Source organism: Anguilla anguilla, chromosome 15 (genome assembly GCF_013347855.1).
Source record: "Anguilla anguilla isolate fAngAng1 chromosome 15, fAngAng1.pri, whole genome shotgun sequence".
Classification (NCBI taxonomy): Eukaryota; Metazoa; Chordata; class Actinopteri; order Anguilliformes; family Anguillidae; genus Anguilla; species Anguilla anguilla.
The window spans coordinates 18588858-18710753 of NC_049215.1; the positions used below are offsets into that span (position 1 = coordinate 18588858).

The 121896-nt window shown below is 38.5% G+C and overlaps 1 protein-coding gene across 2 annotated transcripts; it reads left to right on the plus strand.

The window, feature by feature from the left end:
- The first annotated feature begins 31368 nt into the window (after nt 1-31368).
- LOC118214646 (neuroligin-4, X-linked) lies at nt 31369-99183 on the plus strand. 2 transcript variants are annotated; one of them, XM_035394775.1, is made up of 6 exons: nt 31369-31766; nt 39228-40017; nt 54005-54157; nt 83514-83699; nt 86405-87194; nt 96498-99183. In XM_035394775.1, the coding sequence occupies exons 2-6, from the start codon at nt 39537-39539 to the stop codon at nt 97348-97350; spliced, it is 2463 nt and encodes an 820-aa protein (XP_035250666.1). In that variant the 5' UTR covers nt 31369-31766; nt 39228-39536; the 3' UTR covers nt 97351-99183. The 2 variants fall into 2 exon arrangements, with proteins under 2 accessions (XP_035250666.1, XP_035250668.1); XM_035394777.1 differs by having other exon boundaries at nt 31396-31507; nt 96498-97350.
- Nucleotides 99184-121896: the final 22713 nt, after the last annotated feature.

Sequence of the window (121896 nt, forward strand, 5' to 3'; positions counted from 1 at the left end):
TTTATCAAGCAGACCATCGGCGTGCAGCTTTTCAGTGCATCGTGTCATGCCTGTTCATGCGTCGGCACTAAGGCAATGTGCATCTTCTTTAAACTGCTATTGTGACTCTGTGCAGTGAGTCTGTGCAGAGTGAGTCTGTGCATGCCTCTTTAAGGCGCAAAGCTATGTTCCGTTCACAGCATGCACTCAATACAGTTTTTCTGCCACATGGGTACACTCCAGAGGGGATAAAGGAACAGGCCATGCAGTGTGTGCAGGTTGAAGTTGCAGCCTTGTCGTCCCTCGTTCTTCGGTTCATGAATTTCCCAAACCTGCTTCCCGAGCACAATCATTTATGTGACGCACTTTTTTTGCACTCGTGTAAAGGATTGTATTGTGACATGAGGGGAAATAACCGGTCGGGTTTTCTTTGGTTGAGACTTCTCGGGGGGGGGCAGAGAGTAAATGAATGGAGTGAATTCTAAGGAAATTACATGCAAGAAAATGTGCCAAAGGAAAAGCGCTGCTGGGATCAGGGAAGCGGGCGGAGTCGTCTTTCTTCTGCACAAGCTATCCGTTGAGAAAAGACGCATCTACAGGAGGATTAAGTTATATCAACACAAATTCAGTAAGTGGCGATCACTGGAAGAAGGATCCATTAAAAAGCAGCAGAATGGGCCAGTTGTGACATTCATTAGGTGGCTCGGATGAACAGTCCTGGGAAAAATTTAAAATAGAAAGGGGAAGGGGAGAGAGTGTGTGAAAGAGAGAGCCTGGGTAGATTTACTCATAGATTTACTGAATAATTAACACATGGCACCTTGTTTTTCAAAAACATAATTGTGCTCCATGCCAATAACCCTGGGGGTTTGTTACAGAAAATATTGGCTGAAGTCATGGACTAGTCATGGCAAAGTTGTTTAAAATCATGGAAAACTGAAAAAGCAGAAGAAATCATGGAGTTCTTAAAAAAAATGTTTGTTTATTAAATTAATTGATATATCAAATATGTAGCAGTGGGAAACTATTGAAATAACATGCACAACTGTAGCAACAGTTACAAGTGCTTGGAGTTTCAAATAAATCAACAGGCAGTAACCGGCAGCTAGAAACAAATCATCTACGAGTTAAATATTGATAGGCTGGTGCATTTAATTGTGGAAAGAATTTTTTGCCTTTAACGAAACGTTGTTATAAACAGAGCATGCTCAAATTGCATTACTAAAATAAAACTCAGTTACCGTGTGTATGTTTTTATTTTTTTTTAAGTTAGTTTTGATACAGCATGTTGTACATTGCTAGGTTTTATCTTTGATTGAGCGTCTCTTGTCACTAAATGTTAACCTAATGGGGAAGGAGTGCTGGGCATCAGAATTGTTGACAGGGGCCATCAAGCATACTGATTGCAACAACTGACAAGGATGGGAATCTTGATCCCAGGCAATTCCAGAATCTGTATACATTGTCGTACTTTGTTTCTCTCAGCATTTGCCAATATTGTTAAAATTTATAAGCCTATAGATACTGTATAACACTGTAGGCTCCATTAAAGTTAACAGTTTGCATCCAAAACTGCTGAAAAGTCACAGAAAGCACTAAAAATGAAATTCATGAAAATTATTTTTTTTTAAAGAATAAATAATAAATAAATAAACTGCCAAGCCAAATAAAATGTAAAAATCATGGAATCTGTGACACCCAAGCCTTAATTATTCCTGTAGCCATAACATGCGTCACCCCCCTCCCCCCAATCAACCCTACAACAAATGTAATCAACATTTGTTAATAACTTTGACTTGCAAATGCTTGCTTCGTGTATTTTTCATGTCTCAGTTTGTTGAGAATTTTGGTTACCACTGAACCCAATAAATAAACAAATAACAAATAAGAAAGTTAGAAAGTTGAGCATTTAGTTGAGAGTCAACATTAAGGGAAATTCATTTAATAGTGGATTTTCATCTCACAATGGATAAGGTGGAAAAGGATATGGACAACTTGCTCCAAGATCAACCATACTCTAGGAATCTTTGTGAAATGTAGGGTCATGCTCTCTAGTCAAATAACAAAGTAGATAGATAATCCACTGACATGCTCTGATAATCTTAAATTTTTAAAAGGTATATATTTTGTGGATTGAACATAATTTGTATTGTTAAGGACTTGGCCAAACTATGCCACAACATCATCTATTAGTTAATGCAAAGCAACATCTAATTTTTTGCTGATACACTCTCAACTCTTTGACTGAATGTAGATAAGAGTATTTAATTTGTTACTAATTTATATCTAGTTTGTTCTCACATTTACACTTGTGAGTAGCTTGGCTCCTACCACCATAAATGAATTAATGTGCGAGAACTCTATCAGGAGAAATGGGCAGTCTGTCCAGAGGGGTTTTATATAACTTTTTATATAACAGCCTAAAAAAAGTAGTTTTACTTCTGTGAGTGATATATGCATGCTGTTTTTCACTGAACTCTCACCAGTGGCCTGCTAGTGAACCAGACACTTACACATGCACAAGAATGGGTTGTCTTGTTGAGCAGAGGCAAACTATAACAAAGGGAGAACGTCTATAATTTGAGAGTTGCTCTTGAATGACATTTCTTTTGTAGGCACAGGAAGTAAAATCTTGTACTGTGTGTGCGGTGACAGGGTACTTTCTGCATAAAGAGTTGTGTTATTCAGTTTTTGTATTTTTTATTTGCTTTGTAATCTTTCTTTGGAGTAAAGACCTTGTCAAAATGCATTATATCTGAGGCCCATCCAGGATAGCAAGCCAAATTGTTTTGTGTTTAAAAATGACTAAAACATTCATGCAAGAGCAATGTTTTGCAGTTTCCTGACAATATTTATGTTAAATTCAGTGACTGATTATGAATGATGATGATGCATTGGAATAAGAATAATAAAGTACCCTGTCAATTAAATGTAGTACTCAAAGTTAAATGAGAAGTGTTATTGCCATTTGAGTGAATTATCCTTTTTTTCCCAAAATGTTGAATGTTCATACTATTAATATAGGGAGCTAAATAGTATGTGAACATTTACATGTGGAATCAAGTGCCAAGTAAACAAAAGCAAATTACACAACAAGGGGGAGAAAAACATTAATTGTATGCCTGAAAGCTAATGCGGGTCCTCATTAATTATAACCTTTACTGATGAAATCATGGGGCACTTTCAGAAGGGAAGCAAAACAATAAATTCATTCAATTGTGCTTCTATTGAACCACAAGGTTATTGTTGATTTACTCTTTACAGTGATAATTAGTGTGTGCACTTTGTTTGAGTTTCTTTTAAACATGTCAGCAGGCTGTTTTTGTTAATTTTGACTCCTTTTATGTCTTTCAACATCATTAACTTTTTTTGATACAAGACCATGTTGTACCACACTGATGCTCTGGAGCACCATCTTAGCAGGATGAGCCACCACTGTCAATACATCTCATCGCAGGCATGTGAGAGCTTGCTTAGATTCATTAATTTAAAAAGAAAAACAACAGTGTTACTGAATCCAAGCCAAACTGACTATATCTGATAATAAAAAAATTCTACTTTTTAATCTTCAATATGTCAGATTGGTATGAACATTCTGTTTGTTTTTCTCTCATGTTTTTTAAGTTTTTAAAAAATATTTTTCATTTGATTTAATATGATTTTCTACAATCATTTTAGGTTGCACTCAACACAGTTGTAGATGTACCACTGTGAGTGGGGTTATGCTGCAAATTATTTGCAATCATACAACTGTTAGCAAATTTGATTTTCTCTCAGACAGCCTTCAATAGGCTCAATAGGCTGTACTTGTCAGTACATGTAGCTCGTAATCTGCGTGTGGACCAACATAGACTTTCCTGGAACTGAGCGTGTGAGATGTTACACTCTTTCATACATGGAGATCAGTCTCACTCCAATTGTCATTCTGTGAAATAATTCAGCATGGCTGCTTTGGTCCTTTAATCTGTTTTCAACAGTAACCCGTGAAGGCAGGGGGGGGAGGGGGGGGGTTCTGTCCTTTAGAGGCTAAAGCAGCATTAGAATCCTTCAATCTTCAGCCTGTCTAATTTGATATAATGTACACACTGTATAGTTCAGGAAGACAGCCTCTATAAATAATGTCCTTCACTCTAGCCACTGGAAAAATAACTAAATCGTGCAGCATGTTGCAAAACATATTTTTCATTGAGGTTGATGGCATGAAAATGTAGTCTGACACACACTCACACACACACACACACACACACACACACACAGATAATGAAACAGTGACAAAAAGGTACCAGCATCCAAACCAGAACAGAACAAGAGTAAATGAGAGAAAGAGAGAGAGAACATTCAGAAGAACAGCACAACCGGCTCACACAGTCACTGTGCAGAGGAAAAAAGGTCTCTCTTGAGGCCTGAGTCCTAGGCCTTTTATATAGCTCAATAATTAGCCAAGTAGTGTCATCTGCTCGGATGATGCAATGAGATACAGCTGCTATCATGCTTGTGAATGGGACTGAATCTGTCTAAGGTCCTGCAGTGCTCTCTCTCTCTCTCTGTATATATATATATATATATATAATTATATATATATAATTCTGATTCAGATCTATTCTCCTCTCTATCTCTTTGATGTGATTTGCTCAGAAGACAGCACCAAGTTCCAAGTTTATCAATTAGACACACACCCCTGTGGAGTGACAGCGAGTGATAGGCCAGAGCGAGGCCCTTGTGCTTTGTGGAATTTTTAATTTGTAATTAAAATTACTCCAGCGCCTTAAATGCTATATCCTCCTCCTTCCACGACTTTCCTAATTATTGGGCTTTAAATAACTGCGTTTTTAAAATTTGAGAAAAAAATAAAAATAAAATATGCATCAAATCAGAGTTGCAAATATAATCATAAGTAAATTAGAGTTATTATACAATAGCTAGTTAGAGAAGCTGGAATAAAAAGTAAGTAGTATATTCAATTCAATTTAAGCACGAAAACATTAAAATTTGATGCATTTTGATGTACTGACTCAAAAGTTCTGATTCATTTTAATGAATCAAATTTCCCAACACTGCTGTGTAGCAGGGCCAGAAGCAATCGTGTTTGGAATCACCTGGGATTAAAGTGGGGGGTCTGAATTTGAATGAGTAGATTCTGGAATAGTCGATTCTGCTGTGGGTGGTGAGGATGAAGTTTTAAACCTTTTTCGTATGTCGATTTTCTTAAAACTTTAAGTAGCTTCACTCTGTGACTGTAAAATTAACTGAAACTGTAGGTGAGCGTGATGATGACTTGTCCAGCGCCGAAAAATTCAAATGTGCACAATGGGGAGTGTTAGGGGGCTTACTTGATGGTCTGGATGGATGCTTTTATCTTTGTATTTTTAACCAATTAATTAATCTGAAAGTGAATATTTTTTATTATTTATCGATACATGTATATATTCTATGTATTATTTATTGTAATATAAAGAATTTTGATAATGTTGGGGTGCACACAAGTAAATTTAGACTGGAGGGGGGACACAAATGCCTATCTGGATGGCATAAAAGCATAATTACATTTAATTAATTAAATTTAAAAAAAAAATTGTTTTATTCACAGTTTGTGGTGCACAGGAATCACCAAAATAATCTCATAAAATCGTGTTTGCTACAATAAAGTACCACCAAATGTACAAATTTAACAAGGACACATTTTATTGAATGTTGCCTTCATTAGGGTGACTCCACTAGAATGCCACTGTTAATGGGTAGGTCTGATAGTTGCATTAAGCACTAATGCTTCAATCTGTGTTGAGCTAAATGATGCCATTCAGATGCTATTTTGTTAAAAAGCCTGTGTGATGTGCTGCTAGGTCTCTCACAAATTGTAGTTATTATCATTTTTTCCAATTTGACTTGCTGATATATATATATATATATATATATATATATATATATGGGGTGGGGTGACAAACTAAAGGAAAAACCTGAATAAATGAGTGGAGAAACATAATGAATGCAGATGCTTCCATTGCATGATGCAATTAAGCAATTAACATCCTGTCATGCTGAGGAGGCCCAGTTGACCTCAATTTTGGATCAAGATGGCAAGAGGAAAAGATCTAAGTGACTTTGAAAGAGGGTTCATTATTGGGGCATGGATGGCAGGAGCTTCAGTCACAAAGGTTGCTCAACTGACTAGTATTTCAATAGGAACAGTGACTAAAGTGACTAAAATCTGCATTTAGATTTATGGAAAAACATCAGTAAATAGGGCTGGAAATTGTGGTCGAAAGCGCACATTTGATAACCATGGGGAAGAGCAGCTCTTCCTCAGGTGACTGAGAATGTCGTTGCAGGACGTGATCAGACTGTCAGCAAGAACAGTCCGTCGACAACTACATAGAGAGGGATATTATAGTAGGGTTGCAGTGCATAAACCCCTCATTACAAAGAGTTCAGTTGTGCAAAAACCATAGGCACTGGTCTACAGAGATGTGTAAAAAAGTGATATGGTCAGATCCTTCACCATATTCTTGACAAGTGGGTGAGTGCATGTGTAGCATACACCAAGAGAACAGTACGTGGCTCTGTTATCTTGTTGGGGGCATTTTCCAGGCATGGTTTGGGTCCACTTGTCAACTTAGAGGGGAGGGTTACTGCAAATCAATACAAAGTTATTCCAAAGTTATAGCTATAATTTTGAAATTATTTGTTCCCTCAATGATTTCAAGCTGTTCAGGAATGGAGGCAGCAAAGCAGCCTCAAACCATGATGCTCCCTCCACCATGCTTCACAGCTAGTATCAGGTTTTGGTTTTGGTGAGCTGTGCTTTTTCCATAAAAACATAGCATTATGCATTTCTGCAAAAAAGTTCAACTTATGTCTTATTCATCCTTAGAACATTGTCCCAGAAGCATCGTGGAACATCCAGGCATGAGGCATGCAGCAATGTTTTTTGGAGAGCAGTGGTTTCTTCTGTGGTGTCCTCCCATGAATACCATTCTTGTTTAATGTTCTTCTTAGTGAATGCATGAACAGACACTTTAGCAAGTTCAAGACATTTCTGCAGGCTCTTTGCTGTTACCCTAGGATTCAGCATTGCACGCTGCGCTCTTGCCGTGATCGTTGTAGGATGCCCACTCCTAGAGAGAGTAGCAAAGGTTCTGAATTTCCTCCATTTGTAGACAACTTGTCTTATTGTGGATTGATGAACACCCAGGCCTCAATAAATACTCTTATAGCCATTTCTAGCTTTATTAATCTCTACAGTTCTTCTTTCAAAGTCCTATGATTGTTTTCATCAGGGCATGGTACACATAAACTGATGTTTCTTGAGACTCTGTCAGTAACTAAACTTTGTGTGCCTTATTTATTGGGCACCTCCAACCCATATCTCCAATCTCATCTCATTAATTGGAACACCTGACTCCAAAAAGCTTTTGGAGAAGTCATTAGCCTAGACTTTCACATACTTTTTCCAACCTAGACTGTGAATGTTTAAATTATGCATTCAGTATTGACAAGAAGTGCAGTTATTTGTTTGTTATTAGTTTAAGTATATTGTGTTTGTGTATTATTGTGACTTAGGTGAAGGTAAGACCACATTTAATAAGAAATTAATGCAGAAATCCAAGTAATACCAAAGGGTTCAGAAACTTTTTCTTTCCCCTTCAAGAACAGAATCATGACTAGTTTTTTAAAATGTATTTCAAGTGGAGAAACATCAGAATGATAACCCAAATATGGTCATATTTGGAATATATATGACCTTTAAAATCAAGATATATCAGATGTATCTGACACAATCAATTGAGATGGTAAAAATCCTGTAGGTTCCCACCTTTTCAAACAGGAGACCAGGGAGATGGCTGGTTATTTCTGACTGCAGTTATGCTGCCCGGCTGCACAGCCTGATGGGAAATGGAAGCGTGGTTTTGGGTTGAGATCCTATCGCTATTTGTCACCGCGTTCCTCTTTTATTTAAACGTGCATTGCTCCCTGACAGCAAGGACAAGCTGAAACGGAAATGTACTGTAGCTGAATAATTCACGGCACAAAATGTCACTCAGTCAAGGTGGGGACACGCCACTCCGGCTTTGGAGCAGCGTAGCCTGTTTACCCACTGAGCGCCTGGCGGTGAAGCCGTGTCTCCGGCTTTGATGACATGGTAATTGCGAAGGCATCTTCGTGGCGTCATTCTCCAGTTTGGCATCCTCCTGCGCTGGGTTTTGGGCCTTTGATAGAGAGGCGGCAGCAGCAGCAAAACTAGCAGCAGCCGGAACAGATTTATCACCCGACAGGTGGAAAGTACTCTGCAATAAAGGCTGCTTCCTGCCAAAAATAGGCCAAATAGTAAGCAAACTCCCAACAGAGATTCTGATTGATCCTGCACTTCTTAGGTTTGTATTCTAGGTTCTAATTTAGGAAAGAACTGCAAGCACCTTGATCCTGGTGAGAAACATGAACCAGCGCCAGAGTTGTTTGTGAGTAATTTTGTATATATGCCCTATACGGCCTCTTTTTTGTCTGTTCAAATGTGATGCGTAATTCCGTGGGCTTTATATACTATTATGTAAACACGTACTGGGCATAAGCCCCTGGCTGAGATTAAAACATCCCTCACTATATTTCAGAGGGATACACATTTGTGAATATTGCTAATTTTGCCATCAGGATATAAACCCTCTTGAATGCTTACCCAGCTGTAATGCTTGAATATGATGCACCTCTCAAACAACTGTAAAGGGGAACCAACCTTAAACCTAATATCATTATCAACCATCAGTTTAATTAATGAATATTCATGACTGTAATTTATCCCTGGAAACTCATTTTACCAACTGGGACTTCCTAGAGCAAGGAAGTGCAGCGGATGAAAGGAACACAGCATCTGATCATCTGTTTACTAGAGAATCTCGTACTTGGCTAGTCATGATATATAACAAATTAAACTCTTAAAAATTTGATTTTTGCCATGACTGGCGTTGGTCCACTCCAACGCCAGTCATGTTGCAGTCGTTGCTGTCTTTTTCCTACAAGCCTCAGAATTTTCCCCTTACAGATGACAAGTACTTCCTTCTTACCAGATCTAAAGTCAATGCACGTCACCTCTTGCGCTTCCTGTTTTCTACAAACATGTAATCAGACGCCCCCTACATTTCACTGTTCCGTAATGGTGGTGTGCATGTTATTTGAAAGCCAGCACGGGCTTATTAAAACATGCCTGAATCTAATCGACATGCGAGGGGAAAAAAACTTTCCCCATCAGTGACCTTGGACTGTTGTGCATTATTGTGTATTGCTAGAACACATCAAGGTGACACTGTCGATGCTGCATTTTCTATAACTGCAGCATTGATTGCAATTTTATGCAAATGGGTAGTTTATTGAAGGTGAGTAGTTTAAAGGACTGTTGTATGACAATAAATCATTTTGTGAATTCATGTTTGTGCCTCATCCATGAAAGATGGTATTCATGTAGAATGGAACGGAAAATTTTTAGAACTCTGGAATTAATTTATTTTTTTGAGTCTTTGATATAGCAAATGTAGACTTTAACGATTGTCTATATCTATTGGAAAATTTATTTCATGGTGGAAAATAAACACATTGATCCCTCAAGCACAGGCAATAGTGGTGATTATAGGTAGTAGTGCCTTATAGGTTTTACCCTCAAAGGAGAATTTTTATTAACTAAATCTTGACATAATTTCCTGGTAATGCCAAGGTCCTGTTGATAAAAAAGAAAAGAAAATAAAAATAGGAATTTTCTCATTGGCCAGAAAAAAATTGATAAATTGCATTTTAGCATAAGAGACACATGCACACACACACTGTTATATGGTTCTGCAGTAACCAGAAACAGGCACCAGCACCCAGGAGAGAGTAACCACATTCTGCAGTTCACCAAATGCCATGCACAGTCAATCAACCAGCCTCCCCCATCACTAATAACTAATGTCAATGTTCTCTAACCCCATATGAAATGCAGAGTTATGTAAGGATGTCAGATGATGCCAGTGTATGACCTGCCTTTTAGAAATGTAAAAATAGTTTCTGATATATAAAAATCAGCAGTGCATTGAGACTACATAAAAGATTCTACAATCGTCCACATACAAGCCTCCAGGTATGGGATGGACACTCGACCCCCTACTTTCAACGAGTAATGCTGATATGCCATTTAAACATCAGGGAATTTCATTGCAGTACCTCGAGGGAATTTCTTAGCTTGCTGCAAGTAGCTATAGCTATTGTTATTTGTACAGAAAGCAGCCCATGTTAAGTCAAATAGCGCCCTTCTTTATAGAGCAAGTTTTATTTAGACATGGCTTGCGCTGCCTTTCAATAAATAGAATATTTTTTTGACTTAACACGGGCTGCTTTCTTTATTTGCTTTGGTCAATATTTGTTCAGTTCACTGCGTAGCAGCAAACATTGATGTTGGAGAAGCTCATTGTCCAATATATACTTGAAGGCCTACCCCCAGGTACAGGAAGGTTGCGGTTGGACTGGTATGAATAATATGAAAATGAAAAGCAACAGAAACTGAGGAATGGCATGGCCTACTGTTTAACACAACAAGTCAGCCGGGGTTTTGGCTTCATGACATCATCCGGTGGTGCCTCTGCTCTGTCATAAAAAGCTCATATTTCTGGGTAGCTCATCCTGTTATAGCACTGTTCTAGTGCAAGGGTGACCATTCAGTTCACTGCATTTGTCATCTGTGCAAGTCTACGAGCAGAACCTTTTCCTGAAAAATTTAGGATCCTCTGGTTTGGTCTTTTGTTGCCTGCTTGCCTTTCGAGCTAACTGATTTCACCTTGTGTCTTCTCATTTCTCCAGAATAACAAGGAACCCAATGAGTCTGATGTAGTGGACTTAAAGAAGCATGATATTATGATTTATATGATTGTCGGGCAGGCTGTCTAGCTCTTGTTGAATGGACAAGATCAGCCAGAAGGTGGTTCAATAACTAATTTAACCTCCAACCCCATCGCCTGAGATGATATATCAATCAATGCCTTTAAACCCTTACATTGCTAGACGTTAATTTGAACTGGGAGAGGCCTGATGTATCTGTAGGGTTTTGATTCTTGTTTAATACAGTCTGTCTCAATGCTTCAATGCCTGATGGCTGTGGTTTATTATAATGCATTTTTAATCTGACTCTGTTTTATAGAGGGAAGGGGACGGGGGAGGGAAGAATCACCCAGGGTTTCCGGAAACAATATGTACCATCCTCCCCAAATGATGGATTGAGTTTTAAATGATCCATCATCATCGAACTGCCTCCATCACTGTTTCTGCAAGATAGAACATTAGAATTTACAAACAACTTAAACAATTAGCAGGATGTTTAGATATATGTATATGGCTGCTCAACATGTTTATACATGCCACAGAGCATGATACGATGTTAATTGTTTAATTGTATTATGCAGTGCACCTACATGGAAGCGTCTGAATTTGTTACGTTTCTCCACTCATTTATTCAGGTTTTTCCTTTAAATTGTCACCCATCTGTATATATGAAAAAGGTAACAGTATTTTTACTGTTAAATAAAAAAATACATGAAGGTTTGACCATAAATTTCTTGCACACACAGAATTATAAAGAGATATTAAAGTTTTTTTTTCATAAAAAAAATATAAAAACCAATCTCAGTTTCAGTGGCATGATCTTGAATTAAAATCATGATGAACTGATGTTTTGATTATGTTGTCATTAATGGCAAATAAAATGTTTAAGAATGACAAGCAGAAATAGCATAATAGCTTAAACCCAACTGAAAACGATCTAAAATACTCAAAATAGCAATTCATTTTTAAAATATTTTCACATTTTCATTTTTATGTTCCAAAGCCAACTTATCGTGGTGCTCCTGGTGCTGGTGGCGCAGTAGGATGTTGAGAGGCACAGCTGCTGATTCAGACTGGGGAGAAAATAACACAAAAATAGTCAGATATTTCAGAAACCTCTTTGACCCTGGGTACTTTATACTGACTACTGTGCAGGCATTCACTCTGACTCTCACTTTCTGTTCTTTAAGTCTTGACTGTAGCATACTGACACCACAGAAATCCTTCATAAAATGCGACACGGTGGCAGATCTACAACACTCATAATTGAGTCCAGAATATAGTCCAGGGTTATGTCCCATGCAAATAATTTAAGGATTTAAAAAATAATTTGGCTAAATTAAAACAGGTGGTTCTAACTTGTGTATATGTTTATGCCACAAAGGTTATATAAGCTATGTGGCTTCAGAAAAAATGGAAGATATTAACATAAATAACATAAAATAACAACTGCTGCTGTTAGAGGTAGATTCACTGTGTGTCTTTGCTCTGTATACAAATGTATACAGCATGCACACACACACACACACATACATACACATGTATGTTTATTACATGGCTTTGGCCACTTCAGGAATTTGGTGGTCAAATATTTATGTATAGTGACCACTAATATGGGTAACGGACTGCTTTAACTTAAAAAAAAAAATTAAAAAAAAAAGTTATTAGACGAATGTAATATTGCACCAAAGGAACCTGAGTGAACACAAAACACAATTTTTAAAGTATTATTTAATTTGTTTGATGAAAAAAGTTATCAAACACCCAAAAGTAATTGCCTCCTTTAACTTAATAACTGGTTAAAATAACAGTGGTGTTAATAGCTGCAGATGTTAGGCTGCTGATTCTTCTCATTTGTCAGCTTCATGGTCTGAAAACTATTGCTAGCTCTGCTGGGCTCTACAGCTGGGTTTGCTAAAGGTTTGGCAGCTGGACTGTTTCAGATGTCATTATTGTTGCCATTATTGCTGGCCTTTGTATTGATGACCCTATGTGAGGGAGTGGTCTTTTTGTTAGAATTTGTATTTGGAAAAAGTCAAATATTCTTTTCTGTGCCATTTTGCTAACTACATATGTATGGGCAATCAACTGCTTACTGGCTGATGGACACTATGCTCATGACGTCAGAAACAGTATGAATGATTGGCTGTTGTTGGTATTGACGCATATAACAGCTCTCTCCTTACAAATAATCACTTAATAAGTTTTCACCCACTTCCCCCACCAGTGTCAAAGAGGTTCATTTTCTCATTTTTGCAATGAGGTAGGATTTATAGTGAGTACTGCCCACCACTTATAGGCTGCTTCTTAAATGTGATATTCCAAAGTTCATTTGCTGCCACAACTGACTTTTAATGGTATAGTTTCTCAGAAGTTTATAGATAGTTCTATGAAAGTGAGGTCTTTACATACAACAACATTTCTTAAAATATAAATGATTAAAAGTCATCTCAAGACAGTCTACCATCTAATTGTTTGGGTCCAAAACGTAATTTAATTTATGTATGTAAGTTAATGAAATAATTAAAAAATGTGCTTTGTGTTTATTCAGGTTCCCTTTGTCTAATATTACATTATGTCTAAAGATTTTAAACCAGTCAGTGTGAAAAAAAATATGCAATAATAAAAGGAAATCAGGTAGGGGAAACTACTTTTTCATGGCGCTGTACCTTACACAGTCTCTGGTGATTTTAGTCAATACCACTCTGTAGCAAGGTCATGACAACACCTCTGCACTATAGAAGAAGTCAGCAGGTTGTCAAGTATCATGGAATTCCCCTAGCAATGAAAGATGAATTTTATTCAATGGGGAAAATTGATTTTAATAAAATAATCAATATCTAGTTCATTAGTAGCATAACATTTTGTCAGAATGTTATATCAGTATTTTGATATTTTGACAGTTGTCTGGGAAGGTCAGTGGCAAGGCAAAGTGCTAAGTGAAAAATTGTTGTGCTTTTGAAACTGTAAGCAGCCGGAAAGCAGACTTCCTTACTTTGATCACTGTCTCCTTAAGTTCCCAAAGCAGCTGACCTCATAGCCGAGTGGGGTTTCGGTTTGAGCCCCCAACCCCCCCCCCCCATTTCTATCGGACCTACAGTATAATGTGTGTTTTCCATTTGAGGAGCATGTGCACCTAGAAGGGTGCAAAGATATTGTTACTTAAAGTATTGTATGATATTGATAGCATTACTTTTTAGGAACATTGTAATTAAACACCTGTATCTTGCATATACTGTTTGTAAGATTGGTGGACTCCTACAGGAGAAGGAAAGGTGAAAGTATAGTGTAAAGAATCTTACAACTCCTGAGATCTATACCAGAGGAATCTATACCAGTGGAAGCCTGTACTGTATATCTATACCAGAGACACCGCCATGGAAGATTGTTTATGCTGGAGACACTGTAATGGCCTGTGACTCTATCAAAGTATGGGGTGGAGGATATCGCAGACAGCCTAATGCCACAGCATTACTAATGGGATATGGCCACTTATTGATCTGAAAGACTTATCAAGCCATTCCTAGAAATATCCTATGAACTGGACATCCTGAACTTTGTCTCTGTAATTTCTCCCTCCCCCAATTTGTACTCAGTCTTACATCATAAGGACACAGAACCCATTGACGTTGTATTTTATAGATGTTGAGAATTGTCTCCTTTGATTACAGGCCTCTGAGTGTTATTACAATCACTGTTTACGGCCTGTGTTTTCACCAAAAGGTTTTAAAAAGGTGGCATAATCGTCTCTCTGTTGTTCAGGTAATGAAATGGAACTCTCATATTACAGTCAGAAAACATTCATAAATGAGTGTCCTTCATTTGCTGGGCATTCTATTGAAAGACTTCAGGTCACCCCAACCCACAGCGCAGGAGACATGTCAACTATTGCGGAAAGCAGGGGTCCTAATCAAAAGGCTCTATCAAGTTAATGAGATCTAGTAAAAATACAGTGCATGAGACTGAGATTTGAAAGAGGCAGGAGGAACACAAAAAGCACAATCAAATCCAAAATTGTATACTCCAGAGGCCCAGAATAGCCTTGACACTGAGGACTGGAAACTCACATTGCAGCCAGTCTGTCTAGAACTCCAAAGGTTTCCCGAGTGAGAATTTTCTATGAAGGATCCCCTGCTTCATCTACAGTATAGCCAAGAAAGAGGCAACATATATATGACAGATGTAGAGCCATTTATTCTCCAGCCATATACTGGACAAACTAAGCAAAGAGATGATGATAAAACAAATGAAAAAGAGTGTAACACTTATAATATTACTGTGGTTATGAATTCTTAATAAAGCATTACTAGCCACATTATATGAAACAAAAATGCATAATTGATGGCTGGTTCAATATTAACACAAATCAACATTACATTGGAAGATAATATGCCACAGGTTAAATTAATAAAAAATAAAAAAATTTGTCATGTTTTTACTTTGATTGATTTGGAACTTGAGAAAGTTCCCAGAACACAGGAACAGGAATAGGGGGAAAAAGGTCATTTTGTTAATAATGAACCAGAAGGAAGAACATTGTAAATGGATTCCCTACTGGACTGTAATCTATAAAAACGGACAAGAATTCTATTCACCCCATTAATGAGCCAGAGACTGAGTGTTTTCAAGTAATATAGGCAGTTGAAAGGCTGTAGTTTACATTTGGAATAAAGCATTACATTTGTCACATGAAAAATCAATTGTCCTTAAGGAATGAGGCCAATTTGTGTGGTGGAACTTCTCTTTAAAGCCAAAGGGACTTTGAAGGAGTTTATTTTCAATATTTTATTTTTTTTTAGAAATTATTATTATATCATAATACTGCTGAAATGCATCAGATACTGGTCCCTGTGATTTCAGTAATTAATTGAGCTTTCACACTTGAGCAACGCACTCTGTTTTTCAAAAAAAAGTGTCCAGGTCGACAGAGTCTATTATTCAAATCAGTAGTATTGCAGGCGCTGAGTTTCTTCATTAGATGAGCTGGCAAAAAATTGATATGCATTTTTAACTTTTTTTTTACCCCTCTGTGTGAATCCCCCCCTCCCCGTGAGAGCTTTTTAGTAATGCAAAACAAGTGTGGAGTGGAGCCTCTGAAATAACGCTGATGCCACACAATATATGGATCCACACAGCCCCATCCCAGTGTCCTGGGTCCCCTGATGAATGACTAGGAGGAGGCGCTTTTCAGTCCTCCTTTATTACTCACCCAAAGTCTTTCTGGCACCTTCGTGCCCTACCCTCTGTGCAAATTAAGACTGCTATACATCTCCCAGACTCCAGTGTGAATTCACAAGCCTGGCCTAATTCAGACTTATCAATATAAAGACACAACACTGAAGCCGCCATCGCTAGTAACCTACGGGAGGTAAATTGGGCTGTTCAGCGCAATTAAAACGGAGATTGTTTCTCTGAGCCTCGATAGATTCTAATCTGTTTGGGAGAAAGAATGACTGTGGGGGAGAAAGAGAGACAGAGAGAGGGAGGCAGCACATAAGAAATTCGATCATTCACATTAGCAAAAATTTTCAATTTGCAACCTCTTGAAAAACCCAAATAACACAATAGAAAGACAAATGCACAAATTATACTTATAAGATTTGGGATAATATTTTTTATATATATATGGCAAATTTGTTGGGCAAGAATTGCACCTGTTATATATATATATATATATATATATATATATATGGCAGAATGATATAATAAAGAAGTCTTTGAAAAAGTAAGTACTGCTGTGTGAAATGGGTGGATGGTCCACATTGTGAAAAATTAAAAAAAGAAGTGAAAAATGAGTTGAATCAATTATAAGGATTAGCAATAAAACTGAATACAAACAATAAAAACATGCCAGTGTTCAGTCATATATCAAAGCAACTTTGACCATGGATTGTTGGTGCCAGATGTGGTGCTTCTGGCATCTCAGAAACAGCAAACCACCTGGGATTTTCACACACTGTTTTCTACAGAGAATGGTACCATAAACAGAAAACATCCAGTGGGAGGCAGTTATGTGCTCACAAACACCTTGTTAATGAGAAAGATCATAGGAGAATGGGCAGACTCGTTTAAGCTGAGGAAGGCCACAATGCTGAAATAATATCTGTTTATAAAAGTAGTGTGCAAAAAGGCTTTTTCTGAATGTCTAACGCATCAAACCATGAAGTAGGTGGGCTGCAGCAGTGGAAGATTGCACTGGGCAAGTTGAGGCTACATTGGGCACCAGAACGAAACATTGCCTGGTCTGACAAATCTCAAACAGTAGTGTGATGGTGTGGGGATGCTTTGCTGCCTTGGGACCTGGACAAATTGCCATTATTGAAGGAACCACCAATCCTGTCTGAATCAGAAAATTCTTAAGGAAAATATCTGGTCTTCAGTCTGTGAGTTGAAGCTGAGGCACAATTGGGTTATGGAGCAAGACAATGACCCAAAACGCAGCAGCTAGTCCATATCCGAATAGCTGAAAAGAAACAAGATTAAGGTTTTGAAGTGGCCTTGTCAATGTCCTGACTTGAGCCCAATAGAAATATGGTGGCTGGATCTGAAACAAGCAGTTTGTGTTAAAAAACCTACCAATTTATCTAAATTAAAGAAGAGTGGACTAAAATTCCTCCACATCAATATGAAAGACTGATCTGAAAGAAAAATTATAGGAAGCTTTTGGTTGTAGTCCTTGCTGTGAAAGGTGGTATTTGGTCTATATATGTGGATAAATACTCAGTTCTGATTGGTTGACAGACATGCATTATATGTATAGGCGTAGTAATCCGCGTACCTCATTATAATTATAAATCACAATCAATCTGGGAGGGGTGACAATGACAATCGATCACAATTCATGAAGGGGAGGAAATACTCAAACACATGCTACTCATGGTACTATATATGTATATATATTCACCCAGCGTTCACAAATAGCACAGAAGGTACAATAACCAGGACATACCGAGTGACATACAGCATATGCTTTCTTTGCATTTACTGACTAAAGCATTTATGAATGGAATTGCTGAGCAAAATAGCTTTTTTGAAGACCATGTATAGTCACCAATAAAGGTCACATGGTTTTTTTCATGATTTTGTACTTTATGTTTTTGTAAGTTGTCATTTTTGCATACAAGTTATTATGTTTTGTTGGCTGCTGTTCTTTATCATCTGCAACTATAGCAAAGAGGAAATGAAGCCAGATGCCCCAAAAATGAACTGCATCCCTAAACCCCAAACCAAAGCCCTCCCTCCATCTCATCGATCACCTTCACATTTCAGATTTTGAGGATGAAACACTAGATAGCCGTTCTTAGCACCCAACTTCCTGTTTTCTTGAACCTGTTGCACAATCCTATTGTGGTCGCATGTTAACATTAATGATTATTGATTTAACATAGAAATTGGCTGATGGTGCATCCTGGCTGGCCAGTGACAGTGGCTCTCGCTGGAGCAGTTAACGAGACTAATGGCCGAGGAAGTGTCAGTCTAGGTTAGTTCTTTCATTTGTTTTATTTACAGAGGGAGCAGAACAGCTGTGACTTCGTGACACGAGCAAACTCGACAGGCTTCTCTCTTTGACGCTTTAGTCCTGTACACAGTCAGGCAAGGGTGACCTCACTGCTACCAGGTATGATTGGTTACTGTTTCATCCTGACCTCTGAAAGCCACAGAAGCAGAAAGGGATTTTCGTTTTGCTGTTTAAAAAAAAAAAAAATTTTTTAGTACATTTCTTTCAGTCTGCAATTACATGGAGAATCCTAGTTCTCCATCACCCACATTCTGTCTGTTGGATTTCTGCCATCTTTGGCTGTCAGATTGCATGGTTTCCAGACAGCATTGCATAGGTGGTGATCTGCTAGGACAACAGAGAAACCTCATTTAGTGAGACAAATACCACTCTGCCACAGTGTGTGAATAACTGTAAGTGATGTGTGCCTCAGAACCACTTACGGCTCTATTTCCCATGATTCCTGTGTGTACTTTACCCATGGACTTGGCATTGTCTTCATCCCCAGTATCGGTTTTAACTGAGAGAGGTTGCAGTCTGGGCTCAGAAAAACATTTTTTCTTTAATAGGCTCTTAAATCACAAGAGATCTTGGAGGAGGGAAAAGACTGAATGAGTCTGGGTACAAAATGGTTCCGCTTCATAAGCACATTTGGAGGGATTCGATTTTTATAGGTACACATCAATAAATGTTGTTTTCTGTAATATTGAAAAATTGATTGAAAAAAAATCATGATAAATCAGCCATCAATAAACATCAACATTTAAAGTTTAAACATTAAATTGTTCTGCACCAAACAAATCGGTATGTATTTTGGAACATGGCCTAAAAGTGAGAAGGGAGCTATGCTTCAGTCTCAGTGAAAACTTTGATCCTTCATGCTTTATGTCCATTATTACAACATTTCCAAAATCATCCAAATTCATCAAAGAAAAACCAGTCTGGCTATTTTCTCCAGGCAATCGTGTCTTGAGCTTCTTCAGCTTGTCTTTTTTTTTAGCCAATTTGTTTTTATTTATTTTTTATTTTTATTTTTTACAGTGAGCCTGGATACCCATCTATTTATTTATGAAGAATAAAGTAAACTGCATTATGTTATTCAAGGCTGAATTTAAACGAATGGGGAATAGAATTAATTTAAAAGGAAAGAATAAAACATCTATTACCTTTTAATTTTATCACAGGATATCCTGTGATAAAATTTCCAAACTAGATTATCTGTAATAAGAATTGAAACACCAACAATTGTTTGCTGTAGAATATCAATAGCTCTTTTGTTTCAAAGTGCACACGCCTACATGTGGTTCTCTATCAGACAAGATCGCACAAGTATTTGTACTCCTCATTCAGTTGTTTATTCTGAGCTGTGGGTTGTGGGTCTGAAATTAATTTCACTGTACATCTCATGTTTGACAACTTGTGTTTTCATGAGCAATCTGAATGCGGTTGATATATGCCATTTTTGAAATATGTATGTATGATTATCATATGTTTATTATGGGGATACACCGTAAAATGTCCAGTGTTAATTAAACTCTAACATCATTTATATGAGTCCAATAGGGACCACATGTGCACTGTAACAGTTTTAAAATGTTATAAGGCCACATTATTTTATTTATCTCACCAGACCTGGTAATTTTGTAGAGGCTGATGTGTCACACCTCAAGAGGCTCAGTACTTTTCCATAGGCCCAAACATTTCTATAATGAACAAAACTTATATTGCCCCAAAGGTAGTTTGTTTTTCACAAGAATCTGAGCAAAAACATAAGACATAAATAAGACCTAACAATTCAACATTCAACATTTAAGTACACTAATAAAGTCTCAAGAAAGAGAAAAAAGGCCTGAACAATTAATCAGTCAAAACATTTATGCATTGGATACTCCCAAATCAAAAGTCCAACTCGGCCACCAAATTTTATATCAATGAACCTATGACAATAAAATCATAATAAAAGAGCCATTAAGCCTACAGGCTTTGAACACTTGTTTCAACACAGGTTATTATTTCACTTGTGTCATAACACAAATTGCAGATTTTGTCATGATAAGAGTGTCATAGTTATGAATGTACATGGTGCTTCTTGACAGGTATTATGTTCTGTCATTGCCATGTCATAACAACCACTGTGGAAATGATACCGGGAAAAAAAGAATAAATATCTGCTTCTCTTTATAGAGGAAATATTTTGCCTATGTTGTAAATGTGGCCTTTTGCCACTAGCATACAGACATTTTTCAAATTTTTGTTGGATGTTCTCTGAGATGCCAAAATGCTGCCTCATTTTGTATTTTGTATTCCAGTATGGTAAGCAGACTAGCATAGAAATACAAGCCCGGGGTTATATATGCAATATAGTGCTGTGTGTACCTATCACTCATCTCATACAACACTAGAGGTCATGAATGGACCTTCGGCAGCTGGGTTCGGTGACCTCAGCGTGGCCAAAGGAGCTCCACACAGACATGGATGTTAGGAGTTCCCTGTGGCCTGGACGGATCCAATAAACATTAATATTAACAGCAGGATGGGGGAGGAAGGCCAGAGCTTTCACATACTGTACATCTGGGACAGCCTCCACCACCTGTCCTGTCCACTGTGTTTCTGGTGAGTCTCTTCCCTGACACCTATGTTTTTTGTCGTCTGTCTCTTCGTATCCACATCACCAGACAGAACCTGAAGTGCCAGGACTTGGCTGTGCTAGCAGATGGTGCACACCTCTTAAAAAAAAGAAGCAGACTACAGAGGAGGAGGTTAGACCCCTAAAGAGTGACCAACTACCTCAACACACCTGGCAGAAATGGCAGAGACCAAAACCTATTAGTTTTGTGCATGTGCCTTCTCAGTCAGAGATGGGAGGAGTTGGAACACTGCTCTGCTTTTGCAGGGGAACCACCCCATGTTCAGTGTGGCAGGATCAGAGTACGGAGCGCGCACCATCTGAGCTTCCACTGAGACAAATCAGAGTGGCACTGCCCATGCACAGCCTGGCAGTGACAGCTGGCTGCAGGCCGAAGCAGAGCCATCTGCGCCATTCCGTATGCCAGGGCCACGGCTTCAGAAGGCCAGGCTTCACGCACCACCGTGTGCCTGAGGCAGGAAAGAGAAGGTCCCGGAAGACTGGTGGTTTCCCATGGCTGGATCAAACGACAGGAAACAGAACCATGGTTTCCTGAGCTACATGGCTCTCATTTTTACCTCAATCACAGCAACAAAAAAAAGACACATGGACCAGCCCAGAATTGACCCTGAGGCCCCATGCTGTGGCGCTGTTGGCTGGAAAGGCACTTGGATGATTTTTCTGGTCGTCGAGCTGAAATACCAGACACAAGCCTTCCACTCTGGCGATTAGTGCTAACTGGTGTGTGGGTTGATTGTGTGAAATACAAACCCACACACACAACAGAAAATAAACACCTCCTGTATCAAAGTGGTTAAGGCCAGACTGGGAAACAGGTTTAATTCAATTGCATCCTGATGTGCAAAGGAAGATAGGCCCGGGAGCATGAGGCATTATTCAACTGCCTGTACCTACTGGTTAAATAGAATTGCAATCCGTGTAGGAAAAACAGCACGTAATATAGTGATACTCTGCATATGGGTAAGAAGTGAAGGGGACTGCTGAGTTGTTTAAGAGTGGGATGTTCCTCTGTGAACGGAGAGAAGAAAACACTACCTTCAGATGGGTTTTTTATTGAACTGTCACGGGCAGCACAATGCACACGAGCTCAGCATGCTTGTCCTCCTCTGACGTTCACTATTAAGTAATGCCACTGTTCTCCATATTTCCTCCTGACTTGGCACTTGCCCACTGTACCCCAGACAGCCTTGATGTTTCCACAACCCTGACACAATGTTACCTGTCTGTAGAGCACCTAGATTTGTGCTTTGAGGGGGCGAGTGTGTGTGTGTGTGTGTGTGGGGGGTCTTTTTATTTGCAGAGTGGTGTCAAGGCATATGAAGGCCCCCTTAGAAGGCCGCAATACCATGGTTCACGCTCTCTTTTTGTCACACGGACACTGCTGAGAATCAACATCTACAATATCCCTCCTGTCAGACCAGATTCAGTCAAGTTTCATTTACCTCTTTAATTTTAAGGTGATTTCAAGGAACGTAAAAACTTAATCTGTCCTGAAGGCTCCAAAGCCTTGAAATGGTTGCTGGCTATTTGCAGTGACAGAGCATCAGAAATAACCTTTATACCTGAGGGGCATTTATTGTGATTTATTTCACTGTGGTCAGCCGCCAGAAATGACAGCAGCTAAATTACACATTGATTGGCCTTGAATCCTCTGGAATATTGTTTATTGTTATTTTAACACTCTGAACAAGAAGCACTGGAGTTGATGTGCATGCACTACAAGCTAATGACTATTTTACAGCCAGGCCTAACAGTACTACAGGGAAAAACTAGCGCCACTCAGGGGCATTTCTCTCAGTAAAGACAACTTCTGTGTGCATCTAGTGTGTAGTTGGATATTCTCCAGTAGTGACATCAAATAGAAACTGCTTAACAATGGAATAGGAGTCTCCAATGTAGTGTCAAGTAAAGACTCAAATCATCCATGTCATTGTCACTGTTTGACTGTTCTTATATTGAATTTTCCATACTGCATTCGGCAATGATTTCAATTAACATAATGGTATGTTTTCACTGCCAGACTCAGCTGTTCCCTCAGAGTGTTTTTGGAAGTAAATATGAGTGTTTTGTCCTATAATTTGCATGGACACAATAGCTTGTCTGTTGCAACTAATCTAGCAGCACCTGCTTTGCTGACAAGCCAGCTTATATACAACTCAAGATAATGAGAATATAACTTAAAACTAATTCTCTCTCTCTCTCTCTCTCTCTCTCTCATATTTAATCTAATGTAGTGTAACTCCCATATGTCATATTGCATAAATATTTGCAAATACTTAGCAGAAAGTAATTTTCTACCAATGTGTTGCTTGATAAAACTGACTGTCACTGACAAACTGACATTGAACTTGTGGCTCACATGGAAATTTTTTCATGTGTTTCTGCGCCTCTAACCATGGTCACATTCATTAATAACAAGAATGTCATCAGTGTCCTTGTTTGGTAATGGCACATTGTCTGCATAATGCTATTGTGACAGAGTTGCCACCCCCAGATTACAGTTTACATAAAAATGAAATAATGCGCTCACATTTATATATGACAACAAAAGGCCACATTTCACATGCAAATGTGAATGTTTCTGCAAAAGACAATGGCCAAGATTCAATCAGCATTCATTCTTCATTGACTAAAATGTTTGCAGCAGTTTTTTTCCCCTCATAAACGCAGTTTAGTGAAATGAACAAACAAAAAATAAACTTGCTAAACTATGTTTGTGAAGAAGAAATTTACAAGAACACGTACATTAGTCAACATAATCAACACATGCTAGGTGAATCCATCGAATCTTTGGCCGATGATTGGTTTACATGACGGCTCCTTAAACAGGATGAGCCATCTAGATTACGTAAATAATTATGCGATAATCATGTGTAGTTTGGATTGAAATAAAACAAATACAAGCAAGAAACTGCACAATTACAACTTTCTTTGAAAATTTAAACCCAAATGTTTTTTTAGTTTTTTTCTTTTTTTTTAAAATTGGCACATCATAAGTCAGTTCATGCATCTTCTCACTGGGAGATTTATTTTTATGAGCTGATGTGAGGGAGGCATTCCCCCTGGTTCTATCTTAGATAACCATCCAAATATTTTCCCTACTTATGAATGGGTTACACATGCAGTACATCTACACACACATACCAAGTAGGAAGCCCAGACAAGTTGTGTGATATATTGGATGCTGTCATTCAAGCTGGTAGTGCAATTGCTATTTTCTTGAAAAGAGGAAAAAAAAAAAAAAACAGTTCCTTTCCCAGTCGTATTATGTAATAGATTAAAAAGCCTGCCCTTGGCATGCATATTATATATACTTTTCTGGAAGATTTTTACCTTTGAAATAAATGTAAGCATGTAACCAGGGCTACATGTAAAACATGCATGTTACTCTTTTGTCTTTGTCAGTCTCATGAAAAACATGAAGGTTGGTATGGTGTTTGCCTTAATTTTATCTACACTGAACTGTTCAAATCTAATGTTTTGCTTTTGTGCTACATGCAGAAAGAGGGGTGAAAATGGTTGCAAAATGTTTCCATGTTTCTGAGAACCAGACAAACAACAATATAAAAAATCTTATGCTTAATCCAGTAACCAAATTGTACAGTACACTTCCATTAGAGGAGCAGATAAAACAAGCATTCATTGGCATATGAAAAATCAAACACATAATTCTCGGTCTAGCCGATACAACCAATGACTTTATGTAACATATCCAAGGTTTATTGCAATACCAGAGTGTTGTACTAACAGGGCGTTTCATATGGTCTTCTGCTGGCTGCACAGTGAAAAACTCACATTGCTATTCACATTGCTATTCATACACACACACATGCTCATTTGCATAATAACTAGACTAAACAAGTGGTTTCAATGCATGCCTCTAGCAGGACTAACTACTGTCATTGTCAGTCCCTTGCAGAACCATACTACTGTATATGTGAACTTGGCGGTATTAAACACTAAAAAGAGAGCTCACACTCATATTTAGCATTAGTGTGAACAGGGAATAAATTGCTGATCAGCAGTTCAGATCAAACCCAGTGCACCACACATTGCACAGTTTCAGATGATCCACCCCAGTGGAATCTCCTCAAATTTCAAATTCTACTGGATATGCAGGCTTGCTAGAATCCCACCCAGACTGTGACTGTGATATAGGTGTAAAATTGGTTGAATTAATCGCATAACAGGTTCCATTAGGCAATTACCAGCTGAGATGGAACAGCACAAAGCCTCCCCCGAGGGCCCCAGATCCAGGCCATGGAAATGTTTCTGAAAGTAGTCTTGAGTGGAGATGGCCATGCTACCTTACATCCCTGAATATGCATTTAACCTCTTTGGCATGGATGCAGTCAACGCATGTCCTTTCACATAAATGCATGTGTTTTTTTTCCTTCACAAAAAGCAATCATGTATGTTAACTCAGTTTTGAAATAACCAAAAGTCCAATTATTAAACACAGCCCATTTCAGCCATGCAGTAAAATTCCTTTGGGCTGTACGAGGGTAAAAAAAAACCCTCTTCTGTATGCTTATCTCAGCTCCAAAGTCCCCTGTTTGTCCTCAAACTTGCCCTCATCGACAAACATTTATTCATTTGCAAACAGGGATCTATTCAAACACCACCATTCATTCATAAACAGCCAGTCTTTTATGTGATATCAAGCACATTGCAGCTAATGCTAACGCAAAGATTTGACTGTTTTTTATGTATATTATAACCTTTGCGCTAAATTTCAGTGTGTTCATACGCCATTGTATACTATTCCTGATAGAGCAGTTGTTCTATTCAGTGGATGATGTGCAGTGCAGCCTGCAGTCTCCAAAAAAACGACAGTCTACAAGACACTACAGAATATCTTCAATCCGTGTTTAATTTCAGCTGGTACTCAAGCATGGCAATACATAAGTAAATAAATCAGACAAGGGCTGAGAATGAATGTGTGTGCATTCCATATAGGTCTTTCTAATTAGCCTGTGACAAATGAGATAAAGTGTAATTACCCCCCCCCTCCCATTCTTATGACTCTCAGCCCTTGAGTCATGTTTTTGATGAGAATTTTTTTTTGTGTTTTTATACTTTATTAGCTGAATTCTGCAATTAGTGTGCCCATATAATAATTATCAATCTAAATATGATGTTTTTAATTTATTTATTTAATATAACATACCCCATCATACAATATTTTCCCATTGACTGTAGTAATAATACCCCAAAATAACTGCCAATGGAATAATCACTTTTAGTACTGTAAGCAATATTCACTCAGTTCCATATAGTACATCTTTCACCATGTCACAAGTCACAATGGCAATAAAGTGACAATGGCACAGTGATTCAGCATTGGTATGTTTTTGACCTGGGAATGAGATATACATGTTGATATAAACATGACATTTTTTTTTATTTGATAGTCAAAAACCTAATGATGAACAGGGGGTCAGAACTTATGTTTACTGCTTAAAGTGTTACTGGAAAATGGCAGGAACTCTTTTCTGAAATGTGCAGTGCAGGCACCTTCCCTATGTCCAGAGGGTGGGATAGGAACTGTTTACACGGGGGATTAGATGCTAGATAAAAATACTGACAGGAGAGAGTGCTGAGCTTTTGAAGAGGTGGAGGCGGTGAGCTTAACATAAACCCATGGCAAACCTTGCTGTCAGTTCAACTCTGTAACAGAACAGTGCCTCATCCTGGCATCAACATGTTTCCCTGGAATCACTCTCTTGTTTCCCCCACTAGTGTCTATCTCTCCCCACGGCCCCCTGCTACAGTTCAGTTTTAAGAGGAAGCAAGGTGTCACAGCACTTGATGAGTAACTTGATACTGTGCACACCCACCAGCCAGCTTGTTTACCCAGTGCTCTTCCCTACTGTGCAACACAATAGATTCACAATCGGAGTCTACCCGACAATTAAACCATGAATATTCATATAGGAATTAACATATGTTTATGCTCTAATACTAATACTTTCAGCCACATTTTGCTGCACCGACCCCACACAACAAAAGAATGGTATCCATAACTAATTATTATGCAGTTATCAACTGTTAGCTTGCAACGTGTTGTGGAACACGCTTCCAACCTTGTGGAAACTGTGCTTGGGTTATTCATGAAGCGTGAGTAAAACATATTTCACTCGGATACTGGTTGGACACATGAACTGCTCATCTGAAATATTATTTAAAGACTTTTGGTTGAGGGGTCAAGATATTTAATGCGTGGCCCCTAAATTAATCGACCAACATGTATATCTCATGCGTGTTGTATGATTTCTTTTCACTTTTGTGTCAAGATGGTTTCCATTTGCATACATTGAAGAATTGAAAGAAACAGTTCACTGCTCTCCCAAATGAATGTCTATAGGTGCAGTCTTGTAATTTGTTTAAAATAGCATCTAAAAAGAAGGTTCTTGAAAAATCTGAACTCACTAACTGACTGCTACCAATGAATCAGGACAATTATACATTGGTAGGAGATCATTAATTCATATGCAAGCATTAATCATACACATGAATTAATATTTAATGGCTTTATAAATATTTATTGGGATTGGAGTCATAGTCAGTTATTTTTGTGTAATTCTCCTTATAGAGATACAAACCATGGTTCAGTTTCAATTTTCAATGCAGTCCATAGCCAACATGGTGCTGCAGAAAGCCATATTCAGACTACACACTCTCATCTCTGAGGGTTGAGACCTTTAACTGGTCATTTGTGGAAACGTTAACCACAGTATACAGTATATTTTTGGTGTCTTTAACACGAATAAGTGAGAGAGAGAGAGAGAGAGAGGGATGGGGGGGTAGGGCGATTATATTTCAGGTTGTGTGGAGGGCATGAGGTCCCATGAAAGTCTATTTCTTGTTTTATTTTCTGTCATGGTGCATTGATGTGATCACAGGCAGCATGAAGATCCGTCTCAATGGCTGAACCCCCTGTGCACAGGGGTGCATCGGGAGCCTTGGCAAATAGAATTAAAATGGCACATTTCAGATGTAGAGCAACATAAACAGGCAGCAGTGTAATGGAGTTACAGCACTGGGCCAAGGGCACAGTCAAGGACTCACATGGGAGAGGGGACACACATGTCAAGTCCCTGCAGGAAACAAACACACATCGAAACTGAAGCACAAGACAGGAAATTATAAAAAATGAGTGGCAAAATGTAAGCCATCATTTTCCACGCTCATGGACATGGTGTTACTCAAACAAAATACATAAATAAATTGCAGTGAGTGGAATTATTTGAAACCAATTTGAATTAAGCTAATGTTGAAATACTGTTTCATGTAATGTTTCAGGACACAATATTTTCATAAATCATTTCTTTACATAGTATTAAATTGATCAGGCTAAAAAAAAGGTGTGTGGGGACAAATTACTGAATTTGTCAGGAACAGGCTCTGAATGTTTGAACCAATTCAATGAAATCTGAAAATCTGAACATACTTAATTCATATTGATCTTAGATTTAATTCCTGAATGAAATAAAGAAATTACCTATTTCTGAAAGGAATAAACTGTTTATGTAAATTGCCATGGCATACAGCTTGTGAGCTTTAGTGTCCTGTATCTCTTACAGTAAGAGCGGGACAGAGACAGTGGAGCCTGCATGTTGTTTTGAGTAGTCTTTAGAAACAAAATGATTACTTTCAGTAGAATAAAACAGACAGATGGCCTAGGCCTCTTTCTTTGTCTAACAAAGTGACACTTCCATAGGCTCAAGTTTCACAGTCTGGATGCCTCAGAAATCTTTACTCTGTTGGAGTCAACAAGTTTGAGCTGTCAACACACCCCAGCTGGTGGAATACACAACACGGTTAGCTTCGTTCAGGAGTCTCAGAATCCATTTCAAGGCCTGTCATTTCACCTTCAATTTTCAAGGGAGCGCACCTTCTTGGCAATACTTTTGTAGGTATGCTTAGCAACACAGCCTTAGTGTCACTCAGACACTTGAGCGCGGAGGCAGGAATTCACTGCCAACCAAACCGCTCTATCACTGGCTGCGGCAATGGCAAATTATACATTTCTCTGAGGTGATCCCGGCTTCAATCGGCACCACACCTACCTCTTTTCCACCAATGCGAACCTAGTTCTGGTTCTGGGCTGGTGCTAGTGCCGGTTCGCAGTTGGTTCAACTTGCGAACCTTCTAAGAACCGGTTTGCTTTTCCACGGGTTAGAGAACCACGTCATTACGTCACTGTATACGTCTCAGCTTTCCCAGCAACATCGTTACCTATTAAAATGTATGTCCTGTAAAAATACAGATAATAAACTGTCTACATGTAAAAAAACAACTTCATACATATCAATTTAGTTATATTATTACAGCCTTATTTAGTCCCTCCAGTTTTTCACGATTCAGAATTTTCAGAATTCAACACAACATCAAAATGCCGCATTTTCCTCAACACTGCATAATTCGTAAAAATAATTCACCGTTTTACGAATTATGCAGTGTCGGGAAAAATGCGGCATTTTGTTTAAGTTGTGTTGAATTCTGAAAATTCCAAATCGCGAAAAACTGAAGGGACTATTATTTACTATATCAACTTTAAGACAAGCAACACGCTCGGAATTATCTCATCGTGACCCATTAAATCCAATGGCACAGACGTTGCTTCATAATTTCAAACTGCCTTTCTAACGTCCTGCTATTTTGCGTCCTGCGACTTGGGTTACATCAGTGAATATGTACGGATTCCTAGACGTGCTGATAGCGACCACCCTTTCTCATATTAACCTCAAATACGCAAGACAGAACACTTAAACTGTATGCTAGCAAATTTATGTAAAGTTCCATTCATTTATATGGGGAGGTCGATACATGTCCCCATTAGCAACCAAAAGCTAGCGCTGGACCACCTCTGACTTATTTGCCGGCACAGAAAAAAATCGTGAAAATACTGAAAAAAATAACCACTGGAGGATAACAAGGACATTTTTACCTACATAACTAGGTACAGGTTGTTACCGATATTTTGCCTATTTCATATATAGTTGCAAATCAGTTCACGTTTTCCTGTCTGTTGAACGAAGGTGGTCTCACTCTACCTGGCGGTCACAAAGTTTTAGTTGGTCTTGGTTGGTCACGATAATCCCGCCCCCCAGCCCCTGACGTAAGCGGTTCTTGGTTCTAGACCAGCCAAGAGTTGGTGCCGCTTTCTTTTGCCGGTTCTTTTGCTGTCAAAAACGGAAGAACTGGTTTGCGATTAGGCACCGGCTCCGAACCGGCCCTCAAAATGCCTTGGTGGAAAAGGGACATCAGAAGCTGTATTCCGGGTTAGAAGTTCCACAAGCAAACACGTCTAGCCATCTCTTACTGATTTGTAAAGCAATATTTGGTCTATTGGGGCTCATTCCTGATGTTTATGGTGTTTAAACAATGTTTAAACGAATCTTCTGGGGGTTATTCCACCTTTCTTGAACCAGATTCAATCAGTATCGAAATAGCATCTCTTTCAAAACCATTGTGCCATTGATATTCACCAGCATGGTTAAAATACCCATGATCACTATCCATAATCCTTTGGTGGCCAGCAAAGTCACTCAGCTGGGAACGAAACTGTTTGTTTGCCAACTGGACAAGAGTCAAGTTTTGTCATCAACTGATCTATTATTGCATTTCTGTGCAAGAAATGTCTGTTTTTTGCTCCATTTCTTCATTTCCTTTTCTCCTAAGCACCCACATTATAACACATGCACACTTTCTTTAAAAAAAAAAGGCAGATCTGTAAGGTCTGAAAGGTGGTTATAGGGTACTTCAAATAAGCTTCTATTTACGTGGTAATAAAGAGTTCCTAAATTAATTTTCAGAGGTGAATGGAGATGGAGAATAGGGTAGAAAACTCATAAGTATGGTATTTTTTGAATGATTAGTTGCAGAAGCTTTGAACAAAATTCACGCGTAAATATCTGAAGCCCTCCCTGTCTTTTTTTGTAAAAAGGTGTCACAGGGTAAAACCACAACACAGTGAAATAAAAACGCGCAATGCACGACTGACATTTTCTAGTGACAATCTACCGTAGTAGGGTAATATTAACTAATCATAGCCTATACAGGTAACTTTAACGGAATGTCGTTGTTTCTCATTATTAGCCTACACTGTGCCAAATTATTGTTAGCAAACGCAGACACGCGTGGCCCACACACCTGCAGGCGCCAAATAAACTTCTGTCAAAATTAATTAATCGAAATATAAAAATATAGGCTATAATAAACACAAATCAAAATGTGAAAGGCTACTGCATCACGGACGAGCGTGCTCAATGCATACCTATGGGAAAGCCTCTGACGCTGAAACTGGCCTGCACGCCGCCGTTTAACAACGATAAAGAGTAAGCTGCAACCCATTGGCTGTGGGCTTTGTAAATTTCATTCAGCCTAGGCCAATAGCAACTGAGGGGAGAGAGAGGGAGAGACAGGCAGACAGAGAGAGCGAGAGCGAGAGAGAGAGAGAGGGAGCGAGACTGCTACAAGCTTGGTGTTTCGATCCTTAATCTCCTTTTGCGGTCCTCTCTGCCTTCCTTTCTCTCTCTATGAAGGTAATACGATTCCCTACAATTTACAATTTCACTGCAGTGAATCTAATGAATTCCCTTAATGTATGTAGGTCATTCGCAGCCTAAAAGCCGCTTTTCCTGTTCAGAACAATTTCGGAGGTGTAAATACATTCATCTGGACTGTGAAATCTGGATTTTTAGAGCAAGACTTTTCCCCAGATTTTCTTTGCGGTAGATTTTTCCATCATCCCTTGAAGTCCGGACTACTGAAAACGACCCAGATGGTGCAGATAGGGGGAAGGTAGGCGAAGTGATTTAATTCTGACTTGGAAAACAAAATTTGCGTTGACAGTGAGCGGATTTAATGCTTGCATGTTTGTTTGTTTTGTGGCGTCTTTTCACCGAGAATTGCTTTGCGTAGACATGCGGTGCAGGCATTTTGCGGTGAATATTTATTCTCCCTAGGGATACATTCCGCCGTATCACGAAAGAGTACGTGCAACCTGTTTTTAGGAATCACTGATTATCACAAGCTAACATATTGAAAAAGAGACAGAAAAAAATTGTATTAAACAGATCCACTATTATAGACGTTTTGTCACGTTTCTCGAATAGACTGCGCACGATTTCTGTCCCATAGAATTTCACAGAAAATAGTTGAATTCATTATTATTCTAGATACGATCAGGATTCCTGTATAAGAATGTATTTACCAGGTCGATTTAATGGTAAAAAAAATAATACATTATAATCAGCCATGGCACTTGGACATGCAGCATGTGATCTTAGTGAACAGTTTAGTCAGTGAAAAGCGGTGCATTTTATTCTCAGGGCAGATTAAAAAAAAAAAAAAAAAAATGTATTAACTAATTATAGTACGAACAGTATGAGACCTAATATTCGTTTCGAACTTTTGTATCTTAACTTATAATGCATTTTAAATAATAATAATAATAATACTAATAATACTAATACTAATAATAATAATAATAATAATACTTTATGCTACATACATTCTGAGTTCCTGTGTTGGTGACACGGACAGAGCAATTTCGCCAATATTTAAGAGTGCAGGGTTACAGCATTAGGAAGAAATGCAAGTGCAGCCTACAAGGGCAAAACATTTTCGAAATAATTCTGCTCACGCTGAACATTTCGTTCGCTGAAAGATTAAAGCAACACCAGTAGCAAATAAAAAATGGAAATTTTATGAGATGGCGGGCCCAGGGTGGTCTGGAGGCCAAGGTTGTTGAATCGAACTATTATATCGCCTATTCTTTCTGCCAGTACATCCTTTCTGTGCGGTATGGCGAGTGTACCCTGCAGTTCTCTTTTCGTTGTAGATTTTCGATTTGGTTATACCTTGTAATCAAGACAAAGTCACTTACTGTTCATTCAGCTCTAGCGACTTCAACAGGGAGCCACAAGGTGGTAGTGTGGACAGCTATTATATTCGAGGTCTTTGGAAGATTTGAAGCGGTTAAAATACGTTACAGGGATCTCTCTGGAAAATTCACCTGTGCCTTAAATCTGTCCCCTGGTCTGTGATAGAGCGCTCATATATTAGATAGCCTACGCCTTATACAAAATGATTTTGTATATTATGAGTAATAATTTGTGAGTCCTGTCAAAATTATCCTTTTGCCACCTCCATGATTGTAAAATGGCACTGCTGCCCTTGGCTGTGTGTAATTGATCTGTCCTTTCTGAGTAAGTGACAGCCGCCCTCTACTGCATCCTCGGGCCAATCACGGCCACTCATGCAATGCAGCTAGCAGGTACTATTAAAATATACCAGCATTTTCTGGAAATGTTTGTATATATGTGTTTTATGATGATATACAATTGATTGAAGGCTGATACTGCACGTTAACGTGAAATGGTTCGTAAGGAAACAACATGAGTTGTGAAGGATACATCTGCATGTAAAATAAGTACAATAAAGGCAACTGCGGATCATTTATGAGATTGTTCTTATGTAAATCACAAAAAGGCTCAAATTGATGGGTGAATGGCTTGTAGAACTGAAACTTTTTTCAACTGAAATACCATGAACAAGCCACATCACATACAGGGCCATAAAGTTTTAAAGTGACAGCTACAGTGTGCTGCAGATACTACAGGAAATGGAAAGTTTTGAAAATGTTACACTTAAAGGTCCAGGAAATTGGATTCAAACTGTGGTTTTGTTCCTCAGAAGTGACAATTGATTGTCTCCTTAATATTTGTTTCAGGTTTTTAACCCAATCATCACCATTAAATTGTAATACACACTATTAGATTATCATGACTTGTGCAGAAGATAAGGACTGTAGGTGTAGGCCAGTATCCTACATTCATTAATATTCATATCCGGGGGACACCTCCTGTGCAAACCATTTATTGTCGCTTGAGTAGAGCAGGTTGTCCAGTGCAGTAACATTAGAACACCAGACAACACAAAAGAAAGCAACCTTGTTTGGCTTTACCATCGTATATTTAAACCTGCAGATCATTCAATGTGTAATAATGTTGCAACACTGAGCTACTCTACTAACATTATACTCGACAGTAGTCTCAAACTCTGGACTTTACACTCTAATAAAGACAGACTTTAATTCTACATATATAAGCTTGAAAGCTATTTAATTATCACTAGCTAATGGTAGGCCTATTTACCAATCCATCACGTGTCTGTTGGGAGGGAGGTGAAGGGACGAAATGCACTGCACCATGTGCCATCGTGAGCTTTTTAGCAAAGCCACATTGTTTTTTCAGGTAGTTGGTGAAGTCCTCCTTGCTTAAATTGGTACTACAAATATTAACTGTTTGGTTTACTGCAATACTGCAGTGTCCATGGGCCTCCAGAAATGAAATCCATTCCTTGTGGGTCTCTTCATTTTTTGGAATTTTTTTCTGCATCCAGAAAAGGCACAATGCTTAAGCATTTCCAACTTAGCTTGCCTCCTCCAAAGTGGCATGAGCATCATTTACATATTGCAAGTAGAAAGGATTTCACCAGTCGTAGTGTTTTAGTGACATACATTGCACCCAGCTAGCCCTGCCCACTGAAAACCTGGTGTTGAGCCTAGGGGGAAGACAAGCCAATTTTAGTGCATTTTTTTTTATTTCTTTGCAACAGTCAAAACTGTTTTATTTATTATTTTGGATCATCATAAGCTGGTTATATGCATATAATTATAAGCAGGATTCTAAAAAAATACTTTATGATTAGAACAGGCAGCTGAGCTGATTTGGCTCATAATTTTCCTTACTGTCTGGGCTGTGTCTAGCGCAATTTCAAACATGGGTTTAAACACCCCAACAGTCTCTTCTTCTACTAGTCATGATGATTCATTGACAACCCTAACTAACACAAATCTAACTTTATTAATATAAAGTCATATGCAAAATATGGTCAAATTATGGCAGTGGATAATATTCATATGGTATTTATTTATACACTATTTCCAGTTTGAACTGAAATAAAAAAGTAAAAAATGTCTAAATTCCTTTCAGAAAACTTCAGATAATTTGACACAATGGTTTAGTAGTACTAGAGCCTAATAGATGGGAAGATAAATTCCATGATATGGTAGTTTTACTATGTGCGGTAGGTGATGCCCCCTTGTAATATCCTTTCCTAATTTCCCAATCTATCATTGCCATTAGGCTATTACGAAGTATGTCTTGATCACAGTAATAATAGTACTGAAATAGAGGCCCTCTTAAACGCCCATAAAAGGGCAGAAGGTCTTCATAAATATGGCTGAGATTAAAGCACAAATAATTGCCTGCTGGGCATGGGATCAATATCTTTCTTTCTGTTCAGATAGCAGCAGTAGACAGGCACCCTAGCAGTTTGCATGTCGCGGTTATGCTCCAAGCTGCATGGCTCACGTGCCTGCTGGGGGATGCTCAATTCTGTGGCCTGCTAATAGCTAGCTCCACTGCTGCTTTCACATTCCTTTGCGGACATTCAGCAGGCCTCACCGGAAATAAGAAACAGTACTGTCACTGAAGGAAAATCAGCAGCCTGGAAGTTTTGCTCACCCCTCATTGGACGAAGCCGCAGACCACGAGCCAGTCTGAGACGGGAGTGCCATGCGAAGTTCACGCCAGCATTTAAATTCATTTTCATGTTTATGAGCACCTTCACCTGGGTGGTATGGTGTTTGGCGCATGGCGATGAGAGCTCCCTGAACCAGATCTTCTTATGCTAATTAATATGCAAATTGCCAATCCCACCTTCATTGAAATGCACATTAATTATCGTCTGCAATCTTACACAGCAGATATTTATTCTGCAGAACTGCACGGTTCCTTCTACCATATTTTCTCTCCTTTCTTTTTTCCCTCATTCCTCCTTCCCTATGGCTCTCTTTATCCTTTTCTCTTTCTTTCTCTCATTGTCAATTTCTCTCCTCCCTTCCCTCTCTTATCCTTTTCCTATGTATCCCCTGCTTGTCTTTTGATTTCTTCCTCCCCTCTTTCTGTCTCTGTGGTGTTATAGGGGCTCTACATATGTATTGGATGTGTTTTCCAGCTTTCCACATTATATCTGAGCCACAGCAGTGCATGCCTGAGATGAATCCTTAAGAACATATTTATGTTACGCACAGCACAGAATCTATGTACACTAAGCAGCCCTGCTCACATCACAAACACCACTGTGTGAAGGATCAAATAGCACTTTCATTGCTAGTCATTTGTTAAACATGTTATGCAGTTAATAGTCAAATTTCAAAAGATAATACTGATGCCTTGACTGAATGTCACATATCACAAGGAAGGGACCAAGTGAACATTCTTAAGCTAACCTCTCTATAGAATCAACAGCTTTACTCACAGTGGACGGTATAAACCATTCATTAATACCATAGGTGCATTTATGACTTCAATTGTTGAGCCTGCAGAATGGAAGAAAAAAGCTAAGAAATAAACAACTGAAAAGAAAATGACACAAAAAATGCCAAAAAAAAAATAAATTGTGAAGCCCTGAGCAGGCGACTTTGTGGCAGTAATGAATTTGTCAATTCTTGAGATTTTATGGGACAGAATAGGCTCAGGGAAGCGAGGATCCTGCTGACGTATGGAGCATTTGCTTAGATGTGAACGCTGCCATGGCCTGTTCAAGTGAAAGTGTGAAAACTAATTAATGGGCTTTTCAGATTTAACTAACTGAGCCTGAAATCCTGCTGACCACTCTCTGTTCAGGCAGGGCAGCCAAGGGTGGAGACTATTTTCCTTAGAAATTAAATTACCTGGGGGATATTTAAGTCTGATCGTTTTCCCATTATGGCATGCAAACAGGTTTCTGGCCTTTAGTTTCATAAAAGGGCCACAAGAGGCCAGGACTTCAAAATTATATGGAGTAAAGGTTGTTTGTTGTTTAAAGTAGGTTACAGGCACTTGCAGTATTTATTTATTTATGTTTTAATTCATTTTTTTTTAAATCACAGTAGGGGTTTTTATTTATTGTGTATTTTTATGAATACAAATACCAACATTTATATTATTTTTTAGGAAATATATATATATATATATATATATATATATATATATATATGTATGTATGTATATATTGTGATATATAAATATTTTGTATGGGATGATTTACTGGTTCCCTGTCACCAATGGTGATGGTAGATGATATCATATGGGCAGTGATAATGGGTTATAATATCACTGCACTGGGCAATGTGTGTGGTTACGGGTTGCTGCAGTGTTGTGGAGAGACTCGGGCAGGATGCCCATTCACTGCTCAGATGAACCCAAGAGAATGTTCCAACATTCCTCTCCACAGTACGTGTCCCTGACTGGCAAATGTACCTGGAAAACACACACATGTGACACTAATGTGTCAATACACACAGACTAATACAGGCACACTTAGCATGCTCAATGCAACATTTTTGTCAGGAATCATTTGCACTATACTCTACAAATTTGCTGGTGAAAAATAAGATATGCGTGGTAGTGTATGGTGAGATGTTTCCAGTACATGTACCTGGTTGGTTTTGTAGGAAACAAAACAAAAGAACAACAAAAGAAGAGATACATAGGCACCAATCAATTATGCCATTACTTTCAATATGCAGTGAGGTGTGTTTGGCCTTACTGCTGTGGCTGGGATTGGTGTGTGTTTGGCAGGCTTGAGGCAGAATTACCCAGCTTGAGATTCAGTAGAAAGGGTCAGTAGTTTCATAAATCAATATCTTAGGATGTGAGTCCCCCACACAGCAGTCCTCTGCAGAATATTTTGCGACAGCTCTGTTAATGGAGGTGCACATTAATAAATGACCAGCAACTCATTCCTTCTGATTTACACAGAGAAATGACTTGCCACTTCTTCCTCCAGATTAATGCAGGGACCCTTTCATTTATGGGAGAATTCATCCTTTTTAACAGCTGTATAACAGCAAGCTTCCCCCTTCTCTGCTGACCAGGTCCACGCTCAGCAGCCTCACCCCACACCCATAATAACCCCGCCCCTCCCCACCCCACCCCATAACTCCACTCCACTCCACTCCACCACACCTTCCCGCTGTTTGAGGTGAAATCTCCAGCAGGGAGGAGGCCAGTAAATAATGGTTATGGGACATTGGACAGGGAGGCCTTGGTGGTACAAATCAGAAACAGGGATGAAGACAGGCTGTGTCTGCGCAGCATCGTTTAAACAGATGGGGGAAAACACAGTCTAGATATTGCACCTGTCAAAGGATTATAATTTCCATATACTGTAATTATAATAATACCAGGGTTGTGACAAGTGTCACAATAAACCCATTGAAATATTACCAAAAATATAATCTGAGCAGAAACTGAAGGTGAGCCTAAAATAAGAGGCCAAAGCAATGACTCAATTCATCTCAGTGCTCGAAATTATACGTCATGTCAAAAAAATAATCATTCATGCAGAACATTTAAAATTTTAATTTTAAGTTGAATGTGTAAGAAAAAAAAATTGTGATTAAATCATTATTTTATAGTTTTGGTGTTTTTTCCGGTTCTGGTCTTGGGCTTCTCCAATTAAAGGTGATATTGATTATGTTAAATAAGCAAATGATCCAGGAATGCCCAGCATGTACAATGTGATGGAGAGAATTAATGGATATCTTTAAAACCTGACATCAAACAATTTTCACAACCATAGAATGGCACCACCATAGATGAAAGGTGTGAAAAGTAGAGACAGGATGAAGATGTAAAGGCATGAGAGCCCACTGTACCTTGTGAATAATCACATGGCTAGAGGGTCTTCTGAGGCACAGGGCAAAACTGTCCATCTGTGCAATATTGCTTTTATAATGAATGTTATGCTCTATACATAGGCAATTGATATATATATATCTGTCAGTGTAAAATCTGCCTTTGTAAGGAATCGTTTTAAAAATGTGATGGGTTAAAGGAAATTATTTATAGCTAAAATGACATAGTAATACACAAACAAGTTACTTAAAAAATAAGTACCTTAATGTTAATTAAATAACGCATTGGCCGTGCAGTGCTTCATGTGGATCAGAGGACCATACTGTAATAAACATCTCATATGCATAATTGCAGTTTTGTCAGTATTGACTTTGCCATTATTATTATGTTTATTACTCCGAACTCTTACGTAATAACTGATAAATAAATAGTTGCATTACTCTTTTCTTGTTTGTAATAGTTAGGGTTTAATCTTTCGCTGTTTTTAAGAAAATGTTAAGACATGAAAGAACACATTCGGCAGGCCCTTGTTAGTCACTAATTCAGATTGTCTGCTTTCTTTTACCCACAGGCTGATCAATACAACGGAAATCAATTCTGGAAAACAGTAGCACCAGCAAAAAAAAAGAAAAAAGAAAAAACACAACAAAAAAAACCAACGTTAACTGTCGTCCTGTTGCCTAGAGACCGAGTCCTCAAATAAGCCAAGCCCCGCCTCCTGGGATGGGGAATGCTGTGAGGGCCAATCTGATCAGGGGCCGTTCCATCTGCCAGTCTGGTGTAGCAGCCTGAAGCGAAGGGCTGACTGGGCTGTGGAAGTACTGGACCGTACAGCACCGGACCTTACCGGACCGTACTGCAACCCCTCCAGCAGTGGACCATGTCGAGGCCCGGAGGATCCGCATGGCTACCGCTCATCTTCACCCCTCTCTGCACCATGCTGAATGCCAACCTGGTTTTCTGGGTTGCCACCTTGGCTGTGCGGTTGACCGCGGTCACTGTCAGCGGTCAGCAGCCGCAGTATTCTCTCGTCACCACAAACTATGGAAAGCTTCGGGGATTAAAAACGCCGCTGCCTAACGAGATCCTGGGACCCGTGGAGCAGTACCTGGGGATCCCTTACGCCGCTCCACCCACGGGCACGCGGAGGTTCCAGGCTCCAGAGCCCCCCTCCTCATGGCCCGGCATCCGGAACGCCACCCAGTTTGCATCAGTCTGTCCCCAGTACCTGGAGGACAGGTACCTGCTGAATGACATGCTGCCTGTCTGGTTTACTGCCAATTTGGATACAGTGGTTACGTACGTGCAGGACCAGAATGAAGACTGCCTTTACTTAAACATCTACGTTCCCACGGAGGATGGTAGGTCACACATTTCCTGTGCCAAATGCTCAGCCTCTTTCTCCTTTACTTTGCAGGTCTCTGTGCCAATTTTGAGATAGCCAATCAGAGTAGAAGTCTCAGTTCCACAGATTGTTTTAGTTGTATTGCTACATTCATTTTAGTTTTAATGTCTTAATTATAATTTAAGACATTAAAAATTAAAAATTCACTATTCACAGTTAGGACAATCCCATGACAATCTAGATCAGATTCCTTAGAATATTTATTCATAGATCGTTGATGTTGAAGTGTTTATCGAGTGGTCTTACACTCAATATGCATTAAACAAGTGTATGACCTGTGTATGTATTAATCAAGTTTTTCCCCTGGTCTTTCCTTGCATTCGCTATCAAGAAGTTGTGAATGTTTGCTTAATTTAATTGAAATCAATGTACAAACCTAGCAACTGTGTCAATGTTGTTCTGTATGAAACAACCCGCGCACAAAAACATATCGCCTTTTAAAAATAATGAAATTACATGTGATTTGTAGATATTAATTGTTTTTCTTCAGTGTGTAATACCTGTTTGAGTGGTCAGGTTAACTTAAAATAACTTGAGGCATATTTATTAAGTGTGCCGCAATTTACTGTCAGTGCCGCTAAATTCTGAGTGCCTGCATGTTTTCAGTTTAACAGTATTTACTAAGACTGGTTATGTAAATGAGCACAGCCGGAGTGAGTTCATTTAAGATGCATCTTGCGCATGGCAGAAAAGCGACATTGTTGTACTGGTCCATCTGTGGTGAAGTCGGGTTTTGGACAGGGGATAGTATCCATGCATGCAATGGATCAGCACTGTCACCTTTAAATTTTAACATGTCTCATTAGTAAAAACTTCAGAATACAGTTTTAATATTTCAAGTTGTTTAATTCCATACCCAATAGCCAACATCCTCCTGAGTTACCGTCTCTCAGCCTGAAGGAGTCAGGTTTTAAAGAGATTTTTAAAGATTCTCTTTTTGCAAACTTAGGCGAGAGTGGTCATAAATAACGCTTGATTAATATAATCATCCATCCACCCATCCATCCATCCATCCATCCATCCATCCATTATCTATACCTGCTTATCCTTGGCAGGGTTGATAAATATAACATGGTCAATAAATTAATGTGCAGTGTTTCTACGGTAGCCATTTTAAAGTTTTATACATGTGCAATTCAGTCCTCTATCACCTCTATATATTTGCTATTTATTAAATAAATTAATTTACTCAACGACATGTTTTACTTTTTAAGGTAGTTGAGTGTTTAATGTTAAATATGTTCAGATATTATTCTTGCTCTGTTGTCATAGCCTCATCTTGTGGATGCTCCAGTTTATTACTGGAAAAGAAACAGCAACCTGGTCACAGGCGTTTGCAATATGCACACACCAGGTTGGTCTGTATGGTCGGCTATTTGCTTTGTAAAAATTTACCTGGGTGTTAAGAAACAAACAAAAACAGGTTTCCTCATCTTATTTGGACGTTACTACAACTCACTTCACGGTAAGTTACACAGTTGCTTGTGCATCATTGTCTTTTTTCATGAATAAAGCCCTATGCTTCATAATCTGAGGATGTGGCTGGTTTCATGTTACCAATGGAAATGTGTTTCCTTGATTAACATTAGTATGTGCCAAAAAAACCCTGCACATTATAGAGAGTTTTCATTTACTTTAACAATTATTCTGCACCTCTGATATAATCATATTGATAAGGTGGTATGAGTCTAACATCAGACTGTGTGTACCTTGGTTTTAATTGTATCCAACTTGATTAAGTTATGAATGTAGCCTAATAGAAATGGCTAATGACTACTGACATGTCAAAGCTGTTTGAAGTAAAATTTTATAGTGCTAGGTTAAATATTTTCTGAATAAATTAGCAAAATATAAAAATGACTCTCCCCTACTTCAACGCTCTGATGATGTCTCCTCTTAAGAATGGCCATGCTGATCATGTGCCGGAAAGAAGTTAACACGCGCTTTTCCCAGATGTTTTTTCCCAGAACAGACACAATTACCTTTTCCGCAATGGCCACCAGCCATGTTAAATCAGCTGTGTAAGGTCATATGCATACATTTTCATTCTCTGTCTCATATTCTTGTGGTCTATCACCAGGACGCCCTAAGATACATATGTATTAACTCAAACACACTAAATTTAGGGGTGCATTTCTCTCGTTTTACCAGCGCAAACCTCCAGTGCGGTACGTAAGTAAATATGGAAAAACGCTATTTGTCTTGTTTGTGTCAATAAAAGTCCCACAAATCTGCAGTAAATAAAGCCCCTTGCTGCTGTAATCAAAGAGACAGCCAACAGAACCCAAGAAGCCAATTGCATTGAATTTAAAACATATAGATACAATCTATGTAAATAGCCATCACTCAGAATTGTAGTTAACACATGAAATGACCGCTGTCATCCAGATTCTTTCCTGTGCTGAGACCTCTGTACTTCTGTATCATTATTATTCATGCAGTGCATCAGGTTTAGCCAAAACCACATTCTGCTCATGCCTCCTGCTACACAGAAAAATAAAATAAAATGAAGAGAAACATCCGTTATTTCAAAGGATGGGTTCCGCAGTCAACCGTGATGAAATTCTGCCGTGGATCACAAATAGCTCAATTGTACATATTGTAAAAACCTATTCTAGGAAATGGGTGTGCTTGCACATAAATTGGAAATGGTGGCATATAACATCATTTCTCCCATCGTTATGGCTCAGTGTTTGATAATGGGTCTCTGGAGATATGGATAAATAATGAGGTCAATGTCAAAATATGTCATAAATATGTGATTATGCTGCAACAGCAGCAAAAAAAGCAGAGACCTGCACATTGAGTATTTCCCTAGGTTTGACAGGTTTGATTTATATGGAATTAATGCACACCATAGATGTTATAATATGTGCCATCATTTAATATTGAGGAGCCAAATGTGTATTAATGCTTGGTGCAACACATTTTAAATGCAGATTTATTAATTATTTATAGCATAAGAAATATATCAGACATGCCTTTAGTGCTGGAGAATATCTCAGATTCTGTGGACCTGAGTGAGCTGAAGGCTGACTCCACAAAATGGGTAAAATAAAATATGCATCCGAGATCGACACGTAGTGGCTGTGCAGTAAAATATTAAGTTCTTCTAAAACAACATTAGCTTATGGATGTTACATACTTTGTTATGTTTGGACTTGGCAATTCCATCATTTCTAAGAATCCAAAGTCTTTGGTGCTTGCCTTTACATGACTTGAAAAAGGTATTTCAAAATCATGGCAGTCAAATATTTGTGGGAACATCAACCGTTCAGTGATCTTTAGACTATGTTAGACTTGTTTGTTGTTTGTTGAAAGAAAGAAAAATCATGTTGCGGATACTACCATGAGAACAGTCAAAAGGCCTGGCTGTGGAGGCCCCTGGGACAGAGCACTAGACTGTGACTATGAGAGTATGTTCAAGGTTGAATGCTACAGTTTCCAGCTTTGAACAAAGACTCCCAATTGCCTGAGCCAAATTTCAGCTGCTCCAATGCATTACTGAATGTACAGAGCAGTGAACTGTAAGCATTGTAAGCCATTAAGCAAACAGATTATCATAATCATGTGGGCAGCGTTTAAAGGTTAGTAAAGAGGCAGCGTAATTGTGTTTCTTGGTCTTTGTGGATCGGTGCTGTATGTAGTTTGAACTGTGGAATGAATACCCGATTAAGTAGTAGGGGGAGGGATAATCTCCACCATGAATGTGAATGTGGAAACGCTGAGTGGGAGAAGTTCCTATGGTTTCCTATGCACTTGCATTGAAAAGAGCTTTGGCTGTGCATCTCAAATCTTTCTCATACTGTTTCCCCATAAAATCCTGCAGTTTGTCACAGCAGATCCTCACTAACCCAGGAAGCAAAGGATAACACACGTGTGATGACTAGAATGAGAGTGAGCACCAGGGGTGTGTATCGTATGTGTATCGGCTATTTAGGTTTGTTGGGTGTTAATCTGAAGGAGGTAAAAGTGTTTACCTGAGATGTTACCCTTGGTGCAAACCCGTGCCTCTCAGTGGAATGATATAGCGGAAGGTGTTCAATGTAAAATCAACTCATAGAGTACTAATTTGACTCATATATACTCTGTTAGAGATGATTTAAAACTGATAATTGTGCCATGTAGTGTTGCAGGAAGGTTCCTCACTACAATAACTTGCTTCCTATTTTAATTTTCTACATACCTTGAAATGACTGTTCAAATTGAAACATTTTCAGATCTCATGGTTGGCTCATGATTCTATGGGAAAGACTGGCATGTTTTAAGATCAACAAACTTTTCGTTATGTGGCATAATTCAGAAAATAAATATGTAGCAAACAGAGACTAAAGCGATAACTGGATTCATGCATTGTAATTTATTAGCTATTTTTCTTGACTTACATCTTGACTTGTGGTCTATATTAGTAATTTCTTTACAGATAAAAGGATGTGATCATTTCCCAGAAGTGGGCTTTATCCTTTTTTTGCAGTGAGGGCTGACTGTAAAAGTGCCGTTCTCTCCTTTATAGCGATTCAATCAGGAGAAGTGAGTGGCCTGGGGGGAAGGCTGTTCTGGATGTGGAAACAGGAAGACAGCACGCAGCTCTCCCTGTGTGATTGTATCTGTCCTCCATTCATTTCCTTAAAGACCCAGTATTGGACATGTAGTACTGTGAAGATGGCGCTCAGGCTTGTTTCTGCTTTCCCCTCCAGATACCTACAGCTGAAGGATTACGAACATGTATTCTGCCACTTGTAATCTGTTTTTTCCTTCTACAAAATGTTTATTGGATTTTGCCACTCTGCATGTAAAGACCAAATCAATGTCACAACATGCACTGCATGAAGTGTGTCCGCATTCCCTACTATAGGAGGATTATCAGCATATATATTTGGTTAGGACTTGCTGCACACAGTGTGAATATGACGGCACAACACAACATGAACATTGATTTACAAGGCTAATTACGTGTAAAGTAACATGGAAAAGTAGCCATGCTACTCAGATAAATTCCAGAGTAAATGTGCAGTCTCATCCTTGTTTTATCTTACTTCATTTTGCCTTGGAGGTTAGGGAATGGATGAATAAAGTCTAAATATTAAAGTATGTGGCTGGTCAATCAAATGTAATAGTAATTATCAAATAATTTAGCGCACAATAACAACTTCAGAGGCCACGTGATGTGCATCACTTGCCTGCCTATTTGGTGTTCATATGACAGCTACTCAGAAGCTTGGCCATGCAGCGTCCATGTGATTGACAAAACCTCATCACATGATGCGTGGAACCTGTATGGCCTTGCTGCTGATTGGCTGTCATATCAACTCCCAGTAGATACGAGTGGTGTTGCTTTTTCCTGACATGTTTCATGGCCTCTGAAGTTTGGAGGGTCACTTACACATCAGGTACAGTCAAATAAAAAAAGACTAAAACAAACCTGATATGCCACATGTATGCCATGATATGATTGTTACTTGGCTAAAAAAAATGTAATACTTGCCAATATGATTTTATTTGCAGGTTTTTTCTCCAACCATGCACTATGCCACCTAATTTCATTACTTTACCTCCTTGGTTCAAGACGTAAGCTCATTAGTGAAATTAGGTGGTGTAGTGAATGTCTGGAGGAAAAACAAAACCTGAAGACACTGTGGCCCGCAAGACCTGCTGTAATAGGTCTAAAGATAGCAATGCTCAACTTTATATGTAGGCAGATTACTCTTATCACCTTCATTCGTCAGACTGATGTATGCTGAAAAAGTTGTAGCATCAAAGAGTAGGAGTGAAATCGCTTGTCACACTAGTCTTTGTTACATGGAGCAATCAATGTAACAGATTATTGCATTGTTCCATTGAAAGAGCATTTTGTGTGGCGCATTGTGAATTAGCCCCAAAACCACATAAAGTATAAAAAGATGTTTAAAAGCGCATAAAAGAACAAAGGAAATAGTGTGTCACGGGGTTATTAAGAGGGGTAGCTATATTTTGTTCAACTGCCAAGAACATGTGTTTGAGGTCTGCATCCATTTTGATACCACCTTGAAAAACAAATGAGTGCAAATGTCTGGAGGGCATGGTGTAACACTGATTGGCTCACAGCCCTGCCTGCCACCCAATCGCTTTCCTAACAGGCTGCCTGTTCAGGTCTCAAAGGCAACCTGCAGGAGGACATGGATCACGCGCAACAGCATGCTGGAAGCAGTCCTTCTTTCTGCCTCATTCATAGGAACATCTCAGCTACTCTCAGACTCAATGAAAATATTTTCACTTTGGGAATTCATATAAAAATGTTGACAAATATACCATTGTTCTTGAAAACTAAGGGAAATCCAAATTGCTCAGGGAATGGCAGAAAACCAACAACAAAAATAGATTCCAAAATACACCCAACTTTCTTGTTATCTCACTAGTTTGATGCTGCCTATTATCAAGTCTTATAATATTAGTATACAAATGTGACAGCTCATTGATATCAATTCCGCTGTCAAACCTCATTAGTTACCGGAGGCTGAAGTGTACTTCTTTTCAGATGCATTCTTCAGATACGTACAAAAACGTACATTTATCCTTAAAATGTTGCTGAGCGGTCACGGAAAACATTTGAGTGGGTACCCTTGGATGATGCCACCTCTCCCCAATAAGGTTTCCCCTCCACATGATGGCATCCTGCTGTGTCATATGCTATTCTTTTGTGCCAAGATAGTATGCTGCAGAAAAACAGCGCCTGTGCTGGAGAAGTGCAGTATGGTTGGGTCCTAACAGTGATTGGGGTGGAGGGTGGCCAAGCAGGTCTCTGGGAGATGGATCAGGAATGGGCCCGCTCTAGACAGACTACCCCCAGCACATTAAATCCTGTTAAACCCAGTACTCCCTCCATGTCTAAAGAAGGGCTAGGTCTCAGAGGGCACGTATCGGAATTCGCATCGCGGGACGGAGAAGCCCCCATTAGCTGATTGCGCCTGTGTCTCTAGCTGAAGACAGGGCACTGACTGCATCGAGGTTTAACTGGTTCTCAGGTTTATTGCCAGGGCACACACCACCTGTGTTTGAAAATCCACTCAATATGAATTCTCTGTTGAAATCTACATCGACAAATGAATGCCATGGATGCATAATTATAATGTGGAACTCTGATTGGTCAGTACAGACCTTTCCGTTAGAAAGTATATATATATATATATATATATATATATATATATATATATATATATATATATATGAGACAATGTTTAGCCTATTATTTAATAATTGACTAATTTGCACCTTTTGTCAATTCTTTGTGAACAATTTACAAACCTTTTTTAACTGTGTTTCCACCATTTTGTGACAATAAGATAACTAATTTTGTGAACATAAGATAACTATATAAATATCTCTAAACTGAAGCTGAGGTTCTAGTGCTGGAATGCAAACTTCATCAAGTCAGGTGCTCAGGTACAGCACTGATGTATTGTGTAGGCCTCTTACCATGTAAAGTGTCTTGCCATTTTGCTTGTTAAAACTAAACTGTTCAAAATGATCATAAAATATTTTGCTCCATTGCTTTAGGGCCGAACTTAAATTCTACTCCTCTCACAAAGGTACATATTCAGAAAATATCTCATCCACTTTACAAAACAAAATTAGAATGTTGTGCAATTCAAACACGTTTAAACAACTACCAATATGCTACTGGATTTTGATATCACATTCCAAATGTTAATTGGACACACTTCTTGCCACTGCACACAGCCCAGGAAAAAGCCGTCAGAAGCATTGCTTAATTAATCAGTCTTGTGTTACTCAGTATTAAGTGGTTCTTTCAAATTGGATTGGAAGCTTAGTGTATTCCGTTATAATACTAGCCAGCATGGCTTATGCTGTGGACTCACGTCCACAACTGTTCACTACTATTTCAAACAAAACAATTTTGTGGATCTGTATTTCTATAATTATCAGCAAAAACGTGACTTGTACGTACTTCTTTTATGGTGTTATGTCTTTTGTAAAAAGTCTATGCAGCCAATGGCAAACTATTATTAATATAGAGATAATGGGAATGCTCTAAAAATGATAATCAGCTTCAAATTCAAGGGTTGGTTTTAAGGGGCAAACTTTGCCAGTCACCGTTTGCATACTCGTACGTATAGCGTGCGCACTCCAATGGGTTTTTAAAACGTAGCACTTTTAAACTGGATACATTTATCGGATATGGATTTTTATTTGTTGGATATTTCTTGGCTATGGATTTTGATTTGTGGTGATTTAAGCATTTTTACCTGAGATGCGTTTTGGAAAAGGAAAAGAAAACCCTTTAAATGCAGTTTTTTGCCATTTTTAAGCTGCTGTTTTTATTCTTCATTTTCAAATTTTCCTCCCCTCCCTCTACTCTTGACCTTAGGAGCCAACTCAAAGAGTCACGGCGATGATATAACCAGTAATGATGGTGGCGAAGATGAAGGTATTTTTTATTTTTTTTTAAAAAGAAAACAAAAGCTTGACAGTGGTGCATGGAACCCTTTTGATTTCTTTTTTTTGAAAATTCCTATTTTTTTCCCCCTCCTCGAAGTGCGTACTTGTGTGGACCTCTTGGATTCCTTATTTTTCAGACCTCTTTTTGGAGACATTAGCATATAGATGACTGCAACTCCCATGTGGGAAGTGTTAAAGGTTATCTCAAAAATGGTACAAAGTGAGCAGTATAACTATGAATGTTTTTAGTGACTAAATCCCCTCCCTTCCCTGCACAAAAACATAAATTGAAGCTGTGCATGCATTTTAATTGTTTCACCCTCTGACAAAATTGATTTTTGGAAAGTCATGTTGCCCTGATTCCCTTTTTTACATTGTTCGGTGAAGCATGGACAATAACCCTTTTTTTAAAGTAGAAATCACTTCATTTGTAACCATGTCAAATTAAATATTTTACATAGCTCTGTGGTAAAAATAGCTTTGAGTAGCTTGCTCCTTTCTGCATGAAAGCAAGTCTCAAATGAAGCCTTAGCCCTGAAAAGATATGTAATGGTGTGTGAGGCTTCATATTCATGATACACCAGAGACTACATTTATGGCTGAAAAAAGCCAAGCAAAATGAAAAACCTCACTATTGCTGTTATTGCAAAGACCAGAATTTCCCAATCTGGAACAGGGCCCAATGGTGGGTTGTGGGAGCGATAGAGGTTTGTTGTGAGCGATACGTTATTTTGAGTATTACATTTAACAACATCAGAAAACACAATGGCAAAAACATGGCATTCAGACCACCTATTTACCAGGTACTAACAAAGCTGGGGATATTCAGTGCAGTGTCAATCCTGGACTTGAGTGAGTTGGATATCTGGGGAGCCTCTGCCTCTTCTATCTGACCTGGCAAGCTGCACCACACATTGACAGCTCCTTGTATAAAGAAATACTCCCTCTCATTATACATTAGGATTCATGGTAGGCTTCCAGGTTGTCAGTCAAAAGATAAAATTTTTTGGCCCTGTCTATTACTAATATGTGCATGATAGGCAGGGGTATTTTTAACAATATGCGACAATGTAACCTCACATTTTTGGACTTTGACAATTTGAAAACAAAAAAATTATGAAGTTGTAATATACAGATATACATACTGTGTGCTTTGTTCAACAGGATGAATTAGGTTAGGAAGGCAATTTGCATCTCTACACATTCAGAGTGCAAGTAAACCTTTTCTCAACAAAAGAAGCAGTCATGATCTTGGATCATTAGTTGTTTACTGAAATCCATTTTTCTTTTGAATAAAGTAGAATCATCTCTTACTGGATAAAAACGGGGAAAAAAAAGTATTGTTTAACAAATGCAATTGCCACTGCTCACCACAGTGAATAAACATATATGGATTGTAGACAATGCATTAATTGGCTTTCGCCTGCAGTATAGCATAATGTAGTTATATAAACACAGTGCTGGAGTGGTCACTGTGTCAACCTCAGGGAAAAAAGGCTGGTTGTGCACCTTTTATTTGTTCCTTACAGGGAGAAAAAGGAAAGTTATTCACAAAATGACAACAAAAACATCAAAAGGCACCACTAACAAAAAGGCATAACTCCCACCAAATAAATAAATTAATAAATATATAAATATCAGAAAGCTGAAGAGGGGGAAGGAAAAGAAATACTAGGAAACAAGGCCTTTTATAGAGGTCCCGATCAAGGTAATGTGGAACAGCTGGCATGAATAGGAATGGGCTATCTGCAACCCTGCCTGTCTGTGCAGGTGACACTGTCCAAGGTCCTGCAGGCTGCCCACATCAGGGATGCCAGGACCTGAATGGACAGCACCCTTCCAAGATTCAGAAGCTCCCGCCCTTCCTGCTCATGAGACGAGTCACAGGAAGTGCATTTGCATCTAGAAAATAATTTACCCCTCAGATGTTAAATGATTGCACAGATTTTGAATCCTGTTCCCTGCTAATAAATCACATGAAGGTGAACGTGCAGCAGAGATATCACTATTAGAAAGTGCAAAATCACTTACCCAGGGGAAAAAATACATCAGTCCGCAAATAAACTGAATGAATGTAATGAGGATAATAATCATTTCAGTGGAGTATTTGCGTAATGACAATTACGGAAACGCTGTCTGGTGAATACCAGTTTGTTCATATTTGCATATATTATTTTGTTCAAAGGGAACAGGAAAATGTATGCAGGAACTCTACAGTAAATATCAAGTTATATCTGTGCATTTTCTACATCTGTATGCATTTTAATAGCCCTTTTTCTCTTGCGATTTAAAATGTTCTCCATTAGTGTGGTGTGGTATATTGCCAGGACTGGAAATGTCCAGCAGGTCCATTGGTAGAATGACGTTCTTTAATATTTAGTCCTCTCTTCTGCTCCGTGCAGTAGCTGCTGTGAATGACATCTGTTTCCAGGGCTCATTGATTACTGGACTTCAGCCATAGAGCATGCTACTGCTGGGGGGAGGTACTACTGTGTGATCTTCTGCATGTGCACTGTGCACACACCTTTCTGATGTCAAAATGTATATCACGTTCTGCCATCCTAGGTGGGCTACATACTGTACATCACTGTTAGATCATATTGTTCAGCACAAGAGTTATAAATGCAACACACTAATGGAATGAAATGGCACTGCTGTGAGTTATACTATGCTATACTACTATATCTCATATATTTCAATTTCTGGAAGCCCATTTTTGTTATCATTCTGGGGGAAAAGTAAATTCTGAACCAGTGGTGCATCACTTGATTATCACCGCGCTGAATAACTGTTTCAGTCGGGGAGAACTGATAAGAACAGAACGTTTGAACAGCAGGGGTGGGCATGGATGGGTTGGCACTCCTGGGGTTAAAGCTGAATGACAGAGTGCATGACAGTCTCTCTATTGGGCTGTTTCTTTTTCAGAAATTCCATCAAAGGCCTATTGCTCAGCTTTGGCCACAGAGATGTTTTTTGAGAAAAATTTCCATGACCTTTTCCGAAGGCGTGCCCGCTATAACACTGACGCCATTTTCATGGAAATGAGACGCGGAGCGCTGGCCGGGGCTTTGTATGTGCCCAGCTGTGGAGAGGGCTGGAAATGAGAGCGGTTCAGGGCGCGAGCCGTTGCGTACGCTAGCTGCTCGGACACTAACGGCCATCCGCAACCCTTGCAATGGACCTCAAGTGCTGAAAAGGGAAAATTTAGGTGACAGGCCCCTTTACAGATGAGTCCCTTTGCACAGGAGCCATGCGTACTGAACCAGGCTGCGTGCTTGAGAATATATAACCCCCCGGCCATGATGAATGTGCTCTGCTGCAACAGCGCTGAAGCAAAGCATGCACTTTACCCAGCATACAGATTACCTCTGTAATCTAGAGCAGGGGTATTCAACCTATTCTAATCAAAGGACCGCAATCCAGGCCCACAATAATTAATGGGGCCCATAAGGGTTATATGTTTTTTAAAAAAAGGTTTTATATTTTGAAATATATCCCAAATCTATATACAGTAATTGCATATCAAGTCTGGCCAGGGGCTCCCCCTACAGTACATCGAAGGACCCCAGATGTCTGCGGTCCCCCTGTTGAAACCCCAGGATCTAGATTCTACAAAGCCAAAGGATTCATCTCCTACTTCTGAAGTTACTGTATGACCAAGTCATTATGAAACCGCCGTACTGGAAAGTTAGGAAAGTCAAATAATTGGCATCTCTATTTAAAAATGTGAATTTAAAAAAGTGGTGTCACAGATCCTGCATATGATCTGAAATGAATTAATTTATTATTATTTATTCATCCATTCATATTTTGAGCCTGCTGCTCTGTTTCAGATCCATTGCCTGGAGTTCCCACATCACTTTGCTTTGGTTGAATTCTGACTGTCACCTTGGTTTGGGAAGTGTACCTTGTGTACTATTCACAAGGCAGTCCAAGTTGCACTCGGTAATTATCCATAGGCATCACCACAAATGCGGTAGAAGATTAAAAGTGTATACAACATTATAAGGATGAGGACAAAGGTTAAAAGGTGTCGGATCAGTTTCTAGCAAAGTCGGCATAGAGAACGCCTTCTAGTATATAATATCCACGAGAGACAAACAAGCTGGGTTTCTCACAAGCACACAGGACCCTCCAATAATGATCTTAAGTGCCACTGCAGGCAGGGGGGGGGGGGGGGGGGGGGGGAGTGTGAAATGTATGTATTTACGCTTGCAAGCCCCGGCAACCGCTGCCATGGCTGCAGAGATTAATAACCTGTCACAGCGGGTTTCACTGAGAGCATTAACGGCCAGGACCCATCTCAGTGAACCTCGCCCGCAGGGCTGTCTGTCCGCTGTCAGGCTGGACTGACATGCGCCCGGGACGAACATGCGGCCCACTTCCTGTGCCACGACAGTCAGCCGACGCGGACGCTAATCAGGGTGCGGCGGGGCTGCCGCGGACTGTCAGTTCGCAGGCCCCAGCGCGCTCGTTCCATACCGCCACGGCACACAGCCGCCAATGCAGCGGGCCCTGCTTAGGACTGCAGCACGTAAAGGGAGGCGGCAGCTGCTGACGATGCCGCTGTCAGTTTTCTCAGATGAGAAGGATCGCGCGTGACGTTTTAATGCCATTTCTGGAACATTCCGAATGCAGCATTTATAGGCGTGCTATTACTGAGGCACTTCGGTTGCTGCAGCAAAACACTACAGTGCTGCCGCAGCAGAATCCTTCAACAGGCTCAAATCCAGCCTCAATTTTAACCATAAATATTAAACAAGGATATGCTAAGTTGAAACACACACACACACACACACACACACACACACACAGATATATATATATATATATAAGTTTTTTTTTTTTTTTTTTTTGGAGAATAGTGTCTTTATCTTTTTGATTTTCTCTTGTGCTAATCCTCTCTCCTCTTCATGATTAATCCCCATTTACACAAGTTATCACCAGCCAACATTGTCAATGCTTAGATAAATCTACTCTGTCTGTTTGAAAAACGTCTATGTTTTGTGTCCTCATCTATATTTTAAGCAGACAAATCTGAAATGTCTGAAAAATAATAGCTTTGGATGGTTTTGATAATTGATGTTATTTGCTGCTTGATTTGACAGCAGTGGTGCCAAGACACATAGACAAGGTGAAAAACAACTGAATTCTCTGACATTTTCCTTTTACAAAAAATGGCAAAATAGTCAGGCTTTTTCTGTGTCATAAAGATACACCCTGTTATTTGAGAAATGACTGGACAGGAATGCTTATTTTGTACGGGGTGCTTATCACAAAGACAAAAATATAATATTTGAATCATACGCCCAATTCAACAAACTGTTTTCATTGTGAGTTTGCACTGACATGAAAAACAAACACTGACAGGGAATTATGTTTTCATCCGTGTGATACAAAGGAGAACAAAATGAATAAGATAGATGTACTTAAGAAATTATTGGTAACTGCTGTGTGTTGTCTATTTGGGACTCTGTTATGTTAATAACTTTTTCCCTTTTTTCTAGATATTCATGATGAGAATGGCTTGAAGCCAGTCATGGTGTACATTCATGGTGGATCCTACATGGAGGGAACGGGAAATATGATTGACGGGAGCATCCTCGCAAGCTATGGCAACGTCATTGTGATCACCATCAACTATAGATTAGGAGTTTTGGGTAAGTTGCTGATCACCATCAACCATCAATTAGTTTTAAATGAGTTATTTATCACCATAAACTATTGATTAGGAGTTTTGGGTTTGTTTCTGATCACTAGCAATTATAGATCAGACATTTTAGGAGAGCTTCTGATAACCATCAGCTCTAGATTTAAATTTTTGGGTTGCTTTTCAGGAACATTTACAGATTAGAGGTTTTTGCTGATCACTCTCAAATATACATTATTAGTATTCACATTTTTAATATTCTGATTGTGATGGATGCGCTGCATGTAGATGGTCGGTTCTGAATTCTGGTTCTTGACGTCCAAGTCATGTTTTTGGTCTCAAGTCTCACCCGATCGCTACTCGGGCCTTTGTGACTCATGGCTGCCATACTTGAGGAACCTTGAGAATGTTCTGTTCTGGGCACTGAAAGAAAAAAGTGTTACACTGTAAACTATTTGTTAGTGGCTGCAGCTGTCTTCACTCCCTGGAGCTGAGGGAGAGACTGAAAATGGGCAGGGTGGTGTGAGAGAAAAAAACTTGTTAAATGTGCTATAATTCAGCTCTTCAACAACGTGGAGGGTGGTGCCATAGAGGTACCATTTTAGCCCACTCCCTGCTGTACCTCACCCGTCTCCTTTATGTCTACATTCACTATATTCTCCTTTCAGTAACCGTGTAACAGAGGCCAGTTTTATTGCTTAAACTACCACTTTCTTTAGCTTTTATATTCAATATTGCTAAACCTAATCTGATTCTGGATGTAGTTTAGACAAGGCTTGTTCTTGTTTTCTTCTGTGGAATAATATTTAGTCAGGGTCATGATTAATATTTTTGTAAATCATTTCTTAGTTTTGTAAAGCCCATAGCTTTCTAGATTGTGAAAATACACTTAATAGAAAACGACTAAAGGGGTACCGTGTGTTTGTTTTTATGTGCATTGTGACCATATAAATATAGAATTTATTGGAAAAGTGTCAAGTAGGCAAACTAGATTGGTTACAGGTATAACATTTTAAATTTATGAGAAAAGATTTAGGAATCTTGTCAGGCTCACCAAAATGAGACTAAAAGAGATTTTATTGATGCTATTTTTATTAGATAAATAAATGGCAACAATAGCAGACAGTATTTCAGGCTTAACTCTGTCAGTCATACAGACATCAGTCAAATATAAATATCAGGAGGGGTTTTTCCCATGAATAGTTTTACATGGAATGGCTTGCCATGTCCTGAAGCAGAGATGACTGGATAGTCTGTAGTTTGAAAAAAAAGAGCATATATGGGTCGAATGGCCTACTGCCTTCATCATCAAACATTTAAATGTTTTATATAAGGCCTCTCTTTAAAAAAGTAAAGAAAATAAAGAAAAAAAAACATGATGAAGCAGTAAAAATGTCACATATTTCCGTATCTGTGCCGGGATGTGGCATGTGCTGAAAGGGTAAATGCAGTAGCTTTGAGATTTCTGCACTGCTTCTGAAGCACATGACCTATGAAAGGGCTGCAAATTGCAAAGTACCTAGAAAAAAGCGTTATGCTTTGCGAAAATAATTTCTTGCTCCTCTGTGTGCAGTACGTTTCAATGAAAAATGAACGCCTGTGCACAAACAGAAAAAGAGGAGGATTTTTTTTTGTTTGCATTAAATCACATGTAATGCTACTTTTGCAATGATTCCAACTATTTATTTGGCACTATTCCTTTGATCTTATTTGCATAGCACAAGGCACTGCTGCTACGGTCCCTGTCAGTTCAAGACATGCACAGCCAGCTGCCGCTTTTGCTGCTTCTGATCACCCTGCAGTCCACTAGCCATGCTGCACAGTTTCCTGTCTGCAGGACTGTGCCCCTGGTGCAGGCAGAATGTTCCTGATTAACCACAGGAGTCACTACTGAGCCAGAAGAAAAGTAAAGGGGCTCATTTATTATGCCTTGGGGTACTCCCAGCCGAAAGAAAAAAGGCATTGGCAGTAGCATGGTCACGGAGCTGCATTTAGCTTTGTGTCACGTAATTAGTGTCTTTCAACATGCTAAGGCACATTTGCTCATCGAGAATATCGCTGTGTACAATTTGGAATCAAGCAGGAGATGCATATCTGACCAGCTGCACTGGAGCTGAACATAGAGACGAGATGGATTGTCAGTTCTTGAACTTTGTGTCCACCTCACATTGCTGTAAAGTATATAGTAAATTACGTATTTAATGAAAGTGCTGAATATCACATTTGGAACCAACAGAGCAGCCATCCGTGTAGGTGGCATAGTGTGACACGTGGAACACATTTTTCATAACACTTTTTCTTCAGCAACATTGAAGTCAAACCCTGTACAGCAACACTGAATATGCTTTTAATATGCCCTGAAATGTAAAAAAGAAATAATTATAATAATAATTCAGAGGGTGAATACTTTGGCTTAGTCTTGAGGGTACCAAAACTTTTGTTCACATGTAAAATTGAGATCGATTATACTTCCACAAAGCAAAACTGACGACCGGCAAAACAGACAGAAGTTCACAAAGTGGGCCACGATGGCTGACTCACGGGGCCTGACAGATGCGTGCGGTTGCTAACTCAGGCAGGACAAGTACATTTAGGCATTTAGCAGATGCTCTTATTTTTGGAAACGTATGCAGCTTACACTTATTTAACAAACAAATTCAACATATGATCCAATTACACAGCTTGACATAGCAGTGCTGACACAGCTGTGCCCCACAAGGGAATCACAACTGCAGCATACGAGCCACGAGCCCAGCTCCCTAACCATTACACTGCGTTGCTTGCTGCAGAAGCCTTGAGTGCATGCTGTCTCAATAGCGGACTAGGGATAATAGGCAGTCTGGGTTTCTTCAAATGGCAATTTTAATGAGCACATTCTGGAGAGGCTCAAAAAGCTATAGGCAGGTCTGCTATCAGCCCCCTCGGCTGACAGGGCCCAGAGATGGCTCACTCAAACACACTTGTGAAATGCATTTCCGGGCGTTTCGCAGCTTTGGTTTTTTATAGTCACGAAGAATTGCAACATGGACTCGGCGGTCGCTTGGCACAGCTTTGCCATTTCAGACACAAAAATAAATAAGGAAGAAACCCTGATCAGTATAAAAATGTACATGAATAAATATGGGAGACCTCTCTAAGCCCGAATGACTCACAGAGCAGATCATTATTTCTGTTATTTCAAGCAAAAAGAATGTATGCATACTGCTCAGGTCTGGCCCCTCCTGTGTTCTGTGATGCTTAAGGAAACAGCCATTGCACCTAAATTCATACAAATTATTGCATTTAAAATAATTTTAAGTAAGCTTGAGCATTGTATAGAATTTTATTCAAAAGAACATGCAAATTTGATAATTAAAAGAGGCCACTCAAGCTTAGCTTATTATCGGCTGTCTAGAATACGCCATATCATGTTAACCCTGATCTTGAGCACCACAATAGTTTCTGCATCTACTACATGGCCTGGTAAGCCGTTCCATGCATACAACAGACCTGTGTGATGGCTGCTACATGCTAATATACAGAGATTGTTGATATCATTGCTACGTGCTGATAAATAGGAAATTAATTACTCTTTCACAAAATATCATACTTGCTAAACGAATATTCAGGCAGTGGGTTCGTAGAACATAATGTGGCATCTGCTTTGCTGACTTGCTGATGTTTGCGAAAACCTGTTGACTTGCTTCATTGTGTCAGAGTCAATGTGAACATGAGGGAATGAGTGCGTTTAACAGATGCAGAGGGAGGATTATAGTCTTTCCAGCAAGCAGCTTCAGTTCCAGATGGCATTTGCCCTAGAGAAGGGAAGGCTGCAGAGAATAGGAAAAAAGATATATACTGTAGAAGTCAAGCACTAATGAATATCCTGCGGAAGTCCTCACAGCCAATGCAAATACCCATTAAGAGTAAACACATTATATGTGATTAGATGGGATAAGCCTTAAGGTCGCTAGACCCAGGAAGATAAACCTCATCAAAATGTCAACATAGGGTCAGGTGCCAACACCACAATGAAAACATTGCTGATAACTTCTGCAGATAATGTGCACATACATCTTAGGCAAAAAAAGAGCTTCACTCACTCCTCCTCCCTCATCTGTGACACATGGTGGGCAGTGCTATGGTTTGGGCATGTATGGCTGCTCCTGGAACTGGCTCGCTTGTCTTCACTGATGATGTAACTGCTGACGGCAGCAGCAAGATTAATTCTGAAGCATACAGACACAGATCCAACCAAAGGCGTCAAAACTGATTGGAAGGCACTTGACCCAGCAGAAAGACAGTGACCCCAAACATACCGCTACAGCAACCAAGGAGTTTTTCTGGGCCAAAAAGTAGAATGTTCTTGACTGGCCAAGTCAGTCACCCATCCTGAATCCATTTGGACTTGTTTCACTTACAGTACTGAAGACAGACCCGTAAAACAAACAGAAACTGAAGACAGGCTTGTGTGTGTGTATATATATTGATTTACTGAGTCAGTCAGTTCCTTCCACAGGCGCACACGAACTTCCCTTCCGTTCACACTTATTCTGAGTAATAACTGGTCACATCAGAAAAGTGGGCACATTGAAGAAGTTTTGCTATATCAGAAAACATCTAGCTAAGCTACATCTACTCCTGTTCGTAATAACTGCCAGTTTTTGATTTCACTATAGATTTTTTTACGAGTCGAACAGAAAGAAGTTAAAAAAAGAATATCTAATGGCAACACAATTGCATATAAAGGAGATGCCATTGGGAATGATTTAGAGAATTTGGAAGTAAAATGTTATCATCTTGCCATAGATTTAAGCAGCATGCCATCAGAATTTGAATGACTTCAATCACTGCCAGTGCATTAAACCACACATTTTCATGTCGCACATGATTGTCAGAAGTCAAAAGCTTATGCAATTTATGAAAGGAAACTTTTCATTTCTTAAATGTACCTTTTCTTTTATTTCTTCTTCAGTATTATTATTATTATTATTATTATTGTTATTATTATTATTATTATTATTATTATTATTATTATTATTATTGTTATTATTATTGTTGTTATTTGTGTAATGCAAATGAGGATTGTACTGGAATTTTCTGTATAGTAGAAAATGAATAAAAATCACCATGTAACTAGACTGCACCAAGATATCAGAACAGATGGCCACAGTGAAGCCAGTTGGCAGGTTATAACACAGTAAATACTCTTTTTGGGGTACTATTGATTCAAAGTTTGAATGGTTGCAGCTGTAGTTTGTATGACAGCCTGATTGACATGACACACAGTTTCCATGAGAGGGTACATTTTTTGGAAAGAAGCACAAGCACAAGCACAACATTAACTGTTAATCTAAATGTTAAACCTAGAGGGGAACTCTAGAAAGAAATTACAAAGGAGTCTGAATGCCCCCTCCCATCACCAGAACATCACAATCAGTGATGGAACCTCTAGTAAATCAACTCACTCTTGTTCACCATGCTGTATAATACAAAATATATAAATGACAAGACTTTTAAATATTTTTTCATAGGAATTGCATCATGTGGGCTTTCATCTTTGCAACGTGTCTCTTAGTCTCATGAAAATGTGCCAGCCTCTTTTGTGTTTATGAATTGGGTTTATGAAATGAGTTCCACTGTCATTCTGGCCAATGTCTTTTTCCTCTGAAGATATGACTGCATATCTTCAGAGGAAAAAGGCATAGCCTTCTCTTTAAGTAAAATACTACTTCTGTTAACATGCTAATGACAGGAATGATCAGCATTGTCTCCAGTGGCTTATACACTTCTTGCAATTTTTGTGAAAGCTCAAACTCAAATAAATGGCTGTGGTTCATCTGATGTTTTATGGAGGGTTGTCCCCTTTAAATAGTTTTGGTTTTTTCTTCATCCCCTATCATTCAGGTAATGTCTGTAATGGGGAACTCCCTCCTCTTTAGAGGAATCTGAGGAGAGCTTGTGGCCTATGGTGGAATAAGTGGAACTCTGCATTGTTAACAAATCTCTCAAAAGACAAACTTTACTTCACACAAAATCAAAAAAAAAAAGAAGAAATCAATACGGTCACCCGCAGTCCTGAGAATTGTATTTTGCAATTGCAGAATTGGCACTTCTTTTACAGCATCAACAGAAGCGTCTGTCCACTGAATTGCCCTCCTGGATTGGCTGACTCTGAACATTGCATTTGAAGGCTGCACAAGAGATGGCAAGCTAAAAAATATTGAGCACACGCAGACTTTAAGCATCTGACATATGGCTCTGAATTACGCTAATATTCCATTCCCAGTTAAAGTTATTACCCTGTCAAAATCCGAATCCAGGGATCTGAATTACATGCATGACACGAGACTTATAAAGTTTTCCCTGGGACTGAAAACTGAAATAGTACAATACTCCTCCCCAGCAAAATGAATAGCTTTTTTGCCAGTGAGGGATTTTTTAAAAATTCTTATTTATTTATTTTTTATTTATTCATATATATATATATATAATAAGGGGAAGTTACATGGGGACAAAATAATTTGCGTGTGCAGCTGTCCGGGTCTGACCTGTGAGCTTTGTGGTCGGATTACGACACAAGCCTAACTGCTGGTTTGTTTATTGTCAATAGTTGTCACTACCAAGTGTCTGATACGATCCATCTGCAGTACCAGGAAGGTAGCCTACTCAGTCTTGCTGTCAATACTGCTCTGAATTATTTGTTAAGTGTTATTCTTTTTTTCTCACACATTTTTCATTTTTGCCATTTTTATTTGTTTATTTATTTCTTTATTTAGTAATGACAGGCCAAAGAGCACAGCAGCACTTTCCAAACACTCTTTTACAGTAGGTGCCAAACTCAGCAAGGACCTGGGGCAGCTGAACAAATTTACCAACGTCATTATTTTTCAGTGAGATGTGATCCTGTCGCCAATGCTTTTCATTTCAGTGAACAGCATTGCTTGGATCGGTGTTCACAGTGTGTTTCTCATTACCTGTTCATTGTACCTGTGCGTTGTACATGAGCTGTTACAGCTGCTTGACCGCAGCTCATCAGGGTTGTGCGGTCATAGGTGTTAGGGGGTGCCATTGCACCCCCATGAATCATCGTCTCACTATTTTATTTAGTTACTTATTTATTAGTTTTACCCTAAAAGAATAGGAATATGATTTGTAAAAAGATGTGCTTAGAATATGCATCTATTACTTAACTGGACAAAATAAACATTTTTAAAATGCAGGTAGGCTTTGTGCTAGCCTCACAGGCTAGATAGAGTGTCCGAGTGGCATTGCCATGTCAGCAGAGGGCTACTTACTTTTTTTTTTTACTGGGGGCTCTAGTCATGGATTATCCGGTGAACGTCATTCACTGTTATTCTAGGCAGGTCTTGCAAACATCTAGTGAAAACGCCATGGAAGCAGTGCTGTAGTTATCGTTGCCTATAGCAGTCAGGCCATCCCAGCTGGATAATAGACCCACTTCATGTTTGTAAACAAAAGAGGATGCTCCCGCAACCCTGGGGCAAAGAGTGCATCATTTTGGTAGGCCATCGCAATGCAGTGGACATAATCATCGACAATTGCACTAAGTGCATCTTGTGTTTGTGGTTCTTTTATTTCACTTTCATCGTTGCTAATCTATATATAGCAATGGAAGAACTTTTTTGGAACTTTTCTGTTGTGAGCTAGCCTATCTAGCTGTATTTACGTTATAAATGAATGCAAGCTAACTATCATAAACTGTCAATGTTTGATCAGCAGTAAGTTGATAACTTAATTTTTAATGTTGTTCCAACAACAGATACGATACAGCACATTGACAAAGAGGGACCTGGTGACATGATAATTTCGATTGTCTGTTTGAAATTGTTTGAGTGTAACTTTAGTGAGCGGTAATGTTTGGCCAGAGTCTACGTAGTTATCCTGCCTATAGGCTACGTAACACACACAAAAAGGTGAAGCAGCTGAGAACAATCAGTGAATTGTCTGTGTGAAATGCTTAAATAATGCTTAAAGCTTATGTTAATCACGTAGCATACCTTTTAGTTTGGCCAGAGCAGAAAAGGCACCATCACTACCAGCAGGGGCTTTCATTGAGAATGGATGGCAGTTTGAGCTTCTGGGTTTGTTCAGATGGACATCATTTTTTAAAAATTCATTGAGTGTTCTCCTTGCCTAGTTTTTTAGACAGTTGTTCTGGTGAATTCATTGCCTCTGTTTCCCCTGCATAGAATTAATGGTCAAGTGTCTGCTGAGAAATAATATTAATATATATTAATGACAAATAAATAGGACTTCACCAATTGCGGCAAAGTTTAGAGAAAATTCCAATTGCATTGCAACATGAACTCTTCAGAATGACAGAGTGATAAGGACATCGTTCTTGTTCACTGTTGCCATCCTTGCATCATTACTCACCGATTTACATTCACTAATGTACCATGTCTTGTTAATTGCTAAAATTCTTTATTAGAAATACAACCATTATTTTAAAACCAAAAAATCATGAAAATTTGTAAGACATAGCAACGTTTGTAGCCTATGTGCAAAGTACCAGGGGAATATGCAGGGGAAATGGACGCTGAATTCAGCAGCACACCAGGACCTGGGTAAGTCAAGAGTTATTGTTTTTTATTGCTACCTGTGATCATAAATTCCCCCCTCCCCTGCTCCGGCATTCACTAATCTTTTTTCTTTGGCACCCACATGACAGGCAGATTTTTAAATCCCGGGCATGCTGCTGGGTCTTGCCAGTTCTCACAATTCTCTCTATATCTCTCTCTCTATATATATATATATGTGTGTGTGTGTGTGTGTGTGTGTATGCCAGTATTTGAACAATCTGCTTTGTGTCTGTCCTCCTGTATGTGCAAAATTTGATCACGAAAAACTGAGGCCCCCAACCCCCCACAGGAAATTATTAAAACTGGGAAAATAATCTTCCCCCTCAGTTGAAAATGAAATCAGTTAATGCATTTTTTAATTCCTGGCTGCACCACTTTTTGGATATATAACTGGAGGACAGCCACCTTATCTCACCCCTCATTTCTATGACACTATTCAGCTGTTCTAACGGCAGCTCCACAGAGCTCACCATTAAACATTATTACTGACATGACATCCATTGGATCTGCACTTGTGATCATGCCAGATTATGTAAGCATACATAAGGAAAACAGCAGCATGCATTTTAGCCTCCTTTATTTGTTTTTCATCAGCCTGCCATTTTCTCTCATATCATTCAGCATCTTTATCTGTGATGGGGCTGAATGAAAACTGGGGAAAACATGGTGTGCGTTATTCTTCAATGCAATGTCGAAAAGGAGACAGGTGGATGCTGTGAGTGGTTAGTATGCTGGGTAATACCTGCCCCTAACATTATCCTTTTGCTTTTCGGCTTTGAACATTTGCATAACATTTGAAGAAGATGGATTTGCTGAGCTTTTCATGACACCCACAGTAAGAGAGTTATTCTCCTTTCAAAGCATATTAAAATGATAAGCGTGAAAGGCATACAATAACATGCATCTGGTGAAATGAAGTTAAGCCATACAGGCTTTTTTGTTTAAAATAGAAAGACTGCCACCATTGTGCAATATCAAACAAAATGAAAACCCCCTAAATAAACAAACACATTAAAAATGAAATAAGAAATGAATGTAAATATGTTTCTCATTGGCATTTCACACATTTCCACATGCTGCATTGCAGTCGCAAACATCTTGTACTCCTTTACTCAGCTAATTGCTTGGATAATTTGTTATAATTTCTTAAAACACATTTTCCTATTCTTACACGTATTGTACATACTCAATATATGCATTTTGTCTGTAGGATGTGTTTGTTGTTGCACATGACTGTACTCTGCCCATGTGAGAACCAGTCAGGCTCTCAAGGCAAGCAGATTGACTCACGTGATACTCGCACAGTCCTGTTTGCACATACAGTATGTAAACATCTGACTTATTTGTTGGGGTCTAGAAGTTATTATATGTATTTCATAGCAAGTACAAAAAGATGGGGATTCATCAAGTGGGTTAGTCAGCTAAAGCTCTTGCCATGTGGGCCATGATAATTGACAGATGGCACATGGCTTGTGGTTCAGAGGTGTCTGTTGACTGGTATTTGTTATATTTATTTATTTATAAGTTGATATATTCTGATCTGCCTGGTGCCTGTTAGTCATCTGCTGCACTTTAAAACTGTTGCCATTGGCATGCATGGGCTTCTGTGTAATGTAACATAGCCATTTCAATCGAGTAACACAGCATGTGAGTTGAGAGCAAATTCAGAGTGAGGGATTGTTTCCTTTGATTTTTTTTTCTCTTTTTTGCCTATGAGGGACTGGGAAGGTGCATCCTGCATCCTGATCGGCAGTAGCATAGCCACGGGTTCTGTTCTGTCTCCCAACTTGCGATTTAATGCGGGCACGGCAACCATAATGAAAGGCAAACTAGCTACAAGGGGGAAACGCTGACCTGACCTTTGTGATATTCAGATGTGCTCCCTTTCATAGGCTTAAAAGTCCTCAGTGCTATCCCTTTGTAGCCTGAGTGTTAGTGGTCTGTTAGCTAGCAGGAGCCTCCAGGCGTCATATAGCACAGTACGAGATGGCATTTTATCTTTAATTCACCACACAATGTGTGTTCCATTTTTGAATGGGAGTGCTGATTGGCTACTGAGAGAAATCAAGAAATTTTTAGGAGGCCAGGAGACTTTTTTCTGTGAGCCAAGGAAATGAAATGGTGTTCGTAATGTCTGGGAGAACAGACAATGAGGAATACTGCATGCCACTGTCTGCTGCGAGTAACTGTGGGAGCAGATATTCTTTTAAAGAAACAGAGCTTGGCAACACTAAAATCATTAAGAATAAAAAGAAGAAGAAATAGAATAAGAAGATCTGTAATAAAAGGAGGAAAGGCCTGTATAAATATGAGGCTTTTCCTCCTTTTATTACATATTTTCTCATTTGTCTAAGCACTGTAACTACACTCTGCATGACACAAAGTGCTATCACACCACTCTCTGACTGGCTCTCAAGGATCAGTGATAAAAGTGCTTCCCCCAAACAGTGCAGACAGCTCTACCCTCTTACCCTGAAAAAAGGCTGCCCCTTTAGTGTGAGCGCCAATCTGCGTCTGTGGTGCCAGGCCATTATTAGGATTACTGCTGGATAGGACAGTAAAGACTTCAGAGCTCTGCGTTCAGAGTGGGCCTGATTTCTCAAGTGTTGATTGAACATCAAGGAAGGGAGGACGGGACCTGGACTGGCAGTTTTATTGGAGGAACTGATAGCCAATAAAATGGGAGCGTGTCTCACGACTTACCGAGCTCTTATTCTGCCGCTTATGAATGAACACCGGGATGTGGAGACGGCCCTTATCGTTCTGCCCGGATATGATTTCTTCAAATGGCTTCCTGCTCTGCTTCAAAGCCAAGAACTTCAGCCTGTGAAGCCTCTGCTGCTTCCATCAGAGGATATTCCTAAATACCCTTATCACAAATTTGCGCACTTAAACTTAAGTGGTATGGAAATAAAAAAAAGTGAACGGAACACGTCTCCTGTTCACTGTTGCCAAGGGATTATCTGATCACGTTCAGCACTGTGTGCAGCACCTCACAATGGATGCTAAATTAAGAGGGGAGGATAAAAAAAGCTTTCCAGAGTGACATGCTTTATCATTCCGTACCCCTGATTGCTGTTGGGTCACAAAAGGCACTTACAAACACAGGAAATGGCTCTTGTGAATGCTGTGCCATGTGGCATTTCAGCTGAGGAAATAAAGCCATCGCACTGCTCCTAGGCTCCAACAGAGCTCAATTCACTTGAAGACACTGGGAAACATATGCTCGGACACTTTGTATTAATCTTTCATAAGCATTACATTAGGCCTTCATGAGCACTGCATAAACCGTAGACATTCATTGCATTTATACTTATGTCAGCAACCGCAAATAGACATATATTGGTAGTCACTGACATAAGCATTTTATGGCTGTTTATGTAAGGCTTATAAACGTGCTGTGTAGTAAGAGTTACCAAAAATGCATAAAATGCTCTCATAAAACACAGAAGGAAATTCATACAATTTAATGAACTTCATGAGGACACCTACACCTCTTGTAAGCTCACCAACAACTTAAGATCCCTCTCTTCTGGAAATGTAATATATTACAATGGTGTGGATTCAATACACAAATGTCCTTAACTTTGATTTATAAAGTGCAAGTGCTTCACACAGTTTGGCAGGTTTAGTTTAACAATCACGAAACAAAGTGAAGTCAAATTAACCAAATTATTTCCAACCAATTAATTCCTCAAACTGTGTTTAGGAAGGAAACATAAATTAACAGCACTCACATTAACATTTGCATGTTAATGGTAAATATAAGAGCAATTTTCAATTTATTCATGGTCTTTGTGTAGTGTATGTTTTATTTTTTATTTTATTTGAAAGTGGGATTTATTTAGCCAGTGGCAACCAAGGTGCACATTCACGCATGCGAATCAGCCATTAAATGAAATAACAGATAAATAATGTATTATCTGCTACTGGTGGCACCAAGTGCATTTACTAAAGGGGATATGCTGTGCTCAGTAACAGGAGTTCAGTTAGGTGACGTATGTTTTGCAAACAAATAAACAGAATGCTACAGTGAGCATTTAAGAAACTATTTTGCTCACATTGTAACAGAAAAAACCTATTAGCAATACAATTAATCCTTTTCTTGTAATAACGTATGCATGCTGTTGAATATATTCATGTTCAGACTGGGTTTGCAATTTAGATGGCTCTGATTTAAATTATTATCATTAATTTAGTAATTTGCAGAAATAATTCATACACTCCAGCCTGATGGTAATGATGTTCCTTTAGGAAGGCTGCAGTATGTAATCCTGGTTCGGTTTAGGCCCTAAATGTATGGTAATCCAATGTCACCTATTTAATTAGATTTTTCCAGTATTTATTAAACATTATATAGAGATGGAGTCATAAGTTGCTCAAATAATAATAATACTAATAATAATAATAATAAAATCAATTCAGTTATTCTGAGAAATTCATTGAAAAGCACATTGCTATCTTTTTGTTTTTTATTTCAGCTTGAAAACAGCAAGAACAAAATTGATATAGTTTTCCCCTTGTTTTAACCAAGCTTTTTAAAATGAAAATATGATTTTGGCTTCACATAGGTTTATGATTTTTCTTGAATTTATCATAACTTACACTTGTATTAAAGCACTGCTCAGATTTAAGTTGGGAGAAATACTGTACTTTTAACAGACATATAAAAGTTAATAGGTTGACATTAATTACAGGGCTATGCCTGCTGAGGCTGATTTTAATTAAATGAGCAGGATTCCATTTAAGTTTTTTTCTTTTCTTTTCTTTTTAAATAGACGTATGGGAGAAAGATTCTTTTAAAATCATAAACTGGTACAATCTGTACTGGATTTTCAAGAGTTGGTTTAAAGATATATTTCTGAAGCCTGTGAAATCTTTATGTAAAGAGGTGAAATAGCAAGTGGGCTGTAATGAAAAATAAAACATCACCAATAAAGATGAACAAAAATACATTATAATTATATTTGTTTAGCAGATGCAGATTACTATTCCCTAAACTAAAGAACTACTTCACTGTGCATTTTCAGACCTCACTTTTAAGTGACAGTGTGTACAGAGCAAAGGAATGAAATTAAGAATGCAATGTTTCTGACTCCTTGTGGGAATAAAATAAGTATTAGAGGAAAACCATCAAAGGAAAAAAGTATAGGTTTTTGCATATTTTCAGTCGCATTGCTACATTCTTTATGAGATGACAGCAGCACGAAAAATCAGGGGAATTGATCCCCTGACACTGTGCTTTTCAGCCAATTTTTTATCGCCTGCACAATAAAATGCAGCATCTCCATGAAGTCCAAGGCTTCTAATTCATCTGTGAAATGTATCATTAATCCGATCAAAGGACATTTCCAGCAAAACACAAACTATGTTGGTAAAATCTCTGAGCACTGTTGCTGGTAAGTATACTATGATAATTCACATTATAGCCATGGTGGTGCAGTGGAACTTAGTTGGAGCCTTCACTATGCAGGGAGCACATTACCTATGTTGTAAATATAATGTAAAAATACAACATATTGTTGCTGTCAAGCTGTATACAAACCCAGTTGCTTCCTAGCATCCGTGTGTGCAAGTAGAGAGTCTGAATATTTGTTTTGCATACCCATGAAGTCTGAAGAGGAAACACAGGTCATGCAAGGCTATGGAAAGGGGCTAAACGAGGCCATGAACATGCTTTGAAGGCTACCAGTGCTGCTGTGTGCTTTAGGATCATATGGCAGTATGAGATTAGCTTTAGGCTATAAAATCATAGTGTTCTATGATCTATATTTGATGTGGTAAGTGAAACAGGTTATGTAGCACTGCGAATGATAAAAATTGTTTTTTTTTTCTTTGCAGCGAGGCAATCTAAGGCTAATTGGCTGAAACAGTGGTAATTGAAGGGGAAATGGCATCGGCCTTGGCATCGGTGCATCTGAAACTAACTTGATGTAGTGAAAATGTTCATTTACATAATGTCTTCAGGGTAGAATCCTTCAAAGATGCAAAGCTGATTAAAATATAATTCTGCTCAACAACTGAGGGGGAAGAAAGAGAAAAAGAAAAAAGAAATATGAAAGTAATTTAATGATGCAGAAAAAAATGGGATTAATGTCCAGTCGATAATCCATGAGGGGTTTTGATCTTTTCAAAACTTGAAAGACTGGATGGTCCATAATTAACCCCTTTGACCCAAAAAGGAATGTGTATTAATGACAGTCACTGATGATGTTTCAGTACATAGTCATTTAGGAAAAATCTTTTATTTGTTAAAAAAGCTGTCTTATACCTATTTCTCAGTCATTCCAGGTTCCTATTGTCCAGTATATTGCCTTCATACCATATATGTCAATGGATTTGAAAAGCCTTCATAGGGAAGATGCTGTAGACCCCTTGAAATTATTCAGATAGTATGTGCACACACATTTGGCATAGAAAAAGCAACTACCTGATTAATGCAGACTCAATGTAAAGTCTTGCAAAAGATTTTAGCAAAATTATTTTGATAGCATACTTATTTAATTTTTTACTGATTGTGATAGTTGTAAATAAAGAGTATAAATGTATATCCTTTGTGACTAGACAGTTGTATATGACTCCTTAAGCTGATATTTTAAGTATAATTCACCTGCAGCTGTGGTAACTGTGCTGCCCTCTAACACAGCAACTACACAGCACAGCTGGTGCATACAGTGGCATTAAGCAGGTGTGTGCATACTAGTATTTTAAAGCAGTAATTGTAGCCGAGTATGTTAATTTGGAGCATCTCTGCTGTTTTTGTCAATTAATTCTCCTCTAGTGGTTTATTTTTCTTACTGAAGGGCTTCTCCTCAAAAGCATCTCCTCGTGTTGCATTGTTAGCATAAGTGTAAAGGTGTGGACAGTCTCAGCTCTGCGTCACACTCAAGTGGATGCTCTAAATCTATAGAGTAATTGTGTACCTTGGATTATGAAGTAACACAAAATGTCACTGTAACGCAGCCAGGGCTTAATTTCCTGCTGGGTTGCCATGATAACCTTTAACGCTAATTGGAGATGTTCTTTTGAAGAACAGCGTCTGCCAGATATTTGTGGGGTCGTTAGAGAAACACGCACCGCTGCTGGTTCTGAGACAGCCTGTCCTCGGCTCTAACCCCCGTGTCAGCTGTCGTGTTCGCCACTGTTTCTCCTCACAGGACAGTGCCTCCGGATGACAGCTTTCATTCTTATGGGATTCCGTGACTCTGGCAGACAAAGAGGATTAAGTGTATGTTTTGACATAGTTATGTATTGACTGACTATCGATCCCTGCGTGGGGTTGCTGTAGAGCACTTCACTTTAAAAAAATAAACACGCTGAAGTGATGAAATCTGAAGAACAGCAAACATATGCTGGGAGGTTATGTTTACCTTAACGGAACTATGTTCGGAGAATAAGGCCTGGTTTCAGAATGATGGTGTTTTGCAAATCAGGCAAGCAAGAGGATGTTTTACCATCAGTCTTTCAGCGCAAAAATTAGTGGTGTAGGCTGAAGAAATACAATATTTCTGGACAGTGAAGTCATAAATATTGGTTATTCACCAATTTATTGATGAGTGAGATGTTGTTGGACACGGGGTGCATACATAACGTGAAGACAACACGAGGGTTTATGCCGTAATACTGATCAAACATTGCAGAAATGAAAACCAGTGAGACGATAAAGCTAGCGCAACGAAGAGCAAACTGCACTGTGATTCGAATGAATTCAGGAATGTCCACTTGAAAGCCAGTATAAGTATTCATCCAGTCTTCTCTTTCAATTAAGTGCAAGCTGGGTGCTGACTTTGCATTAGTTAATTCTTCACAAGCATAATTTGGCAAGTTCAGCAATCACCCACTTTAACTTGCTATAACTCTAACTGTATGCAACTTTATTGCCAATGAAATTAAGGCATACTTGCTCTGTACTTAAGGGTGAATGTTGGCCAAACGCAGACCCACCCCCTGCCATTTCCTAACGGCCATTTTTGGGGACAGAAAGTGATTACTAGCGTGCTTCAAGCTGATATAGGTTTACATAGCCTGTTCATGGGGACGGTGGTGTCGTATAATGGCTAAGGAGGGCGGCGGTGCAGTATAATGGCTAAGGAGTTGGTCTTGTAACCTAAAGATCGCAGGTTCGATTCCCCAGTAGGACACTGCCGTTGTGCCCTTGAGCAAGGTACTCAACCTGCATTGCTCCAGTATATACATCCAGCTGTATAATTGGATACAATGTAAGTCGCTCTGGATAAGAGCGTCTGCTAAATGCCTGTAATGTAATGTTAAAACTATACCCCAGTAAATGGTTTCTCTCGGGTTGTCTGTGGTAATTATGGTAGCTACGGTAACCACAGCAGAATTGATTGTCCTTCTCCAAGGCTGCGGGAACATTTCATTTATGAAAAGGTAGTTTTTCAGCACCAGCCTGCATGACTGGAGTATCAGGGTGTCATCTCGAGCCATGATGGATGCCCGAAAATCCTGGTTTCATTCCAGAGTCCTGGCACAGGAGGAGCAACATCTCTGAAACCAGTTGCAACACATTTTTCAAGGCCCTTTTCTGCATGGGTCAATGCCTCATTAAAGGAAGCACAACTATGTTTATGCCCATCTGGGATGAATTGCATGGTGAATGTCCTATGTCACAGGGGAATGATTTCAATTAACCTTTATCGCAGGCAGTGTAACAGTGATATGATTCATGCTCCTCGGTTGAAGGTCACACAGACCTCATTTTGTCAGACTGCTCTAAGCTGCCCAGTTTCATTCGTCAGTGCTTTTGCGGGATGGGAGGTCTTATTGACATGATAGGCGCTGTCACAAATATCAATCGGCTACGTGCAGGAAGACTCCATACAGGAAAGCGTGTCACCACTGGAATCATGATGAACAATATAATTTTATTTTACAGGGGGTAGGGAAATTGGAATTACCATTTGTTTATAATAATTGCCATAATACCATATGGCGATACCATATATGGCTGTGCTGATGCCTGCAACATTAAGTTTCTAAATGAGAAACTGGTCTTTATAGGCAATGAATAAGCAAACAGGCTTCCTGCTTGAGGCTCAGTTACCTGTCATGCAGTTCATACCCAGAGCCTCGAGCCACCACTCCACTGGCTGCCCTGAGATACATTTACACACCGTTAAATCATTTAAATTTACACTCTGGATCACACTGCTTAGCAGAGGCTGAATAGGTTTCTCCAAACATGGACGCTGAGTCTAAATGATTTTCTCACAGTGTTGTGTGTGATAGTTGAATTGTTTGGCTAAGGATTGTGTATTCTAAAATTGTTTTATTTCTTCTCGCAACAAATCGCTCTTCTCCTCCCTAGTGTTCTCCCGGCAAAATGCTCAGTGTATGCAGCAAATATGTATTTTGGTGTTGGGCAATTACCACAATGCCACGGCTCACAGCAGGGGCTTACGTAGTCGTGTTGGGACTGATTGGTGCGCTCCGATGGCTTTGGTAGAATGTTCTGGAAGACGGATGGCAGGCGGGCCACCGCGGAGGCGTTTGCAGCAAGCGCCACTGTCATGGGAGAGGTTTAGCGCCATGCGGCGCTGATCTGGATAAATCCTCTCGGAGTCCCCAGCAAAGGGGGTTTCGGTGAAGAAGGCGATGCTTGTGCCAGTTCTAAACAATAAAAGAAAACTAAAAGCACTGCTTCTAGTTCTTGGTCATGCTCCCAGATAGGTGACAATGATCTGATAGATCAGATGTCTGGTAGAAACTGCAATGCTTCTGGGGTTTAGTGGTTTAATGATGTTGTATATGCATTTGCTGGTCTGGGAATGTTGTTAGCCAGGTATGGCATTATTGTTCATAAATAAATTGAATGTTCTCTTGCATTGTAAGTTGCTCTGGATAAGAGCATCTGCTAAATGAATGTAATGTAAAATATAATGGAATGAACTGAGTAGCAAGCGGTGCTGAGGTGTCTCAGCCTTTTTTTTTAATCTACCGTGCTCATTGCATTTTTGTCTATCTGTGACCTTCTTCTCAGGTTTCAGAAACATCTTGTTTTTATGTCAGATTATCTACTTTTACATCGTACCTGAGATTGCTACAGAAAGCCAATGCCCTTTCAGCCATATATCAGGAGCAGCAGAAGTTCATATGTGTGTGGCAGAGCCTCGTACTGGTCTCACTTACAGTATGAGGAGACAGTTGCCTAGATGCTGTTGCCAGGGTACTGACTTGGTGCTTTTTGCCCCCTGGCAGTTCTTGGCATCCGTCATATGAGCCGCTAAATACACCTCCCCGCCCCTGCATCCCTGTCACATGACTGCTTCTGCAGGGAGAACTGCTGTCATTCCGCATCACAGGCCTCCTCCTCAATCTGTTCTGCATGCGCTTATGACACAGGATTAATACCACAGACAGCTGTGCTCTCTTCAGCAGAACATGCACCCAGAGGGGTAGGTGCTTTTAAGCATAGGGGGCACCACTGAGGCAGTTTGGGCTCTTCAGGGCCCTGAGGACATATCTCCAAATTTGGTTTGTTTAAATTAATTTCAATTCACTTTTAGCCTGATCCTGGCTTGACAAACTTTTTACTCTTTAGGAAGTGCTTTGTTAAGCCAGCCAGCAAAGTGTTAAATTGAGACATGTGCGTAATTACTTGAGACACACAATTGTGTAACTCTGAAATGGGTGGTCCATGCTGAGTTGCACTGAATATAATTCAGTTAGCTTGTTCCAAGCTTTTTCCTTTGTAAAAGCATTATTATTCAGCTACAGATCATGGGTGTTGAGATATTTGTTTGTGAGTGCAAAAACATATTTGTGAACCAATTATTTTGTTTGCAAGATACAAAAAAATATTTGTGTATCTCATTTTATTTGTGTCAGGTTCATTTGTGTAATTTATTTAATTATAACAACAGACCCAGGCACATATTTAAATATACATCTTACAAACTGAATTTTAATTTGCCCATTTAAGATACAGAAACAAAACAATGGTAAGAAGAATGGAAAATTTTCCAGTTCAACAAAGAGAAAGGTATTGCATGAGACAAAATCACCTGCCTAATGCTGAAGGTTGTCCCATTTGTTAATTCAGCAAATGTAACAAAATGTTTTTATAAGTTTGAGTCTGTTATTGTGTTCAGACATATCATACATATTTTAAAAGCTTTGGGTTTAACAGCATGGGCATTGCTGCAGTAAACCCCATCCTTACTCTGCCGCTACATATCCATATAAAAATCCATGCCTACTTAATTCTGTTGTAAGGAATAATGGTGACAAAGATTAGGACAAAAGCCACAAAAGAATGTTGTGCCAGATACTGCACTCTGTTGGGGATAGCTTACATAATGGTGGCCTTGTATCTGGGAAAAAAACAAAAAAACAAAACTTTTAAAGATAGAATCTACGTTTTCAATTCATTAGTAATGGACTGCCATATTTGGTGACATTTAAACATGTACTCCATTTAGGCTATTTTTCTTTCTATTCCATTGATCAAAAAGTCTAAATTGCCATAAAAGTACATTGTCTGAATACGTTTTTTTATTATTATTATTGCATGTAAAATCATCATTTTATACTTTGAAAAAAGTCATTTTTAGATACTCCTCCCCAAGCTTGCATCAGTCATATTCCCAGTTAAGAAATATAAACCAGGATGTACGCATGGAAAAAAATGTCAGGATTGGCCATTTTTTCTTAAGAAGGAGGCATTGTATTTTATAGCATATGACAAATTTCAGTTACCATCAAAACTCTATTAAAAAACAATAGTTGGTCCACTTGCCAAATATGTTATTCAAAGTCAATTTGTGCACTTCACATGGTTAGCATGAAGTGAAATACTTTTATTTCTATCCCATGTTTTAAAAAAAACACACTAAATTTAATCTGCATTGAAAAGAAGGTTCCAAAAGCTCTACGACTGATCTTTGCTCGACCATACACACATTTGTGTGTTTGGCACAACATTTACATCGTCTCAATGTTTAAATCTTGATGAGCATATTTGTGTTAAAGATAAATTTTTACTGCATGACTCATGCTTTCCATAGACTGAACACGTCTGATAGGTGGTTGGAGTGTCACTGAGGGAAAAGGCTGAAGAGTGGAGAGACGTGACTAACGGTCTCTCTCCCCTTAACGAGGTGCAGGAGGCGGTCCCTGTAAGCCCCGTCTCCTCGCGAAACCAGAGACTTTAGAGTGCAGGGAGCAGGAGACGTGGGCGACAGCCATGTCTCCCTTCCCATGGTATAATGGAGGCTTTGTGTCAGGGGCCGGGTGAAAAGTGCCAGTATCCAGCGTCCTCGCAGAGCAGAGGCACCATCTGGTGAAGGAGACAGACATCACACTTGGTCGTGCCATGGCTTTAAAGGCAGCAGCACTAAAAAGCCCACGGGGTCTCAGTCCAAAAAAAGCTCATCATTTGTCAAATTTGTACAGTTGCACACATGGTATACCCACTGGAACCTGGAAATGGAACACTAAAAATTTTCCATCTGTTGATCAGGATTAGCCTATCAAGAGGACTTCTGATCATCATATATCATGTATGGGAACATTATTTCTTTTAAAATAATGCTGTGGCCCCATGATGCACTTGTAGAGGTAAATAAGCTACTGGTACAAAGACAGTTTTTTGTGCTACTCACTGAGTTAAACATAGATTTCTTTGGTATCCTTATTACTGAATGCAGGAGTACATTCTATCTGAATAGAAAAAAGAAAAAGAAAAAAGATTTTTTTAAAGGTCAGTTCAGCAAGGATATGAATTTATTTTCTCATTATGATCATTGAACTGTTACCAAAATGTCTCATATATCTGACATAACTTTATAGGAATTTTTATTTATTTTTTTTACATTTTTTTTTTTTTTTTTTTTTTACAGAATTTACTCAGATTCACTGATCTTTATAGTGTGCTGATTGGAATATGGTCTGCTTAGTGAATATGAAAAACTCTTTCAAATGACTTACAGACCAGTGAATCTGTACAGCATCCATGCACCACCGGAAGAAATGCATTAAATAAAGCACGGAAAGAAAGAAATAAAACAGTTTGCTGCCACAACTGCATTTCTGTTCAAAGCTCTGCTCCAGAAAGTTGCATTTGGATGTTTTCATCTTAAATTCACATTTACAGTGGAATCAGACAGTGTTTCCTTATAGAAGACACCATTCATTAATTATCCATACTGGCAAGAGGCCTTTTAGCTTGCTGGCATTTTGAAATGACAACACAGCTGAGGTTTTCGAGTTCTCCATGTTGAAACTACTGCCTCTTTCTGACCAAATCAGTAAATTTACTCAACTTCCCTAGCTGGCCTGGTACACAAATATTGTGTGGCCCATTCCCATAAATGCATTGATGGACATAAAATTCATCAGCAGATGTTATTTAATTTGCTTATCAGCAGAAGGAAATACTGAAGAAGGGGTGAGCAATAAATGAATAGAAGTAAAAAAAACTCTGGTTTTTAAAAATTACTCTGTTTATATGAATTTGAGATGTTTCACCATTGTAATAATTTTTACATTTAGCGCAATATTTCAGATTTAGTTTCAATACAGTATACTGAATACTTTACAGTATCTGGAGGAAGACAACCTAAAAAGCATTTTTGAAATTCATGACACATGATATTGCTGAATTATGTTCCTGGTTTAGGTTGCTATTTACTTTATTTTATTGGCATTCAGAGAAAGAATCTGAACAAATAAAAGTAACATTGAATTTAAAATGTAGCTAGGCTGACATAGCACATTGAGTTTTCACGCACCAGTACTAAAAATAACATGTCTTCTCCAAGTGTTTGTGTGTGTGTGTGTGTGTTGGTTATGCACTAAATTAATCATTTTGACCTAATAACCTATAATAATTTTCTTCATTACAAACCTGATAAATGTGGGATATCTGGAAAAAATATGAACCCCCACAGCTAACTACTCAGAGATATCACATGAACTCTGACGGTTAACTTTGTTTGTTCAGTTAATAGCCATCTAATGAGTTAAATATACAGATCAAAAGACCCCTGATATGTTAGCATACACTTTGGAAAGAACAGGAAAAATTGAATTATTGGATAAAGAATGCAATCAAGATCAATAGAATGTTCTCATTTAACATCTTAGATACTGTATTTCACACATATTGGTCATTATCATCTACCGATGGACTACTGGCACGGTAATGCTCTTAAAAGTTTCTGGGGCGAGTGATGAGGGATCGGTGTGGTAATGTTGTTTAAGGCCCTGTCTGGTATTATTGTCAGTAACGAGGATTGGAATGGTAATGCTGCATGAAGCTCTCTCTGTGATTGTAGTCAGTGATGAGGCATTGGCATGTCAATTATGTCAAACGCTCTCTCTGTTATTGCTGTCAGAGATGAAGGATTGGCATGGTAATGCTGTCCAAGGTTTGCTTCAGTATTGTTGTCAGTGATGAGGAATTTGAATGGTAGCTGGTAGCTCTGTCCAAGGTTCCCTCTGGTTAATCAGGATTGAGCAGTTAAACTCAGTTGAGCAGACATAAGCTTAACATGTTCAATGTTCAGCGAGTGACCTGACCTTGTTCAGCTAATCCATAATATTCTTCTTACGTCTGTACCATTGATAATTAACATTTCATCTGGGAGGGATCTGGATTATCTGACCAAAGGCCAGTGCAATTTCACACCATTGATGTCAGTTTGCAGTAATTGTCTCTGATATAATTATTGTAAGTATTTTTTTTTTTTTTTAAATTTATTATCTAATTATGAAATCTGTCTGCACTTTGAATAGCAGTCATATCCACAGCCATCACTCTGTGGATATGACTTGTGTCAAGGGCATTATATACAAAATGCACAGATGCCTTTAGTTTACAGTTCCATATTGTGTATACAAATTCCTCTCTGTTCCATTTCTGCATGATTTCAGTGTGCATTCATATAAGTAGCATGAGATGTTCCTGATTCATATAATGAATTTGTCCCTGCCTCTTTTAACTTGAAGTTATTGACCTATGTCTTCCCAGAGGACAAAGTCAATTTATAAAGGGTGAAGACTTTGGCTATGTGCCATTTTTGCCATATTTTCATAAATTTAGGTATAAATATGTGTAAACAAAGTCAAATCAAAGTAAAAAATATTCTTAACTCTTACTTGCCACTAGTGGGAGACACTGTATAGATTGGACATAGTCACAGTTTTCATGCATTTAAATAATACTTTTTTTTTTTTCTAATACATATCTTTTTAATGGTGGGTTGTGTTTGGCCCAAGGGCCACCAGGGAGATTGCTCTGATATACAGAGTACGAGATGTTCCTGCATATTGACATGGTTCTGAGACTGTTTAAAGCGATAATATTTCAGCAGTATTTATATTCAGACATGACACTTATAGTTTGCGGACGTGTTATAGAATTTTTTCTTTGGATTTAAAGTATGTGTCAGTATGTGACTGATTTGATTATGCTTGGTGTATTTTGTAGACATAGTTTTTCTTTTTTCAATATAAAAGAGGATCTAAATTGAATCTTGTATGCTATGAGATTAGGGGCTCGATTTACTAAGACCTATAGTGCGTGCAAAACCTTTTAGCACACAAAACTAATAACACAACCAATGATTTGTGCAAAACAAATACCATGACAAATCATTAGTCATTTTATTGGTTTTTGTACATGCCAAAGATCTTAGTACATCAGGTTCTAAATGTATTAAAGTGGCATAGGACATATAAATTCAGCATTTTACATTTATATCTATATCTAGCTTTTTCACTAAAGGTCATGCAGCTGCAGGATATAACACTGTGAGTGAAAATGATTATTTTCCAAAATCGTCCAAAAATTGACCATTGAAGGAGACTTTTTATTGATTATGTTTTTTTTTCTTCTTTAAATTCAAGAGACTCATGAAAGTCAGCTTCATTTCCATGGAAACAATTTGACCATATTAATATGCCATGGGCAGCTAATGACATCACTGTGGAAAATCTGGAACATGGACTGAAAAAGAGCTGTTCTGGGTTTAACGCTGCACAGTTATTCAGCTAACTCAGTAATCCTGCTTCCTGAAAGGACATTTAGTTACAATTGGAATGTAAACACAGAATAGCTTGTGGAATAAATAACTTTAGCAGGCCATAGGTCATAGCTATCTAATATGAAGTGGATTAATTTTTCATGAAGTTAACTGTACCTTGGCGAACTTCAGCTGACACTGCCGAAGAAAAGCAATTACAAGGTTGACTCTAGTTCTTGAATGAGCCCTGTCGGCTTATCTTTTTGCTTCGCTGTATCTAGGCTACTGCATCTGCCATTGCAGGAAACTACAAAGTAGCGGTGTGTCGTTCGTTAATGATTTGTTCCTTTTGTCCTATGGTGAACGAAAGGAACTGACTCCCCTCCGTGTAAGGATTCGTTCCTTTCATTCAGCTTTCAGTAAATTCAGTTGGGAACTTGCCATTCGCTGAAGCTACAGCCTATTTAACTATTTTCACCATTGGGCTTGGTTGTCTGTAGCCATTAGCCAATGACAGCTTTAATCTGCTTGAATGGGGCGTGCTTTGCTGATCAAACAACAATCAACTGAGATGAGTGCTGCTTTATGATTTAATAACTGCAGGGTTAAAAAAAAGAATCATAATTCAATCTTTGTACCCTGATGGGGTACCACTTTGATAAAAATATAAAAAATGGCAATGTTTTACTTTTTCTAATGGTAGGGTCACTGAAAAATATACATTTTGGGGGTTTTCAGTGCTGTTAAACTCAGAATTTTTGACCCTTAGGGCAACAGAAGGGTTGAAAAAAAGGTTTTGACCTTTATAGGCCCATACCTCGGAAAGTTAAAGAAAAATAATTCAGTGGGAGTATCTTTTTACAGGCTGATTTGCTTTTCACCTTGAAACATAAATTGCTTCCAGGCTCATTTGAATATTTCCATTTGAAATTATCCTTATTAACAGCAAAGAGAATTCCACCGAGGGACAAATGTGATTTAATTTAAACAGTGCATGCTTGAAAAAGTGCATGTGTCTTTAAGCGTGAATGCTTCCTGCAAACCTAATCTCTGTGGCTTGTAATACATGGATAAAAAGCTTAAATGGAAAATAAAGAGAGTTTCACAAAGGGCATCCTTTATGTCCACTAACAACAGCATCAGTTTTTTCATTATTGTCTTAAAAATGCAATGTAAAATTGTATTTTTTATGATACGAAATGTCAATTAATATGCTGAACTGTCTTTTTGACTTTTTTTTATGAATCGTGTTGGCAGTTTTGGTGGACATAATCTACATACAGTACAATGGTTGATTGGTATTACTGGATTAAAGTCATTAGGGTATAGTTGTAGCATCCAGTGGCAGACTTCCTGCCACTTCCTCCTTACTGTCAGATCCAGCACCCCCACTTCCTAGCCAAACTGCTGCCTTCATTTTATGCTACAGTCCTTTAGAGAACACAGGATTACCATAATGGATCCATTAGTCCTCTTAATTAAATATGCTCTGTGTCGACAAAATGAATGTCTTAAAAAAAAAAAAAAAAAAACGGCCTATTTTCCCCAGCCTTCGACTACTCTCCTGCTCTAATTTACTTCAGTCTATTGGTTGCCCTTTTCAGACTGATGAGTAGAGATGTCTCGGAGCTTTCAACCCAAGTGTCAATTCAATCTGCGTGAATGGCCACGTTGCCACCGAGACCTCATGTGTTATTGTCTCTCAAACTCCGGAGCTGTCCGCAGTACAATGGGCGACCTACAGACCGCCCCCGGCTCCTGTCATTCCACAGTTAATTTTGGGACATGGGCAGGATTAGTGTGCCTTAGTGCCGGGAGAGACCGCACTGCAGATGGTCTCCTTGCAGTGATTCACTCTGAGCAGCACCATTGTGCGTCACGCAGTGGAACTCATAGGCATCGCTGTGCCTAGAGCGATTTCATTTTTTATTTATTTTTTTCGCACAACCATTACGTCTGATGTATTATTTGCACAGTTAGAAGAATGGCAATTAAGAAATGGACAATTTGAACGTGTTTTTATAACAATAGAAAAATAAAGGTGTTTGAATGTACAGGACCTTATAGAGCTCTTACAAGTCATACTCAATTAAATAGTACAATTTAATATTAATAACACTGTAGGCTGGTAATTGATGACTTTGATGATCTTACACCTCTGTCAATGCAGTTTTTTAACCATCCTTTTTGTTTCAACCATAACAATAAGCGGTTGTCATTTTAAACCTCCACATTACCAATAATAATTGGGGTAATAAGAGGAGTAATGCACTGACAGACATGTTGCAGTGACTTTCTTTCCTCTGAAACTTACCCACCCTCACACTCTGAGTATGCATATAATGAGTACATATGAAAACATAAACCTGTGCACAAATAACATTCATGTTAATATATGGCAGTCGGAGCTTGCAATGTGAGCCCTGCACACAGTTGCCATGAAATCTGTGAAACCTTACATCTCTCTGTCTCTCGCTGCCATACCTTTACACTGGCAGTGCCAGAGATAGTCGATTTAATTATTCATTTTTAATTTTTGGCTGTAAAACCCCAGAGCTTGCTCACGTAGTCCCAGCGGAGTGAGTGAACACCGCGTGCGGCTTCCCGCTTGGGGGGGGTGTAATCTCTTACCAAGCTGCCCTCTCCATCCCTCCGTGACAAACCGGATCTGCTGTTCCCCTTTAGCTGATTTGTCCCTGGCATCTACACCAGGATCCAGACCAGGCTGGTGCCAGCTGCGTGCCACGGGCGTCGATATCTGAGGCACTGCGACTGGAATGAACGCGCACGGGCGTTGGGCTCCGAGGCTGGGCAAACCCTAACGGCACTCTTGTTCATCAAGATAAAGCTTGATGATAGACAATCCCCTAATTTGTTTTGCAACAAGTCTCAGATAATGTGCATGTACCAGATTGCTGGTCCCTAACAAAGTTGACCGGAACCCAATATCAAATCAGCCTTCAACACTTCAGACAAACAGGCCTTTGCACTGTGATTCTGAAAGGGAACAAGACCACTTCTTCCTCACAGTCCTGCATTGTTCTCCAGAAATTCAGCATTGCCTCAGCTGTATTCATGCTTTTCTCACATGAACCATAGAAAAGCCTTTTGATTACCATATTATTTCTGTAAGAACACTGATGCTGTAATTCATATATCTTTCTCATGAAGACCTCAATTCTTATTTAAATATCAACAGATCAACTGGTTTGCACTGACAAAATTGGGAATAAAAGTTAAAAACTAGTGATCTGAAAAAAAAATGTTTTTCATTCTGCGCTCATTCCCAATTCATACAGAAAAATATCAGCTAAAACCCCTTTGGGAACAAGCGATTTGAATTTGGGGCTGGGAGGGAGGTTGAAGGATAAGTGTGAAATGATTGCTGTCACTACTGGTGCATCTTTTGCTCAAAGATACCATTCAATGGCAGGTTTACCGCTCCATGGCACCACTGAAAGATGCGTGAAACTTTGTGTCAGCTTCATGTTAAGTATGTGGTAGTTGACTCATAAATTATCAGAATTAGGATTGCATTACCAACAGATCAAGAGCCATGTTTATTTCAGTAAAGCAAAGGCCCCTTTGTGTCTTGGAATATTTTCCCAATGGCCTGCCCTTCTGTGTGAAATAGAAGCAATTTTTTTCCCCACAAGGATAATTTACTTCTAATCCCTTTTAATCCACGTTGCATGAATTTATACATTTAATGCCTAATAAAATTTGCTAGTAATTTGTCACAGAGATTAACCAAGCTCAGGATCCCTCCCTGCATTTGGGGTCAAGTCTCATTTTACAATCTCATGCAGGCAAATGCATGGGTCACAAGCTTAATAGCAAGTCACTTTCTATAAACATTATCTGAATCACCGCAGGATTCACAACCAGGTGTACAGAAAGATGCAATGAGTGCAAAGTGCTGATGAGTGTGGATCACCATATTGACAAAAGTATGGCAGAGGAAGTAACACAGGTGTTGCTATGATAGGAAGGAAGTTACTTAAGAGGAATGAGATGAATGAGAAACAAAAATGTAGTATGTGCATTAATTTTTTTTTGTCAAAGTTGCACTGCGGTTTAATTGAATTCTGCCCAGACTAATGTGACTGTACCATCAAACTTTCCCGACTGCGGATTTACAAAACTCCTGTACTGTGTTAGATCCCCTGCACTTAGATAAAAATAAAATATAGAGTTGGGATTTGACACCACCATTTTTTACATCCCCAGCTTTTTTCAATGTTTCATAAAGCCACTATGTATTATTATTTGTTGTCTTTGCATTGCATTCTATAACTAGGGTGAACAATCAACAAAAATGCATTTATTTGATTTTTAAATGAACTTATTAATTACAAAAATAACATGTTATTCAGCACTTTTTAGCATTAAATAGTTATTGTTTGCACATGGCCAACTCCATTATGAATTTAAATTTCTGAATTTTCATAAAGCAGGTCTGAAAGTTTCGAGTTACAAGATTTTTCACAGTTCACAGCTTCTTCCATATAACTGAATAGAAAGAGTCAAATGCTTAATCAGTGTTTGCAACCTGGATCAACTTGACTATTTTAAGATGTAATATCAACTCTGTACTCACACATTGTGGTATAATACGGTATACTGTACATTGTGCTAAAATAATGCTAACTAAAAGTATATGTCCCTTAGTTACAACCAAGTTTCAGTTCCACAGGTCCTTGTGAAGGGTTATCTCCTTGCTTCCTTGAGCAATCAATATTATTACATTGTTGAATAAATTATAATATGTATTTTTTCTTCCTTTCTTTACCAGGATTTCTAAGCACAGGTGACCAGGCTGCTAAAGGAAACTATGGGCTGCTTGACCAGATCCAAGCATTGCGATGGATCAAGGAAAACATCCAGGCATTCAAAGGAGATCCGAAGAGGGTCACCATATTCGGGTCTGGGGCTGGAGCCTCCTGTGTTAGCCTGCTGACCCTATCCCACTATTCAGAAGGTACGTCTGTTTGACTTTATCTAACCAAGTAGATGACCACACCGAGTCAGGGTCTCAGTTCGATATCTCATCCAAAGGGCTGCAGCTTCTACAGTACATTGCCCCTGACTGTGCTGGTGCAATTGTTTTCTATTTGGCCCAGAGGGAAGCATGTCCACTACTGTCCCACCAACACCTGTCCCATAAGCATCTTTGTTCTTTCATGAGGGCTGGCATCCAGGTACTAAGCCCAAGTCTGCTTAGCTTCAGCAGTTTGACATGACTGCTGTATGGTCACTGGCTTTCTGTGTGCTCATGACAGCATGCCTTCTCTCCCAAAGCCACCAGCTCCTATGATTAATAAATAAATACCTGTGCAGTGAAGCGACAGGCTCGGTGCTGACAAGGTATCTGTGCAGTCACAAGACTCACCGTTCCACTGCTGAATCAGAAGTTTTGCGGGTCAGGCCAACCTCAGAACAGATAAGACTTTTTCATCTCCACTGCTTTCGGCCATGTGTATCCCCCTCTATCATTCAATATCTCCTGCTTCTCCTTCAGCTGGCTCTTCGCCATCTTCTCTTTGTGCTCAAAACCTCTACCTTTGCCTTCAGTTCTTGCTAGCTAGTGGAGTAGTTTCCAGCTGTGCAGCTGTCTGCCCATTTTTGTACATATATCATTGCTCGAAAGTAATCTAATTTTAGAAATTTCAAGGTTTCTATATGCAAGGCTTTAAAGAAACTCAAATCTCAAATCATATAATGTTAAGAATCCCCCCTTGAGGCCTGGGGCTTGAATTCCTGCCATGGCATTTCCTGTCTTGTGATCCCATCTCTATGCATGACCCTCTCTATTCCCTATTTGAATAAAGTGAGAAATACACTTTTTGTGCCTATGTGTGAGAATTGTCAGGACGGACACATTTTAGTTATCTATCCTCACCATTCTATAATTAGTAGAGGTATTTCCCCTACAGCCACATGATACTTCTACAACCTTACACGACTCTGCAGTAAAACCACAAACGTTGGGTTATTTTGTTTCTCTTCCTTATGCTGGTTATTTATCATCTTCCTTATATAATTCATAGTGGAGCCAGCCTGCACCCGCAGTTTCTTTCCAGAGATAACATGTCAGGCTGTCATTCGCTGCAACACAGCATTAAAATACATTTCAGTCAAAAGAGATAAAACCCAGAAAGCGTGTGAAGGTTCATCAAGACATGAAATGATGTTACAGTCGCCAGATTTTAATGTGACAGCTCAGTGAAGTGAGCCTTCAGGAAAGCTACGAGTATCTGACATTTTCTTAGACCATTTAAAACTTCTCAGACTTTTATTCCATCAAGAACAGCATTCAGGAATCTAAAGGTCATATTATATCTTCCAGACAGAATGCTCGACTCTATCTGCTGTAGCCTTGCTACACAGCTTGCTAGGTATGATAAATTAATTCACAATACGCCATATGCTTCTTTTCTGAAATATCTCGTAAAGCTTTCTTCATATTCTAAATGATCTTGCAGGACACTGTTTATCGTACATAAGTCCTCAGGCAAAAACAATCCCAAAACAGGCATGTTCAAAAGTTATTTATTCAAATCATGTTCATATTAAAATATGTTGGATACACAGAACTTTCTAGCATAAACATTTGATTGGAATACAATTCCAATATAGTAAATTAAAATCAGTAAAATTTTTATGCAATACATTTCAAATAAGCTGAATGCTGAATGTTTTTTTCTTCTTCAATAAAATAGAAAATAAAATTTATCAAATTTTTCATTTATTTATTTATTTATTTAATTTTATTTATTTATTTTGGAGCCAATGCCAAACCCGTTTTCTGATTTTTCAGATGAATTTTATCCCTGCCCTTGGCTAATATCACTGCAGCAGTTATTTCAACCCTTTAGCTTGGTACGATCACCAGGGAACACTAATAAATACTGCTTTGGTGTCATCAGCACTGGCATAATGAATGAGTGAACTTGTGATAAAGCATGTCCCTGGGTTGCATATAAATAGAACATACTGCACATGCATAGTAGTTTGGCTGACCCACAGTTTATTTGTTAACTTGAACCTGATTTGAAAAATACATATTTACTGCCTAACCTCTTGTATCAGCACAAATGAGTAAGGGGTCATAGAACCCTGGCAACTGATATGGCTCTCTTTGCCATAAATTTTGGACATGACTTGTCCTAAGTTGAGGCACAGTTTGCTTGCTCTTTGCTGTGTGTGTGTACATGTGTGTTTGGATAGACATCCTGTAATTAATTTAATAGTAATTAAAGCCAAAGGAGGCTATTTCGATCTAAGTTGTGTCTTCGATTATTTTTAAATCATCTTTTTGTGTTATTGTAGATAGAAATTAAAGTTTGTACTTTGGTTTGTTATTCAATAAATGTGCATATCTTAACTGAATTATCACCTAACGTTAATTTTTTAAAATTTTTTACAGAAGGTCGGCTAATACTTTTGGCCTGTACTGTATGTTAACATTGTCATTGTATCTTTCAATTATATAACTCGAAGGAATGGCATATTTGATATAAACATAGAGTAAATAATGAAAGTGACTTGTTTTTATTTTTATGATTTTCTGTGTTTATGTATGCAACTGTGGCTGTTTAATATGAAAACAAGAAATGCCAGAATTTGATATTTGAATACAAATTATCAGGATTCATGGTTTTAATTTCAAATTCTGTTTGTCAGATCTTTTCCAGAAAGCCATTATCCAAAGTGGGACAGCACTGTCCAGCTGGGCAGTTAACTACCAGCCAGCCAAATACACACGAATGCTGGCTGAGAAGGTTGGCTGCAACATGCTGGACACCATTGACTTGGTGGAGTGCCTCCAGAACAAGAACTACAAGGAGCTCATCGAGCAGAACATCACTCCTGCAAAGTACCACATTGCTTTCGGGCCCGTCATCGATGGGGACGTAATACCAGATGACCCGCAGATCCTGATGGAGCAGGGGGAGTTCCTGAACTATGACATCATGCTAGGCGTCAATCAAGGGGAGGGATTTAAATTTGTGGATGGCATTGTGGACAGTGAGGATGGCGTGTCTGCCAACGATTTCGATTTTGCCGTGTCCGACTTTGTTGATCACCTCTACGGGTACCCGGAGGGGAAAGACACCCTCCGAGAGACTATTAAGTTCATGTACACGGACTGGGCTGACAAGGAAAACCCAGAAACCCGTAGAAAGACTTTGGTGGCGCTTTTCACCGACCACCAGTGGGTGGCACCAGCCGTGGCTACAGCAGATCTCCATGCTCAGTACGGCTCACCAACTTACTTTTACGCCTTCTACCATCACTGCCAAAGTGACATGAAGCCCAGCTGGGCAGACTCAGCCCATGGAGATGAGGTTCCCTACGTGTTCGGGATCCCCATGATCGGTCCCACAGACCTCTTCAATTGCAACTTCTCCAAGAACGACGTCATGCTGAGCGCTGTCGTCATGACCTACTGGACCAACTTTGCCAAAACTGGGTAGGTTCAACTTAATAAAAATAAAGGCAATGAAAAATGGAAGAAAAAAAAAACTAAGTAAAATTTTTGGGTAATAAAAATGCATATTATTATGCATGAATGTGGGGCATGTTAAAATTGTGTTATGCATTTCATGATTTACTACAACTGATGATGTCTTCAAACGATATCATCTCATCATGAAAATTCAAGTAAACAGAAATAACACAGCACCTAATTAATGGTTTGTTGATTTGCATACTTTTTCTGTTCACGATTGAGAAGTCAGAAATCAGAGCAGATTTTTGCACCAGAAAGTCATGAAAATCATTAATAGGTGAAGGAAGACATTACTGATGACTAAAAAATGGCTCCTCTCCAATTGTAAGTGCATCAATGAATTGATTGACAGCTCTATCAGTTTACAGCTTGGCTGCTCGTCTCCTTGGTGAATGCTTTCACTTTCTCAGAGTGCTTCACTATCACCTGGCCTTCTTCAAGATATACCCTGAGAAGGTCCTACCAAGCACTTCCACAACTTTTAAAATACTTAACTTCTGTCACTTATGAATGGCAAATAACTGCAAGGTGAATTGATATTTTTGTCCTCTCTTGGTGAATTGACCCCATGTTGCACCTTAAGCAACTAAAACAAATGCAGAGCATGAAATATGTATCTCTTTTATAGTCACTCCACATTTTAAACAAACACTCCGGTCTGATATTCACTGTGAAGTCCTGCGGACAAGTCTGAAGGTACAAGAAAATGCAAACACAACATTAGCTTGCCTTGTTGAAGTTTGTCACCATCTGAAAAGAATGTAACAGAATCTTGCAAAGTAAAGTTAAGAACTGCCTTATTGCAGGAGCATCACCATGTAATAGCTGGGGGGGGGGGGCGCTCGACAGCTATACATGCACACTATGCAATTAAAACCCATTCAGAGAACCAGTTTTAAACATTGTTCCGTTATACATATTTAACAACATATTTCTGGGCTATCCATACATTGCAAATAATCTGTTGCAACTGGCCCGGACAGTGATGTAGATATTTTCCAGGCAATCAAAATGATGCTGATATTAACACAGTAAAATTCTGGAACAACTCAAATCAGGGCATACAACAGATGGTAAGGCACACAAGTGTAAAATGTTTACATGATAAAAACGCATAAAAATTTAATCAAAACATTCCATGAGCTGTTGAAAACAGCAAGCTACCTTCTAAAAAATATTCAGAAATATTGCAGGATTAGGCCCATGTAGCCTTTTCGAATCACGTCTGCTCTAAATGGGAAATCCAATCTGATACACAGGCGAATAATAGACATCAGTGCATTAATAGACAGGATACAACACACATCACACTTTCACTGACTACAAAGACTCTTAAACTGCATCAAACATGGAGAAAGTGTGAAGGAGTATGTTGTCAGTCCCAATTAGCAAGGAAGCACATACAGTAATTCTCTCATTCAAAGAAACCAAGGATGAAGTCATTTCATAATCATAGTAACAATAAATAAAACAACAAGGGTGCCGGCATCTTTTTTTTGCCCCAAATGAATCAAAAGCAGGTCAATAACCATGTCAGTCTACTGACATCCCTGTCAATGTTGGAGTACATCCTAATGCTGGAAACACAAAAAAATAGTTGAAAATATTCCCGTGAGGGAAATTCTTTCCTCAGATGAAAGAAGTAAGCTTCCACAGTCCTTCAAACAGAGTTAAACACAGTGTTTTTGATGAGGACTGCGTGTTTATGGCAGATTTGATGCACCTTTTGGCTGGTGTGTGAAAGGCAGCTCTCTGTGTGACAGCAGTTCCAGGGGGAGTGATTTTGCTGCTTTTCAGTGTTGTCCACAGAAGGTGGGAGACTTAGAAATCTCCTGAAACTCTCAGTTTTTTGACAAGTGGAGGTTTCTCGAGTGTAATAACCTCGGTGCAGCAACTCAACAGAAGGATGACTTTTGCACAGCTTCAGTTCACTGAAAGGGAAAAAAAAACACGACAGAGAAGTACCCTTATGCCAAGTACTTGTTGGATGAGCAAGACCATTTCCACCATTGCAGCTCAGAAGGCTGCAAGATAAATACATGGCCCACATTCAAAATCAGAAAACACAGGAAATTCAAATGGATAAACCAGTGTTATTTTCAGTTCCTATTCCTAAGACAAATATCGATCAACTGGCCCAAATGACTAGATTCCAGTTTTTCAGCAATGACAAAACAATTAACATTGGTGTATACCATTTCTTCAGGATGTTTACATCAGTTGAATATAATATTTATTTTGAAATTGTGTCTGATATGCAGATATTTCAAATGAGATCACTATTTTTCTATAGTAATGACAAAGTAAGAGTTTCATTATGACCTTATTTTATGCAATCCGTGATCTGCAAACAGGTATTAGGCTTCAATTGTTAACATCTCTCTGTGATCTGTGGACAAGGAACATCAAAGGTGTGTTTCTGTACAGAAGGTGAAAGATCTGTTGCAGGTTAATTATGGTAGCAAACAGAAAACATGGTAAGTGGCTTCCATTATATGTCTGCGGTGTGTTATTGTGGAAGTTGTTGATTAATAGTGCATTCATGTTAATGCTAAGAAAAGCATGTGTGCTAGCCGCCTCTTCTTTTTAATTTCTAATCCACTCGCTCAGTTGCGCAACTGGTACAGGCAAACCGGGGAAGTGCTTTTGAGCAAAGAGGTAGTGAATATCCTAGCAAACATAACACTCCATCCCTGCACTGAAAGTGATTGCTTTTGGTGGGCGTGCCATCATGCCATAATTATGACCATGCTCCTAAATACACACTGTAGATAACATGGCGTCCTCAGAGAGGCTGTGAGTGAGTCTAAATTGTGACTCAATAATCACACAGCGCGGACAAATTCAAGTAGGCCTGCAACATGTTTGGTAGATAACTTTTTTTTTTTTTTTTTTCTGCTGCTGCCTGTCGTAGCAGCTGAAGAGCTGTGCACAGTATTTCATGCTTCGCTGTGCATGGAATACCCTTCTTACTGCAGGCCTGCTGGGACAGCCAACACATCCTCCCATTAGTCCAAATATTTACAATATCAATTGTGCTGCATGTTAGACTGTAAATTTGTAATAAAAAAATCAAGCAGGAGGAATTACAGTTGGGAGAATATTGATGAATGAATATATGGCGATCCCCTCTCAAAAATAAATAAATAATAATAATTGAAAAAAATTAAAAAGAAATATATATATATATATATATATATATATATATATATATAGTACTTGTAGGTGCTTGATTTTCTTTCTTTTTTTTTCTTGTTCAGAGATTTTTCAATTTTGGAGTTTTAGTTTGACTGAAAAGCCATATTTATGCTAATTATTCCTTTGGGCTAGAAGCCACATTCTACTAAAAATAGTAGAGTTTCAGGATCTTGAGAATGTTTTTATGTGCTTTATTGATGGTCAGCAGCACTCAATTATTGCCTCCTGTATGATTTTTATAGCTCCTTGAATTTGAGGGACCTTGAAAGGACTTGAAAAGTCCTCGAAATCATGGCCTGGGTAAGTGCGGGAACCCTGCCTATCACAAGTACACCCTGTCTGCACAGTCAGGCCAGCCAGGGAAATCAATGATAAGGGTTCCCTTTATGCACAGCCCCCCTAGCTGCCCAGCTCCTGACACCTCATTAGAGTACAGTTCCAGACTGCAAGGTGTGAGGTGACATTTCTGTTCTGAGCACAGTCTAAGCTTCACTCATCATCTCTGCACTGGCATTGCTGGCGGTTGTTTCAAGGTCACAGACTGCCATTGCACTGTTCCTCCATCTTATAAACTTGCAAAATTACCCACTGAATCTTTGGTGTTCCATTGGATGAAAGCCTCAGTTACATAGAATTGTTTATGAAATGAGCTGGCCAATTCCCCAGGCTCATACTAGAAAACATTTTTAAAAAATAACAAAGTGCCAACCAAAAATTAATTTTGCAGTTAAATCAGAAAAATACTGTACCTTATCTGCTTTTGTATGTAACGGAATTGAACAACCAAAGATGGGAGGCTAAACTGCAAAAGGTGAAAATGATTTGCTGAATTATCAATCATTCATTAAGAACTGAAGTGGCAAAACTCAGGGACGAGATTTGGAGTATAACAGGGCCTCTGTGCCCGTTAGCGGCTCCAGTTCATTCCTTTTTCTAGAGTGAAGCAGATGCTAAAGTGGATGTGGGAATTTGATGGCATTAGGAGCAGGAGCCAGGGAGGGCGGAAGTGGGGGCTAAGAGGAAACGACAGGAACGCCTGCGGGCTCCTACTCTGAGAGTGCTTGATTACATGGGTATGATAGCTTTACATTAGCATAAGTTGGCTCAGACTGAACTGACATAAGGGAACTGCAGCAGTTACAGTAGGTTATGGAAACATTGCTGATGGGGGGGGGGGGGCAGACGCCAGACTACATGGAGACTCGGTTTTATTGTGTCTTTTAAATACTGAGATTTCTGCGCATGCAGCAGAAGATCCTACCTGAATTCCATGCCTTTGTGTTTTTTTGTTTTTTGTTTTGTTTTTTGAGATGTGGAGATGAAAAGTAATTCAGCTGCTTGAGACAAAAGGGCCTGAGCGTCTTATCTGGAAAGATATTATTGTTCTCGTACGATAAGGCAGTGCTGTCTTCGTGTAGTCTGTGATGGGCAGCATCCTATTTGTTCTGAGGCCAGTGGTATAAATTGAGGTCAAAGGCATAAGAAAATTAAGATGTTGATTGAAGGTAACAGAATATTAACATCTGCCTATAGGGCCATTGTTTTCTAGTTATTTGCCTTTGAAGTCCAGAGGGAACTGTAGTGGCTGGAGATGTTATTATTACATGCAGTAATGCAAGCTTATTCTCTGAAATGAACCACCACAGAGCTTTGCTATTTTATCAAGCAGGCTGATCACATAGCTTAGAAATGGTGTGGCCCATGCTATAGCGACTACTTTGCATGTTGACAATACATGCATGTTCAACTGTAGCCATTTCTTCCACTCAGCTATCCTTTAAATCTCAAAAACGTGGACTGACAATGAGACATTTTGATCACTGTTTGACAAATGGAAAGCACATGGATCCATTATAGACCTCACCAAAATATATTATATGCAAACTTTTTAAAGATATACTAGCAAATATATTTCACAGCAACAATATTAGTGTAGATATGTACACACACACGCACACACACATATACGCAAATACACACACGCACTGCAGTATGTGATGTGGCAGTAGTTTGAATATTTGAAGATGCATTGTGAATAGGGTTGGGCATCGCTTAGATTTTATCGATTCCGGTTACCATTTCGATTTTGCTTATCGAATCAGGTTCTGACCGAATCCTGGTTCCAATTCTTGTCATATTTTCTGAAAAAACCTAAATGTGTTCTACGCAAACCACCTTGATTTTCAGCAGATTTAGGCTACCATAAAAAGTTAATTGTCATTTTGGTAAAAAAGTAAAATAGGGACGGTGCATAATGCGTCATACAATGAAGGCCACGCTCACGATGGGGGAGAACAACCTGTTGTGCTCCATGGAGTTAATATTAAAAGTTTGTGGATTAACAAAACTATAAAAATTCTGAAATTCTGTTGTGTGGTCGGCTATAATATTAAAAGTTTGTGGATTAACAAAACTATATAAATTCGGAAATGCTGTTGTGTGGTCGGATATAATATTAAAAGTTTGTGGATTAACAAAACTATAAAAATTCGGAAATGCTGTTGTGTGGTCGGCCATAATATTAAAAGTTGGTGGATTAACAAAACGGAAAATTCCGAAATGCAGTTGTGTGGTCGGCTATATGAGAAACAATGACAAGAACCTAGATCTGAAGTTTTCTGTGCTCCTGTGCAAAAAGCTGCTTTTAACAAATGTTGTTACCATAGCTGCTTTTAAGTAACGTTAACGTTACTGGTCCTAGCTTCCCCCCCATGAATAATTGTCTGAATCCACTTGTTTCTCCTCATTGGCTGGGTCTTCTTGCATGGGAGGACATACAACTTAAAATATTAGTTTTTTGCTTTGTTATATGTAGGCCCACTTTCGCATTTTTGGCTGGACCGCAACAGCGGGGCCAGCCCTATAAATGCGGATGTCTGTGACTGAGTGACTGAGTGATGAAGTTACACCATTGTTCAGCCTGTTCGGTCCAGCCATATACTAGGTTTTCATATACCTGGTCTTGTTATAATCTTGATAATCCCTGCACTGCTAATACTAACTATACAGAGCGCAACGGATTGTTTCCCTCGGTCATTGGGGTGTAGCCTATTACAGGCATGTTGATGCATAAGTATTGCGTAACCAGTGAAGTAGACATAAATGCAGCAGGTCCTGGCAGTTGATTAAAATTCTTTGCATTTCACTCATCACAAATGCCATTGACAATACATTTTCAGAATTTGATATCAGATTCAAAACACACATTTCTTAACAAATTCCAAGTTCTTGAAAATTTGGAACTGGTTCCAGTTCGAAACCGGCTCTCGATACCCAGCCCTAAATGTGATGCAGTGTGTTGCAATGTTTTTTTTCCGTCTTGATTAGATATTTTATTTCAAAATGCTTGAATGTTCAGTTTCCATATGGATCATGCGCTTTGGCTGCCATATTGCATTTGGAAAAGATCCATTTCTCCTGGTCTGTGACTCGTGCTGTGTCTGTAGCTCTTGGCAGTTGGACCATAAGGGTACAGCCCTTTGAAAATAGTATTTAAATATGTATGCTCATATGGTCTGGCACTCATATTACATATGGTGAGTGTAAGCATACATGCATAAATGCCTTTCTCCTGATCTGTGACTTTCAGAATCCCATATTGTGCCCCTCAAAATTATAGCGTATGAAAGAAAAATGTATTTGCATGATTATCTGCCATTCAGGTAAACTTAAGAACTTCCAAAAATGTGTCCATCAAAATTGTTTTACCTTAAAGTATGCCTTAGCTGCCAGTTTGTGAATGTAAACATACTGTACACTAAAAATGTTGAAAGCTTTTTAGCTGATATTTTATTCATAGAGACTTCAAAGCCTGCATACAGGACCATCATGTGATGTCCCTTTGATATGTCTATTCAAATATCCTAGCTGGCATGGTATTTTGGCTATATCTTTTGCAGCAAAAGGATCACAGTTCAGCATGAGAACTGGATCTCACTTGTCAATAGTGCTAGTTTTCCCTTTTGTAGTCTCGTCCATCATCAAAATTAGCACGCAAGGCCAGCAGGCAAGCTTAATTTCATGTCCTGCTTTGTACTCGCAGTGTAATGCTCCAACCTTTCGCAGGGTGTCTCCGCTTTGTACAGACCTTTGTTTTTGTGCACATCCCAGGTGTATGAAATGAGGAATGCTGGCTTAAAAAAAATATATATATATATATTTCTGTCAGGACCACTGTCATCAAAGTAGATCTTTATTGACAATAAAGGCAATACAGTTATGTTTGGCAGTATATGCTCTTGGAAACATTCGTACACGCAGTTTATGATCAAATGTAATCGTGCACGTTTTGTGAATGAGGCCCATTATATCTGATTCTCCGTCGTGTGTGTGGTTGCAGTCCGTCAGGCAGCTGCCTTCTAAGCCATATGTGAATCCTTGCCATGGCACCTTCTGACATGTAATCCCTTCTCTTTGTGTTACCCTCTCTGTTTTCTACTTGTCTGAATAAAGTAAATGTAATGTCTGAATAATGTAAATGTGAAAGGGGCCTGCCTGTCCTTTAATAAATAAAAAAATCAGCAACCAGTTTAGGTGAGGTGAGGTAACTCTGTAATCAACTTTTGTAAGGGGCTCTTGTGGTAAGTTGCCACCACATAATGACTGAGCCTGAGCCATTTGCAGTTCTGGCGCACTTACATTCAGCACAAAGGCACTACTCTGGGGTGCTTTCAGTCAAATGCATTTTCTTTATCTCATCTTAAAATGCACAAGACTGAGATTGGAAAAAAAAAAAACAGGGCTTATTTGTAGAGTATATATGTTTTTTTTATCAGTATAGCATGCATTGCTGCATCCGTGTGCTATATTTTAGAAGATTCTAGACTTTTTTTTTTTTTTTTTGAATCTTGAAAGATATCATGCATCAAAAAGTATTATTGTGGTGGCCACTCATACACAGAGTTATTAATTCATTATTGTAGGTATAATTCATGCCAATCTTGCCCATGGTTTCATGAGTGCATGTTAATGTTATCCTTCTCCCTACCATTGGTAGTAATTCCTTAAGCCAACATTTCCCATTTCCCTTGCGGTAAAACTGTACAACTGTGAATGTGTTTTCTTCCAGTTTTTTTCTCTGTTTCTTTCATTTTCTCTCTTAAAACTCCAAAAACTTGTGGTCTCACTACTACCACATTATGATTACCTATAGGTATCTGTACAGTGGAATGTACTTGATAGAACCTTGTATTTCATCGATAGACATCATAGGCAAACCTAAGTGGACAATGGCTTTCATGTTGTCATGAATTGACAGAGGATAATTTGATTAATATGCATAGCCTTTAAATACCTAGCCCATTTTAAGTGGCTTGCATTCGATTGTGTCTGTGTGTGGGGATAAGTACTGTATAAACAGATCACTTTGGAAGCTATATCACACCAGAATTCAATTAACAAATGACCACACATGACAGAAAACTGAACAAAAGAATTAACAGAGGACCACATCAAAAAGTGAACTGGGGTCTACGCTGTTACAGATAAAATACCATCACTTGGAATTTGCTCATGTGCTGTAATGTCTGCCGCATATGACTGACATGGCTAACGGGTATTCTAGCAGATAGTATGCATTAATTACTGTAAATGTATAAAGCTAATGAAGACTTGTCACTTTATTGGTGTTGTGTTCTAATCTAATCTAATCAATGTTGGTTTAGTAATTACTCACAACTGTCAATTTCCCTGTCAGTAAGCAATGAACACTGGCATTCTGAAGGTCCCAATCGTGTTTCCAATGAAACGTTCCCAAAATGTTTTCAGGTTTCTGAATTTGAAACCAACTGTGGCTAAATTACAGCTGAGTCAAATGTAAAAACATTTGACTCAGCTGTGAGAAGAACTACCAGAATAAATATTAATTCAGAGAGGTACATCTGTAACAGCACTGTGAATTTTCAGTCGAACGCTATCATTGTTTGCCTTAGTAAAGGCAGCATGCACATGTGAAAATTGTGACCCAGTAGAGTAAAATGAATACTTATGGATGGAATAATTTGTATATCTGTATATTTGTATAAGTTGTGTAACATGGTTTTGCCTGTTTTGTTTTCTTCATTTTAGAGACCCAAATCAGCCAGTCCCCCAAGATACAAAATTCATCCATACGAAACCGAACCGCTTTGAGGAGGTGGCCTGGTCCAAGTACAACCCCAAGGACCAGCTGTACCTGCACATTGGTCTGAAGCCCAGGGTCAGGGACCATTACCGGGCCACCAAGGTTGCTTTCTGGCTGGAGCTGGTCCCACACCTGCACAATATAAATGAACTCTTCCAGTACGTATCAACGACAACCAAGATCCCTCCGCAGGACACCACACCCTTCCCTTACACCAAGCGTTTCCCAGGGAAGAACTGGCCCTCCACCACCCGGCACCCCATCGTCCCCCCGGGCAACACCAAGCAGGTGACGGACCAGCACAAGACAGGCGACCCCGACGAGACGGCCGTAATCATTGAGAACAAGCGGGACTATTCCACCGAGCTCAGCGTCACCATCGCTGTGGGGGCCTCCCTCCTCTTCCTCAACATCCTGGCCTTCGCCGCTCTGTACTACAAGAAGGACAAGCGCAGGCACGAGTCCAACCGCCGGCCCAGCCCACAGAGGAACGCCAACACCAACGACATCGCCCACATCCAGAACGAGGAGATCATGTCCCTGCAGATGAAACAGCTGGAGCACGACCACGAGTGCGAGTCGCTGCAGGCACACGACACTCTCCGCCTCACCTGCCCACCCGACTACACCCTCACTCTCCGCCGCTCCCCCGACGACATCCCACTCATGACCCCCAACACCATCACTATGATCCCCAACTCGCTGGCCGCCATGCAGCCAATGCACACCTTCAACACCTTCAGCAGCACACAGAACAGTACTAACCTCCCCCACGGACACTCCACCACACGGGTATAGCTCTGCCCCCCCCCAACACAATCAGCCAGCCTCCACCCGGGAAGGGCAGGGGCAGGGTGACGGGCCTGCTGGGGTGGGGTAGGTGGGCGGAGGGGAATTTCAATCACAACTCTATTTAGGCAAATAAAAAATAAAAACAATAAAGAAAATATATATTGAGTTAACTTTACCCCTAATGAGACTGATCACAGAAGATACTATTTTGTTACTGAGCCTTCTTGAAATATATATTGGAGCTGAACTCAACTTAACTGTGAAATGTGAAAAGTGAATGTCACTATAGTAATACAGCATTCAGACAAAAAAACTTCTGGAAGGATCAAATTAAGTTCCATGAAAAAACAAACTGAACATTTTTTTCCACTTTCAAAACACTGGTACAGTATAGAAGACAAAAGCATAAAGTATATTTCTGTGTGTAGCAAGTGATAAGGTAACAAAAAGCTATGTATGTGCCATACATTGTATGCCAAGAACAACCACAAGGATTCTGTTGTACATGAAAAGCTTTTCTAAATGAAAGACAAACAGTTTGAATTGCAGGGACTATGCAGTTGACATGATGGAGAATCTGGAGATAAAAGCAAAGTCAGTTTTTTTTTTCCCAGCCTGAATTGTATTTATGAAACTTTGTAAAAACGGAAAACTATGTAAATAGTTGTGAGTAAAACATACTAAAACAGAACAAACGAAAAAGCTTTTATTGTTGTTTTGAGTTTAAATGACTTTTATGAGGCTCGTGCTTTCGGTTGTGTGTAAATATGTTGGTCATATCATTTTTACAAAAAAGAAGTTGAATCCATATTCATTTTCAATAGAAAAAGAAAAAGACTTTGTTTGAAAGCATATATCTTAGATTATCTTAGTGCATCATGACCTTCATTTCTGCCAACACTTGCATGTTTGAGTATTTCTTTACAACTGCATTGAAAGTGTACTGTCTTAATTGGAGGTTGATCAATGGTCACCTGAATGGTGGGACAGCACATCAAATACAGGAGCAGCCACATGATTCCTGGTGCCACAAAATTATATATATATATATATATATATATATATATATAATTTGCATATGTATGTTATGTGGTAATCAATTAACCCCATATATAAAAACTTGTTTTCATGCTTCTCCATACTTTGCTGCTTAGTATGGTTTTATTATAGACATTATTATTATTTTATTTTTTAAATAATTTTTCTTTTAGCAACCTACACACTGCCTCAGCTTCAAAAGTGACCAGCATTGCATAATTTAGAACAAGGCAGTGGGCATTGATGCTTTAATTAACATTAGTTGAATATGTTTGTAAAGAAATATTTGTTAGATATTTCAAATTGTCATTTGCTAGCAATATGTAAGTATTGTACCAGGCTTGTGATACTTTGGGTTAAAAAGCAAGTGAATGAGATTATAATAGTCATGACAATGATGGTGAGGATGGTGATGATGGCAATTAAAATCATAATAGTACTAAAAATAACCATTAACCCAATCATTTTATTTATTTTTGTTTTATTTTTGTTTGTTGTTTTCTGTAAGTATGCATCCTTTTTTAAAAGAAGGGAAATGACAGAAAGTAAAAAAGAAAAGAAAATCACCATGGATGATTACAGTGTTACTTTTGTAAATTTAAACACAGGAGGTACGCATCCTGGCCTGTGATTCTTCAGCTGTCGAGGCACGCAGGGTTTCAACGTAGGATATTAAATTGTATTGTTTGTCTCATTTTGTTTGCAGTTTTTGCCTTAAGTGATAGACAATATTTCTGGCTGTACACCTGTATAAATTTTTTCTGCTGCATTTTTAATAAAATATCACAATATTTTCTAACATTGGTTTTATGTTTGTATCATCTCTGTACTGTGTTACATGATATGGTGAGTGTGTGCATGTGTATAACAGAGAAACAGATTGAATGCCAGATCAGATAGTGCTGGTCATCTAATATCTAGCAGCTGAAATAGGCTCAATGGTTAAAAGCCAGAACCTGCTAGTTGCCTCGGGGTTGGGTTTTGATTGGCTGTAGCATATACCATCCCCTGGGTAAACCCCACCCCCACCCCATCATAGTGACTCTGTAGTATCAGGCACCTGATGTGTGGCTACAGCATTCTGACAAGTAGGTTGCTACACTGTGGAGTAAAAAGATGCAGCAGCTGGCTGTGAGTTCTTAGGTGGAATAAAAATGTTTTTAAATGAAGGCGGTTTCTAAAAATTGTTTGTTTAATCATCCAGTGGATAGCTATGAGCTATTGCAGTTTCATGCTAAAAATGCTAACAAACTGGGGCCTGAATTAGAAGCTGTTTTATAGCAAGTTTCCTGTCATGTAGAAAAGGATAAGAGGGGTAAAACCTAGGAGAAAAGGTTGGCATAGAACAGCTTTATGGCAAGGGAGGTGAGAAAGGAGGATAGGTGACAGTGGTAGATGATAGGGTAAAAAAAGAACAAAGAAATGAGAATGAATCAGTTGGGACAAGACTGCGTAGCAGTCATCAGTTATTTATAAGTATGCCTAAAACACGAGAGGATAGCATTGACCCTGGTGGATAAGGGGTTAGCATGCCAACTATTTGTGTGTGGAAGAAGAATCTGCAACTATTGTTGTTGTAACATGTCACTGTTTCAACACTGCGCAGTAGTATAACATGCTGTTAGATGAAAGTGTTGCAGTGAAATCCTCTTTTAACAAGGACCAGTATTCTCTGCTTGTGAGATTAAGGCTTTAATCCAGTCAAGACTGTTTATACAAACCCTGCTGCATCCAGCTTCAGTGAATGGAAATTCCCCATGTATTACGTTTGAACACATGAACATTAATGTTATTTTAAATAAAAATGTTTTACCATTTTTTGTAATGTCACAAACATTTTATTCCACATTATCTGTTGTCATTGAAAAGGTCAATGCCCTTGAATATACTGGATAACTGATAATGTGAATTCAAGAAATGTGTTTATTTTTACTGTCAAAATTGATCCTGGTGTATGAAAAGTGATGTTTAGTGATGAGATATCTAATTGTCTGATGTCATTTTCACATTATTTTCTATGCAAAAAAAATGTTGTCTAGTAATTAGTTTTGGTCGGATAAAAAATATCATTTTTCATGAAATAGTCTTTGGGAAAAAAGAATATTAAATTTCCTTTGATTTATTCATTCAATTCATTTACATTATTCATTTGTTTAGCTGATGCCTATGTCTGACTCTAGTATTTACCATTCATGCGACTGAATATTTACTGAGACAAATCAGGTGATGCTCCTTTCTCGAGGGTACTTGTGCACTTTGCTAAGTTAACACTAAAGGGCTGTAAGACTTGTGCCGAAAAACCTTTCCAGCAGGAACTTGATGAACTGGCCGACTATTGGCAGACCAATCATGCCTACAAGGTATGCACTATCCTGATGTTACCTCATGAACCAATGGAAAGGCAGCAGAGTTATTGGGGACCTTCTTAACCAATCAATAAGCATGCCTGCTTTATATGATCAGCTTAGCTTGCTCTCATGAGGGCAATGAGTTTGGCTGTGATTAGTCATAGGAATTGTCAGACAAAATGCATCTTTAAATTCTATTCAGTTTTTCTAAAAATTGAGTATATAATCCATGTTTATATATTTCCAAGAAACTACTCCAGTAAAATATCTGTAATATCTGGCATTTCCTGAGAACATACCTATTGCTTGATATTTGAAGATATGGACATTTTCAACATGCAGATTAGTGTGTAGATTTTCCAGGTTTATGGACCCAGAGGCTGCTCCCCAGGAATGCAGGACACAGAAGTAATCTTTTCACAAAAGACTCAAAGTTCTTAGTGACTGATTTTTAAATTGAAGAACGCCTGCATTTGAGATTCAAAAGAGCATATCAAAACACTGCTTCTCTAAACACACATGCATGTAAGCACACACACAATTTTCATTACAAACCGGTTTGTATTTTCCAAAAAAAAAGCTCTTACACTGTGAACCTCTGTTCAATGAAAACATCCCCTAATGTTGACTAACAGTTAAATCCATATGTTTTGTGTCTTCAGCACAGGCATTTAAGTCAAGGTGAAGGACAAATGTTACATTCAAACAAAGAGTGATTTACAGTTGAGATTTCTGTGACCACACTCTTCCTCTGGCCACCGAGTTGGCATGGCCCGCTCAAATGACCATCTGTCTGAGGTTGAAGATGGTCAGTCTCTAGTGGCTGTTCGACCAGCTGTCACCTAAATGGTAAACATTTAAGCATTTTTACACCGAAAAGTCACAGCTTAAAGCTTTTTTTTTTTTTTTTTTCAAAAGTATGGATTATATTATACATATTTCTAGTTACAAAATGTAAATTATTGTAATGTATACAGTGTAGCTCTTCAAGCTTAGCACTGGGGGAAGAGGTTTGAATGTGATATCCGCTGGACTATTTTCTGTGAGTCAGTTTGATATTGCTTTAGAAACTATGTCACTCTCAGTGAGGGAATTCCTTTTTTGAGCTACTGACTTCTTGAGTCTAAACAGACTGCTTGCTTTTGCATTCTAAATCCATGGAATTCCAAAAAATACTTCAGTGATTAAAAACAAACAAAAAAAGGTTCTAATAAAATTGAGGAAAGCTGTGAGGCAGAGCCCAACTATACTGTGACATCTTTACCATTTGATTTTGGCGTATTGTTTTATTAGCTTTGTGGTACAATGCAGTTTTGCGATATAGCATTAACAAAACCAGTCATTTGAATGCCCTTAAGCTGATCAAAAGTTCCATAAATATGGATTGTAGGCTTGTCAAAAGCTTGGCCATGTTTTCCTTTGAGTAATGTGCTAGATTGAGAATTCAAGTTTTCTATTATGCTTCCATTACACTGAGCTGCTGGACAGAGGGAATCACAAAGTGAATTTATGTTATTGCAGAATACATTGCATCTGGCTTAAACTGCTACATGTAACCTTTCTGCACTGTTTGTAATTATTTGCCGGTCGCTATTGTAGCTACACAATGAGAATAACTGTGTGAACCAGTGTCAGTGATGGAATGCATGTACCTAACTTCTCATGAAGTCTCTGTTAAATTGTTCACTGTACAATTTTTCAACCCTATCATTATGCAGATATTGTCTATACCAAGTAATTAAGAATGGGCTGACTGAATTATAAAATAATAAATACACTGTGGTAATTGCAGACCAAATAAATTATCATTAATATTGACAAAATGAGAGGACGACCAAAGTACACAGTGCTCTCAATTTATGTTATTAAATGTTTATTTTGTGGTTTAGATTGAAATGAAATATTCCCAGCACTCGGCAGGCTGCTGACTGAGATGATATAGAGCTTTGCAAGGGGAAAAGAGTATAAATCTCATTAGAGAGGCACTGCATGGTACATACTTTGCTACATTGTAAAAGCAGGGGCCTACCGTATCTTAGAAAGATTATATTCTGTGTTTGTTAAGATGTGTGATTATAATCAGGCCCTGTACAGACAGTAGAAAAATGCTTAGGGTAGTGAAAGGATAATAATCTTTCCAGATAATCGTGTGAGGCTGTTGCGGGGGACATTTGAAACTCCAGATACCTGAATGGACGTTGGAATGAGGCCATGCATGATAGTCTTTTTCAGTAATCTGTGTGGTTGTGTGTGTGTGTGTGTGTGTGTGTGTGTGTTAGATACCAGGGCCCAGTACATAAGACAAGTAAGAGGACTCTGCCTTCTCCCACCTGGATTTAGAGCAGTAATTTTTTGGCAGACTACCCACACATAACAAGTGGAGAGGAAATGAGTTATTTCACCATTTATAAATCTGGAGATGGTAAGAGATGCTCGGTGAACTGTGAACAATCTTACCTGTGGAAGCCTCAATGCAGATTGTATACATCACTACTGCTCACCATAAACGGCTATGAACTGCAGGTTTCAAACAGTGTTTTATAGCACCTTTATAATTATATAAACATAACATTAATATCGAACATTGCTAATATTTAGAATAAAACAAAACTATTGTAAGGGTTTTTATGCATACATATGATTTGCCTATCATTGCAATGTTTTTAGTTGGTAATTAAACTGTCATTTGGTAAATTTGTCATTTCTTCTGTCTTCTCATCTCAATCTATATTTTATCTAACCAGCTGTTTATAATTATTTCAACTACCATTTGTGGTTGCCAATCTTTAAGTCAGCTAAACAATCAGTAAAATATTTTGGACAAAAATCTTTTGAATGTCTTGACTTACACTGGTCCTGTCTACACATTATCTAATATATAAACCTCAAAATATTTATCTAATAATTAATCTAATTTAATTAATTCATGGATCATGTGAGACCTAAAAATGCAAGTGTTTAATTTTGTCTCATCTTCTTCCCACAATACAAGGATGATTAGCTTATAGTTTAAACTATACACAGAGGAATTGTGCAACAGTTCTATTCAGCCATGTAGTGGAGAGTTGGACTGTTAAGACAGGTTCATAACACTTCACTATAGAGAGTAAAGCTGACATTACACTGTCATAAGCATGACAGTTAATAGGTATAATTACACTGGAATAATGTATACTATAATCACTTTGTAACAGAGAAACCTGATTTGTAAAATTTGCCGCATAAATTATTATGGTTATGTACTTATCATGAACTGTAAAATGATGCATTCTAATATACTTGTAATATGCTTGCTTATTTTTATGACATTTTACAATGCTTTTTCATTATTTGTTTCATCTAATTTCTCTCGTTTTTTATTTTTCAGAAGTAGATGCAATCCATGAAATACTGATCAGCTCATTGCGCATCCCAGGAGACAAGGAAGACCTTCTGTAGTGCCAGAAGGCATTAAAAAGTGCAGCCAACGAAATGTTTATCTGTGCAATGTCAAATGATCCAATAATAAAGAGCAAAACCTTACATTTTCAGATTTCCTATCATCTTACATTGGCTTTTAAATAAATAGAAGAGCTAAACAAAACTGCTAGTATGATAGGAAAGCAATTGTCCAGACAGGTGTTTCTGTTTGCAGCGATCGGTGGGCAAATATTCAAAAGATACATCACGTTAGTGAAAGAACGGACAATTCTTTCCACAACTGGCACAGGTAACTTGACCAACACAGATTCACATGCAATCATTTGATTCATTACAATCAAAGTACTGAACAAATACAGTGTTATGGCCTACAGTAGTTATATTAACTGTTTAATTTTGTGGGCAAAATGGCAAGAAACTTACTGAAATGTGCCTCTTTGTACTGCACATGAAGGTACATATCCAGAGTGCAGTTTAAGGAAATGTGGTCTGTGTCAAAAGCTATGGTGTTGGCTTTTTGTCCAAAAATGTTCTGCAATCAGATTCAAATGGTCAAAATGCAGGCAACAGGATGATTTTTCTGGACACTGAAGGACAATACATGACTTCTGGTCACCCAGCTGATTGTGCAATTGTTTCATGTCACATGCTATTTTCATAAAAGAAGAGGCTTAAGAAGTACAGTAGGAGATATTACATTAGCATGGGGTCTGTTAGATTCTACATCAGCACAGCCTATATTACACTTCTTGTGAGACACTACATTAGCATGGGCCCAACTACACTACAGGATAGCAGCTGGAGCAGGTCAGGCTTTACAAACCTCGTTGAAGAAATACCAACGACCAACGGCCTTGGCTGAGCTCATTTCTGTATCCATGGCTGTGCACTGTTTAATGGAGAGGGTCTTACCCAGAAGGAGTCTCGCATATTTAAGAGTCCACAAGATTGACAACTCTCAGGAGAGGCTCTCCAGGAGGTCATTGTGTAGACTGCTGTGAGAGCCGAGTACAAGCCTGGGATAGAAGAGTAATGGCCTCACATCGAACCCTGCGGCAAGAGAGCGGACGCATTTCAACATCACAGACGTCACGGTTTAAGACGAGGAAAAACATGCTGATGCTGAATTAATGAGCTCAGAGAATGAAAGGGCCGTGGAATGCAAGTAGACACGTATAGTACAAAAGGGGGACAACGCAAATACACACGAGAGAATTACAGTGCACAATTCGCTCAGCGTTAAATCAACTCTGATATAGTCCAGCTGATGCCTCTTAGTCATATGTAAACTCCATGAGAGTTAAATTAGCAATGATAATAATATGGGTAATATATAAGATCTCTACATCAGTGTAGCTAAGGTAACTACAATTCTGTGATTTCAGGTATATAAGGTATCTGAAGATGTCTAAATTATGGTCTGATATGATCTGTTTCTCAAATGAAAAGTATAAATATGGATTGATACATGGTTTTCAATGATAGCTGCTTTTTGTACAAATTAGTAGGTGGAATTCTGGAAAAGATAAGAAGCTGCAAGGGTCTTAGGCAAGACAGTCTGCACTATGTCTGGGTTCTGCGTAGTAAACTGAAGTCATGTTCATGGAACCAGCTTGAGATGATGCATGCATGCATTCAAATCATGTTCAACTAGGTATTAAGGGGCCTAATGTGTGCCAAGAAGGCATCCCCCACACCATTACATTGCCACCAGCACCCTGCACCATTGACACAAGGAAGGATGGATCCACGGATTCACTCTGTTTACACCGGATTCTGGCCCTAGCACCTGCATGTCACAGCAGAAATCGACATTTGTCAGACCAGCAATGTTTTTCCAATGTTCAGTTGCCCAGTTTTTGTCAAATATGGCCTCTGTAGCCTAGTACTTTGGAGTCATTAATAAAGGGCTGTCCAGCCTGTGCCTGGGGATCTACTGTCCCATAGTTTTACATTTCAACCCTAATTTGGCACACCTGATTCTACTCATTAGCAGCTTAATGAGATCTCTAGATGTTGAATGAGGTGTGCTTTGTTAGGGTTGCAGTGAAAACATACAAAACAGTAGATCTCCAGAAACAGTGTTGGGCAGCCTTGCATTAATTTCAAACACAAGGCTTTCGATTCTGCGGAGTATTACCACAACCAAACCACTGTGTCATTTTATCAACTGAAATATATTACTCATTTAGCCAGCTCTTCAAATTACGTGCCTGGGTTCTCAAAAGCAATCAAAGTTCTATTCATTTTATATTTAGCATAGTACCAATTACAATCATATTTTCACTTTCGCTTTACAGAGAAGACAATAAAAAGATGGAACACATAAGAGTACGAATAACTTCATATTGTGGGGCACGGTGGTACAGTGGGTAGCACTATCGCCTCACAGCAAGAAGGTTGTGGGTTCGAATCTCAGCTTGGGGCCTTTCTGTGTGGAGTTTGCATGTTCTCCCCATGTCCACGTGGGTTTCCTCCGTGGACTCCGGGTTCCTCCCATAGTCCAAAGACATGCAGGTATACCGATTGGAGACCCTAAATTGCCCATAGGTATAAGGGTGTGTGTGCCCTGCAATAGATTGGTGGCCTGTCCAGGGTGTATTCCTCTCATTTTATATGTATACCTCTTGCCCAATGCACGCTGGGATAGGCTCCAGCACCCCTGCTCAGGATAAGCGGGTATAGATAATGGATGGATAACTTCATATTTTGATGTGATGGAGGATACGATGAGGTTATCTGAACAATCATTCATTTTAATGATTGGTCAGGGCGGCACAGAAAACAGCAAGGTTATGAAAGAATACACTGGCTGTATTTAATGAGCATTTGGCCTTGTACTATGGAACAGCCTTCCAATGCAGGTTAAGCGGACTCAGTCAAGGAGTATGTTTAGAAGACAGGTTAGAGGTTTTCTATGGAGAAAGTTGGATGGTGATACCATAGTATTTTATGATTACAGAAGTATCTGTAAATGTATTTATAGTTTTCTGTTTTGGTTCTGCTGATTGATATACGTGTACTAAGGAAATGTTCTTGATTAATGCTATCACAATCATGAGGTGGATTTTTAAGTTACAGGCTTTAAAAAAAAAAAAATATGTGCAATGAAATCCAAATTCCATTGAGGACCTTGTTGAAAACAAGTGTTGAAATCAAATTGAATCAAATCTAATCAAATCACTTTGAACAAACTCACTTTTGGCAAGTTAGTTCAAGAGCTTCCTGAACTCTCCAAGCTGTGATGTGAAGGAACAAAATTATTACTGCCTTTGTTAGTCAAACTTAAGGACAAATGTTGATTGAATCCAGTCCTCTGGTTTAGCTAGTGCTGGGTAATTTTAAGGAATAGCAGGAGGGACTCGGAGTTGAGAGCACTGGAGTTATTATTCTACAGAAGAGTAGACCTTGAGTAGAGTTAAATGCAATTTAACGCTAGCCACAATGGTGGTGCTTAATTTTTTTCTAGAGCGCTAAGAACAACAGGGACCAGAGTGGGATCTTGTAGCATTGCCAACTTGTGACAAAATCATGATCAACAGAGAAAGAATCATTTTATTCATGTCAATATATGTCTTCACAAACACCTGAAAATAAATAAAAAATGAAAACTATAAATAATGAATTATGTAAATTGTATCTCAATTTTGAAAAAAAAAAAAACCCAGTAATTTCAGGACTATGGATGCAATATATAACACACTATCTTTTTTACACTTAAGTCTGAAAGGTGGAGGAGAACTTATGTGGCGTTAGTTCCAAACCCTATATAACCAAACAGAGCAGACTTTCTGTTCATATCAAGTCCTGAAGTCCTGAAAGTAGCAAGAGTTGCTTAGTTTAAAGCTTCTGCTAGGGACATCTTGTATTCTGACTAAGCCATGTTTCTGGTAAATAGAAAGGATCAATTTAAAGATCTGTAATTACTTCATTCAGAAGAATTGGTTTCCTAGCTAGGGCAAAAACATTTACTAACACAAGTTTGAAAGGCTTTGCAACCAGGGGAGAATGCAGATTTGCTATGTTTTGATTTTGTTTATATTTTAATCAAATTGTCAGCAATTACCCCTGTCTAGACCTTTCAACAAGACAGCTGATGTCATTTCATGTCATCTGTTGAGCTTGTAGATAAAAACTTTGTGTTTGGTGTAATAGTTGCATACCGGATGGTTGTCTTATTTCTGATTGCTTCCATGCACTAGTCTTTAGCAGGTGTTGGAAAAGCTGTTAAACACTGCCCCTTTTGGAGAAACGTGGTCATTATTTAAGATGACCTTAATATTAAAAGAGTTCTCTTATAAAGCACAGCAAGAGATAACATTATTTTGCCACAGATCTCTTGGTGGCAATAGATGCAGAAAAAACAGTCTTTATAGTATTTGTTACTGTCTGCAAAAAATGTTGTACCTGTGTGAATAACTACTGCTTTGTATATGACTTTATTTTTAAAACTCATATCCACCCTGAGCAGTGTTGGAACAATAATACATATACCATTATTTTTTTTTATTCCGCATAGCACCATTTGCTACAACATTTTCTCAGATAGCTATTATACATGGTATGCCATTAGCATACCAAATCACCAAACGGTAAGGTGTTTGGTGCAGTATGTCAGCATGATTACACCCTGACAAACTAATTCCTTGTCGATTCCAGGTTATCCAGGAAATGTACCTACGTTTATTGTTTTATGTAAGCTATTCACATGGGAATCAGCCGTACAATTTATGATGAAAACACCAGTTTCATTACTCTACCTTTACTATCCCCCTAATCTGAGACATGAAGCTCATATTTGTAACCCTAACCCTAAGTCCTAACCCTAAAACAGCCTCTTGAACTTGTGGGGACCAGCAAAAGGTCCCCACCTTGCATAATTTTCCTCATCTTTATATCCTTGTGGGGACATTTGGTTCTCACAAAGATAGTAATACATGCCCACACACACATGCACACACACACGTGTTACTATCCTGTAATGGTGGACAAAATACATTGATCTTAGCAGATGTTTTCATTGAAACAAAATAAATAGTTAATTACAAATTATATTTAGATCAAATGTACTTTTGTCTGGGGAAGTTATTATTTTGCTGTTGTCCAGAACACCAAACACCACTCCCTTTTCCAGACCTGCCTGTGGCAGCCCTAGTTCCCTCGTCTGTGAACACAAATGCACACGCACACACCAAGAAAAGTTTAATCTTCTAGCAGCAAATAATGCCTTGCGGCAGAAGATCTTTCATCAGTTCACGAATAATAACAGGCACCATCACAATTACAACACATTTCAAGGCTTTTGCATTCACTGTAATACAATGGCTGTCCTTGATATTCTCCCAAGTGTTTTTCCTCATTCACTATTCCCACTTACACAAGATGGAGAGAGTCACTGCCATTGTAGAAAGGTGTGGGGCCAGTCACACCATCACACCTGCTGGATACATCCCTGAGACCTGGCAAAATGGGCCTGGGTTGTTATAATATCTCATGCAGGGAGGAACATCTGTTTATATTATATATAAGCAGTATATAAACACTGTACATATGTACATACCCACACACATACATACTGTTTCTTATCTGTTTCATTTAATTGGGCCAGCTGAATAGATCAGCTCGGGCCACCTTTTTTAAAATGGAATTAGTAGAAAAGAGGGAGTGTTTGGTTTGTGTGGCAGTCGGTCTGCCTGAGAGGCGGATTGGTCTCGGCTGCGCCGGCTGGTGGAGAGAGCACATGCACCTGGGATGCGTTAGCTAATCAGCCCAGGTGCTTAAAAGGTGTGCTGCTCTCCACAGTTCGGGGCCGAGACCGGGAGCTAACACAGAGAGCGGTTTGTTTTATTTCAAGCACGAAAGAGAAAGAAAGCAATCCTCAGCTGGAGCTGGAGGAGCTGGGACCTGGCCGGGAAGGCGGGTCAGCTACAGAGCAGGCGAACTGAAAAGTTGCTGCTCTGTTTTACTTCCTTGTCTTTGTTATTTTAGCTTGTTGTTTTAGATAATTGTTTTTGCCCAGAGCCTGTGAGGGGGAAGGGTGAAGTGGTCCGTTTATTTCATTTAATGTCTGAGTGTGCTCTCTCTCTCCATGCAACAGAAACTGTGTTCCCCGGTACTGTCGCATTCTCTCTGCCCAGGGTGTCACATTGGCGTGTGACAGTTTGTTTCTGTCTTTTTACATTGGGTATCCCAGACATTAATTGTAGCACACAGTCATTCCCAGTGATATATAAACCTATATAATACACAGATAATGAATGTTATTTAGTGTGTGTGGTTATAGTGCTATAAGCAGGTAAGAAGTGCAGTTCAATTCAAAGTAGCCAAGTCATTGTCTTTTAAACCAGTTCAATATTCTGAGAAAGATACTCTGGAATATTTGGTTGAATCTGGTGGGTCAAGGGTGAACTTTATATGGAGTCATAAGTATTGCTGCTAATGACCAATTGCTATCATGGTTAAACCTTCATCCAACATTATCAAACAAGTTACCCTCTTCCTGAAGTTTTATGTGATGTGCAGCAGTATATTTGGATTAACCTTCAATTGTAGTGCAAATGATAAAAACTGTGATTTATCAATGAAACAGGCATACAATCCCCAACAGCGTCAATATATTGCCTTGCTATCAAAAAGCCAACAAAATAGCGCGCATATAAATTGCTTCATTCCACGCATCTGTTCTGCTCCAAAAACGGCTCACACGTGCCTTTTTGTGGGCTTTGAATCAAATTGCAGTGCATTTAGTTCTCAGTTCTAAACTTACTAACTTTACCGATTGAGCTAGGGTTAGGGTTAGTGCTTTCTCCTTGTTGCCTTGTGCTTTCTCTGTGAAATGCTGCAGTGTTCCTGCATGGCAAAGAAGAGGGATGCTCGGTATATTGGTAACTATACTGGTATGGGCCAATTTTAGCTAAAAGTTTCATTATCAGTATTGTTCAGATGAAGCCCGGCATGGAAACTGATTTTTATTTCTCAATTTGAATGTCTAGTGTGTCATCCTTGCACAGGGCCGTGGCTGGAAACAACATAAGATTAATTATACATTATTACATAGTAAAGACAAATGCTGGCCTAACTCAAACATAAGTTCAGACTTGGTTTCATAAAGACATTGTATGCAAAGTTAAAAATCTAAGCTTTTATTCAGAGACATTAGAAAAACTTTTAAACACTTATGTCATTAATGGCCTATCAATATTGAACAGCAAGTAATACTCGAAACAGGCTTATGTAACAATACACAAAACAAGCAGCAAAGGGAATACAGTTCTGAGAGCATGCTGTTTTAAACATACACATCGTACACATACTTACCACTAACTTTCAATAACACAAGTGCAAACATTGCACTTATGAATCTTTAAGAGTTTTAAATGGAATATAAATAAAAGCTAGGTGATTTTACATGAAATGTATATGACTTATTTACAAATAGCCTAACCAATAAAAAGGGTGATGATGCTTCAAATTGAACGAGTTCTGTGTTTAGCATAAGCAAATTTTTCTGAGGCTCGCCTTTTTCCATTTGGAATAAAATCAAAATGTCCTCCTTTTAAAAATGACATCAACGCAGTGCAAGCATGTTAAGATAAACTAATAAACAGCTATACTTTTTATTTTAACCCATCGCAATTTAAATCAGTTGAATTCATAAAATAAAATCAACTTTACACATTAATGAAATACATATTATTAGATAGGCTAAATAACAATAACTTATTTAGATTCAAACTATTATGTGACTGAATTATACTATTTGAGCATTTGAATTAAAGATATTTTAATAATGGTGAATACAAGACTACTAGATAACTACACTCATGCAATATTTTAATGATCAAATAAGTTGTTATATCAGCACCAGTCCCTTAGTCTAAACCCGACACCCCCCCCCCCCCCCCCCCCCCATTCGTGCTGCAATGACAACCAGCCCACTCACTTCATCCTCTGATCGCTGATGTATCTGGCCAGGGCACTTGGGCCTGACTTCAGTCAGTATAATGACAGGATAAAAATAATCACCGTATGACCCTGTTAATTCATTTGTCTCACAGTGTCAATTCATTACCACTGTAACTGGTAATACCGAACACTGGCATTGCCCTAGTTGCAAGTAGTAACACTACTCCTTTATGTTGATTAGCCTACTGATAGCTTCAATAGATTCTTAGAAGAAATTTAATGGCAAATCTGTGGTTCATGTTTTGGCCTGGCCCAAATGTTGGGAAATGGAGATTTTTCATAATCTTCCCCCCTTCGAGATGTTTTGATGTGTCATTATTTACAATATTTCAAACTCTAGATTATGGTATGGACATTTCTTACACAAACCAAATTGATTGACATAAATTATTGGTTATGAGCCATAATAGGGAAATGATTATCTCAACATGCTTGGGAGATGAATGACAAGTGGTAGCACTATTTTTTTTTTCCTGTTCTTGGTCTGCTTTTCCTGTAGTTTTGCATCCCATATTACCTTAAATCTCTGGTCGATGCTTTTCACTTCCCTTCCATCCATGTATCGATCTCCATTCAAACATTCAAAACAAATTATCTTTTGATTTAAAACTGAAGTGACAGCAGAAAACCTTGAAATCCGTAACACCCACAGGACTACAGGATTTGCGGTGCAGTACGTCTTCTGCTGTCCTCTCAGACTTTCTCTGACATTTTATGTTTAATATGTTTGGAGCACAGCGTTAAGCTACATCTTTACTGTGGTCCGCTGTAAAACAAAATTAAAACCACAGAACCCCTCTACGCATACGGATGGTGCCCATGCGAGGTGAATACTTTCAATTGTCAGAGGAGTACCTGTGCTGTATTGAGAAATGAGAACTGAAGGTTCAATCCCAGGCCATGCTATTAAAAATGACTGGGCATCCACAGCAACAGGACACAGTGTCCTTGTCCTGCCAGGATAAGGCAGGTTTACGTTGGCCAGGGCTCCTCAGGTTACACTTGCATTAGTTCTTCCAGACAATGTGGTGGGCACACAGAGTCTTCCAGCTGTCATCTGTGAGAAATACAGCCCTCCTCTGCCCACAGGCCCTAGCTCTGATGTAGCACTGTGCCACCTGCAGGTGGACTCCATTAAGATCACTGTAAATAAGGTTGACAACAAAGTAGAGATTTTCAATATGTTTGCTCATTTGAAACAGTGCTATTTGAAAAGAACTGTAAATAAACACTACCAAATTGCTCTGCACTGTTCAAGATGGGAAGGTATATGAACTAAGCACTATAACTAGGGAATGCCAACTTGTAATCAGGGGTGCTGGATCCAGCAAAAAGCAGTTAGAAGTGAAATAACAGAACATCAATATCACCATTCAGATATAATGTTTTTAATATGTTTAGTGTGATACACAGAAAGTGTGCTGAAGAAGGCTGTCAAAACTTGTGCATTAAATGTGAATGGTAATATTAGTGTGTTGTCCCTGTTTTTCTAAGTTGTAAGACCAATGTTCAGGAGCCTATGAGGATTACTACTTACTGCAAGACAAGAATGTACAAAATAAATTCATTAAAAAAAACATATCTTGTGGAAAAATAAGCAAGCATATGTTTAAAGACTATGGCCTGTAGTCAATTAACATTTGTTTTTAACTTATAAATAAACACAAGAGTTATACTTTTCCTTCAAAATCTCAGTTTGGTGAGTTGGATTAAGTGATCGCTGAACTTGCCAGAATTGTGCGATGAAAAATTAAAATAATGAAACAGTAATAAAAGTAAAATATTTGCTTTCAGAAGCAGTGAAAGTTAAGGAAAAATGAATCTCATGAATTAGATTGCAAATTTTTTTAAAGACATTATCCACAGAACATTTTAAACCTTTCATATGTGCCATGGTTTGTCTCCCTGGAGGACATACAACAATGTGTCCAAAACCAAACCCAGAAACTCTGCAAATTTCCATGCTTTGCATTAAAAAAGAATCCTAATGTTGCTTATATATAGACTTGGAAATGCTGCTGTCTTGCCAGCTAGCTAGAAGGTAGCCATCAGAAACCCTTCTTGCAAAGATAATATTTTCCATTATTGCAAGTGCATGTTCACCATGCCATTGGACAGTGAGCTCCATAATGTTTGTGACAAAGACAGTTTTTTTTAATTTGGCTCTGTACACCACAATTTTAGATTTGTAATCAAACAATTCACATGTGGTTATATTATCTTGCGTTTGTTTTAGTTTCACCACATAGAAATTACAACACTTGTTACACAGTGCCTTTTTCCCCTTCCCGATTTCCTCTATTATTGCATATTTGTCACATTGAATGGTTTCAGATCTTTAAAACAAAATGCAATATTAAACAAAGTGAAACTGAGTAAACACAAAACACATTTTTAAAATTATAATTTCATTTAATGGAGAAAATTATTGAACGCCGATAACACCGATGTGAAAAAGAAATTGCTCCCTTAGTTACTCATCCAATTAACAAAATTGAAACGATAATTAGATTCAGCTGATTGAACACAGCCAGGCTTGATTGCAGCCAATCTAAACTTCACACATATTGAACCTTACCATCAACATGAAGTAGTCATCAGAAAGTTTCTACAAGCACACTATGCCACGATCACAAGAAAGTGCAGAAGAGATGAGAAAAAAGTTGTTGAAATATATCAGTCTAGAAAGGGTTACAAATCCATTTCTAAGGCTCTGGGACTCCACTAAATGCCAATGAGAGCCATTATCTTCAAATGAAGAACATTTGGAATGGTGGTGAATCTTTCCAGGAGTGGCCGCCTGGCAAAATTTCTCCAAGCAGAACTTTTTAGACAATACGAGTCCCATTTTGTCTTGCGCAAAGCAAATACAGTATTTCACAGTAAGAACATCATACCAGCAGTCAAAAACTTTGCTGCCTCAGGGCCTGGACAACTTGCAATTAATAAAGGAACATGAATTCTGCTCTGTACCAGAAAATTCTTAAGGAGAGTGTCTGGTTTTCTGTCAATGAGCTGAAGTTGAAGCAATGATAATGAAAAGAAACATAATTACAGTTTTGGAGTAGCCTAGTCAAATTTCCAATATCAGAAATAAATCAAAGCAGGCAATGCATGGTTCTTCACTGAACAAAATATTTCTCTGCAGGACAGATTTTTTTTTTTACTTAACTAAAGCTGGTTAAACCGCTAATTTCCTTGAATTACCCTTAGATTCTAGAGCATAATTAATAAATCCCATTAATTAAATATATTATGTACAAATCAACAACATTTTAACCCAGTAATTTGACAATAAACATATTTTGCTTTAGTATCTGTGATAGACACTAAAAAACCTTTTGAACTGAACAGTACAATGTAAACCTTCATAACCAGAAATGCATATAACTGATTATAATGATTGTGTGTCTACTTGAAAATAAACATTTAATTGAGCCGGCTTTTGGTTACACAACATACCCTGATGGGGCACACTAAATATTCCACCTTTGTTGCATAAAAGGTGCTTCACTCAGTCTGAATGCACTGATCTTGGTGTAATGTTGGACTCCTTAAACTACTCCCCATGCGTGTAATTTGTTTCCTTCACTGCTACGCACCCACAACTAAATGTGCTTAGACTGTGCTCAGTTCTGGACTTAAGTTGATTCTGCATATGCATATTTTGAGTCTGAAAAGGCCCCAGAAAGAGTATTAGCATGGGGATGTGTTGGAATACTTAACAATTGACTGGATGTTAATTAACCAAGCAAGAGTATTTCATCACTGCCTTCAGTCCCTAGATTCCCATTCAAGTGTGCAGCTTTCCAGCAGGTCATTATTGTGCTGTATTGATTACTGTGGTGACATGGCAGTGACCCAGACAGGATAGGTAAGAGAAACAATAAGGGAATAATGCATGATAGCCACTGCTAAATCCTGGGCTCTGAGCTTTTATTGAAAGCAATGGATGGGACACACACCGATGAGTGAGAAAAGTCCCGACTCCCAGTCTCAGTTAATAAAGCTGAAGCAACATGAAAGTAAATACCAGTCCGCTCCAGTCACTCGATTGCATTCCTCCCCTCTGTGATGAGGCTCTTTTAGCTGAATATGAATTCTTCTAAACCAATATATATGCTGAACAGTTCACTGAAGAAGAGCCATTCCAAAAAGCATTCAGTTGCAAAGACCAGCAACCATAATGAAAACGGTTAAGAAGAAAAAAAAAAATTGCGAACTTTTTTAAGAGGTATGAAAAAATGTAAATAAAATGAATTTTCTTTCATCATTCGCTTGAATCTATTGCAAATGATACACGCACACACACACACACACTGAGCTTCGTAATGTTTGGGACAATTTTAGATTTATAATTTTATAAAATTCACATCTGGTTACCAAATAAAGTTGGTAAAATAGCTTCAAAGGTGAATGCCACTCCTTTTGGGGGAGGGGAGGTAGATTTTAATGGGGACCTCCAACGGGTTGCATCCATCTTTGGGTATATTCCTATATGAAAGTATCCACTATCTTTATATACGTTCCAAATTTTTTACAAAACACAGACTTTTAAGCCAATTCTAAGGGATTCTCATGTATTTGACCAAATGAAGTTAGTGAGGTTAATGCCAAGTTTTTCAATATTTTGAGGTTTGAACCAAGTGTTTGACTAAATTATAGAACTTTATTTTTGGGAGAACTATGCATAAAAAATGGTGAAAACAAAATGTATAAAAAATACCATTTAATAAAAGCTGAGAATCTGAACTTTAACCGCGTATGACCTGTTTGATTAAAAATCCAAAAAATGTGCAGTACAGAGTCAAATCAATAAAATGTCATCCCAAACGTTATTGAGCTGTCTGTCTATATATAGTCTAAGGGTATGCATTCATTTTCAATAAACAGATGACTATGAACTAGCACAGGCAAAAGCTTAATTATGGTTCTAAATCAATCAACTTGATTCACCATGGAATAATAATAATAATACTAATAATAATACTAATTATTATTATTATTATTATTATTGCTGTATCAATATTTTTAATCTGATGATTCTGGTCTTTAATCCAAGATTTTTGTGTGGCTTAGTTATGAATCAAGTCTTGAAAATAACAGAGGACAACACTGCAGCTGCTCAAAGAAAAGTGACAAATACTGGTTAGATTTGAGGGCTGGAAGAGACCTTGGACAAAGAAAAACTATTTACACTGAAGGCATCTGCCACTGTAATTCTCTTCGTACAGGGGGAGGTTAAGGTTTTCAGTTCTACTATGCATCTCAACATTTCCATGGTTACAAAAGCACTCTACATACCGTACTTAATAAAAAGAACAGGACAGTGGTCATACAGCTAGAGAGCAAGGTCAGAATTGTAGCTGTGGAGAACAATTGTATTTCATCCTAAAAGCTGAATATGCAAAAAAAATTAAAATAATAAAATAAAAAGAGATGGTACCAAATGTGAAGATTGTGATTTCTGTATACATTTTGCTTTTACAATCACTAAAAGATAGGATCAATTATTATAGTTTCCTAAACAAATTGTTCCCCTTGAATCTAACCAGCATTGATTTGTAGGGGTAAAAGCAATATTCTTTAGCATTTTGCTTCTTGCGGTGTTGAAAATACAAATCCCACTAGACTGCTGAGATCATGAAAAGGACTAATAATTCAAGCACTCAGCAGCTGGGAAGGCAGCTGGGATTTTAAAATGCTAATTTATTTTCACACTGTATCATTATTCTCACAACCTTATACACACGTATTTATTATATATCATATTTATTTATGTCTGAACAATTTAATGCAAACCTGGAAATGTACAAAAAAAAAAAGAAACATGCTTCCTATGGAAAAAAAAAAAAAAAAAAACAATTAGGGGAGAGACGTGTGGCACAGGCCATAAGGGTAGCAGGCATTTGAGGCAAATATAAGTGCCCCCGTGCTGGTCGGGGTTCGATCCCCACTGCAATACCTTTTCAGCTGAGAGCTCTTCTCAATCGGCTACGCTGTCTGCTTTCTCTGTATTAAAATACAAAAATACTAAAGCAGGGTTAAAAAAAAATGTATGCATTACATTGCCTGAGCACTGTGAGGGGAAGGGTCAGTGAAAAGGAGGAAGGAATGGCCATTTGGTTAGTAGGGACTACACAGCACAGTAAGCTGCGGTTGGATATCAATCTATCAATCATGAGCGGTCTTAAAAATTAAGTGTAATGCAGGCACAGCATTAGCATGGTGCCTCCACTGAGAAAGTCTTACACCCATACACTATGCAGCACAAACTGTATTTTCTCAAGAAATATCAATCCATTGACCCCTCCTTTTCAGTGCTTTCAAAAATTGAAATGTACAGTACAAGAGCACTTAGAAATGGAGAAATAACTACTGTGTATGTCCACTTCTTAAGCAGGAAATTGGTGGGGCGGAAACCTTTTGTTTAAACTGTTCATTGGTCTCAACCAGTTTTGTTTAATTTTCCTTGATTAACAAGGGTACCAATAATGTGACTAATCGATTGGAAAGTAACACACAGCTTCTTTGCTTTGTGTTAGGAAGATCTGTTTTAATCACTATTTACACTTAACAGAAAAGGGTACACGTGCTTGTCAGCATGCAGTAAACCGTCTCATGTTCAGCTTATTACGAAAGATCCAGTCGGACTGTACATATAATCACAACTCAATTACCTCACCATCACCAAAGTACAATGTACACTCCTTTAGTTTAGCTTGGTTATAAAACTAATGGTGCAACTCCACTTTCCATTGTAATAGAAAATATTTATCATGTTAACTGTTGAGTTTTATGACATAATTTCTATATGGCTTTAGTTCAATCTTTATTTCTTTTTATTCAGCTGATAAGCAGCTTCCTAACATTACCTTGCTTCAACACTTAAAATAAAGGATTCAAATGTTATCAGGCATGCAAGTGAAATACACTCATACCAAAGTTTGCAATGCTAATACACTGAAAAGAAGTACTAACTTAGCATTTAAGTTTTGCAGAGAAGTGCACATATTTTGAGTTCTTTTTTCAACTGTATGTATCTGTACATGGGATGTTCATTTTATCATGCAGTGCCTCTGTATGGAAGAATCTGCATTTGTTATGCTTCTGTACGCATTTATTCATGTTTTTCCCTAAATTTGTCACCCGTCTATATATTTATATATATATATATAAATTGACACACTACACATGAACTGAACTGAACTGAACACCAGTGCAATGTTATGGATTATGTGTGTCAGGATGCACAATAACCATGTAAACATGCTTCAACACATGTAAAGCTCAAAGCTGAACGAAATAATACAGCATCATGGAAAGAGAAATGTAAAATCATGAATATCATTGTGGAGACAGGGTGTGTTTAAGCAAAATGCAAAGTGGAACCCACAGTGGAATCCATGCCAATATTCATGATATTTTTGGAACAGTTTTCCATTCCATATTTCTTTTATAAAACAGATTAATTCACAGATCTTTATAGACTCAGAAAAGTACAACAGAACTATTAAACTATGTGATATTTACAAAACGACATGTATTTTACAAGTGATCATAAAAAACAACAAGGTATTTCCTTTCACAAGCTAAAGTTTTTGGTCACATGTTTCATGTTTGAACTAAGCCAGAATTTACACGTAATTTCTAAATACTATTTTCTTCAAAAGCTCTGGATATTGAACCACGTTGGACCTTACTGACATGTTAAAAGAGCTGACTGCTGACAATGTCACAATATCTAAGGATGTTTATGTTATAGGAAAGCACAATATAATTAATAATGAAATCTGAACATCCTATTTAGCCATGCTATACTGTGAATATTGATATTTGAAATCTTCTTTTGATTTCAAAAATGGCATTGATGTGGTATCAGTCCCCCTGCATTATCTACTATAAATGTTTCTGCCTATTTGGCCAGTATTTTGTTTCATATGTAGTAAGACTGGATCATTTGAAGTGTAATACTGCTACATAGAGAAGGGTTGGCAAGGATTGTCTGTGCCCCTAAGTTGGCATCAGGGGATAACACAGTAGACATGATTTATGGAAAAACTGCTCACTGACAGCATGCAGTAGCCAACCTTTCTATGGCAGACCAGTTCCAACAGAAATTGGGTTAGTCTCAAAATCCAAGGCTCTGTCTCCCGCATACAAATCCAATCAGTCACATCCCTCCTATGAAGGTCATTCAAGTAATTGAGAATGACAGGGGGGCCCACTTGCCAAGTGAAGGGCAGTATATTATTTTTTCTTGTTCTTATTTATTTGCTTGTTTTGAGTAATGCAAATGTAATTTTAAGCACAGCTGAATGATCACCTTGTGTTGCATTTCTGAAGACGTAAAAAGAAATAATATGCAATTGGACAAAGCATATTTGAGTAAGACATTGCATTTATATCACATACATTTTTGTATTTTAAAATGTTTAAGAACAGTATGCATACTACTTTTCATGTTTATATTACATATTGACTTGTAAAAGATGAAGTAGCATAATAATTTGAATTGTACTTTTTTCTTACTATGTATTATTATCAATATGTAAAGCTGTTATACCACTTTACCAAATATTTTTAGAATAATATTTTTAAAACACAGTTGCTAATGGCATGGAAGCTCTGTTCCTATTTTTCACACAGAACATCTACAGGCCATTACAAGGAGGGACATTAAATATTTTACATTCAAAATGCATAAACCCATTCCCTCTTTGTAATGAAATGGTACCTCTGCCAATGTTCAAATAAAATCATAATAATTTAAGAATAACTTGATAACATGTGTGATAACTTGACAATCATGCAATTAGCATTATTTTGATGCTGCAGGTATTTCACACTGTGTTATTTCGCACGTTTTATCCGTTAGACACAGTGCACGATGACTGACTTCAATTTGCAGGATCAGAAATCTGTAATTACCTATCTCCTATCCTCTCTGGGATCTGTAGTTTACTTTAGAACTTGCTGGATATCCTCCAGGCAATATGTGAACTCATTGCTCTCTTCCTGCTCTGCAGAATCTAATAGTTGAAAATACATTTCCCAACACCAATTGGGTAATTTCAAAACCTCCTGAAAGTATAAGTCATGCCTTATTAAATGTACCATTAAGTCTGTATATGCATGCACATATGATGATAATCTTCCAATAAAATTTGGTACCGTGAACACACACACACACACACACTCAATCCCTACTGCTTACCAGGTGCTTGAAACCCTATCAGAGATAATTCAATGCAGCATGCATTTGATGTCAGTCAAAGGATATAAAAATTAAATGATAAAACATCTGATTGCTTCTGAAACTAATTTCATGAGCAGTTGCCCTAAGAAACCATTAAATGTGAATGTGCGTGCACACACCCAAACTGTAAATGGCAAATCATGCATGGAGTAGACACAGGCAATCTACTGGACACAGTAATGGAGGTTCTTACATAAAGTGGCATTCACATGCCATCCAGTATTTGTAAAGCAAATTAAATCATTTTAGTCATACTATATATAGTTTTTGTAATTCTTTCGTAATTAAGGTCACAATATTAGAAATTAATACATTACACACAGCAAGGACACATTAGTACACAATGCACATTAGTAACAATGTTACTGCCATAAAATGTGCTTCTGTCCTGTGGGTTTGTTACTGGATGTGATAAACATTGAAATAAATGTTTGGATTTTATGGAAGCAGGAAGGGAACCTGGAACAGAGGTATCTGAATGGTGCATGGTGAGGAATATGGTGGAGGCGGTGCCATGGGGGT

Bases quoted from the DNA above. Each gene is read 5' to 3' on its own strand.
- LOC118214646 (XM_035394775.1), top strand. From the start codon at position 39,537: ATGTCGAGGCCCGGAGGATCCGCATGGCTACCGCTCATCTTCACCCCT. The intron at 54,158-83,513 runs GTAAGTTGCTGA...TTTCTTTACCAG, and splicing joins CTATAGATTAGGAGTTTTGG to GATTTCTAAGCACAGGTGAC. The intron at 87,195-96,497 runs GTAGGTTCAACT...TCTTCATTTTAG, and splicing joins ACCAACTTTGCCAAAACTGG to AGACCCAAATCAGCCAGTCC.